At 38.1% G+C, this 144,179-nt stretch overlaps 1 protein-coding gene across 1 annotated transcript; it reads left to right on the forward strand.

The window, feature by feature from the left end:
- The first annotated feature begins 23,560 nt into the window (after positions 1–23,560).
- On the forward strand, positions 23,561–100,427 carry LMNTD1 (lamin tail domain containing 1). Its single transcript, XM_033222636.1, is given in 10 exon segments — positions 23,561–23,614; positions 23,616–23,665; positions 31,828–32,057; positions 34,784–34,964; positions 48,273–48,459; positions 49,006–49,125; positions 55,149–55,366; positions 55,949–56,121; positions 81,987–82,049; positions 100,088–100,427. Coding segments are annotated over 9 exon segments (1,239 nt in total). The 5' UTR covers positions 23,561–23,575; the 3' UTR covers positions 82,028–82,049; positions 100,088–100,427.
- Positions 100,428–144,179: the final 43,752 nt, after the last annotated feature.

The following is a 144,179-nucleotide window of genomic DNA, read 5'->3' on the forward strand; positions in this document are numbered from 1 at the left end:
GACCACTCTTATGTGGCTATAAAGAAATACTTAAGACTGGGTAGTTTATAAATAAAAGAGGTTTAAATTGGCTCACAATTCTGCAGCCTGTACAGGTAGCATGGTGCTGGCATCTGCTTCTGGTGAGGGCTTCAGGGAACTTACAATCATGGTGGAAGGTGATGCAGAGTCAGCATGTCACACAGTGAGAGTGGAAGCAATATGGCAAGGGAGGAGGTGCCACACTCTTTTAAACTACCAGATCTCATGTGAACTAACTAAGCAAGAACTAACTTATCACCAAGGGGATGCTGCTAAACCATTCATGAGGGACAAATCCCCATGATCCCATCACCTCCCACTAGGCCCCTCCTCCAGCACTGGGGATTACAATTCAACACATTTGGAGGGGACAAATATCCAAGCCATATCACATCATTATAAGGATAAAATGAGATAATATATGTACAGTATTTAACACATATAGCAATCACAGTAAATAATAGCCATATAGTAGTGGTGGTAATAGTATTTATTCACCATTGAGTATGGTTGACTCTGAATTGTAGAAGTATTTACTCAGAAAACTAAGGAGAAACAAAAGTAAACAGTACAATAATAAACACTATGAATAATAGAACAGCTGGAGAAAATTACAAGAAAATAAACATGTCTAAGTTGTCTTTCTTCTACTGTAGACTACTCCATATCTGACCAAGGGCTCTTAGAGTTCAGATTCCTAACAATGCATGAATTTTCTTACTCCATCTCAGATGTCTGGTCTTTCACATCTTTCTCCCACACATGGTCTCAAACAACACAGTGTCATTTCAGACACTATGTTACCCACCCTGGTGCTCTCTTTTCTGTGCCTAGTAAAAGTTGGAGGTGTTCTGCACTTACAAAAGACATAACTCAAACCTCAGGGCCTCGGTATCCTTAGAATTCTCCCAATTTCTTCCTTTCTCTCATTTGCACATAGGGGAGACGTTTCTATTTACCAACCTAAATTTGTTTACACCTCAGATTGTCAAGAGAATAATTAAAACAGCTTCATTTAGTAAATAGCATCATGGAATTCTCAAGAATAATTAATGTCTGCCTTTGGTGAACTGTACCGTTCATTGACACCCATTGCTATCATCAAACAATAACAGGATTGTTCTTCAACAGTGAGCAACCCTAACAGCAAATCCTAACTTCAAATTTGTTATATGCGTGGTCACCAGGGAGGAAGAACAGACAGGGTTGAGGCCCCTCCCTTGTCTGTGTTTTCACACTGGCCTTGGTTGGGCTCAACACAATCTTATATTTGTGCCTAAAGACATTGATAGAGCTCATGCTGGTGGGAATGTAACCTAGTGCAACCACTATGGAAAACAGTGTGGAGATTTCTTAAAGAACTAAAAGTAGAACTAGTATTTGATCCAGCAATCCAACTACTGGGTATCTACCCAGAGGAAAATAAGTCATTATACAAACAAGATACTTGCACATGCACGTTTATAGCAGCACAATTGGCAGTTGCAAAAATGTGGAGCCAACCCAAATGGCCATCAATCAACAAGTGGATAAAGAAACTGTGATACACACACACACACACACACACACATATGTATATATATACACACACGTATATGATTTTATATGTAATATACATATGAGTATATGATTAGATGCATAATCATGTATGTGTGTGTGTATATATATATATATAAAATGTATGATGGAATACTAGTCAGCCATAAAAAGGAATGAATTAATACTAATGGCATTCACAGTGACCTGGATGAGCTTAGAGACTATTATTCTAAGTGAAGTAACTCAGGAATGGAAAAACCAAACATCATATATTCTCACTCATAAGTGGGAGCTAAGCTATGAGGATGCAAAGGCATAAGAATGACACAATGGACTTTGAGGACTCAGGGGAAAAGGGTGGAAAGAGGGTGAGGGATAAAAGACCACAAACTGGGTTCAGTGTATACTGTTCAGATGATGCATGCACTAAAAATTCACAAATAACCACTAAAGAACTTATAGAACTAAACATCATCTGTTCCCCAATAACCTATGGAAAAAATCCTTAAAAATACACAAAAAATAGCAGAGACATTCTTAGCCATGGAACAGAACTTAATAGCTTCCTCTTGTTTTCCTGTTATATGAGAAATATGATCTATTTTAAGTCACTGTACTTGGGTTATAAATGGAATCAAATACAAATGCATTTACATATTTTTCTCTCCTGATTTCTAGTAGATGGTAATCCCACCCACCTTTCCTCTGTTGATTTTGAAATTGTACATTCATTTTTTTATTCTTTGTTAGTCTTCAATTTTTAGAGAACAATTCACTTAACAATGGGCTAAAACTAGTCAACATCTATACTTTTCTAAATAAACAATAAACTAGAGTGATTTTGTCTAAAAAATAAATAAAATAAAAATCAAATGAACTAAATAAGGCACCAGAGACCAATCCTGAAGAAACAGAGATATATGACCTTTCAGATAAAGAATTCAAAATGCTGTGTTGAGGAAACTCAAAGAAATTCAAGATAACACAGAAGTAATTTAGAATTCTATCAGATAAACTTAACAAATATATTGAAATAATTAAAAATCAAGCAGAAATTCCACAGCTGAAAAATGCAACTGGCGTACTGAACAATGGATTGGAGTCTTCTAACAGCAGAATTGATCAGTCAGAAGAAAGAATTAGTGTTCTTGGAGCCAAGCTATTTGAAAATACACTGTCAGAAGAGACAGAAGAAAAAAAGAATAAAAAACAATGAAGCACACTTATAGGAACTAGAAAATAGACTTGAAAGGGCAATTCTAAGAGTTATTGGCCTCAAAGAGGAGGTAGAGAAAGAGATAGGAGTAGAAAGTTTATTCAAAGGGATAATTTAAAAGGACTTCCAAAACCTAGAGAAAGATAGCAATATGCAAGTACAAGAAGGTTACAGAACACCAAGCAGATTTAACTCAAAGAAGACTACCTCAAGGTATTTAATAATCAAACTCCCAAAGGTCAAGGACAAAGAAAGAATCCTAAAAGCAGTAAGAGAAAAGAAATAACCTACAATGGAGCTCCAATATGTCTGGCAGCAGACTTTTCAGTGGAAACCTTACAGGCCAGGATAGAGTGGCATAACATATTTAAAATGCTGAAGAGAAAAACAACAAAAATGTTTATACTAGAATAGTATATCCAGCAAATTATTCTTCAAACATGAAGGAGAAATAAAGACTTTTTCAGACAATCAGAAGCTGAGGGATTTCAACACCAGATCTGTCCTACAAGAAATGCTAAAAGGAGAACTTCAATCAGAAAGAAAAAGAATACTGATGAGCAAAAAGAAGTCATCTGAAGATACAAAACTCACTGGTAATAGTAAATGCACAGAAAAACACAGAACTTTATAACACCATAACAGTGGTGTTTAAGCTACTCTTACTTAGAAGGACTAAAGGATGAACCAATCCAACATAATAACTATAACAACTTTTCGTGACACAGACAGTACAATAAGATATACACAGAAACAACAAAATGTGAAAAAGCTGGGGATGAAGTTAAGGCACAGAGTCTTTATTAGTTGTCTTTTTGCTTGTCAGGTTGTTTATACAACAGCATTAAGTTGTTATCATCTTAAAATAATAGGTTATAAGATAGTATTTCCAAGCCTCATGATAACCTCAAAACAAGAAAACAGATAATGGATACACAAAACATAAAAAGCAAGAAACTAAATCATATCACCAGAGAAAATAATCTTCACTAAAAGGAAGACAGAAAGAAAAGAAAGAAGAAAGAGAAGACCACACACACACACACACACACACACACACACACACGAAAAAAACAAAAACAAAAACACATAAAATGGCAGAAGTCTGTTCTTAGTTATAAATAATAATATTGAATGCAAATGGACTAAACTCTCGAATCAAAAGACATAGAGTGGCTGAAACACACTTCATGTATAAAAACATACATCAGCTAAAAATAAAGGGATGGAAAAAGATATTCCATGCCAATGGAAACCAAGAGAAGAGCAGGCAGAGCTATACTTATCTCAGAAAAAATAGATTTTAAGACAAAATCTATAAGAAGAGACAAAGAAGGTCACTATATAATGATAAAGGGGTCAATTCAGCAAGAGGTTTGGCCGAATAGGAACAGCTCCAGTCTCCAACTCCCAGCGTGAGCGACACAGAAGACCAGTGATTTCTGCATTTTCAACTGAGGTACTGGGGTCATCTCACTAGGGAGTGCTGGACAATCGGTGCTGGTCAGCTGCTGCAGCCCGACCAGTGAGAGCTGAAGCAGGGCAAGGCATCGCCTCACCTGGGAAGTGCAAGGGGGAAGGGAATCCCTTTTCCTAGCCAGGGGAACTGAGACACACAACACCTGGAAAATCGGGTAACTCCCACCCCAATACTGCGCTTTAAGCAAACGGGCACACCAGGAGAATATATCCCACACCTGGCCGGGAGGGTCCCATGCCCACGGAGCCTCCCTCATTGCTAACACAGCAGTCTGCAGCAATCTAACCGCAAGGCAGCAGCGAGGCTGGGGGAGGGGCGTCCACCATTGCTGAGGTTTAAGTAGGTAAACAAAGCCGCTGGGAAGCTCAAACTGGGTGGAGTTCACAGCAGCTCAAGGAAACCTGCCTGTCTCTGTAGACTACACCTCTGGGGACAGGGCACAGCTAAAAAACAACAGGGGAAGCAGCAGAGGCCTGTGCAGACACGAACGACTCTGTCTGACAGCTTTGAAGAGAGCAGTGGATCTCCCAACACGGAGGTTGAGATCTGAGAAGGGACAGACTGCCTGCTCAAGTGGCTCCCTGACCCCTGAGTAGCCTAACTGGGAGACATCCCCCACTAGGGGCAGTCTGACACCCCACACCTCACAGGGTGGAGTACACCCCTGAGAGGAAGCTTCCAAAGTAAGAATCAGACAGGTACACTCGCTGTTCAGCAATATTCTATCTCCTGCAACCTCTGCTGCTGATACCCAGGCAAACAGGGTCTGGAGTGGACCTCAAGCAATCTCCAACAGACCTACAGCTGAGGGTCCTGACTATTAGAAGGAAAACTATCAAACAGGAAGGACACCTATACCAAAACCCCATCAGTACGTCACCATCATCAAAGACCAGAGACAGATAAAACCACAAAGATGGGGGAAAAGCAGGGCAGAAAAGCTGGAAATTCAAAAAATAAGAGCGCATCTCCCCCTGCAAAGGAGCGCAGCCCATCGCCAGCAACGGATCAAAGCTGGTCAGAGAATGACTTTGACGAGATGAGAGAAGAAGGCTTCAGTCCATCAAACTTCTCAGAGCTAAAGGAGGAATTACGTACCCAGCGCAAAGAAACTAAAAATCTTGAAAAAAGAGTGGAAGAATTGACAGCTAGACTAATTAATGCAGAGAAGGTCATAAACGAAATGACAGAGATGAAAACCATGACACGAGAAATATGTGACAAATGCACAAGCTTCAGTAACCGACTCGATCAACTGGAAGAAAGAGTATCAGCGATTGAGGATCAAATGAATGAAATGAAGCGAGAAGAGAAACCAAAAGAAAAAAGAAGAAAAAGAAATGAACAAAGCCTGCAAGAAGTATGGGATTATGTAAAAAGACCAAATCTACGTCTGATTGGGGTGCCTGAAAGTGAGGGGGGAAATGGAACCAAGTTGGAAAACACTCTTCAGGATATCATCCAGGAGAACTTCCCCAACCTAGTAGGGCAGGCCAACATTCAAATTCAGGAAATACAGAGAACGCCACAAAGATACTCCTCCAGAAGAGCAACTCCAAGACACATAATTGCCAGATTCACCAAAGTTGAAATGAAGGAAAAAATCTTAAGGGCAGCCAGAGAGAAAGGTCGGGTTACCCACAAAGGGAAGCCCATCAGTCTAACAGCAGATCTCTCGGCAGAAACTCTACAAGCCAGAAGAGAGTGGGGGCCAATATTCAACGTTCTTAAAGAAAGGAATTTTAAACCCAGAATTTCATATCCAGCCAAACTAAGTTTCATCAGTGAAGGAGAAATAAAATCCTTTACAGATAAGCAAATGCTTAGAGATTTTGTCACCACCAGGCCTGCCTTACAAGAGACCCTGAGGGAGCCCTAAACATGGAAAGGAACAACCGGTACTAGCCTTTGCAAAAACATGCCAAAATGTAAAGACCATCGAGGCTAGGAAGAAACTGCATCAACTAACGAGCAAAGTAACCAGTTAATATCATAATGAGAGGATCAAGTTCACACATAACAATATTAACCTTAAATGTAAATGGACTAAATGCTCCAATTAAAAGACACAGACTGGCAAACTGGATACAGAGTCAAGACCCATCAGTCTGCTGTATTCAGGAGACCCATCTCACATGCAGAGACATACATAGGCTCAAAATAAAGGGATGGAGGAAGATCTACCAAGCAAATGGAAAAAAAAAAAAGCAGGGTTTGCAATCCTAGTCTCTGATAAAACAGACTTTAAACCATCAAAGATCAAAAGAGACAAAGAAGGCCATTACATAATGGTAAAGGGATCAATTCAACAGGAAGAGCTAACTCTTCTAAATATATATGCACCCAAAACAGGAGCACCCAGATTCATAAAGCAAGTCCTTAGAGACTTACAAAGAGACTTAGACTCCCATACAATAATAATGGGAGACTTCAACATCCCACTGTCAACATTAGACAGATCAACGAGACAGAAAGTTAACAAAGATATCCAGGAATTGAACTCATCTCTGCACCAAGTGGACCTAATAGACATCTATAGAACTCTCCACCCCAAATCAACAGAATATACATTCTTCTCAGCACCACATCGCACTTATTCCAAAATTGACCACATAATTGGAAGTAAAGCACTCCTCAGCAAATGTACAAGAACAGAAATATAACAAACTGTCTCTCAGACCACAGTGCAATCAAACTAGAACTCAGGACTAAGAAACTCAATCAAAACCGCTCAACTACATGGAAACTGAACAACCTGCTCCTGAATGACTACTGGGTACATAACGAAATGAAGGCAGAAATAAAGATGTTCTTTGAAACCAATGAGAACAAAGATACAACATACCAGAATCTCTGGGACACATTTAAAGCAGTGTGTAGAGGGAAATTTATAGCACTAAATGCCCACAAGAGAAAGCTGGAAAGATCTAAAATTGACACTCTAACATCACAATTAAAAGAACTAGAGAAGCAAGAGCAAACACATTCAAAAGCTAGCAGAAGGCAAGAAATAACTAAGATCAGAGCAGAACTGAAGGAGATAGAGACACAAAAACCCTCCAAAAAATCAATGAATCCAGGAGTTGGTTTTTTGAAAAGATCAACAAAATTGACAGACCGCTAGCAAGACTAATAAAGAAGAAAAGAGAGAGGAATCAAATAGACGCAATAAAAAATGATAAAGGGGATATCACCACCGACCCCACAGAAATACAAACTACCATCAGAGAATACTATAAACACCTCTACGCAAATCAACTAGAAAATCTAGAAGAAATGGATAATTTCCTGGACACTTACACTCTTCCAAGACTAAACCAGGAAGAAGTTGAATCCCTGAATAGACCAATAGCAGGCTCTGAAATTGAGGCAACAATTAATAGCCTACCCACCAAAAAAAGTCCAGGACCAGATGGATTCACAGCTGAATTCTACCAGAGGTACAAGGAGGAGCTGGTACCATTCCTTCTGAAACTATTCCAATCAATAGAAAAAGAGGGAATCCTCCCTAACTCATTTTATGAGGCCAACATCATCCTGATACCAAAGCCTGGCAGAGACACAACAAAAAAAGAGAATTTTAGACCAATATCCCTGATGAACATCGATGCAAAAATCCTCAATAAAATACTGGCAAACCGGATTCAGCAGCACATCAAAAAGCTTATCCACCATGATCAAGTGGGCTTCATCCCTGGGATGCAAGGCTGGTTCAACATTCGCAAATCAATAAACGTAATCCAGCATATAAACAGAACCAAAGACAAGAACCACATGATTATCTCAATAGATGCAGAAAAGGCTTTTGACAAAATTCAACAGCCCTTCATGCTAAAAACGCTCAATAAATTCGGTATTGATGGAACGTACCTCAAAATAATAAGAGCTATTTATGACAAACCCACAGCTAATATCATACTGAATGGGGAAACAAAACTGGAAAAATCCCTTTGAAAACTGGCACAAGACAGGGATGCCCTCTCTCACCACTCCTATTCAACATAGTGTTGGAAGTTCTGGCTAGGGCAATCAGGCAAGAGAAAGAAATCAAGGGTATTCAGTTAGGAAAAGAAGAAGTCAAATTGTCCCTGTTTGCAGATGACATGATTGTATATTTAGAAAACCCCATCGTCTCAGCCCAAAATCTCCTTAAGCTGATAAGCAACTTCAGCAAAGTCTCAGGATACAAAATTAATGTGCAAAAATCACAAGCATTCTTATACACCAGTAACAGACAAGCAGAGAGCCAAATCAGGAATGAACTTCCATTCACAATTGCTTCAAAGAGAATAAAATACCTAGGAATCCAACTTACAAGGGATGTAAAGGACCTCTTCAAGGAGAACTACAAACCACTGCTCAGTGAAATCAAAGAGGACACAAACAAATGGAAGAACATACCATGCTCATGGATAGGAAGAATCAATATCGTGAAAATGGCCATACTGCCCAGGTTATTTATAGATTCAATGCCATCCCCATCAAGCTACCAATGACTTTCTTCACAGAATTGGAAAAAACTGCTTTAAGTTCATATGGAACCAAAAAAGAGCCTGCATTGCCAAGACAATCCTAAGTCAAAAGGACAAAGCTGGAGGCATCACGCTACCTGACTTCAAACTATACTACAAGGCTACAGTAACCAAAACAGCATGGTACTGGTACCACAACAGAGATATAGACCAATGGAACAGAACAGAGTCCTCAGAAATAATACCACACATCTACAACCATCTGATCTTTGACAAACCTGAGAGAAACAAGAAATGGGGAAAGGATTCCTATTTAATAAATGGTGCTGGGAAAATTGGCTAGCCATAAGTAGAAAGCTGAAACTGGATCCTTTCCTTACTCCTTATACGAAGATTAATTCAAGATGGATTAGAGACTTAAATGTTAGACCGAATACCATAAAAACCCAGAAGAAAACCTAGGTAGTACCATTCAGGACATAGGCATGGGCAAGGACTTCATGTCTAAAACACCAAAAGCAACGGCAGCAAAAGCCAAAATTGACAAATGGGATCTAATTAAACTAAAGAGCTTCTGCACAGCAAAAGAAACTACCATCAGAGTGAACAGGCAACCTACAGTATGGGAGAAAATTTTTGCAATCTACTCATCTGACAAAGGGCTAATATCCAGAATCTACAAAGAACTCAAACAAATATACAAGAAAAAACAAACAACCCCATCAAAAAGTGGGCAAAGGATATGAACAGACATTCTCAAAAGAAGACATTCATACAGCCAACAGACACATGAAAAAATGCTCATCATCACTCGCCATCAGAGAAATGCAAATCAAAACCACAATGAGATACCATCTCACACCAGTTAGAATGGCAATCATTAAAAAGTCAGGAAACAACAGGTGTTGGAGAGGATGTGGAGAAATAGGAACACTTTTACACTGTTGGTGGGATTGTAAACTAGTTCAACCATTATGGAAAACAGTATGGCAATTCCTCAAGGATCTAGAACTAGATGTACCATATGACCCAGCCATCCCATTACTGGGTATATACCCAAAGGATTATAAATTATTCTACTACAAAGACACATGCACACGTATGTTTATTGCGGCACTATTCACAATAGCAAAGACGTGGAATCAACCCAAATGTCCATCTGTGACAGACTGGATTAAGAAAATGTGGCACATATACACCATGGAATATTATGCAGCCATAAAAAAGGATGAGTTTGCGTCCTTTGTAGGGACATGGATGCAGCTGGAAACCATCATTCTTAGCAAACTATCACAAGAACAGAAAACCAAACACCGCATGTTCTCACTCATAGGTGGGAACTGAACAATGAGATCACTTGGACTCGAGAAGGGGAACATCACACGCTGGGGCTTATCATGGGGAGGGGGGAGAGGGGAAGGATTGCACTGGGGAGTTATACATGATAAAAATGATGAATTGATGGGTGCTGACGAGTTAATGTGTGCAGCACACCAGCATGGCACGAGTATACATTTGTAACAAACCTGCACGTTATGCACATGTACCCTAGAACTTAAAGTATAATAAAAATAAATAAATAAATAATAAAGAAAGAAAGAAAACAAACAAAAAAAATAGCTTAAAATATATATGCACCCAACACTGAAGCACCCAGATATATAAAGCAATATTATTAGAGATAAAGGGAGAGATAGACTCCAATACAATAATAGCTGGAGACTTCACCCCACTTTCAACAGTGGACAGAACTTCCAGACATAAAGTCAACAAATAAACATCAGACTTAATATACACCATAGACCAGAAGGATCTAATAAATATTTACAGAACATTTCACCCAATGGCTGCACAATACACATTCTTTTCCTCAGCACATGGATCCTTCTCAAGGATAGATCATATGTTGAGTCACAAAACAAATCTTAAAACATTAAAAAAATTGAAATAATGTCTAGCATCTTCTCTGATCACAACAGAATAAAACTATAAATCAAGCTGGGCATGGTGGCTCATACATGTAATCCCAGCACTTTGGGAGGCTGAGGCAGGTGGATCACAAGGTCAGAAGTTCTAGATCAGCCTGGCCAACAGGGTGAAACCCCATCTCTGCTAAAAATACATAAATTAGTTGGGCATGGTGGTAGGCACCTGTAATCCCAGTTACTTGGGAGGCTGAGGCAGGAGAATTTCTTGAACCTGGAAGGCAGAGGTTGCAGTGAGCCAAGATTGTGCCACTGCCCTCCAGCCTGGGAGACAGAGCAAGATGCTTTCTCAAAACAAACAAACAAAAAAACAAAACAAAACAAAAAAAACAAAACCAAAAAAAAACCCCGAAACACTATAAGTCAATGACTAGAGAAAATTTGGAAATTACACAAATACACACGATATTGTTAGGCTCTGTGTCCCCGCCCAAATCTCAGCTTGAATTGTAATAATCTCCACATGTTGTGGGAGGGACTCAGTGGGAAGTAGTTGAATCATGGAGGTGGGTTTTTCCCATGCTGTGCTTGTGATAGTGAATAAGTCGCATGAGATCTGATGGTTTTATAAAGGGAGTTCCCCTGCACATGCTCTCTTGCCTGCCACCATGTAAGACAACCTTTGCCATTCCTTCGTCTTCTGCTATGATTGTGAGGCCTCCCCACCCATGTGGAAATGTGAGGCCATTAAACATGTTTCCTTTATAAATTACCCAGTGTCAGGTAGGTCTTTATTAGCAGCATGAGAACAGACTAATACAACACAGAAATTAAACAATATGCTACTGAATGTCCAGTGGGTCAACGGAGAAGTTAAAAAGAAAATTGAAAAAATTATTGAAACAAATAATGGAAACACATATACCAAAACCTATGGAATACAGCAAAAGCAGCACTAACAGGGAATTTTTTAGCTACAAGTGCCTGCATCAAAAAAAGAAGAAAAATTGCAAGGCCGGGCGCGGTGACTCAAGCCTGTAATCCCAGCACTTTGGGAGGCCGAGACGGGCGGATCACGAGGTCAGGAAATCGAGACCATCCTGGCGAACACGGTGAAACCCCGTCTCTACTAAAAAATACAAAAAACGAGCCGGGCGAGGTGGCGGGCGCCTGTAGTCCCAGCTACTCGGAGGCTGAGGCAGGAGAATGGCATAAACCCGGGAGGCGGAGCTTGCAGTGAGCTGAGAACCGGCCACTGCACTCCAGCCCGGGCGACAGAGGGAGACTCTGTCTCAAAAAAAAAAAAAAAAAAAAAAAAAAAAAATTGCAAGTAACAGGTCTGATGATGCATCTTAAGAACTAGAAAAGTAAGAGCAAACCAAATCCAAAATTAGTAGAAGAAATAATAAAGATCAGAGCAGAAACAAATGAAATTGAAATGAAAACAATACAAAAGATCAATAAAAAAAAAAAGTTGGTTTTTTGAAAAGTTAAACGAACTTGACAAACCTTTAGCCAGACTAAGAATAAAAGAGAAGATCCAAATAAATAAAGTCAGAGATGAAAAGGAGACATTACAACTTATACTGATCTTTCTCACTTTTTTTATCGGTGCTTCTCTCATAGGTTAAAATTTTTACTTATTTTAACCAGGGTTCCTAGGGGGCGCTAGTGTTCCATAAGCTGGAGAATCAATATTTGGCCTCTATGTTGAATAATGACTGCCTTTATCCTGTTTGCAGAGGGAATAAAACCTAATGAATAGAATTTCTCAATTCAAATTGTTCTCCGATAATGTTTTATAGGCTTTGGCTCCAGACTACTTTTCTGCTAGAGACTGCCCATACGTGACAGAAGAAAATGAAACTGCAAATTTATATCAATAGGAAACCTCAAATTAACCATTTACTCTTGGTTCAACCATTTGTTGGGTGTTATTTTATGTCAAGACACTTGGGCTCGTGGTTGTGATTTCGTAAGGTAGATTAAAAGTGTATAGGTGAAATAAAAAATGTATTGGTTTGTATTTTTTTAAAAAATTACTATAGAGACTATAGTGTTCTGCAAATAAGAGCAAATGTTATGAATCTCTGTCTCCTGAACAAGTCTGAGGTGTCCTGACTTGACTTGGAAAAATAAGTGCTATATTCCTCTAAAGAGTATGAATAGAAAAGATTTATGGACAAAGGCTACTCCTAAAATACTTGTAATGTGTCAAGTTATTAGCCAGTTGTTTTGAACTATTGCTAAAATTGGTATGTCTGAGGATTCAAACCAGTGTTTGAGACTCAGCCTAGAAATGCAGATCTAAGACCTTAGTATTGTTTTTCAACAGGGTTTTGTGATTGGGAAGCCCCATGAAGATTACTTTGAGTAAACTGTCTGAAACTTGAAACTTCCAGTACATGTCCTCTAGCCTCTCTTTAAATACCCCTAGTAGGACCTTAATGTGACTCTAACTTCAAGGTAAAATAATAGCATCTGTGTCTGAGGCTATTATCACACGTGGATCTGTGTAAAAGAAATGAATTGGCTGAGTACATTTTTGGACTAGCAAAAGGCTTTACAATAGGAATTTATACTATTTTTATGTGGGTGTAAATATGAAATTGAATTCCTACAATTGCATTCCAAACTCTTTTAATCTTAGATAATGGAACATGACATAGTGTTTAAAACTGTAATTCTGAACTGATGATTACTCAACTACATATTACCCATGGCCTGAGAAGGGAAGAAAATTATCTTTATATATGCTGCCTTCATTTTATTCATTTAAAACGCAAGACATTTTATTTGTATTACCAATTAAATAAAATCTCTTGCTGTGCAAATCTTCTCCACATGTGGAGGCAGAGAACTAAAATATATAAAGCCAGTTCTTTGTGTTCTTCAACTCTTTAAAAATTGTGTATATGTAATATTTTGTCTGTTTTTTAAATTTAAGAATATGGGATTTTGCCACTTTTAATTTTTTCTTAAGGCAGAAATCTCACAACATGAAACTCAGTTTTCATTACCCTATTTTGAGCCATGTCTACTCTTATGGGGCTTCAATTCCCCGGCAGAATTCTGGTATTTTCCCAACACGGGGTAAAGGCAAAGAGAATTGACAGAGAGTCAACAAGACAGAGGAGAGAGTGATTTGAGATGATTTGAGACCAGACCAGAAAGAGCAGGATAAAGCTGGTTCAGGAATGGACGAGCCTTTAGGCAAATACCACAGAAAAAGGAAGATATAGGATAAGAGTAAAGGAGAAACAGCAAGTATAGTGAGGAGGTCTCTCTAATGGATGGATGAGACTAAATCTTGGCTCTGCCATTTACTGGCTTGTATAACCTTGGAAGAGGTATTTCATCTCTTGGAACTTCCACTTCCTCATTTGGAAAATGGGGAAATTCCCATCTTCTAGAGCTGTGGTAAAAGAACTGTGTAAAGACTATTGCACTGGCACAATTACTTACAATTGTAATCCCAACACTTTGGAAGGCCGAAGCAGGCAAATCGCTTGAGGTCAGGAGTTCAAGACCAGCCTGGCCAACATGGTGAAACCTCATCTCTACTAAAAATACAAAAATTAGCCGGGCATGGTGGTACATGCCTGTAGTCCTGGCTACCTGCGACGCTGAGGCAGTAGAATCACTTGAACCTGGGAGGCAGAGGTTGCAGTGAGCCGAGATTGCACCATTGCACTCCAGCCTGGATGACAGAGTGACATCCATCTAAAAAAAAAAAATATTGCACCTCAGGCAGTGTTTCTGCTCCTTCCTTTCAGTTCTTACCGACCCTCTCCTTCCTAAGCAGAGACAACCATGTTGACACCATTACCATTTGAGTCTGTGCATCCCAAACTGAGCCTTGTATTTTAGTCTTTTTGCTACGGAGAACTTCAGATATTTACAGCCAAAAATAATCATAATCTATAATGCATCTTCATATAAGTATTACTCAGCTTAAATAATTACAAGTCATGGCCCAATTTTTTTCATCTACATTCTCATCTGCTTCCTACTGTCTGTATTAATTAGAAACAGAGGACATCATATCATTTTATCTATAAATATTTTAGTATGTATCACTAAAAGATAAGAACTCTTTTCAAAAAATATAATCATGATACCATATCACAACTAAAATATTTACCAATTATTCCTTAATATCATTAAGTCCCATGTGCCTAAGTTTCTAATGTCTTATAAATATCTACAGTTTGCTTGAATTAGGATATGTTATATCCACAAATTACAAAAAGTGTCTTTTAAACCTCTTAATTGATTGGCTAATGTGCTCTTCTGTTTCCTGTATTACATGTGAAGAAGAGGATTCATCAGATTCAGGTTGATTTTGTTGCTACTGATGTTATTATTGCTACTGTTATTCTCTGTCCAATAAGTTATATCAGCCACATGAATACGACCAAGTTTTATTGCTATTGGTGATGTAATTTTTTCCAAACTGATAAACAACTCTTGAAAACGTCTGAACAAATCAATATACAATCTTTCCTGAATTTAAACAATAAATAGTTACATCCTAAAGACTTTGGTATATATTAAAACTGCAAAAATATTTTGCATTTATATGAAATATAGAGCTAGGCTATAGGCTCATACAATTCTAATCTTGTTTTTTTTTTTTTTCTGGGACGGAGTCTGGTTCTGTCACCCAAGCTGGAATGCAGTGGCACGATCTCAGCTCACTGCAACTCCACCTCCCCGGTTCAAGTGATTCTCCTGCCTCAACCTCCAGAGTAGCTGGGATTACAGGCACTTGCCACCAGGCCCAGCTAATTTTTGTATTTATTTTAGTAGAGATGGGGTTTCATCATGTTGACCAGGCTGATCTTGAACTCCTGACCTCAAGTAATCCACTCCCTTTGGCCTCCCAAAGTGCAGGGATTACAGGTAGGAACCACTGCACCTGGCCAGATAATTGTAATCTATTTTTCACCTGCATGAATGCCTAGAAAAGCATGTGTCACGTGGGAACATTATTTACTAAGTAGGATTATCTGCCACTTTGTGGAAAGTCTAGCATCTCTTGGTTCTGTCTACCAAATGCCACTAATACCCTACCCAAATATTTGTGACTACTATCAACATCCTCTTATGTTTACAAAATGCTCTCTATGGTTCACTTTGTCCCCTGTTGAAAACCACTAAATTAGTTTAAGCAACAACAAAAGAGGGAATTGGTTTTCATTGCATATATGTGGTAATTTAAGAAAAGGAAATAAGAAAAATGTCTAGTGAGGGGTGGTTCCAAGATGGCCGAATAGGAACAGCTCCAGGCTACAGCTCTCAGCGTGAACAATGCAGAAGATGGGTGATTTCTGCATTTGCCACTGAGGTACCGGGTTCATCTCACTGGGGCGTGTTGGATAGTGGGTGCAGGACAGTGGGCGCAGCCCACCAAGCGAGAGCCAAAGCAGGGCAAGGCATCGCCTCACCCAGGAAGCGCAAGGGGGAAGGGAATTCCCTTTCCTAGCCAAGGGAAACCGTGACAGACAGCACCTGGAAAATCGGGTCACTCCCACTCTAATATGCTTTTCCAAGGGTCTTAGCAAATGGCACACCAGGAGATTATATCCAGTGCCTGGCTCAGAGGGTCCCACGCCCATGGAGCCTCGCTCATTGCTAGCACAGCAGTCTGAGATCTAACTGCAAGGCAGCAGCCAGGCTGGGGGATGGGTGATTGCCATTGCGGAGGCTTGAGTAGGTAAACAAAGCAGATAGGAAGCTTGAAATGGGTGGAGCCCACCAGCTCAAGGAGGCTTGTGTGCCTCTGTAGACTCCACCTCTGGGGGCAGGGCATAGCCAAACAAAAGGCAGCAGAAACCTCTGCAGACTTAAATGTCCCTGTCTGACAGCTTTGAAGAGAGTAGTGGTTCTCCCAGAACGTAGTTTGAGATCTGAGAACGAACAGACTGCCTCCTCAAGTGGGTCCCTGACCCCCGGGGAGCCTAACTGGGAGGCACCCCTGAGTAGGAGCAGACTGACACCTCCCATGGCCGGGTACCTCTCTGAGACGAAGCTTCCAGAGAAACGATCAGGCAGCAACATCTGCTGTTCAGGAATATTCACTCTTCTGCAGCCTCCGCTGCTGATATCCAGGCAAACAGGGTCTGGAGTGGGCCTCCAGCAAACTCTAACTGAGGGTCCTGACTGTTAGAAGGAAAACTAACAAACAGAAAGGACAACCACACCAAGACCCCGTCTGTACGTCACCATCATCAAAGACCAAAGGTAGATAAAACCACAAAGATGGGGAAAAAAACAGAGCAGAAAAGCTGAAAATTCTAAAAATCAGAGCACCTCTCTCCTTCGAAAGGAATGCAGCACTCCTCACCAGCAACGGAACAAAGCTGGATGGAGAATGACTTAGACAAGTTGAGAGAAAGCTTCAGACGATCAAACTTCTCTGAGCCAAAGGAGGAAGTTCGAATCCATCATAAAGAAGCTAAAAACCTTGAAAAAAGATTAGGCAAATGGCTAACTAGAATAACCAATGTAGAGAAGTCCTTAAATGACCTGATGGAGCTGAAAACCATGGCACGAGAACTACGTGATGAATGCACAAGCTTCAGTAACCAATTCGATCAACTGGTAGAAAGGGTGTCAGTGATTGAAGATCAAACGAATGAAACAAAGTGAGAAGAGAAGTTTAGAGAAAAAAGAGTAAAAAGAAACGAACAAAGCCTCAAAGAAATATGGGACTATGTAAAAAAAACAAACCTACGTCTGATTGGTGTACCTGAAAGTGACGGGGAGAATGGAACCAGGTTGGAAAACACTCTGCAGGATATTATCCAGGAGAACTTCCCCAACCTAGCAAGGCAGGCCAACATTCAAATTCAGGAAATACAGAGAATGCCACAAAGATATTCCTCAAGAAGAGCAACTCCAAGATACATAATTGTCAGATTCACCAAAGTTGAAATGAAGGAGAAAATGTTAAGAGCAGCCAGAGAGAAACGTCGGGTTACCCACAAAGGAAAGCCCATTAGACTAACAGTGGGTCTCTCAGCAAAATCTCTACAAGCCAGAAGAGAGTGGGGGCCAATATTCAACATCCTTAAAGAAAAGACTTTTCAACCCAGAATTTCATATCCAGCCAAACAAACTTCATAAGTGAAGGAGAAATAAAATCCTTTACAGACAAGCAAATGCTGAGAGATTTTGTCACCAATAGACCTGCCCTACAGGAGCTCCTAAAGGAAGCACTAAACATGGAAAAGAATAACTACTACCAGCCACTATAAAAACATGTCAAAATTTAAAGACCATCGATGCTAGGAAGAAACTGCATCAACTAACAAGCAAAATAACCAGCTAACATCATAATAACAGGATCAAATTCACACATAACAATATTAACCTTAAATGTAAATGGGCTAAATGGTCCAATTGAAAGCCACAGACTGGCAAATTGGATAAAGAGTCAAGATCCATTAGTGTGCTGTATTCAGAAGACCCATCTCACATGCAGAGACACACATAGGCTCAATATAAAGGGATGAAGGAAGATCTACCAAACAAATGGAAAACAAAAAAAGGCAGGGGTTGCAATCCTAGTGTCTGACAAAACAGACTTTAAACCATCAAAGATCCAAAGAGACAAGGCCATTACATAATGGCAAAGGGATCAATTCAACAAGAAGAGCTAACTATCCTAGATATATATGCACCCCATACAGGAGCACCCAGATTCATAAAGCAAGTCCTTAGAGACTTAAAAAGAGACTTAGACTCCCACACAATAGTAATGGAAGACTTTAACATCCCACTGTCAACATTAGACAGTTCAACGAGACAGAAAGTTAACAAGGATATCCAGGAATTGAACTCAGCTCTGCACCAAGAGGACCTAATAGACATCTACAGAACTCTCCATCCCAAATCAACAGAATATACATTCTTCTCAGCACCACATCCCACTTATTCCAAAATTGATCTCATAGTTGGAAGTAAAGCACTCCTCAGCAAATGTAAAAGAACAGAAATTGTAACAAACTATCTCTCAGATCACAGTGCAACCAAACTAGAACTCAGCATTAAGAAACTCAACCAAAACCACTCAACTACATGGAAACAGAACAACCTACTCCTGAATGACTACTGGGTACATAACAAAATGAAGGCAGAAATAAAGATGTTCTTTGAAACCAATGAGAACAAAGATACAACATACCAGAATCTCTGGGACACATTTAAAGCAGTTTGTAAAGGGAAATTTATAGCACTAAATGCCCACAAGAGAAAGGTGGAAAGATCTAATATTGACACCCTAACATCACAATTAAAAGAACTAGAGAAGCAAGAGCAAACACATTCAAAAGCTAACCGAAGGCAAGAAATAAGTAAGATCAGAGCAGAACTGAAGGAGATAGAGACACAAAAAATCCTTCAAAAAATCAATGAATCCAGGAGCTGGTTTTTGGAAAAGATCAACAAAATTGATAGACCACTAGCAAGGCTAATAAAGAAGAAAAGAGAGAAGAATCAAATAGATGCAATAAAGATGACAAAGGGGATATCACCATCGACCCCACAGAAATACAAACTACCATCGGAGAATGCTGTAAACACCTCTATGCAAATAAACTAGAAAACCTAGAATAAATGGATAAATTCCTGGAACCTAGAAGAAATGGATAAATTCTTGGACACATACACTCTCCCAAGATTAAACCAGGAAGATGTTGAATCCCTGAATAGACCAATAACAGGCTCTGAAATTGAGGCAATAATTAATAGCCTGCCAACCAAAAAAAGTCTAGGACCAGATGGATTCACAGTCGAATTCTACCAGAGGTACAAGGAGGAGATGGTACCACTCCTTCTGAAACTATTCCAATCAATAGAAAAAGAAGGAATCCTCCCTAACTCATTTTACGAGGCCAACATCATCCTGATACCAAAGCCTGGCAGAGACACAACAAAAAAAGAGATTTTTAGACCAATATCCCTGATGAACATCAATGCAAAAATCCTCAATAAAATACTGGCAAACCGAATCCAGCAGCACATCAACAAGCTTATCCACCATGATCAAATGGGCTTCATCCCTGGGATACAAGGCTAGTTCAATATATGCAAATCAATAAACGTAATCCAGCATATAAACAGAACCAAACACTAAAACCACGTGATTATCTCAATAGATGCAGAAAAGGCCTTTGAGAAAATTCAACAGCCCTTCATGCTAAAAACTCTCAATAAATTCGGTATTGATGGAACGTATCTCAAAATTATAAGAGCTGTTTAGGACAAACCCACAACCAATATCATACTAAATGGGCAAAAACTGGAAGCATACCCCTTGAAAACTGGCACAAGACAGGGATGCCTTCTCTCACCACTCCTATTCAACGTGTGTTGGACGTTCTGGCCAGGGCAATCAGGCAAGAGAAAGAAATAAAGGGTATTCAATTAGGAAAAGAGGAAGTCAAATTGTCACTGTTTGCAGATGACATGATTGTATATTTAGAAAACCCCATCGTCTCAGACCAAAATCTCCTTCAGCTGATAAGCACCTTCAGCAAAGTCTCTGGATACAAAATCAATGTGCAAAAATCACAAGCATTCTTATTCACCGATAACAGACAAAGAGCCAAATCATGAGTGAGCTCCCATTCACAATTGCTTCAAAGAGAATAAAATACCTAAGAATCCAACTTACAAGGGATGTGAAGGACCTCTTCAAGGAGAACTACAAACCACTGCTCAACAAAATAAAAGAGGATACAAACAAATGGAAGAATATTCCATGCTCATGGATAGGAAGAATCAATATCGTGAAAATGACTGTATTGCCCAAGGTAATTTATAGATTCAATGCCATCCCCATTAAGCTACCAATGACTTTTTTCACAGAATTGGAAAAAAACTACTTTAAAGTTCATGTGGAACCAAAAAAGAGGCCACATTGCCAAGACAATCCTAAGCCAAAAGAACAAAGCTGGAGGCATCATGCTACCTGACTTTATACTACAAGGCTACAGTAATGAAAACAGCATGGTACTGGTACCAAAACAGAGATATAGACCAATGGAACAGAACAGAGCCCTCAGAAATAATACCACACATCTACAACCATCTGATCTTTGACAAACCTGAGAAAAACAAGAAATGGGGAAAGGATTTCCTATTTAATAAATGGTACTGGGAAAACTGGCTAGCCATATGTAGGAAGCTGAAACTGGATCCCTTCCTTACACCTTATACAGAAATTAATTCAAGGTGGATTAAAGACTTAAATGTTAGACCTAAGACCATAAAAACCCTAGAAGGAAACCGAGGCAATACCATTGAGGACATAGGCATGGGCAAGGACTTCATGACTAAAACACCAAAAGCAATGGCAATAAAAGCCAAAATAGACAAATGGGATCTAATTAAACTTAAGAGCTTTTGCACAGCAAAAGAAACTACCATCAGAGTGAACAGGCAACCTACAGTGTGAGAGAAAAGTTTTGCAATCTACTCATTGGACAAAGGGCTAATATCCAGAACCTACAAAGAATTTAAACAAATTTACAAGAAAAAATCAAACAACCCTATCAAAAAGTGGGCAAAGGATATGAACAGACACTTCTCAAAAGAAGACATTTATGCAGCCAACAGACACATGAAAATATGCTCATCATCACTGGGCATTAGAGAAATGCAAATCAAAACCACAATGAGATACCATCTCACACCAGTTAGAATGATGATCATTAAAAAGTCAGGAAACAACAGATGCTGGAGAGGATGTGGAGAAACAGGAATGCTTTTATACTATTGATGGAAGTGTGAGTGTAAAGTAGTTCAACCATTATGGAAGACAGTGTGGCGATTCCTCAAGGATCTAGAACTAGAAATACCATTTGACCCAGTGATCCCATTACTGGGTATATACCCAAAGGATTATAAATCCTGCTACTATAAAGACACATGCAAATGTATGTTTCCTGCGGCATCATCATAACAACAAAGACTTGGAACCAACCCAAATGTCCATCAGTGATAGACTAGATTAAGAAAATTTGGCACATATACACCATGGAATACTATGCAGCCATAAAAAAGGATGAGTTTGTGTCCTTTGTAGTGACATGGATGAAGCTGGAAACCATCATTCTCAGCAAACTATCGCAAGAACAGAAAACCAAACACTGCATGTTCTCACTCATGGTGGGAACTGAGAAATGAGAACACTTGGACACAGGGTGGGGAACATCACACACTGGGGCCTGTTGTGGGGTGGGGGAAGGGGGAAAGGATAGCATTAGGAGATATACCTAACGTGAATGATGAGTTAATGGGTGCAGCACAACAACATGGCACATGTATACATATGTAACAAACCTGCACGTTGTGCACATGTACCCTAGAACTTAAAGTATAATAAAAAAATAATAGAAAGAAAAATGTCTGGTATGGGGAATGAATATTGAAACACTCACAAATTTAAAGCCTTCAGAAGTTTTTTCTCAGCCGACAGAATTTTATTTCTCCAAAAGATGCTGGAAAATATGAGCAGTCTCTCTGGTAAAACCAATGAGGTCATAATGACTCTATGCTAATATATGCAGTTCAAGTAGAGAAAGTTTTAATAGCTAGAAAATCATCCAGACTGGTACAGGTAGGGAGACTGGGAGAGTGACAAGAAATGACAAGCCCATTTTTAATTCTTTACTAAGAGTAAGTAAAAATTTATAAATCTTCTAATGCTGTATTTACATAATTGGCCCATAATATTCATAAGGAATTTTGCTACATCTCTGAGATGGAGGAAATACAGTCAAACGTTTACTTCCCTTTAACTTACCTTATGTGTTATACGTCTTGACTTTTTCTTTTCGACTTTCTAAAACAGTTACTTTATTATCTTTAAAAATCATTTTTGAATCTATGTTAGAAGATATTTTAGTATTATTTCTGAAAGCAGGTATTATTCATGGTACCTAGCCAGTTTTTAAGAAATAGCAGAATCTTATTAACTATTTTTAATAAACTCACTCATCCAGTAATCATCATTTATATATCTTATTACTGTATATAATCATGTACTTTCATATTTGTTAATTTTATTGTCATACTATCATTATCATGAAACATTAAGTGTGAGTGTTTTACACAGAGTAGAAACTGAATTAAGTGATTTCTTCTAAATCATACTGCTGGCAAAACTAGGCAAAGAATTTAGGTGTTCTGGCTTTGATTTTACTATTTCTACCAATAGGCTTCTTTTTGTATTGAAGTTTTATGGTTTCTATTCTTGCTGCCTAGCTGTTTTCATGTGCTCGAAGTATTTGTCAAGAAAGAGAGAGAAGGAAAAAAAAAAAAAAGAAGAAAAGAGTTGTGATTAATTTCCCCAGTATGTACATACTGGCCTTGAGTCTTAGAAATACAAAACAAGATATCAATAACTTTGGTGGCAAAGTCTGGTAGAAGATATGGCTCTCCTAAGAGCAAATGACTTTAATGTCTGCAAACTGCAAAGAAGGTACAGCATCAACATAGTAATTGTTCAGAAACTGGAACTTGGTTACTATGGAGACATTACCTCATAGTTCTAAGAGTCAGTGTTGGCCAGATGCAACAATTGTAGTCATAAAGGTCTCTTTGCAAAGTTACTGCCCTGTCTCTCAAGCTGCTTCCAGTGAATGCTACATACCTTCACCGTGGTTTGTCTGATATCCTTAGCCAAGATCAGGATTGGCTATGTTGGTACTTACACATCCTCATGAGAATTCTGGTTCTGGTACTAGTTTGGTAAAGAAATTATTAAACTTGGTTGAAGCTTGAAGGTAGTTGGATTAACAGGTGAGGTCACTTTGGAAAGAAAAATCTGCCTTGAACCTCAGCGATATTCATTGTCTGATGTCATGATCTGCTTTCCTAGGAAAGAAAAGAGACTTCTCTTCTAGCCAAGATGAAAGATACACAAGACATTCAGGAAGCTCTGGAGGCAAATGCAGAATAAAGGCTATGAACAGGAAGATAAGATGGAGAAACAAGAACAGTGAGCCTGCACAGATGCGATGAAAGCAGAGTTAGAGCTGAGTTATAAAGGAGGAATGATGGCATGCTTGACCGCTTTTGTTTTAATACCTTATGAACCAGTTAGAATTAGAATACATCTCACAAAGTTTCTAGAAATAAAGGACTGTAGCATACAACTAGTTCCACAACTACTGTTTTATAAGGTTCTGGTCCTTGAGAAGTATAAAAATCCACCTGGACAGATCTCCATAGTATAAGACCTAGCTGAGATTCCAAAGTTCCCATTTAATATGTTAAGGCAATTTACAGAAATAGTTTCTTTCTAGAACTATTTTACAGAACTGAGGACAAAAAAAAATTACCAGAATATTGGTTCTAGAAATGTCTGTGAGAATGTTATATAAAATTATAATCACTGTTTTTACATTTAATATAAATCATTCATCAACTAAAGCATTACCATTGGTTTTCCAATGTTTTCTTTAAAATTGACTTACTGAGTATACATAATTTAATGCTATTGTTACTTTGGACCTAAAAGTCCTATGTTGATTGTTCAGTCCAAGTCCATTTTTAAATATTTGTTCTTAGAGGTCCTCTGAGAAATGATTGTCATCAATATGATCAATGCAGCATCTCCCAAAGTAACACTGAAATGCTAGACTTAAGCTTTTGTAACTGCCCCTGGTTTAATGCTAATCAATTACAGAAGGAGTGAGATACCAAGAAGGGGCTTAGAAAATTACTTATGCTTAAGGAAAAGTTAAGCACTGAGAAAAATCTTTCATCTTCCAAAAGAAGACTAATAGGTAGGCAAGTGGAAGGTTCAGATGATGGGTTGCATCACATGAGTTTGTTCCTGAAATGTCTCAGCTCTTCCAAAGATGTGTGCAGCCATTAGAAATTTCTTATTTGGCCAGGCATAGTGGCTCATGCCTGTAATTCCAGCAATTTGGGAGGCCAAGGCAAAAGAATCACTTGGGGCCAGGAGTATTAGAGACCAGCCTGAGCGACATAGCAACACCACATGTCTACACAATTTTTTTTCAAAATGAGCAGGCATGGTGCCATGCACCTGTAGTCTCAGCACATGGGAGGCTGAGGTGGGAGGATCACTTGAACCCAGGAGTTGGTGGTTGCAGTGAACTATGATTATACTACTGTACTCCAATCTGGATGACAGAGCAGACCCTGTCTCATAAAAAGAAAGAAAAGAAAAGAAAAGAAAAATTTCTTATTCACCTACCAAAATAAAATACCTTATAGCTCCAGGACAGGTTTCTGTGATTGCAAAGATTTTGTTAGGGCTTCTTGGGAATCTTTTGTGGAATTAAATTTATTTTAAAGTGCTATTGTTTTACTAGAGGAAAAAAAATTGAGATCTTATAAAATGAACATGCTGAAAAGAATAGCCAGTCTATTATGAAGCGCAGATGTAAGGAATGTTGAAAGAGAAAAGCATTTATCTGCTGTTGTAGTCAATGTCAGGGAGAAGTCCTGTCTTACAATCCTGTCTCATGTTGAACAAAGATGAAATATCTTTTTTTTTTTTTTTATACTTTAAGTTCTAGGGTACATGTGCATGACGTTTATATCATGTATAACTCCCCAGTGCAATCCCTCCCTCCTCCCCCCTCCCCATGATAGGCCCCAGTGTGTGATGTTCCCCTTCCCGAGTCCAAGTGATCTCATTGTTCAGTTCCCACCTATGAGTGAGAACATGCGGTGTTTGGTTTTCTGTTCTTGTGATAGTTTGCTAAGAATGATGGTTTCCAGCTGCATCCATGTCCCTACAAAGGACGCAAACTCATCCTTTTTGATGGCTGCATAGTATTCCATGGTGTATATGTGCCACATTTTCTTAATCCAGTCTGTCACAGATGGACATTTGGGTTGATTCCAAGTCTTTGCTATTGTGAATAGTGCCGCAATAAACATACGTGTGCATGTGTCTTTGTAGTAGAGTAATTTATAATCCTTTGGGTATATACCCAGTAGTGGGATGGCTGGGTCATATGGTACATCTAGTTCTAGATGCTTGAGGAATCGCCATACTGTTTTCCATAATGGTTGAACTAGTTTACAATCCCACCAACAGTGTAAAAGTGTTCCTATTTCTCCACATCCTCTCCAATACCTGTTGTTTCCTGACTTCTTAATGATTGCCATTCTAACTGGTGTGAGATGGTATCTCATTGTGGTTTTGATTTGCATTTCTCTGATGGCCAGTGATGATGAGCATTTTTTCATGTGTCTGTTGGCGGTATGGATGTCTTCTTTTGAGAAATGTCTGTTCATATCCTTTCCCCACTTTTTGATGGGGTTGTTTGTTTTTTTCTTGTATATTTGTTTGAGTTCTTTGTAGATTCTGGATATCAGCCCTTTGTCAGATGAGTAGGTTGCAAAAATTTTCTCCCATTCTGTAGGTTGCCTGTTCACTCTGATGGTAGTTTCTTTAGCTGTGCAAAAGCTCTTTAGTTTAATTAGATCCCATGTGTCAATTTTTGCTTTTGCTGCCGTTGCTTTTGGTGTTTTAGACATGAAGTCCTTGCCCATGCCTATGTCCTGAATGGTACTACCTAGATTTTCTTCTAGGGTTTTTATGGTATTAGGTCTAACATTTAAGTCTCTAATCCATCTTGAATTAATTTTCGTATAAGGGGTAAGGAAAGGATCCAGTTTCAGCTTTCTACTTATGGCTAGCCAATTTTCCCAGCACCATTTATTAAATAGGGAATCCTTTCCCCATTTCTTGTTTTTGTCAGGTTTGTCAAAGATCAGATGGCTGTAGATGTGTGGTATTATTTCTGAGGACTCTGTTCTGTTCCATTGGTCTATATCTCTGTTGTGGTACCAGTACCATGCTGTTTTGGTTACTGTAGCCTTGTAGTATAGTTTGAAGTCAGGTAGCGTGACGCCTCCAGCTTTGTCCTTTTGACTTAGGATTGTCTTGGCAATGCGGGCTCTTTTTTGGTTCCATATGAACTTTAAAGCCGTTTTTTCCAATTCTGTGAAGAAAGTCATTGGTAGCTTGATGGGGATGGCATTGATTCTATAAATAACCTTGGGCAGTATGGCCATTTTCACGATATTGATTCTTCCTATCCATGAGCATGGTATGTTCTTCCATTTGTTTGTGTCCTCTTTGATTTCACTGAGCAGTGGTTTGTAGTTCTCCTTGAAGAGGTCCTTTACATCCCTTGTAAGCTGGATTCCTAGGTATTTTATTCTCTTTGAAGCAATTGTGAATGGAAGTTCATTCCTGATTTGGCTCTCTGCTTGTCTGTTACTGGTGTATAAGAATGCTTGTGATTTTTGCACATTAATTTTGTATCCTGAGACTTTGCTGAAGTTGCTTATCAGCTTAAGGAGATTTTGGGCTGAGACGATGGGGTTTTCTAAATATACCATCATGTCATCTGCAAACAGGGACAATTTGACTTCTTCTTTTCCTAACTGGATACCCTTGATTTCTTTCTCTTGCCTGATTGCCCTAGCCAGAACTTCCAACACTATGTTGAATAGGAGTGGTGAGAGAGGGCATCCCTGTCTTGTGCCAGTTTTCAAAGGGAATTTTTCCAGTTTTTGCCCATTCAGTATGATATTAGCTGTGGGTTTGTCATAAATAGCTCTTATTATTTTGAGGTACATTCCATCAATACCGAATTTATTGAGCGTTTTTAGCATAAAGGGCTGTTGAATTTTGTCAAAAGCCTTTTCTGCATCTATTGAGATAATCATGTGGTTCTTGTCCTTGGTTCTGTTTATATGCTGGATTACGTTTATTGATTTGCGAATGTTGAACCAGCCTTGCATCCCAGGGATGAAGCCCACTTGATCATGGTGGATAAGCTTTTTGATGTGCTGCTGAATCCGGTTTGCCAGTATTTTATTGAGGATTTTTGCATCGATGTTCATCAGGGATATTGGTCTAAAATTCTCTTTTTTTGTTGTGTCTCTGCCAGGCTTTGGTATCAGGATGATGTTGGCCTCATAAAAAGAGTTAGGGAGGATTCCCTCTTTTTCTATTGATTGAAATAGTTTTAGAAGGAATGGTACCAGCTCCTCCTTGTACCTCTGGTAGAATTCAGCTGTGAATCCATCTCGTCCTGGACGTTTTTTTGGTGGGTAGGCTATTAATTGTTGCCTCAATTTCAGAGCCTGCTATTGGTCTATTCAGGGATTCAACTTCTTCCTGGTTTAGTCTTGGGAGAGTGTAAGTGTCCAGGAAATTATCCATTTCTTCTAGATTTTCTAGTTGATTTGCGTAGAGGCATTTATAGTATTCTCTGATGGTGTTTGTATTTCTGTGGGGTCGGTGGTGATATCCCCTTTATCATTTTTTATTGCGTCTATTTGATTCCTCTCTCTTTTCTTCTTTATTAGTCTAGCTAGCGGTCTGTCAATTTTGTTGATCTTTTCAAAAAACCAACTCCTGGATTCATTGATTTTTTGGAGGGTTTTTTGTGTCTCTATCTCCTTCAGTTCTGCTCTGATCTTAGTTATTTCTTGCCTTCTGCTAGCTTTTGAATGTGTTTGCTCTTGCCTCTCTAGTTCTTTTAATTGTGATGTTAGAGTGTCAATTTTAGATCTCTCCTGCTTTCTCTTGTGGGCATTTAGTGCTATAAATTTCCCTCTACACACTGCTTTAAATGTGTCCCAGAGATTCTGGTATGTTGTATCTTTGTTCTCATTGGTTTCAAAGAACATCTTTATTTCTGCTTTCATTTCGTTATGTACCCAGTAGTCATTCAGGAGCAGGTTATTCAGTTTCCATGTAGTTGAGCGGTTTTGATTGAGTTTCTTAGTCCTGAGTTCTAGTTTGATTGCACTGTGGTCTGAGAGACAGTTTGTTATAATTTCTGTTCTTGTACATTTGCTGAGGAGTGCTTTACTTCCAATTATGTGGTCGATTTTGGAATAAGTGCGATGTGGTGCTGAGAAGAATGTATATTCTGTTGATTTGGGGTGGAGAGTTCTATAGATGTCTATTAGGTCCGCTTGGTGCAGAGATGAGTTCAATTCCTGGATATCCTTGTTAACTTTCTGTCTCGTTGAGCTGTCTAATGTTGACAGTGGAGTGTTGAAGTCTCCCATTATTATTGTATGGGAGTCTAAGTCTCTTTGTAGGTCTCTAAGGACTTGCTTTATGAATCTGGGTGCTCCTGTATTGGGTGCATAGATATTTAGGAGAGTTAGCTCTTCCTGTTGAATTGATCCTTTACCATTATGTAATGGCCTTCTTTGTCTCTTTTGATCTTTGATGGTTTAAAGTCTGTTTTATCAGAGACTAGGATTGCAACCCCTGCTTTTTTTTGTTCTCCATTTGCTTGGTAGATCTTCCTCCATCCCTTTATTTTGAGCCTATGTATGTCTCTGCATGTGAGATGGGTCTCCTGAATACAGCAGACTGATGGGTCTTGACTCTTTATCCAGTTTGCCAGTCTGTGTCTTTTAATTGGAGCATTTAGTCCATTTACATTTAAGGTTAATATTGTTATGTGTGAACTTGATCCTGTCATTATGATATAACTGGTTATTTTGCTCGTTAGTTGATGCAGTTTCTTCCTAGCCTCGATGGTCTTTACATTTTGGCATGTTTTTGCAATGGCTGGTACCAGTTGCTCCTTTCCATATTTAGGGCTTCCTTCAGGGTCTCTTGTAAGGCAGGCCTGGTGGTGACAAAATCTCTAAGCATTTGCTTATCTGTAAAGGATTTTATTTCTCCTTCACTGATGAAGCTTAGTTTGGCTGGATATGAAATTCTGGGTTGAAAATTCTTTTCTTTAAGAACGTTGAATATTGGCCCCCACTCTCTTCTGGCTTGTAGAGTTTCTGCCGAGAGATCTGCTGTTAGTCTGATGGGCTTCCCTTTGTGGGTAACCCGACCTTTCTCTCTGGCTGCCCTTAAGATTTTTTCCTTCATTTCAACTTTGGTGAATCTGGCAATTATGTGTCTTGGAGTTGCTCTTCTGGAGGAGTATCTTTGTGGCGTTCTCTGTATTTCCTGAATTTGAATGTTGGCCTGCCCTACTAGGTTGGGGAAGTTCTCCTGGATGATATCCTGAAGAGTGTTTTCCAACTTGGTTCCATTTTCCCCCTCACTTTCAGGCACCCCAATCAGACGTAGATTTGGTCTTTTTACATAATCCCATACTTCTTGCAAGCTTTGTTCATTTCTTTTTCTTCTTTTTTCTTTTGGTTTCTCTTCTCGCTTCATTTCATTCATTTGATCCTCAATCGCTGATACTCTTTCTTCCAGTTGATCAACTCGGTTACTGAAGCTTGTGCATTTGTCACGTATTTCTCGTGTCATGGTTTTCATCTCTGTCATTTCATTTATGATCTTCTCTGCATTAATTAGTCTAGCTGTCAATTCTTCCACTTTTTTTTCAAGATTTTTAGTTTCTTTGCGCTGGGTACGTAATTCCTCCTTTAGCTCTGAGAGGTTTGATGGACTGAAGCCTTCTTCTCTCATCTCGTCAAAGTCATTCTCTGACCAGCTTTGATCCGTTGCTGGCGATGGGCTGCGCTCCTCAGTTGAAAACGCAGAAATCACCGGTCTTCTGTGTCGCTCGCGCTGGGAGTTGGAGACTGGAGATGTTCCTATTCGGCCATCTTGCTCCGCCCTACGAAATATCTTTAATCTGACAATTTACCTCTAAAGTCTCCTTCCCACTTCCTCTACAGTCATACTCAATAGTGTATCTTCATAGGTTAGAGCTTTTCTGACAAATATGAATTCTTGGAGTGTCAGCAGGATGTTAAGTGCATGTGCTTATTAACTAGTAATAATGACATTTTCAAAGCCTAGTAATCATGACATTTTCAAAGCCAATGCCATTTAATTATTTTAAAAATTTGCCTGAGATGTCTGTGCCTTCTGAGAGGCACATTAAGAGCAGTCTAGCTTTGAATACAAAACTCTCCAGGTATAAGATTTCTGATAAAGGAACTTTCACATTGTAGAACAAAATGATTGTGAATACCTCTTGGTAAACAAAGAGATATTGAGGGTAACAGCAGCAAGATGGCAGAGTAGGAAACTCCAGGCCCTCATTCTCCTATAAGGACCTGAAAGAAAAACATGTAGAGGCTGGCTAAAATAACTTTGTAAGAGCTCCGGGAAATAGATCAAAACAGAGATAATTCATGGAGGCAAAATAATTAGTTACTGACTTATAGTGGATAGATATGTGGACCCCAGAAAGGGGATGGTTGAACTGGCCATTTGTCTCATTTTTCAGAGAAATAAAGGGTTTGGATTCAAGGACTTTGTTCACAATTTAAGCACTGAACACGCATGCATATATACATGCACCCTCAAAAATTGCTTTGAGGTCACTGGGAAGAGCCTCAATGTGACTCATAAAATGAAATGTCCTAAGTCTTTTCAGGATTCATGTCAATGAAGTGTTGTTTAACTTGTAAAATAATTGTACTGAAGCTTATGAACCTTGTTCAGTGATTGTGCACTAGTTAACAAATGCTTTTATAGTTATAAAAAAGAAAGGAAATCTTTGTTCATGGTAAGATTCACTTAGTACGTACTAAAAATAGTACATGAAAATGATCTTTTTTCTCTCTCTTTTCTGTCATTCCCTCCAATACACATACACACACACAAACATGTACAGTTTATTTGAAGGCAGACATTCACTAAACAATCGTAATATAGAAAAGTTAGTTAAGCAGCAAAAGGAATTAAAGGAAAGCATAAAGGAAACAATGATATATTAAACCAGAATTATAATCATGATTTTATGGTAATGGAAATGGGAAATATGATAAATGAACAAAGTGGAGGTATAAATGGCTTATAAAGTCTCAACTTAGAGTAAAAAAATACATTTAAAAGCCTGGAAGGAGATGGTAAAATGTCTTGGTGGTGGTATTGTAATGATTAGTATTATCTTTTTTCTACTTACACATTTTCAGAACCATCTACAATAGAAATTTGTTAATTTTCAAATATTTTAAAGCATATAATAAATTGATAATAAAGTGTTTTATTTAGATTGTTAGAACTAGAAATACAAGATGCTATTATGCTTGTGTTGGATGCATATTACCTTTGAAAAGCAGAATTCTGGGTAATAATGATAGCCCATGCTTCTTTTATTAACAGCCAGTTTTACTTTCTTATTTATTTGTTTTGTTTATTATATTTTTTGTACACAGAAGAGAAGACAAACTTGGAACTCCCCCAGTATATTCTTTAGTACATTTTTCTCCAAAGATGATGGGTTCGGTTGCCACAACACTGCCATTGTCATCTTCATTATCCAGTGGAATGCCTCTTGGTTATCATCTGTCTAGTCCTCAGATTAGTGGAGTAACTATATCAACAACTGGACAATTGACTTCTAAAGCTACTGCAGGTAGCTTTTCCCGAGTGGAAAACAGTTTGGGTAAGCAAAATATGAACCCCATATTTTTAGAGTACTTTTAAAGCATATATTTCAATAGATTGCATATATGACTCTCAGCCAGAATGATGTTTTATTATTAGTCCTCCAAAATGCTAACTTCTTAGCATCTTATGAAAAGTAACTTAACTATGGTCATCACTGATCCTAGAACTGGGGTGTTAAATTCAGGCCACATACATGCATGCGCCAAATATATCATCCTTATAATTAAGATATCTTGAGTTATCATGATGGTTCATGAGTTGACTGCTAACATACATTAGAATTGCTAGAGAATTAAAAATTCCAATGTATAGCATTAACTGCCCTTTCTCTGAACACTGCCAGAAGGTTTAAGCCATATCCTGTGTACTTTGTGCCTTTAGGAGATGTATGGCTTAAGTAAGGAATAGACAGGTAGATGAGACAAAGATGTAACATAAAGTAGGTATAAAATAATGGAGAGAAAGTGGTAAAACAATAAGGAGAACTTGAAGGAGAGGAAAATGAAAACGGTACTATGATCAGAAAAAGTAAAGTTTTGACTGTTATCAACAATGTGCTCAGCAATACCCATGCTCTAGCGTGTTTGTTTCTCACCATGTTTAGGGAACTTTGAGGGTATGTTTTGTGGTTTACTGAAAACACTATCATCCTTTAAAACACAGGCCCTACTGTTTTTCTACAATGTTAGGCATCAGGTAGAGTACTTAACATCTCAGCATCTCATTTTCCACCACTGCAAAATGGAGATTAAAATAGAAATGTCACAGGGCTATCCTAAGGATTAAATTTTATGAAAATTACCTAGCACATAATAAACACTCAATAAACATTAGTTGTTCATAGATTTGGAGTTTGTGTTTCAATTGCCAATCAACTAACAAGTTTCAAAACTGGTAGCACAAATAGTCCAGTGACTATCTGATGCCTCCATTGTCCTCTACCATTCTGTACTCATTTACAGCCTGGCTGCCCCTCATCTATATTTCATTTTGTTTCTGATATTTTTAAAAAATCTTTGATGCAGGTTATATAGGGTTTTTGTCTCCTGCCTTCAAGTTATATAGGGTTTTTTTTCTCCTCCCATTATGGTCATATTCCCTATGTTTCCTTTGTTGTATGACAAATATAAAATTTCCCAAGAAACCTCCTAAGTTTACACTGACCTTTAGGATGACTAAAACCCACATACTGAAAATGCAAATACATATTTTAGATCTGGGAAGAAAAGATTTTCTGTCATTCATCATTATATCATCATGGCATATGTTCTATATTTGGGTTAAACTTTGGCCCCTTGCAATGGGGCAAAAACATGAAATATGGTGGCTTCTCCTTACAGGATGGGAGCTGAATTGGGATGTAGTCTTCTCCTTCCATTACTGTAGATTCCACTTCTCTAGGTAGATGTCTAGGTTCACTGAGATTTGTTGCACTTGGTTCATTGCCATCGTTTGTTCTAGACAAAATAACAACTGGGACCAAAGTTAATGTGTCTTCTTTTCTCTTGAATTAGCAAGGCCTTTATTTCTCAAGATGAGCTATTAAGAAAGATGCTATATATTATCCTTTCTCAAAGGAATTTAAGGATTAAGGAAGTACTCGACTGAGAATGAATTAATGTAATTCCAAATGTTTCTTTTTTCTCAACCAAATACTTTGAGGAATCTTCTTTAAGAATGATGATTTTATTCCTTTGTATCTTTCACTTGTTTTGGTTTTGCTAAAGATGTAAGATTCAAACTCTAGATTGTCTTAATCCTTTGAGGATTTTGGACCGAGAGTCACGTTAACCAAAACTCTGTACTGTAATAATAGCTATCATTTACTAGCAGATAAATATTAAATATTATGCTAGACACCTACATGATCTTCAGCTCTCTTATCTCATTACACAAGGTAGTGATATCTTTATTTTATGTTCAGGAAAATGGAAACATGGAAAATTTACATCACTTGGCTTAGTAAATGGCAGAACTGAATTATAATTACAAGTCTGTCTAAATGCAAGACTCATTGTTCTTTCCACTTCATCACGATGCGTCTTTGTAGTGTAACTCTCTCTTTGCGGATGTATTATTAGATTTGTCCAGAATGGCTCTTTATGTTTAAAATCATGAAACCTATTTTGTATTTGAATCAAAGTAGTGAGGATTTAAAAGAGCAAACTTCGAATAGGACACTAGAATCTGATTAAGCATTACTTTATCTTTCTAATAAAGTATTTTAATTAAATAGAGGAAGTTTTTGTCTTTACCTGACAAAAGTACTAACCATTGTAGGAAAGGATTCATATGAGGTTTTAATTTATGGGTGGTCATTTGGGAATTTTAGCATACATGAAGTAGAATAAGGCTATATTTATATGTAACATATCTACATTTGACAGAATCAAATGTTTTTCCTATTTAAAAATTGATGATGCTTCTAGTACAACTAAATAATCAGTTAAATAGTCATTATACTAATGATATAATTTATTGTTTAAGATAACGGAAATAATCTCTAGGAATTGAAGATGTCACTATAAATATCCACTTACTGATTATTTTATGGATTTTTGTTTAAAGCTTCTACCTATTCTTATTAAGTGTGATAGTGATATTAAAATGTAAAAATATAATTTTGTAGAAGCAGAGAATAAAGATAATGGCTTTGGGTCCTTTTAATGTCATTTTATTTACTTCTCTCCTGGTTACTTATTTCTTTGGTTTACTTGAAAGATGCCAGCCCCTTCTTGGTTCCAAAGAAACAGGATGAATCACCCATGATTGGGGATGGAGAAGATTATTTCCTTTCTCTGTTTGGTGATTCAAAGAAAGTTATTGCACACTCAAACTACACTCAGAAAACTTTAAAATCCTTTTCTATGATTCTTGAAGAAGTTGGCCAATTTACCGCCAGGTACGTATTTTATTTGAACTACTTAATATCTTTTGTCAGGGTAGGACCAATAAGTCACCAGAAAATAAAGTTCTAATCTGTAGTTATATGCATTATTTTATCTAAACAATAATCAGTTCATTGAAATATAACTGTTTCATCTTCTGAGCAATTAAAATAAATTGATAAAATGGTCTAAAGAACCAAACAAAAAATGTGAATTCTTCAAAGATGCCAGAGTAAACAGTGCTAAGTAATCTTTACTAATAGGGTCAACTCAATTATTCAAGACACTTTTTATTGTTGTTGAATTATTTAGATGGATCTAATATATGTGTTTTCTTCTAGTAGCTCTTGAGTTCAAGACAGAAGGAGAAAGATAAATTTTTACTTCATTGATCCATTTTTATGACTGTTAGTATCTATGTAAAAAGAAATTGATCAGGAAGAAAGTTGATATTAGGACTAAAATAAAAGAGTTATGATCTATTCATTTATATTCATATAACCCTGCCTTATTATTACGTGAACAATATACTGAATTTGAAATGCTAGTAATAGGCATATGTTGACAGAAGTCACTAGAGGGCTAAAAGAAATCAGAGTTGAGGGTCAGATATGAAGGAAATTTTCTCTCCCTTTATGCCATGTTTCCTAAAATCAATCACCCATGCCCTATTACAATTTAACAGTGGAGAATACCTAAGCATTTGCTCTACTGTCTAAAAACACCTCATCAGATCCTTCAGTACCTACTATGTTAAAATTATGAGCAGTTTGGAACAAAATAAAATGTTTAAAGCTTCTGTTAAAATACAATCCTATTAAAAATGGTGGTGTAGAAGCAAACTGTCTTCAGTCCCTATCCAGCCACCCCAGAAAACAAAAACAAATACACAGTGCCAAGATTATCATTATCATCAGCAGTATCTCAGAACTCAAATATGAGGATGAGAGAATTCCTGAGGCCACAGAGAAGTGAAAAACACTCATATAATAATTAAGCTCTCCAGAGGTCAAGGACAAAGAGAAGAACCTAAAAGCTGCAAGAGAAAAGAATATGTCTAGCAACAGACTTCTCAGTGGAAACCAGGTAGGTCAGGAGGGAATGAGACAATGTTTTTAATGTGTTAAAACCCTGCTATCCAAGAATAGTGTATCCAACCAAGCTATATTTCAAATATGAAGAGATAAAATCTTTCCCAGACAAAAGCTAAGAGAATTCACCACCACCAGACCTATCTTATAAGAAATGCTAAAGAGAGTTCTTCAATCTGAAAGAGAAAACACTAATGTTCAAAAAGAAAACATTTGAAAGTATAAAATCTCTGGTAAAATTAAGTACATGGAAAAACCCAGAATTGTAATTGTGGTGTACAATCCACTCATTACTCTAGTGTGAATCCCAAAAGAAAAATCTATCAAAAACAGTAATAGCTATAGCAATCTGCTAAAAGATAGGCTGTATAAAAATATGTAAATGGAGAAAACTAACAGTCAAAATATGGAAGGATGGAGTTCTAGTCTAGAGATTTTTTCTTTGTTTCGATTCTTTCTTTCTATTCTTTCCTTCGTGCTTTAAGTATCCATCTCTTTAAAATAACTTGTCATAGCTGTAAGATATCTTTTGTAAACCTCGTGTAACCACAATGCAAAAATCTATAATAGATTCACAAAAAATAAAAAGCAATGAATTAAAATATACTACCAAAGAAAATTACTTAACCACAAAAGAATATAGTAATAAAGGACAAAAGGAAGAGACGAGTTATAAAACAACCCCAAAACAAGAAATAAGTTCTTCTTATCAATAATAATACTGAATGTAAATGGACTCGATTCTCAAAAGGCATAGAGTGGCTTAGGGATAAGGAAACAAAATCCAGCTGTATGCTGCCTACAAGAAGCCCACTTCACCTACAAAGGCACACAGACTGAAAGTGAAGGGATGGAAAAACATATTCCATTCAACTGGAAACAAAGAGTAAGCATAGCTATACTCATATCAGATAAAATAGATTACAAATCAATGACTATAAAAAGAGACAAATAAGGTCACTATATAATGATAAAAGGGTCAATTCAGCAAGAAGGTATAATAATTATAAATATCTGTGCACCCAACACCAAAGCTCCCAAGTATATAAAGCAAACATGAATAGATTTAAACAGATATAGACTGCAGTACAGTAGTAGGGCACTTTAACATCCTATTTTCAGTAATAGACAGATGAACCAGACAAATCACAAGGAAACAGAGTTAAATTGCACATTAGACCAACTGGGCCTGACATGTGCAGAACATTTCACCCAATTGCCGCAGAATATACATTCTTTTCATCAGCACATGGAACATTTTCCTGAATAGACTCTCTCTTAAGCCACAAAACAAATATCAAAAAAGTAAAAATTATGTCAAGTACTTTTGTGACCACATTCAAGTAATTATGTCAAGTACTTTTGTGACCAGAAATCAATAAGAGGAACCTAGGAAAATACACAAACACATGGAAATTAAGAAACACACTTCAGAGCAACCAATGGATCAGTGAGGAAATTGAGAAGAAAACTTAAAAATGTCTTGAAACAAATGGAAATGGAAACACAACATAACAAAATCTCTGGGATACAAAAAAAGCAGTACTAAAAGGGAAGTTTATAGCAATAAATACCTGTATCAAAAAAGTAGAAAAGCTTCAAGTAAACAATCTAACAATACATCTCAAGGAACTAGGAAAGCAAGAAAAAAACAAACTGAAAATTAGTACAAGAAAAGAAACAAAGATCAGAGAAAAATAAATGAAATTGAGACTAAAAAAAATAGATCAACAAACAAAAAGTTGGTTTTTTTCCATGATGTTGAATCGTATCAAATACTTTTTATGTATCTAGTGAGATGATCATATGGTTTTCCTTTTTTAATGTTAAACACCCCTGTAATTTTACAATAAACATTTGGTCATAATGTTTATGTTTTAATATAGTTTGAATTCCATTTGTTAAAATAATGTTTCAAATTTTTGTCTCAATGTTTGTAAAGATTATTGGTCTGTAGTTTTCTTTTCCTGTAATATCCTTGTCTCTTTTGGTATCAGGGTATGTCCACTCTTTATGAAATGAGATGGGATATAGTTTCTTCTTTATCCTTTTCTAGAAGAGATTGTGTAGAAGTAATTTTTTTTCATAAATGTCTTATAGAACTTATTGGTGAAGCCATCTGGGCCTGGAATTTCTTTGTGGTAAAGTTTTAAAACTATAAATTGTTTTAAAATAGATATTAGGTTATTTTAATTATTTCTTCTTGAATAAGCTTGGGTAGTTTGTGTCTTTCAAGAAATTTGTCCATTTTTATCTAAGTTGTCAATTTTTTTTGCATAATGTCATAATCTCTTATTATCCTTTTAATAACTGTAGAATCTTTATTGGCATCACCTTTCTCATTTCTCGTATGGTCATCTGTGTCTTCTCTTTTTCCTGATGAGTATCACTGGAGATTTAGTTTTATTGAGCTCAAAGAATATGTGTTTGGTTATATTTGTTTCCCCTAGTTTTTTGTTTTTTATTTAATTGATTTTCATTTTGGGCTACATTCCCTTTCTTCTACTTTGGGCTTTACTTGATTTTTTTTCTACCCTAATTTTTTAAGGTGAAATTTGGGGTCATTGATTTGACACCTTCTTCTCTTCTGATACTACAGGAATTTGGTATTATAAATTTTCCTCTAGGTACAGCTTAGTGGCATCCCACAAATTTTAATATGTTGTATTTTTATTTTCATTCAGTTCAAAATACTTTCTAATTCTCATTTTCTTTTTGATCCTTGGGTAATTGAAAAGTGTGTTATTTAGTTTCAAAGTGTTTTACAGATTTTTCAGTTCCAGTGATTTTCCAGATATCTTCTTGTTATTGATTTCTAATTAAATTCCATTGTGGTCAAAGAACTTACTTTGTATGACTTGAATCCTTTTATATTTACTGAGACTTATTTTATAGACAGGATATTAATTATTCTTGTAAATGTTCTAGGTGCACTTGAAAAGAACATATGTTCTGCTGTTGTTTAGTAGAGTGTTTCACGTCACCCATGTCATGTTGGTTGATAGTGTTGTCTACTGTGTTTTTGCTGATTTTTTGACTACTTGTATCAATTATTGAGAGAGAGGTATTAATATCTACTAAAGTGGTGGATTTGTTGATTTCTCCCTTGCAATTCAATCACTTTTGTTTCATGTATTCTAAAGCTTTGTTATTAGATGTAGAAACAGAAACATTTAGGAATGTTATATTCTTCTGATGAATTGATCCTTGTATCATTATGAAATGACTTTCTTTATCCTGGCAATATTCTTTGTTCTGAAATATATTTTGTCTGATGTTAATATAGCCACAGGAGCCTTCTTTTTACTGGTGTTAGCATGGGATAATTTTTCCATACTTTAACTTTTGAACTATTTGTGTCTTTATATTTAGAGTGCATGTCTTGTAGGTAGCGTATAGTTGAGACTTGCTCTTTTAGCCAATCTGAAAAATGTCTTTTTCATTGGGGCATTTAAGCTATTTACATTTAAGGTTATCATTACTATGATTAGGTTAAGTCTACCATCTTGTTATTTGTTTTCTCTTTGTCCCAGTTTTTCTCATTTCTGCAATATTTTCAAGATCTTGCTCTACTACCTTTTGTCTAAATTGTTTCTAATAAATTTTCTGTCATTCTTATATTTGTTCCTCTGCACAAATATGTCTCTTTTTTCCCCCTCATTCTGCTTTTAAGATGTTCTCGTTATCATTGTTTTTGGGAGATTTGATTATGATGCACCTGGTGTAAATTTCTTCAAATTTCCTATGCTTGGGGTTGTTACACTTTTTTGATTAGCATATTTATAGATTTTGAATTTTAAAATTCAAAATGGAAAATTTTTTACCATTATTTCTTCAATATATTTTGCCCCTGCTTCCTCTCTCCTTTTAAGGGACTCCAATTTCACATATATTAGGCCACTTGAAGTTGTACCATAGTTTACTAATGCTCTGTTGTTTTTTATCTTTCTATGTACTTTTTCCTCTGATTGTTTCTTTTTGGATGGTATCTATCATTATGTTTTCATGTTCACTGATCTTTTCACCTACAATGACTACTATTATGTTAATCCCATCCAGTGTATTTTTAAATCTCAGTCATGTCTCTACATTTTCAACATACAAATACAGTTATAAGGATGTTTCCTTTTCTACTGTTTCTAACATCTGTGTCAGTTCTGCATCATTTTTGATTGATTTTTCTCCTTGTTATGGGTTGTATTTTTCAATTTATTTGCATGCCTGGTAATTTTTTATTGTATGCCAGAAATTGTGGATTTTACCTTGTTTGGGGGCTTAGAATATTTTTGTATTTCTATGAATTTTCATTTCTTGAGTTTTTTTCTGGGACCCACTTAAGTTACTTGGAAATAGTTTAAGGCTTTAAGGACTAGCTTTTATAGCTTGTTAGGTAGAAACAAAGCAATATTTTCACTTTGTTATTATTCTCCACTACTGAGGCAAAAGTCTCCTTAGTACTCTATGCAAGGCCCCATTAATTGTGAGCTTTTTCAGTCTGGCTGGTGGGAACTTCCTTACCTAACTGTGAGAGCTTCAAGTACTGTTACTTCTAATCTTTTCAAAATGGTCTTTTTCTACAGTCAAATACATGTGCTGATCAATCTTCTGCTAAATACTCAAAGGGGACCATCTGAAAATCTCCAGTGCTCTTTTTGCAGCTTCCCATGTTTGATACTCCACTTGTGACCTCCAGCCACCTTGGTCTCTTCAGACTCTCAGCTCCATCTCCTCAAGTCAGAGAGGATTCACCTTCCATGATGCAGCCTGGTAATTTTCTCGAGAAATAATCTGGGAAAATTTTAAGTCTCACTGCACTTCTCTTCTGTCTCTCAAGTATCACTATTCTTTGTTGACCAGTATCAAATATCTTCAAAAATACTGTTTCTTGTATTTTTCCAGATTTTTAGTTGTTTCAGATGGAAGGCCAAAGTCATTTCTTGTAGCTTCATCTAGGCTGGAAACAGAAGCTGATTCTCAATTCTGTTGTTTTCAATCAAAGCTGTTGTTTCTTTCCTACTACCACCCATTATCTGTAGGGATTTGTTTAATATCTGCCAGCAGAAGAAAAAAAAGGAGTTGTAGGCAAACAGGAAACAAAGTAGAGACATTATTAGGATTTTCACTAGTTAACACATGCTCCCTGACACTATATCCAAGACCTTGCCTTGGCTTCAAGTTTAGTTCTAAATGTCTCAGGTGTGATCAAACTGTATTAAGAAGGCTAACTTCTCATTCATTCTCCATCTCAACCCCAAGAAATTCTGCATCCTACATGTCTATAGTCAAAATGATAGTAAGCTCTGAATTCAGATGGGCCTCACTGAGATCATGATAAACACACGAATGGTTCTAGTTTAAAACAATTTTGAGGCTGCAAATATCCTCATCTTCCCATAGGATTCTTATTCAGACGAATCCCCATTTATTTTTCCCTTGGATGATTTAGAACCTTGTAGTGGTGATATACAAATTTACACCTCCATTACATTAAGGATCTACCATCAAAACTTGTAGGCATCAGGGTTCCTATAGTCCCAATGAACTGAATTAAGTTCCCTGAGTCTTTCTAAGTTTGTCCTTTAAAAATTTAAGGACTCTTAAGTGCTGTATCCCCTAATCAGCCCATATGCCCTCAATTAAAAACACCTATATGGGAAATGTTAGGTATATACAGGTTGGAAGAACTGGAACTTCAAAGATAATTTTAGCAAACTGCAGAATATCAGAAACTTAAAAGCGGACAAATAGCATGGAGCTATCAAGGAGAGCCCAACAAATAGATAAATTAGTGCTTAAATAATGGAAAGTAATTTTGTTTAAAAAGTGACACAGCCATGTATCTCCCCAATCTCTTTATAAATAAAGACTATGCAAAGGCTACTGATGGTGATTGCAACATCACTCTCCACTCTCAGCCAGTCACAAATTATATGTAGAGGTCTCAAGTCACTTTCCTACTAAAGGTAAATGGGAAGGCTGGCAAGGAAGAGAAAAAGATAACTACTAAAGGTTGTGTGACAGCAGATTAATAGCCTGCCTTTCGGAATTTCCATGCATTGATCTTATATCAAAAAGAAGGCAAATAAAGGGCTCTGATATGGACAATGTTATTTTCTCCTTCAGACAAGAACATTTATTCTATGTATTCTATGTATATGCGTAAAATAAAAATTTAAGGTTAATGAATAAGCACTTTGCTTGTATATGAAGGATTTTTGAAAAGTAACTGTAAATATCCAGCTATATGTATAATAACAAAGGAATAGCTGAGCTATTCCAAGGTCTTACCTGTTTAAAAACAAAAGTCAAATTAGTGCTCATCTTCCCAGGCAGAAAAAGTAAGTCTGAAAAACAAAAGGATGCTCTCTCAAAAAATAAAAACAACCTGCAGAGAATTTAGTAACAGTAAGATGAGGATGATACAATGGTGTTCCAGGGATGTCAAAGAGTAAAATGTTACATCCAAAATTTGGCAAGAACCATAATGATAATGCAAAAGAAAAAGAAGAAATTATGACATAAATTGTTCAAAAGTGAGCCTCTATAAAAAAGGCATTCTCATACAATGCAGGTGAGACCACTATTTTGAAGGGAATTTGATAGTGTATATTGAGAGATTTCATAGAAGGTTACACCCATTATTTTCATAATTCCTCCTCTGAGAGACAAAATCCAGAGTGATAGCCTGACAATTAGAGCCACTTTTCTCCTGAAAACAGCGGCCGATTTTGACAGCTGCAACTAAGAGGCTGAGAAGTTAGAAGTTTTTCTCAAGATTCATAGGACTGGGTGAATAAAAGTTGGCATTTTGGGCCTATAAAAAAAAATGGAGGGTCACTTGAGGCTTTCAGTTGGAAATTCAAGGAAAGACGAAGAGTAAGGCTATATGCAAAACAGACCAGTACAGTGTCAAATTATTTCACATTTAATTTAAAGTGATTTGTTCCCAACCTAGATGCCTACCAGAAGCAAAAGTATATCTTGAGTTAAAAAATATTATACAGAACCTTAAATTATCTCTGCAGTTTTTTCTCTGTAATACTAGGCACTAAACAAAAAACCAACAAAAAAAGTGTACAAAAGATAAGAGTTGACCAAACACCAAGATTAAAAATGGACACCAGAAACAGGCCTAGAAGGTCCAGACATTGTAGTCATCTGACCAGGATTTCAAATTAGCAATGACTAAAATATTCAAGTAATTAAGTGACAAGATAAAAAATTTAACATAAACCTGGGAACTAAAAGAATCATAAACAAGTTCTCGAAGTAAAAAAAAAAAAAAAATCCAACAACGGAAATTATTATTTCAGTAGGTGGGTTTAAAATTACACTTGATATAACAGAAGAGAAAATTACTGAACTGGAATATTCTCAGAAGTAAATATCTAGACTGAATCACAGATAGCAAGGTTATAAACAAGCATAAGAGACAAGGCTTTAATCTACTTCTAATTAAAGTCACTGAAGGAGAAGAAAGATTGAAGTAGAATGGTATTGATGGAAATACAGGAGAGAATTTTCCCAGACTAATGAAAGACATCAAGCCCAATATTCAAGAAGTACTACCAACGTCCAACAGGATAAAAGACAGAAAACAAGCCAGCAAACCAACCTAGATACATTGTTTAAAAAAAAAAAAAAAAACTTTTTAAAACAGAAGATGCAAAAAAAAATCTTAAAGTCAACCAGAGATAAAGGACATTTGCCCTCAAAGAAACAACCAAAATATTGGCTGGCAGTTGGTTTATCAACAGAAAAATGGAATAACGAGACACTAGACTAAATATCCAATGAGGACATTGGGACTGAAACTGTAGGCCAACTGGGCACCATTTCTGACAAACTGACTCTAAAATCACAAGAAATATATATTAGTATTCTATTGCTGCCATAATAAATTATCACCAACTTAGTGACTTAAAATAACATGAATAGCACCCACTTATTAACACATAGTTCCCTAGGTCATAAGTCTGGGTTGTCTCAGCTGATTTCTTAGAGGTTTACAAGGTCAAAATTAAGATGTCAAACCGGCTCTTATCTGGACACTGAAACAAATCTGCTCCCAAGCTCTTTGAGGTTGTTGGCCAAATTCAATTCCTTGCAGTGATAGTACTTCCTTACTAACTGTCAGCATACAGTCACCCTTATCTTCAAAAGGCTTCTCCCCAGTCCTTGCAGATGAGCCGCTACATCTCAACCAGCAACAGTGCATCAAATCCTTCTTGTATTTGGAGTCTCTCTGACTTCCCTCCCACTGCAGCGCTCTTCTGCTTCCAGCTGGAGTAAATTCTCTAATTTTAAGGGTTCATTGATTAGATTAATTCCACCTGAATAACCTAGGCTACTCTCCCTATCTTAACATCCATAACTTTAGTTACATCTGCAAAGTTCTTTTTGCCATCTAACATAACATACTCACAGGATCCAGAGATTAGAGAAAGACATCTTTGGACAGCTAGTTTGCTTACCACAAAGGGTTAAAGTCTAAAAAGAGTTAACACAATATTGGAAAAGAAAATCAGAGGGGACTTGTCCAACCAAAACCAAGACTTCATCTAAAACAATACAAATTAAACCCATTTGGTATAGACACAGGATGAACAGCTAGATCAACGGAACAGCTAGGAAGCCTGATAATATTCAGAAACCTGCTGTTTGACTAAGGTGACATTACAAATCAGCAGGGAGATGATGGACAATCTAATAAACATAAGTAGGAAAATTAGCTCCTTATATGAAATACACTCACACACACATATATACAGACAAATAAAGCTGTTTAAAGCAAAGTATTGAAACATTTAAAAGAAAATATGACATAAGAGCAGGGAAAGATTTCTTACATAGGACACAAAAAGCAGAAACTATAAAGAAAAAGATTGATAAATTTTATTACAGTAAAAATTTTAGAAATATAAACTGTACCATAAGAAACATTATAGATGAAGCATTTTTAAAATCTCTTCTTGCAGAAAATATGTGCATATAATTAAATACTATGCTATGAATACCACAAATCAATTATAAAAATGTAAATTCAGAAAAGTGAATGAAATGATATGAACAGGTAATTCATTGAAGGGGGAAACTGAGTGGCCAATAAGCAGCTTGTGTAACTGCACTATAATCAGGGAAAAACAAATTTAAATGCAATGAGATTCCATTTTGTACCTATGATAGGAAAAACAAAATAAGAAGGCTGAAAATTTGAAGTGTTTATAAGGATATGGGAAACAAGAAGAGGAAATAGTATGTGTGTGCATGGTGAGTGAAGCCTACAGCAGTATGAATTATGCTCTTGCAAGCAATTCTTTATGGTTGCAGTTTAAGCATAAGGTAGGAAGTAAGGAAAAGGGGGTTAAAGAAGCTGACAGATAAGGTAGGGCTTTGGTTGAGTGCTGTGATGTTTGTGTTTTCTATAGAAGGAAATGGTAAGATATTGAAGGATTTCCAGGAAGGAAGCAGAAATAGGTTTGGATTGTACAAAGATTGCTCTGGAAGCAAAGTGGAGAATGCTTAGAAGGGGGTAAGACTGAAGACAATAATTAGGATGCTGATTCAATGTCTCATGGGGATGACAAGAGCGTGATAAAGGCAGCAGTAACAGGGATGGAGAGAAAATGTAAACAGATGCCACCGAAAAGGAAGAATCAGCAGAACCCGGTCACGAATAAGGAATGAAGGATAAGAAACTGGGACAGTAATGGAAATTTCAGGCTTCGCCAACAGGGTGAACAATGTAATTCACTGGAATAGTTTTCTAGTTGGGAGAGTAAATTTACAACAGGCCAACGTGTTGAGTTCAGAGGTACCTTTTGGGATCTCGTGGTCAGCTGTTTCTGTGGATCTGAAGCTCAGTAGAAAGGCAAGAGATTTAGTTTTAGTAGTCATGAGTGTATTGTTAGTAAACACTGTTCATGGATTACATCACCTATAAGGATAAATGGGGGAAATAAAAGACGGCTAAGAACAGAATCCCAGGGATCAACATCCGGGAGATGCATGAAGGGCCTGGGTGAATTCTGAAAAAGGGGCTGAAAAGTAACAAGACTCTTAGAGGCAAAACAGTCGACTTGAAAAAACAAAGACAACAGGTTCCAAAAAGAGGGCATGTCTGGCAGAGGCCAATACTGAGAAGACATGAAGATATAGACTAACAGTTGCCACTCAGTTTACTGATTGTGAAGGGCACTGGTCATCTGGGTCTTTGGCAGTGATGGGGGTTGTGAGGTAAATAAGAGGTGATTAATCAGTGATTAATTAGTGACATAGCCTTTTCCAAAAGCTAGGTTGTGATGGCAGTAGGAATTGTAAGCTGGAGAAGGCCTTTTCTCTTTTTTCTTTGTTAAGGTGGTAGCCCCTAAAGGATATATAACTATTTGGGGGAAATAGGTAGTCTAGAGGGATAAGTTGGTGTTAAAGGAGAAAGGAAGGACAATGAGGGGACTGAGTTGCTGAAGCATCAGGAGGAGTTGGTGATTAGAGGGCTTCACTGCAGATGGGAGAGGGGGCCTCTTCCAGGGAAATGGGGTGGGCTACAGAGAAAAAGTGGGCTCGGCTATAGGAGAGCCTAGGAGAGCCTGTTTCTAAGTGGGAAGCAGGGAAATGCACTAGTCTCTCTGATGGTCATGTTTTCTTAGTGAGATAATTTTCCAAGAGTGAGAATAGAGATATGGGGCAGGGATCTGAACATTGTTGAAGGATGGCAGAAGTTTCTGACTTGGCTCATGAAGATGACAACTTGCTGTCAGTCAGCAAGGGCCCAGATGTGGTTGGAGACCACTAAGATTTTGGTAGCAACTATCTTTGTGTGTGCATTTTCTTGCAGAGTTCAACCATCATGGTGTGTACAGAATTTAAACAACCTGAATGGTTAGGTCAAACTTATTTGAGATTTTACTTGTTGAGTGACACAGAAAGACAAGGGTTAACATTTATTGAGTGACCTCGGACATGGGAATTAATCTCTGTAAACCTCAGTTTCTCTATCTATAAAATGGTGCTAAAAATACTACCTGTCTGAGCTGTTTTAAGAATTAAATGAAATAATACAGTCTTCCTCACATTTTTTGAATGTGACCGTCAATAAGAAATATGTAGAAATATTTCAATGAGAAATATGTATGTTATTGTGTGAATTATATGAGTTATCATGAGTCCACAATGCCTTCACCAAAATACTTGGGGAATTATGTATTTCCAAATTCAGAATGTTGACAATTTTAGGAAAGGAAATTTTAGAACACATATTATGTAAACACCCTATCAGGGATTACAGAAGTATCAAAAAATCAAACATTAATCTTTTCACAGAAAAATATATAAATATTCACATAAACCATGAACAAAGACTGTAAATAGCCTCACCTCTGTTTTGGACCAGGCTTTTCTTCAAATCTGTTTTTAAAAATTTTTGTTTGGTTTTTCAGAGCTTTTTGGATTTTGGAACTCTGGATGAGAAATTGTGGAGAATTATATATAGAGATAGATAGATAAATAAATAGAAACATAGATGTAGATATACATATAGAGATATTAGATAGTGTTTTTAGGTGCCTGATGTATAAGTAGTATTGTTATTATTATTGGTACGGATGCATCTTATTTTTAAGATGGGGGTCCTTGCTTACCAAAGTGAGTTTTGACCTACTAATAAGTTGTGACTCGCAACCTGAAAAACGATGATATATAAAGATATGTAAATGATTAGCCTGGTCCCTGGATCATACATAGGAAGCTCTCAAAGCAAGTGAAAAGGTGAAAAATACCATCTTATGTTTATTTAAAGTTTTTGCCTTTCAAAAATCTTTTAATCACAGTTGCTATTTTTCTTTAGTCACTTTATCAGAAATAAAGTAAATGATTTGTCTCTTGATCTACTTTTGAGAGTTTCATGTCTCAGTGATTTTATCCTGAACAGTAGGAAATTTAAACTATTATAATTCACAACTTCCTGTGGCTTTTATACCTTGACACCTAAAATACTTTTTAGGTTTTCTTTATTTTAAGTGAAATGGATTATTTTATTGCACAGATAAAGAAATAGAACTAAAAACTCAAGCCATTTGTCTGAGGTTACAAAATATACTACTTCTATATAGGACTTGGCCAATAGAATATACAGTTTAAGAACAACTTTCAAGTACTTTATTATTCACTTCTTAAAGTGAGTCAAAAACACTCCTATCTGAAGGCGCCTTACAATCTTTGTGTTTTATTTTCTAGTTCTCTTGGAGACATTGAAATAGCTGAAGTGAATGTCAAGGGTTTGTTCGTGAAGCTCATTAACTCTTCCCTTGACAAAGAAATGGCAATTGGAGATCATATTCTCCAGCAAAATGTGAATGGACAAACCATTTCTTTGTACCGATTCCTTCCAAACATTGTAATGCATGCCAGTTCCACAGTAACAGTGAGTATAAGAGTATAAATACTGTACATTAGAATCGTACAGGACAAACTTATTGACACTGTCAGTCTGTGGTTCAGCACTGTCTCGTTATCACTCTATCTGGATCTGTACATAAGATGTGATTTTGTTGTTGTTGGCTAATTACCACACTTTGTCCATCTTCTAGATGTAAATTAATACCCACAGTTAAATTTCCACAGCTGTCTTCAATTTTGTGTATAATATCTTTTGTTTTTATAATTTAACTATTAAAATGAAATTCTGAATTTCCTGAAACCAAGTAAATATAAACCTGAAAAGACAAGCAAAGAGATTGCTTAGAGAACAGGTAATTAGCTGACACAGGAGGGTTCCTCTCTTTCTTGTTTTTTCCTTTAATCCCTGTAGAGCAGCTGTTTGGTGTTGCATAGCTTGACATTGTATATGATATAGTCATTACATTTTAAAACCTCATCTGTTCAGAAAGATTATGTTGCAGTAACCCTATGGCATTTACAAAATTGTATTCAACTCCAGTGGCATTTGTCATTAACAATTTTATTACAGGTGTGGGCAGCAGCATCTGAAGCAAAGCATCAACCTCCATCAGATTTTCTTTGGAAGGAACAAGACAAGTTTAGAGCAAGTCCCGATTGTATAACAATCCTGTGCAAACCGAACGGTCAAGTTAGTTTCTGGTTCTTAACAATCGTTTTTTAAAAATATTGTGCTTATTGAGCATATCTGTATTTTTTACTCTTTTCATTTTATACAATGTGTCTAAGTGCATAAATGTCAGTAAAATTGACTTTATGCCTAAAAGATTATTTTATTGTCAGTTTCTTATAAATTTATTATTTTTTTGAAATTTCAATAGTTTTGGGGGAACGTGGTGTTTGGTTACATGAATAACCATGTTGTCAAATGGGAGAGCACTCATTAGTTCTTAAGTGGTGGTATTCCATGGTATGTATATACCACATTTTCTTTATCCACTTGTTGCTTGATGGACATTTGGGCTAGTTTTCCATAGAATGGATAGTTATCCTTATGTTTCCCATCCTCTTAGCTCACTCTATTATTCTTTTTATCCTTAAAGCTTGGATAGAACCATCACTAAATGCCACAACACATCAGGCAAATCCACAGCATTCTCTTCCCAGTGTCAAAGGGCCCCAGAGCGTCTTACAATTTGGCAAAAATAATTTTGATATCTCATATTCCTAAGAAACCTCTTCAACTTTCAAAGTCGAGGGAATATTTTATTTGTGATATTTAGCCTGAAGAGTGGGACAAGGAAGGTACTCGATACGGGTCTTCTCTATTTATTTTTTCATTTCTCAAATATTTATTGAGACTCTTCTCTATTTTAGAGCTATGCTAAGTACTGGGAATATAACAGATTAAGATATAGTATCTGCACTCAAGGAACTAATATTCTAATGAAAGAGCCCACAATATTAATTTGAAATGACTATACTTTACTCCTTATAAAATTAAGCGTATTAGCACTAGCTTTGTGGAATTTGTTCCCAGTATTTGACAATTTTATATTTTCACTCAACCTTTCTCTTGGTATAATATTGGCATAAATATATACCCATGGACACACCATTAAGGTTCAAAGGTATTCCTTTTTGCAACAACAAAAAAAGTTAATCGTTTTTCAAAATGATTTTTAGATCATTTTTAAATACCTGTGTTTTTTTCTTACCCTCAGTCTGACTTACTGTGTCATTTACTGCTGACCCACAATATGTTAACCAGAATCTATCTCTGAGTTTCTTTTTTGCTGCATTATAATCCATGTTGAGATTGACTTTCCCTTTAAAATAGACTTGGCTAATTTCTTAAGAACCATTTACTGTCTTTCTGCGGGAACAGTTGTTAGGTGAGGAGAGCACCCATTAGATATAACTTAGCAGCCTTCACCCACTCAGCTTTAGATCTCCTTGTGGGCTCGAACTGAATTTTATAATACTTCTCTGATGGGGAAAATAAGGCTACACAATCTAAGTTATTTACTTATTTTCACTGATGGGGAAAATAAGGATACACAATGTGAGTTATTTACTCAGCCTCATAAGAAATCATTACCAAAACCCAGTTTAGGATTAAGGCATTCTTATCTCAGAACTTTCATCATAGTTATCCACTCTGTAAACCAGTTTGTGGTTTCTACTTTGTATGTGTGTTGCTCCAGGCACTGAGTGTTGAACCAGGCAGACCAGGTCCCTGAGCTCCTGGAATGCAGATTTTAATAAGTTTTCATTTCTTGCAACTGAATTAGGCTTTGTACTTAGACTGTTCCTTTTACCCAGTGATTTGAATGACTTTGCACATATAGAATCAGACCATTTCTGTGGGGTGATGTAAGCACAAATAACTGTGCCTGCTAATGAAAGACTGAACCTGATTGATTGATCTATATGGAAAATATTTAAATATATTTTGTATCTGTCAGGAATGGCACTAGGTGCTAGAAGGGGAACATAAGTATTGCACACTTCTTGTCCTCAAGAAATTCAGACTCTACTAGTAGAAATTGATATGTAATAATAAATAATTGCAATACAGTGAAACAATGCTTTAATAAAGTACCGGCAGCCCAGGTCAGAAATATCAACTCTGTAAAGGAGAGCATAAGAAAAAGCATTAAGAGGAAGAGCCATGTGTGGTGAATCTGTAGTGTAGAGGAGTTTGCCCTCCTAACCTGAATCATGGCGATCTTGCCCCTTTTCACCTCTTGGACTCTCCTCTCTCCATGCTTCTCCATGCACTCTGCTCTAGCCACACTGGCCTTCTCGTACTACTTTTACTTTCCAGTGCTTGACTGCTCCTTCATGCCACAGAGCCTTTGCGCATGCTCTTGCCTCTCAATAGACTCTCTTTCCTCCCTTTTTACCTATTAAATCCTACCTGCCCTTCAGAACTCAGCTCAAGCGTTTTTTATTTTTTTTCCCTGGGTCACATCCCATTGGAAATTCTACCTTATTGTAAAGCCATATGCATTATTTAATTCAACTAGAAAATATTTCCCTTAAATAGGTGGAAATGTGACTTTAAAATCAGCTTGAAACCCTATTGTAAGTATAGAGTTCTTTTTCTAATAAATTCATTTTCATTCTCACTTTAATAGCACTGGATATTACTATCTGCAACCGCCAGGTAAATTTTTCTTAAAAAAGACAATTTACTGCGTTCCCATAGACATGCTGAAACACAGACTCAAAGTATCATCATGACCCTGGAATTGCTTTCTATTTGTATGTAGAAAATAATCCATATCTTGTGGAAAAAGTCACGAAGCCTGTAATCTACTGTCTACAATAATAACCAGCTATACAAATCAGAATAGACCCCGTTTCTGGACTTGAATAATATTTTGTATTTGTAAGATGGGGCAAAGACATGTTATATTATGAGTCATTTTTAAAAGGACGCCTAGGCCAGCGCAGTGGCTCATGCCTGTAATCCCAGCACTTTGGGAGGCCAAGGTGGGCGGATCACAAAGTCAGGAGTTCGATACCAGCCTGGCCAACATGGTGAAACCCCGTCTCTACTAAAAATACAAACATTAGCCAGGCGTGGTGGTGTCCGCCTATAGTCCCAGCTACTCAGGAGGCTGAGGCAGGAGAATTGCTTGAACCTGGAAGGCGGAGGTTGCAGTGAGCCAAGATTGTACCACTGCACTCCAGCCTGGGCGACAGAGCAAGACTCTGTCTTGAAAAAAGTAAAAATAAAAATAAATAAATTTAAAAAATTAAAAGGAGGCTAAAATAAAGTAGATCTTAGACTACTTTTTGAGTCATCTTGTCACTAACATGGCAACAGTTAATATTCGATACAGCTACAAATCTTATGGCTTAATATAAATGTGGCTTTTAGTTTTGCTTTGCCATGTATTATTCTACTTTCTCATCTGTAAAGTAAGAGATTGAATGATATAATCACTAAGATTCCATGAGTCTATGGACCTTTAAAGCAGGGATAGGTTTTTTTTCACCAGTCACATTGTTGTCGTATTGGAATTTGGAGCCTCTAAATTACATGTCAAATAATTAATAAATTTCTTATGTTTATCAATGCCTGGCACTTTCCCAATACATTGTTTTGCATTAGAGATCCAGATGTGGAACAGACCAGTCCTATACAATAGGAACTCATTGAAGGGCTGTTTATATTGCCTTATTTCATTTCATTCTCAGTACTGTTTCAGTATTTTGGGGGAAAAAATGGGGCTTGGAAAGTTAAATGGCTTGCTTAAGGTCACATGATAAGTAATGTGATAGAACTAAAATAAAACCATATCTTCTAACTCTCAAGAATTTTTCTATTGCACTAAAAATAGTTTGCAAGGTTCATGTGGCCAACATTCTAGAGCTGAGGCTAAATTTTATCACATTATCATTGTCATCCAAGATTTTCTTAAGTTCCTACATTACAGAGAAAAATAAAATATTGCCTTGTCTAGGAAAGGCACACATCTCATTTAGGGAGATCACACTAAAAAGATCATGAACATATTTTCAAAATATAATGTGTTTGAGCTACTAAAAATGGAGGATTTCTAACTAATGATCTGTAGCAAAAGTCCATTTATTTGCTGTAATCTATGAAAAGAAACTTTTTAAAAAAAGAATTCATCTTTCTTTCTCTGCTGGAAGCTTAGCCTAGCTGAACTGGTCTTGTGTTGTCTTTATGTCTACGTTATTTGTCAAGCCAAGCAGAGGGATGTTCAGTGGTTACAGTGTGAAGTCCAAACCTCTAATTTGGTAAACTAAAAACAGATCACTAGAACAAGTAGAATGTTACGGCACGTTTTTCGTGTTGAATAGAAATATAACTGTTAATCTCTATAAAGGATTTTCCTGAATAATTTTTGCAACATGTATGTTGTGCGCATGTCACATATTCAGGAAAACCAAACAAACTCCAGCTTCAGGGCTCGTGGGTCTCCTTAATACTCTCACCTAGGATTCTAACCTGGAGAATGTGTTTTCTTGTCCATGTCTCTAGCTCTACTGTCCATTTTGCCATCTCAAATTAGACACACCCACACACACAGTGTCTCAAATGTTTAAAATCTTAACTTATTAATATTACCATTAATTTTTGCACAGTTCTTCAGAGTTATGAAATTCGGTAGCTGGATGAATTTTACAACACATCAGTAAAGCAGTTCCCACTACCGCCCTCTCAGTTTTACATATGAAGTCACAGTTCAAGTTAGAAAGTAACCTACCTATCTGAGGTTATGCTGCTTGTAATTTTCAGAACAGGAAACTAAGGCCAAGATACCTTACTCTATGTCCTCATCATGTAGTTCGCTAAGCCAAACACATAGGTAAATGGCATTATATAGTTCAATTTTTAAATTCTGTTGTACCATATTTTACATGGTAAATAAAAAACAATTCAAAATGGGTAAGAGACCTAATCATAAGACCTGAAACCATAATACTGCTGGGAAAGAACGCAGGGGAAAAGCTCCTTGACGTGGTCCTTTGCAATGATTTCTTGGTATCACACCAAAGCTCAGGCTACAAAAACAAAAATAAATAAAAGGGAGTATGGAATATATCAAACTAAAAAGCTTCTGCACAGCAAAGGAAACAATTAACAAAATAAAATAGCAACCTACCGACTGGGAAAAAAATGTTTGCAAACTCATATCTGAGAAAGAGCTAATATTCAAAATTTATGAGGAACTCTTACAACTCAATGGCAGAAAAGCAAATAACCTGATTTAGAGAACAGGCAAAAGTCCTGAACAGACATTTCTCCAAAGACATTTTAAAAATATGGCCAACAGATATATTAAAAGGTGCTCAACATCACTAAGCATCAAATAAAAGCAAATTAAAATTGCTTTGAGATATCACTTCACAATTCATAAGGATGGCTATTCCAAAGAGACAAGTGATATAATAACAGATGTTGGTGAGAGTATGGAGAAAAGGGAACCCCAGTACATGGTTTGCAGGAATGTAGATTGGTGCAGCCTTTATGGAAAACAATATGGAAGTCTCTAAAGAAATTAAAAGTAGGGCTACCATACAATCCAGCAATCCCTCTTCTGGGTACATACCCAAAAAAGATGAAATCACCACCTTGGAAAGGTATCTACACAGCCATCTTCGTTGCGGCATTATTCACAATAGCCAAGATATGGAAACAACCTAAGTGTCTGTCAACAGCCAAATGGATAAAGAAAATGTAGCTATACACAATGGAATATTATTCAACCTTAAAAAAGAACATAGAGGGACCTGGAGGACATTATGTTGAGTGAAATAAGTCAAACACAGAAAGAAAAATGTTGCATGATCTCACTTACATGTGGAATTTTTAAAAAGGTCAAACATACAGTGAAAGAGAATAAAACTGGTTCACAGGGATGGGAGAAGGGGACGAAATAGGGAGATGTAGGTCAAAGGATACAAAGTAGCAGAGATTTGTAGGATGAGGAAGTCTAGGGATCTAGTGTACAACATAAGGACTATAGTTAATGAAATTGTATTGGGGATTTTTGTTAAATAAGTAGATTTTAGCTGCTCTTGCCATAAAAAAGTAACTACATAAGACAATAAATACCTTAATTTGCTCCACCATAGTAACCATTTTAATATATATGTGTATATATCTCATAACAGCATGTTGTAAACCTCAAATATACATAGTTGACGTTAATAAATCATTTTCATTAGGCCGTTGCCTGGTACACCCCTATCCACTGGAAGCAAGCATGGGAAAAATTAGATACTGACATTGAATTCAACAGATGTTCAGTAGTATCTCCAACATTCCAGAAGCATATGTTTCAGTGGACTGCATCTACAACTACAATAACTAAAGAAAAACAAGATCAACCTAAGGAAGATATCTCAAATTGTCAGGTGGAACAAGCTCAAGTTTTTCTTAAGAGGTAAGGGTTGTTTGGTTTGTTTGTTTTAATGGGTCCTTCCCACAATTAGTAACTGAGCATGTGGGAATGACTGGATGACAAATGGATGTGTGATGTATAAATTAAATCAATAGTGATTTTTGGAAACCACTATTTTGAATAGAACTCATAGGGAAAACATAAAAACAGAACGAGCAGGTAAATACTCATGGGGCAATGAAGGCTGGTGAACTTAACTAGATAGTATTGAGCTGCCTCTGGCCATTTCACTTTTCATGGGCACTGTTATAAGAAACAAGGCTGCTACAGAGAGAGGAAGAGGTGAGGTATCCCCAAGTCTTTAGAGGTGCTTAGGTGGAGGGAGAGGTGCATCATCTAGGAATTTTATCTTGGATCAAGAACTGCCTGTGGACAGAGGTGCAGAATGGATTATTCATTTGTAGGCAAATGCTTCTGAAGTTATAATAAAAGTTCTGCCCGCAAAGTTTAAAAAATCGTATTCTCTTGGTCTTGAAATATGCTTTCACTTTAATTGTGCCTTCAACACTAATGCCACAGCATAAAATGACTTTTGAGTTCCATTTAGGCTTTTTTCTTTTACAGAGAGAAGGAAATCCCACCAACCGTTTTCCCCAATCGCAGCCCTTGGTGCCAGAATCCTTATGTCTCTGCACATCCTTACTGTCCTCTGATTGAACCACACAATACATCCACCGCTGGAGGCAACTTGGATAGACAACCCAGGTCTCCATCAACCAGACCTAATCGAGCCTCAGGTCAGTGAAAAGAATACTTGTTCCAGTGGAGTGTGTGTGTGTGTGCATGCACATGTGTTAACTAGTGGGTTAAGTGGTTAAAACTTGCTAAGTGTTAAAGATGATTCATATTCTCAAGAATAGACGGCTCTTGAAGTATTGTAAACCATTCACTTACATTTCCCCTAGCACAGTGTCTTCCACTGTGCTAGATAAATATCTGTCCTTGATAAATATCTGTTGAATGAATCAATGAATCAAAAGAACAGAGTGGCCAGTAAGAGTATGTATGATTCTTGAAGTTCAATGAAAAATACTTTTGTTTTTTCATTAAGCAGCAAAAACTGATCTTACAAGTTATTCTGTGTTGAAAAAATTTCATCTTTTCCAAATACACTCTAACGTTAATCCCCAATTCTTTCTCCATCAGACGTTTCTTAAGTCCTCTAAATAAAGCTTTTAGAGTTAGTATGATTAACACAGGCTCTGTGAATGGATTTTAGGAAGTCCATGCACTTCCTATATTTGGCACAAAATCGTGTGTCTATATGATTTTTTCTGGGGAGAGAGTCCATGAAGTTCATCAGATGTCCACAAGTATTTAACAAGAACTGGAGTAGAAGAACATAAAGTCAAGAAGGAACCAGACCCTAAACTATTGGGGAAAGCCTGTTTAATACACCAGCAATATTCTGGTGATGTTGTAACGATTCACAAACTTTGACTTAGGAAAGAAGAGCTTGTTTTTTTTAAAAAATGAAATCTTAAGCAGGATCCCAATATATAAAATTCATAGGTGAGGAGGATGTAGCAATTTCCACTGCTCGTGACCCCCTTATTCTTCCTTTTATCTTTGTGATCTTTAAGACACCACAAAATCACAAGACTCTCCATGAAACAATATGACAACCATTGTGTTAATATGCTAGCACATCATTGGGAAGTAGCACCCCCAAAATACTACCTTTCAGTAGTGGAATGATGGAGATTTTGTAAATTATTGAATATATTTCTTTTTCATAAAATTGTGTACCATGTAGCTCTATGCCTGAGTTTCCTCAACTGTAAAGATATGGGTGTGAAATTGAAGGCCTTTTTGGCAATAAACTTTGGGCATGTGTGTGAGCTTTAGATGTAGATATATTAGATAGATGTAAACAACTTTAGCCCTTTATAATCTTTAGTACTTTATGACTTAAATTTGAAGCTCTCAAGAAATACATTAATTTATGTTTTTCTTTAATTAATGATAACCTTCACTCTTTTACTTATTCCGAACAACTTATTTTCCAAAGAAATTTGATTTCAGAATTTTTGAGGCACTTTTCTATAATATAATGGTGGCAACTCATCTTGATTATTCAATAACATTTGCTATTCAACACAAAACACTTCACTGTATGTGCATATTTTGTAGTAGTATATTCAAAGATAGTTGCTTTGATACCTCTACAGTCTTTGTGCATCGTTATATATAACTTTTTTATTTTTCCATTCACTAAATTTTCGGTATGAACAGATATTTCAAAAATCAGAATTTTATGATTTTTCTTTTAGTTCTACCACAAAAGATGGCCACAAAGGAAAGATGTTATGAATGATTGGTTGCTGATTGATTGAATCAAGTAATCCCTGAATTACCAGTTCACCTCCTTGAAAGTATATGTAACATGATTCTTCAAGGGAAAGTTACATGGTTTGTTATTTTTAATTTGCCTGCTACTGGAAAATTTGCCACCATTAGCACACACTTAATAGCTGGCAAAGAAAAAAAATAGACAAAACAAAAAATAATTATACTTGGAGGTTGTTCAATCCTCCTCCATTTACCCTACAATAATAAATAGGCTAGTTTGCTGAGTTACAGAAGAATCTTAGAAAGAAATCTATCTTCTATCTGAAAATTGTCGCCTTGTTTTAAACTGTGTCTCTCAAGTATGCTACAGAGGAGCCTAGAGACTAACAAATAGGAAAATTTTAAAGAAACATCTATACACCGTACTTCCAACTTATGCTAAACACATTTTGTCTTTAAAAACATGTTAAATACAGCAAGTATAATGTTAAAAGCACCCATATGTTAATCATGCAGAATGAATGCATGTTAACATTTTGTTGTATTGTTTCACATTACCAAAAAGAAAAATTCATAAATTTGAAGTTCCCTTTAATTGTATTTGCAGTTCTGATCTGATATTGGAATAAATCATTCTGGTTCTCATTTTGTACTTTGTTTACATGCATATGGATCCATAGATATATGTATATATTTAAAATAATTTGTGTGTTTTTAATTACATAAATGGCATCATGCTAAATATGCCTCCTCTTTCTGACTTACTATAATTTGGGAGGTTTAACTATAGTAACATAGATAGACCTAATTCAGTCACCTTAGTTATTATGTAGTATTTCATTATATAAATTTACTGTATCTTGTTTTTTCCCATTAATGTTTTTCTCATCAACAATGTAGATGAAAAAATTTTTAATTTTTTTAAATTTTCTTTTTTACTTCAAAAAAATTTACCAAGTCTTTGAATGCATCCAAGAAAATGTTATATCTGTGGCAATGATTGTCCTTGTGCCTGTCTACTTGTGCATACATACAAAGGTTCCTTTGGGGTTCATACCTAAACTTTTTAAATATTCTAAAATTCCTACATGTACTTATGCAGTTGTATGGTACCTGTATCTTCAACTTTACTAGATTTTGCTAAACTGCTCTAGGAAGAATTTTGCTAATTTATACTCCCACCAACATAGTAAAATATTTCCCATTCCCCTTATTCTTACCTAACTTTATACTGCCAGAATCTTAAATTATGTGCCAATCTGATGGACATTAACTACTAATTCATTATCTTAATGTGAAGTTCTTCTTTAATAGTGGTGTTGTGCATATTTTCATATGTAAAAAAATAAAAAATCTTTCCCTATCTCATAATAAAAAAATTATGTGCTTACATTTATTAATTTTGGGGGGTATCCATTCCCTCAAGCATTTATCCTCTGAGTTACAAACAATCCAGTTATATCCTTCAAGTTAGTTTAAAATGTACAATGAAGTTATTATTGACTGTAGTCACCTTATTGTACTGTCAAATAGTAGGTTTTATTCATTCTTTCTTTATTTTTTTGTATCCATTAACCATCCTTACCTCCCTACAACCCAAGTCCCCCACTACCCTTTGCAGCCTCTGGCAACCATCCTTCTACTCTCTATGTCCATGAGTTCAATTGTTGTACTTTTTAGATCCTACAAATAAATGAGGACATTGTGTGTTTATATTTATCTCTTATAGTTTTTCCAATTTGCTTTTTGTATATGTCTTTAATATATTTGAATTTGTTTTTATGTATGGTATGAAATAGTGACCTCAGATTTCTTCCGTATGGAAAATGATTTGTCTCAACACCAGAGACAGCGTCCATCATGTGCACACTGATTTCTAATACCACCTCCCTCCTATGCTTGGGTCTGGGTCTGTGCTCTCTAGAGTGTTCTATTGATCTATTGCTGTGTCAATAACACTGTTCCCGTTGTTATTCATCTATAATCATTCTTTTGCTCCCTTCTTGTTCTTCCCTGTCAGTGTCATTTGACTTTCCTTAAACTTTTTACTCCTCTTTACAAGAAACATTTTTACCAAGTTTTATATGGGAAAACCATCTTGTTGGTAGTTTGATTAAAATGGTAAGAAATGTAAAGGTCATGTTTAGAGAAAGTTGATACCTTTATGATACTGAGTCCGTGGTACAGGAAATCAGCTGTCAATTCATTCAGATTTCTTTCATGGCTTTCACTGATACTTTGTCATTTTTTTTCCATAAAATTCTTGTACTTTTTTGTTAGATTTCTGACCCAGGCAGGTATATTGATTTGTTGTTATTGTTGTTCCTGCTTTTGAAAATGCTATCTCTTTCTATAACATTTTTTTTACTCTTTTAAAGAAGAAGAAAATTATCTTTGGATATTGCTCACGTTTCAACACATGTTCTGAAATTTTCAGTTTTAATAGCTTGTAGTCTCATGGTTTTGTTGTTGTTGTTGTTTCTTTGTTTGTTTTTGAGACAGAGTCTTGCTCTCTCACCCTGGCTGGAGTGCAGTGGCACGGTATCAGCTCACTGCAACTTCCATTTCCCTAGTTGAAGTGATTCTCATGCCTCAGCCTCCCGAGTAGCTGAAATTACAAGTGTGTGCCACTACACCCAGCTAATTTTTCTATTTTTAGTAGAGACAGGGCTTCATCATGTTGGCCAGGCTGGTCTCAAATTCCTGATCTCAAGTGATCTGCCCTCCTTGGCCTTCCCAGGTGCTGGGATTACAGGCCTGAGCCACCGTGCCTGGCCACATTGGTTGTTTTATCCCCCTCTGTATTGTACAAATGTGTACAAATGACATCCTTTCTTTCCAATACTTGTACATTTATATCATGTTCTTGCATTATTGCATTGGCAATAATGTGAGATAGTTCCAATGAGCATGGCCAACTTTGTCTTATTCATATTTTTAATCGGGATGCATCTAAAGTGACATCATTTAGTGGAAGGTTTGCTGAAAGTCACCATTGAGCATTCATTTTGCTGAGAATTTGTTCCTGTGGGAATTAATGCACTACCAAAGCTCTTGCCATAATTGCCCTCTCTGTCTCTTTCAGAAGAGTTCTCATTCCCATAGCTTTAGGAGTCACCATACCTTCTACCAAAAGCCTGGTAAGGTATCCTCCCCCTATCCTAAGAGGAATCTGATAGCAGACATCAAGGGGAAACATTTTTCACTTCCTTATAAATTCCACTATTATTTTGACTTCACAAATAAGAATTTAATAAGTGGTGGACCTAGAAAATTTTCCACCTTTGAATCTTTTTTTAATGTTATAAAATACAGAAAGAACAAAAAAGACACTTCTCAACTCACTTCCCCAAGTAAAAAATACTAATATGTTGTCATATTTGCACTAATTATTTTTAAAATAAGCATTATACGTCAAACAAAAGTCTCCCAGAGTTCTTTTTCTAGTCCTAGTCCTATTCCCCTCCTTCGCTCCCTGAAGCAACATCCATGAACTAGATATATTTTTTCTTTTTGCTATAGTCTTGTTTGTTTTTTGTTGCTTAACTCAAATCTAACTTCAAATTCAAACATTTTCCCACTATCAACTGTTGAAGCTCAAAAACTCATCTGTAGCTACAAATATATATTTCAAACCTACATAACCAAAGCAAATGCTGCAAAAGGCAATGTTGATTTTTCTAAGCACGACAGATTCTGATATTTCCTAATCTTTTATTTCATTTTAAAATACTTGTCATGACCTTCTAAATTTATTTCATAACCAATAGAGAGGGCAAGATTTGCTGTTTAAGAAACATTGCTTTAGAAATATTTACAAAAAGACGAGAGCAACGGAAAAGACTCAGGGGAGACAGCATTGGAACTAAGGTATTGAAGGTTGAATAGGAGTTATTCAGGTTGAAAAGAGGGTGGGCAAAGCATTCTGAGTAGAGGAAACGGTACATATTAAAAGCACAAGGAGGTAAGAGTAAACTTTGGGTTCAGTGAACGGTGAGAAATTGTAGCTGACTGAAATGTAAGTAGAAATTGAGGTGTTAGCCCAGAAAGTTTGGTAAGGACTAGATGTTAGAGGTATGTGTACACCACCATGTTAGAGTTTCGACTGTATTATGAAAATACTAAGGAGGCACCAATTGGATTTTAAATAGGTGTCTCATATAGTTAGATTTGTGTTTGAAAGAGAACTTGAAAAGCAATGTTTAAAATGGAGTAGGAAAGATTCCAAACTCTTTATCTCCAGCCCAACATTCTATTCTGAACCTCTGATTTATGAGGCTAATTGCTTATAATCTCAGCTGGATGTCCTACAAGTGTCTCATTCTCAGAATGTTCAAAACAACTCATCATTGTCTTTCCCTCAAAGTCTGTCATTCCACTAATTTTCCTTATATAAGTGAATGCCACTCAGAAACCCGAGGTATCCTGATGGTCTTTCTCTACTCCTTTTCCTTCCTCAACTCCCAAGTATAATCAGTTCTTGTTTATGTATCCTAAACATTTCTTCTCTTACTTAAAAATCTTCATTCTCTCCCTATTGTCCTCATGGTGGAGTCCAAACCCATAAAATTGTTTAAGTATCTTTGAGCCTGGGCTGGCCTATCTGATCACACATTCGCCTTCTTGCATTCTATGCTTTAGCCATCTTGAAATTCTTTCAGTTCTTCAAACACACCCTGACTCCAGGCCTTCACACATTCTCTCACCCCTCCTCTTCTCATGTATAATTCTTTTTCATCCTTAAAGTTTCTACTTATATGTCACTACCTCCAAAGTACCCATCTCTGGTCCCCACCAAATGAGTTTTTTGCTCCTAATATGTGTTCTCAGTAATATCTTATACTTATCAAGCGAAGCATTTATTGCACTGTATTGTAAATTATCTTCTATCTCTGGACTATAAGTGTTAAATTGCTTTTATTTTGCTCATCTTTTTGTCACTTGCACCAAACTCAGTGCATGACATATGGGAGTTAATATGTGTATACTGAAGGACAGACTGGAAAAAAGACACTGAAGATTTTTAAATGGCATCTCATACAGTTAGAATGGTATTTTAATAAGAGTTTTGGAAGCAATATAAAAAATAAAGTGGAGTATAAAATACCCCAAATCTAGAAAAAAAAAAGCAGTAAGAAAGAAGCAAAGGATAAGAAAAGAAAGGAACAGCAACAAAAAAAAAGATTAGAGAGAAAGACCAAGCACAAGTCAGTCTAGTAGAGTTGTAATTTGAGTCCCAAAAGATGATGGAGAGGTTGAGAGAGAACAATATTTAAATAAATAATGGAAAAAGATTCTCAAAAACTGATACAAAGACATCAAGCCACAGAATTAAGAACAATAATAAATCCCAAGCAGCATAAATACAAAGGAAACCACATGTATGTACATCATAATAAAAGCTGAGAAAACCAAATATGGTAGTCATAAGATAATAGAATTAGAGCCTCAACGTGCTAGCAGAACTTCTAATCCTGAGTTCTATATTAAGGAAAAATACACCTGAAAGGGTGAAGGTAAAATAAGGACGTTTTCTGACAAACAAAAACTGGAAGGATTCATTAATGCCAAATCCACACTAAGGAAATGCCAATGGAAATACTTCAAATAGAAAGAAAATTATCCCACATGAACACGCAAAGCTATAGGGAGAAGTAAAAAAAAGAAAATGGAAACAATAAAAATGTGAACAAACATAAAGTTTACTACACAAAACAATACTGATGTTGTCTTACAGGGTTTTAAATTTAGATAGAATTTAAATACATGACGGCTGTGTAGTTTCCTAGGGAGGGCTACCTTCACAAAGCACCACAAACTTGATGTCTTAAAATAAATTTATTATCTCACAATACTGAGAAAGAAATCCAAAAGCACACTTTGAAGACTTTAAAAAATTATCTTTCCTTGCATCTTCTTAGTTTCTAGTCATTGCCGGCATTCCTTGATACTCCTTGGCTTATTGATCCATTGCTGTAATTTCTGCCTCTGTCTTCATATGGCCTCACTTCCTGTGTGTCTGTGGCCAGTTTCCCTCCTCTTTATAAGAACACCAGTCATTGGGTTAAGGCCTATACTAATCTACCACGACCTCATCTTAACTTTATTACATCTCCAAATACCCTATGTCCTAATAAAGTCACGTTCACAGGTTCCAAGGGTTAGGACTTCAACATATCTTTCAGGGAAACACAATTCAATCCATTACAACAGAAATAGAAGAAAAGTTGGGAGAAGACTAAATGGAGTTAAAGTACTCTAAATTTTCTGTTTTGTCCAATAAGTTGTAAAAATAGCAACTTATATTAGACTTTAATAAATAAAAAATACATGTTGTAATATAGGATGGAAACTAAAAGAATAGTATAAGAATGTCGGCCTGGCACAGTGGCTCATGCTGGTAACCCCAGCACTTTGGGAGGTCAAGGCAGGCAGATCACCTGAGGTCAGGAGTTCGAGACCAGCCTGGCAATGTGGTGAAACTCCATCTCTACTAAAAATACAAAAATTAGCTGAGCATGGTGGTGTGCACCTGTAATCCCAGCTACTCTGGAGGCTGAGGCAGGAGAATCGCTTGAACCCAGGAGGCGGAGGTTGCAGTGAGCCGAGATCGCACCATTGCACTCCAGCCTGGGCAAGAAGAGTGAAACTCTGTCTCAAAGAACAAAAAGATATATGTCATACTTTCATTATCATTCAGTTAAAAATATATAATTTCCAACATAATATCTTCTTTGATACAAGGGATATTTGGGGAAAATATATCACCAAGAAATTGAGTTTATTTCAGGAATGCAAAGCTGATTATAAAGAGGAAAATTATATAATCATCTCAAAGTAAAAGCATTTGATAAAATATTCACTCCATACCCACGAGAGAACATTAGAATATTAGGACTAGACAGAATTTTCTTTTTTCTCTTTTTGTTTATTTATTTATTTATTTATTTATTTATTTTATTTATTTATTTATTTATTTAATTATACTTTAAGTTCTACGGTACATGTGCATGACGTTTATATCATGTATAACTGCCCAATGCAATCCCTCCCTCCTCCCCCCTCCCCATGATAGGCCCCAGTGTGTGATGTTCCCCTTCCCGAGTCCAAGTGATCTCATTGTTCAGTTCCCACCTATGAGTGAGAACATGCAGTGTTTGGTTTTCTCTTCTTGTGATAGTTTGCTAAGAATGATGGATTCCAGCTGCATCCATGTCCCTACAAAGGACGCAAACTCATCCTTTTTGATGGCTGCATAGTATTCCATGGTGTATATGTGCCACATTTTCTTAATCCAGTCTGTCACAGATGGACATTTGGGTTGATTCCAAGTCTTTGCTATTGTGAATAGTGCCGCAATAAACATACGTGTGCATGTGTCTTTGTAGTAGAGTAATTTATAATCCTTTGGGTATATACCCAGTAGTGGGATGGCTGGGTCATATGGTACATCTAGTTCTAGATCCTTGAGGAATCGCCATACTGTTTTCCATAATGGTTGAACTAGTTTACAATCCCACCAACAGTGTAAAAGTGTTCCTATTTCTCCACATCCTCTCCAACACCTGTGGTTTCCTGACTTCTTAATGATTGCCATTCTAACTGGTGTGAGATGGTATCTCATTGTGGTTTTGATTTGCATTTCTCTGATGGCCAGTGATGATGAGCATTTTTTCATGTGTCTGTTGGCTGTATGGATGTCTTCTTTTGAGAAATGTCTGTTCATATCCTTTGCCCACGTTTTGATGGGGTTGTTTGTTTTTTTCTTGTATATTTGTTTGAGTTCTTTGTAGATTCTGGATATTAGCCTTTGTCAGATGAGTAGGTTGCAAAAATTTTCTCCCATTCTGTAGGTTGCCTGTTCACTCTGATGGTAGTTTCTTTAGCTGTGCAAAAGCTCTTTAGTTTAATTAGATCCCATGTGTCAATTTTGCTTTTGCTGCCGTTGCTTTTGGTGTTTTAGACATGAAGTCCTTGCCCATGCCTATGTCCTGAATGGTACTACCTAGATTTTCTTCTAGGGTTTTTATGGTATTAGGTCTAACATTTAAGTCTCTGATCCATCTTGAATTAATTTTCGTATAAGGGGTAAGGAAAGGATCCAGTTTCAGCTTTCTACTTATGGCTAGCCAATTTTCCCAGCACCATTTATTAAATAGGGAATCCTTTCCCCATTTCTTGTTTTTGTCAGGTTTGTCAAAGATCAGATGGCTGTAGATGTGTGGTATTATTTCTGAGGACTCTGTTCTGTTCCATTGGTCTATATCTCTGTTGTGGTACCAGTACCATGCTGTTTTGGTTACTGTAGCCTTGTAGTATAGTTTGAAGTCAGGTAGCGTGACGCCTCCAGCTTTGTCCTTTTGACTTAGGATTGTCTTGGCAATGCGGGCTCTTTTTTGGTTCCATATGAACTTTAAAGCCGTTTTTTCCAATTCTGTGAAGAAAGTCATTGGTAGCTTGATGGGGATGGCATTGAATCTATAAATCACCTTGGACAGTATGGCCATTTTCACGATATTGATTCTTCCTATCCATGAGCATGGTATGTTCTTCCATTTGTTTGTGTCCTCTTTGATTTCACTGAGCAGTGGTTTGTAGTTCTCCTTGAAGAGGTCCTTTACATCCCTTGTAAGCTGGATTCCTAGGTATTTTATTCTCTTTGAAGCAATTGTGAATGGAAGTTCATTCCTGATTTGGCTCTCTGCTTGTCTGTTACTGGTGTATAAGAATGCTTGTGATTTTTGCACATTAATTTTGTATCCTGAGACTTTGCTGAAGTTGCTTATCAGCTTAAGGAGATTTTGGGCTGAGACACTGGGGTTTTCTAAATATACAATCATGTCATCTGCAAACAGGGACAATTTGACTTCCTCTTTTCCTAACTGGATACCCTTGATTTCTTTCTCTTGCCTGATTGCCCTAGCCAGAACTTCCAACACTATGTGAATAGGAGTGGTGAGAGAGGGCATCCCTGTCTTGTGCCAGTTTTCAAAGGGAATTTTTCCAGTTTTTGCCCATTCAGTATGATATTAGCTGTGGGTTTGTCATAAATAGCTCTTATTATTTTGAGGTACGTTCCATCAATACCGAATTTATTGAGCGTTTTTAGCATAAAGGGCTGTTGAATTTTGTCAAAAGCCTTTTCTGCATCTATTGAGATAATCATGTGGTTCTTGTCTTTGGTTCTGTTTATATGCTGGATTACGTTTATTGATTTGCGAATGTTGAACCAGCCTTGCATCCCAGGGATGAAGCCCACTTGATCATGGTGGATAAGCTTTTTGATGTGCTGCTGAATCCGGTTTGCCAGTATTTTATTGAGAATTTTTGCATCGATGTTCATCAGGGATATTGGTCTAAAATTCTCTTTTTATGTTGTGTCTCTGCCAGGCTTTGGTATCAGGATGATGTTGGCCTCATAAAAAGAGTTGGGGAGGATTCCCTCTTTTTCTATTGATTGAAATAGTTTCAGAAGGAATGGTACCAGCTCCTCCTTGTACCTCTGGTAGAATTCAGCTGTGAATCCATCTGGTCCTGGACTTTTTTGGTGGGTAGGCTATTAATTGTTGCCTCAATTTCAGAGCCTGCTATTGGTCTATTCAGGGATTCAACTTCTTCCTGGTTTAGTCTTGGGAGAGTGTAAGTGTCCAGGAAATTATCCATTTCTTCTAGATTTTCTAGTTGATTTGCGTAGAGGCATTTATAGTATTCTCTGATGGTGTTTGTATTTCTGTGGGGTCGGTGGTGATATCCCCTTTATCATTTTTTATTGCGTCTATTTGATTCCTCTCTCTTTTCTTCTTTATTAGTCTAGCTAGCGGTCTGTCAATTTTGTTGATCTTTTCAAAAAACCAACTCCTGGATTCATTGATTTTTTGGAGGGTTTTTTGTGTCTCTATCTCCTTCAGTTCTGCTCTGATCTTAGTTATTTCTTGCCTTCTGCTAGCTTTTGAATGTGTTTGCTCTTGCCTCTCTAGTTCTTTTAATTGTGATGTTAGAGTGTCCATTTTAGATCTCTCCTGCTTTCTCTTGTGGGCATTTAGTGCTATAAATTTCCCTCTACACACTGCTTTAAATGTGTCCAGAGATTCTGGTATGTTGTATCTTTGTTCTCATTGGTTTCGAAGAACATCTTTATTTCTGCTTTCATTTCGTTATGTACCCAGTAGTCATTCAGGAGCAGGTTGTTCAGTTTCCATGTAGTTGAGCGGTTTTGATTGAGTTTCTTAGTCCTGAGTTCTAGTTTGATTGCACTGTGGTCTGAGAGACAGTTTGTTATAATTTCTGTTCTTGTACATTTGCTGAGGAGTGCTTTACTTCCAATTATGTGGTCAATTTTGGAATAAGTGCGATGTGGTGCTGAGAAGAATGTATATTCTGTTGATTTGGGGTGGAGAGTTCTATAGATGTCTATTAGGTCCGCTTGGTGCAGAGATGAGTTCAATTCCTGGATATCCTTGTTAACTTTCTGTCTCGTTGATCTGTCTAATATTGACAGTGGAGTGTTGAAGTCTCCCATTATTATTGTATGGGAGTCTAAGTCTCTTTGTAGGTCTCTAAGGACTTGCTTTATGAATCTGGGTGCTCCTGTATTGGGTGCATAGATATTTAGGAGAGTTAGCTCTTCCTGTTGAATTGATCCCTTTACCATTATGTAATGGCCTTCTTTGTCTCTTTTGATCTTTGATGGTTTAAAGTCTGTTTTATCAGAGACTAGGATTGCAACCCCTGCTTTTTTTTGTTCTCCATTTGCTTGGTAGATCTTCGTCCATCCCTTTATTTTGAGCCTATGTATGTCTCTGCATGTGAGATGGGTCTCCTGAATACAGCAGACTGATGGGTCTTGACTCTTTATCCAGTTTGCCAGTCTGTGTCTTTTAATTGGAGCATTTAGTCCATTGACATTTAAGGTTAATATTGTTATGTGTGAACTTGATCCTGTCATTATGATATTAACTGGTTATTTTGCTCGTTAGTTGATGCAATTTCTTCCTAGCCTCGATGTTCTTTACATTTTGGCATGTTTTTGCAATGGCTGGTACCGGTTGTTCCTTTCCATGTTTAGGGCTTCCTTCAGGGTCTCTTGTAAGGCAGGCCTGGTGGTGACAAAATCTCTAAGCATTTGCTTATCTGTAAAGGATTTTATTTCTCCTTCACTGATGAAGCTTAGTTTGGCTGGATATGAAATTCTGGGTTGAAAATTCTTTTCTTTAAGAACGTTGAATATTGGCCCCCACTCTCTTCTGGCTTGTAGAGTTTCTGCCGAGAGGTCTGCTGTTATTCTGATGGGCTTCCCTTTGTGGGTAACCCGACCTTTCTCTCTGGCTGCCCTTAAGATTTTTTCCTTCATTTCAACTTGGTGAATCTGGCAATTATGTGTCTTGGAGTTGCTCTTCTGGAGGAGTATCTTTGTGGCGTTCTCTGTATTTCCTGAATTTGAATGTTGGCCTGCCCTACTAGGTTGGGGAAGTTCTCCTGGATGATATCCTGAAGAGTGTTTTCCAACTTGGTTCCATTTTCCCCCTCATTTTCAGGCACCCCAATCAGACGTAGATTTGGTCTTTTTACATAATCCCATACTTCTTGCAGGCTTTGTTCATTTCTTTTTCTTCTTTTTTCTTTTGGTTTTCTCTTCTCGCTTCATTTCATTCATTTGATCCTCAATCGCTGATACTCTTTCTTCCAGTTGATCGAGTCGGTTACTGAAGCTTGTGCATTTGTCACGTATTTCTCGTGTCATGGTTTTCATCTCTGTCATTTCGTTTATGATCTTCTCTGCATTAATTAGTCTAGCTGTCAATTCTTCCACTTTTTTTCAAGATTTTTAGTTTCTTTGCGCTGGGTACGTAATTCCTCCTTTAGCTCTGAGAGGTTTGATGGACTGAAGCCTTCTTCTCTCATCTCGTCAAAGTCATTCTCTGACCAGCTTTGATCCGTTGCTGGCGATGGGCTGCGCTCCTTTGCAGGAGGAGATGCGCTCTTATTTTTTGAATTTCCAGCTTTTCTGCCCTGCTTCTTCCCCATCTTTGTGGTTTTATCTGTCTCTGGTCTTTGATGATGGTGACGTACTGATGGGGTTTTGGTATAGGTGTCCTTCCTGTTTGATAGTTTTCCTTCTGACAGTCAGAAGGACTGTCTGTTGGTCTGTTGGAGATTGCTTGAGGTCCACTCCAGACCCTGTTTGCCTGGGTGTCAGCAGCAGAGGTTGCCGAAGATAGAATATTGCTGAACAGCGAGTGTACCTGTCTGATTCTTTCTTTGGAAGTTTCCTCTCAGGGGTGACTCCACCCTGTGAGGTGTGGGGTGTCAGACTGCCCCTAGTGGGGGATGTCTCCCAGCTAGGCTACTCAGGGGTCAGGGACCCACCTGAGCAGGCAGTCTGTCCGTTCTCAGATCTCAACCTCCGCGTTAGGAGATCCACGGCTCTCCCCAAAGCTGTCAGACAGAGTCGTTCGCGTCTGCCACGGCCCCGCTCTTTCCCCTAATGGACTGCAGCTGTGCGCTGTCCGCAGCGGTAGAGTCTACAGAACAGGCAGGCTTCCTTGAGCTGCTGTGAGCTCCACCCAGTTCGAGCTTCCCAGCGGCTTTGTTTACCTACTTAAGCCTCAGCAATGGCGGGCGCCCCTCCCCCAGCCTCGCTGCTGCCTTGCGGATAGATCGCCGCAGACGGCTGTGTTAGCAGTGAGGGAGGCTCCGTGGGCGTGGGACCCTCCCGGCCAGGTATGGGATATATTCTCCTGGTGTGCCTGTTTCCTTAAAGCTCAGTATTGGGGTGGGAGTTACCCGATTTTCCAGGTGTTGTGTGTCTCAGTTCCCCTCGCTAGGAAAAGGGATTTCCTTCCCCCTTGCGCTTCCAGGTGAGGCGATGCCTCGCCCTGCTTCAGCTCACGCTGGTCAGGCTGCAGCAGCTGACCAGCACCGATTGTCCGGCACTCCCTAGAGAGATGACCCCAGTACCTCAGTTGAAAATGCAGAAATCACCGGTCTTCTGTGTCGCTCGCGCTGGGAGTTGAAGACTGGAGCTGTTCCTATTCGGCCATCTTGCTCCGCCTAATGACGATCCTTCTGTTTATTTATTATATTACACTTTATGTTCTATGGTACATGTACACAACATGCAGGTTTGTTACATATGTATACATGTGTCATGTTGGTGTGCTGCAACCATTAACTTGTAATTTACATCAGGTATATCTTCTAATGCTATCCCTCCCCCCGCCCCCAACCCCATAACAGGCCCAGGGGTGTGCTGTTCCCTTTCCTGTGTCCAAGTATTCTCATTGTTCAGTTCCCCCCTATGAGTGAGAACACATGATGTTTGGTTTTCTGTTCTTGAGATAGTTTGCTGAGAATGATGGTTTCCAGCTCATCCATGTCCCTACAAAGGACATGAACTCATCCTTTTTTATGGCTGCATAGTATTCCATGGTGTATACGTGCCACATTTTCTTAATCCAGTCTGTCATTGAGGGACATTTGGGTTGATTCCAAGTCTTTGCTATTGTGAATAGTGCCGCAATAAACATATATGTGTGTGTGTCTTTATAGCAGCATGATTTGTAATCCTTTGAGTATATACCCAGTAATGGGATAGGTGGGTCAAATGGTATTTCTAGTTCTAGATCCTTAAGGAATCACCACACAGTCTTCCACAATGGTTGAACTCATTTACATTCCCACAAACATTGTAAAAGCATTCCTATTTCTCCACATCCTCTCCAGCACCTGTTGTTTCCTGACTTTTTAATGATTGCCATTCTAACTGGTGTGAGATGGTATCTCATTGTGGTTTTGATTTGCATTTCTCTGATGGCCAGTGATGATGAGCATTTTTTCATGTGTCTGTTGGCTGTATGAATGTCTTCTTTTGAGAAGTGTCTGTTCATATCCTTTGCCCACTTTTTGATGGGGTTGTTTGTTTTTTTCTTATAAATTTCTTTGAGTTCTTTGTAGGTTTTGGATATTAGCCCTTTGTCAGATGAGTAGATTGCAAAAATGTTCTCCCATTCTGTACGTTGCCTGTTCACTCTGATGGTAGTTTCTTTTGCTGTGCAGAAGCTCTTTAGTTTAATTAGATCCCATTTGTCAATTTTGGCTTTTGTTGCCATTGCTTTTGGTGTTTTAGACATGAAGTCCTTGCCCATGCCTATGTCCTGAATGGTATTGCCTAGGTTTTCTTCTAGGATTTTTATGGTTTTAGGTCTAACATTTAAGTCTGTAATCCATCTTGAATTAATTTTTGTATAAGGTGTGAGGAAGGGATCCACTTTCAGCTTTCTACTTATGGCTAGCCAGTTTTCCCAGCACCGGTTATTAAATAGGGAATCCTTTCCCCATTTCTTGTTTTTGCCAGGTTTTTCAAAGATCAGATGGCTGTAGATGTGTGGTATTATTTCTGAGGGCTCTGTTCTGTTCCATTGGTCTATATCTCTGTTTTGGTACCAGTACCATGCTGTTTTCATTACTGTAGCCTTGTAGTATAGTTTGAAGTCAGGTAACCTGATGCCTCCAGCTTTGTTCTTTTGGCTTAGGATTGTCTTGGCAATGTGGGCTCTTTTTTTGGTTCCATATGAACTTTAAAGTAGTTTTTTCCAATTCTGTGAAGAAAGTCATAGGTAGCTTAATGGGGATGGCATTGAATGTATAAATTACCCTGGGCAGTATGGCCATTTTCACGATATTAATTCTTCTTATCCATGAGCATGGAATGTTCTTCCATTTGTTTGTGTCCTCTTTTATTTCATGGAGCAGTGGTTTGTAGTCCTCATTGAAGAGGTCCTTCACATCCCTTGTAAGTTGGATTCCTAGGTATTTTATTCTCTTTGTAGCAATTGTGAATGGGAGTTAACTCATGATTTGGATGTCTGTTTGTCTGTTATTGGTGTATAAGAATGCTTGTGATTTTTGCACATTGATTTTGTATCCTGAGACTTTGCTGCAGTTGCTTATCAGCTGAAGGAGATTTTGGTCTGAGACGATGGGGTTTTCTAAATATACAATCATGTCATCTGCAAACAGTGACAATTTGACTTCCTCTTTTCCTAATTGAATACCCTTTTTTCCTTTCTTCTCCTGATTGCCCTGGCCAGAACTTCCAACACTATGTTGAATAGGAGTGGTGAGAGAAGGCATCTCTGTCTTGTGCCAGTATTCAAGGGATATGCTTCCAGTTTTTGCCCATTTAGTATGATATTGGTTGCGGGTTTGTTATAAACAGCTCTTATTATTTTGAGATATGTTCCATCAATACCGAATTTATTGAGAGTTTTTAGCATGAAGGGCTGTTGAATTTTCTCAAAGGCCTTTTCTGCATCTACTGAGATAATCACGTGGTTTTAGTCTTTGGTTCTGTTTGTATGCTGGATTACGTTTATTGATTTGCGTGTGTTGAACCAACCTTGTATCCCAGGGATGAAGCCCACTTGATCATGGTGGATAAGCTTGCTGATGTGCTGCTGGATTCGGATTTTATGCCCGTATTTTATTGAGGATTTTTGCATCGATGTTCATCAGGGATATTGGTCTAAAAGTCTCTTTTTGTGTGTGTCTCTACTAGGCTTTGGTATCAGGATGATGTTGGCCTCGTAAAATGAGTTAGGGAGGATTCCCTCTTTTTCTATTGATTGGAATAGTTTCAGAAGGAATGGTACCAGCTCCTCTTTGTACCTCTGATAGAATTCGGCTGTGAATCCATCTGGTCCTGGACTTTTTTTGGTTGGTAGGCTATTAATTATTGCCTCAATTTCAGAGCCTGCTATTGGTCTATTCAGGGATTCAACTTCTTCCTGGTTTAGTCTTGGGAGAGTGTATGTGTCCAGGAATTTATCCATTTTTTCTAGGCTTTCTAGTTTATTTGCATAGAGGTGTTTATAGTATCCTCTGATGGTAGTTTGTATTTCTATGGGGTTGATAGTGATATCCCCTTTATCATTTTTTATTGTATCTATTTGATTCTTCTCTCTTTTCTTCTTTAGTCTTGATAGTGGTCTATCAATTTTGTTGATCTTTTCCAAAAACCAGCTACTGGATCCATTGATTTTTTGAAGGATTTTTTGTGTCTCTATCTCCTTCAGTTCTGCTCTGATCTTAGTTATTTCTTACCTTCTGCTAACTTTTGGATGTGTTTGCTCTTGCTTCTCTAGTTCTTTTAATTGTGACGTTAGGGTGTCAATTTTAGATCTTTCCTGCTTTCTCTTGTGGGCATTTAATGCTATAAATTTCCCTCTACACACTGCTTTAAATGTGTACCAGAGATTCTGGTATGTTGTATCTTTGTTCTCATTGGTTTCAAAGAACATCTTTATTTCTGCCTTCATTTCGTTAGGTACCCACGAGTCATTCAGGAACAGGTTGTTCAGTTTCCATGTAGTTGTGTGGCTTTGAGTGAGTTTCTTAATCCTGAGTTCTAGTTTGATTGCACTATGGTCTGAAAGACAGTTTGTTATAATTTCTGTTCTTGTACATTTGCTGAAGAGTGCTTTACTTCCAACTATGTGGTCAATTTTGGAATAAGTGCAATGTGTTGCTGTGAATAATGTATATTCTGTTTATTTGGGGTGGAGAGTTCTGTAGATTTCTATTAGTTCCGCTTGGTGCAGAGTTCGGTTCAATTCCTAGATATCCTTGTTAACTTTCTGTCTCATTGATCTGTCTAATGTTGACAGTGGGGTGTTAAAGTCTCCCATTACTATTGTGTGGGAGTCTAATTCTCTTTGTAAGTCTCTTAGGACTTGCTTTATGAATCTGGGTGCTCCTGTATTGGGTGCATATATATTTAGGAGAGTTAGCTCTTCTTGTTGAATTGATCCCTTTACCATTATGTAATGGCCTTCTTAGTCTCTTTTGATCTTTGTTGGTTTAAAGTCTGTTTTATCAGAGACTAGGATTGCAACCCCTGCCTTTTTTTTTGTTTTCCATTTGCTTGGTAGATCTTCTTCCATCCCTTTATTTTGAGCCTATATGTGTCTCTGCATGTGAGATGGGTCTCTTGAATATAGCAAACTGATAGGTCTTGACTTTTTATCTAATTTGCCAGTCTGTGTCTTTTAATTGGAGCATTTAACCCATTTACATTTAAGGTTAATATTGTTATATGTGAATTTGATCCTGTCATTATGATGTTAGCTGGTTATTTTGCTTGTTAGTTGATGCAGTTTCTTCCTAGCATTGATGGTCTTTACATTTTGGCATGTTTTTGCAGTGGCTGGTACCAGTTTTCCTTTCCATGTTTAGTGCTTCCTTCAGGAGCTCTTGAAGGGCAGGCCTGGTGGTGACAAAATCTCTAAGCATTTGCTTGTCTGTAAAGGATTTTATTTCTCCTTCACTGATGAAACTTAGTTTGGCTGCAAATGAAATTCTGGGTTGAAAATTGTTTTCTTTAAGAATGTTGAATATTGGCACCCACTCTCTTCTGGCTTGGAGAGTTTCTGCTGAGAGGTCTGCTGTTAGTCTGATGGGCTTCCCTTTTTGTGTAACCCGACCTTTCTCTCTGGCTGCCCTTAACATTTTTTCCTTCATTTCAACTTTGGTGAATCTGACAATTATGTGTCTTGGAATTGCTCTTCTGGAGGAGTATCTTTGTGGTGTTCTCTGTATTTCCTGAATTTGAATGTTGGCCTGCCTTACTAGGTTGGGGAAGTTCTCCTGGATGATATCCTGCAGAGTATTTTCCAGCTTGGTTCCTTTTTCCCCATCACTTTCAGGCACACCAATCAGATGTAGATTTGGTCTTTTCACATAATCCCATATTTCTTGGAGGCTTTGTTCATTTCTTTTTACTCTTTTTTCTCTACACTTCTCTTCTCACTTCATTTCATTCATTCAATCTTCAATCACTGATACTCTTTCTTCCAGTTGATTGAGTCAGTTACTGAAGCTTGTGCATTTGTCATGTAGTTCTTGTGTTATGATTTTCATCTCTATCAGTTCTTTTAAGGTCTTCTCTGCATTGATTATTCTAGTTATCCATTCATCCATTCTTTTTTCAAGGTTTTTAGTTTCTTTGCTCTGGGTTTGTACTTCCTCCTTTAGCTTGGAGAAGTTTGATTGTCTGAAGCCTTCTTCTCTCAACTCGTCAAAGTCATTTTCCATCCAGCTTTGTTTCGTTGCTGGCGAGGAGCTGTGTTCCTTTGGAGGGGGAGAGGCACTCTGATTTTTTGAATTTCCAGCTTTTCTGCCCTGCTTTTTCCCCATCTTTGTGGTTTTATCTGCCTTTGGTCTTTGATGATGGTGATGTACAGATGGGGTTTTGGTGTGGATGTCCTTTCTGTTTGTTAGTTTTCCTTCTAACAGTTAGGACCCTCAGCTGCAGGTCTGTTGGAGTTTGCTCAAGGTCCACTCCAGACACTGTTTGCCTGGGTATCAACAGCGGAGGCTGCAGAAGAGTGAATATTGCTGAATAACAAATGTTGCTGTCTGATCATTCCTCAGGAAGCTTTGTCTCAGAAGTGTACCCGACCCTGTGAGGTGTGAGGTGTCAGTCTGCCCCTAGTCGGGGATGTCTCCCAGTTAGGTACTTGGGGGTCAGGGACCCACTTGAGCAGGCAGTCTGTCCATTCTCAGATCTCAAACTCCATGCCTGGAGAACCACTGCTCTCTTCAAATCTGTCAGACAGGGACATTTACATCTGCAGAGGTTTCTGCTGCCTTTTGTTTAGCTATGCCCTGTCCCCAGAGGTGGAGTCTACAGAGGCAGGCAGGCCTCCTTGAGCTGCGGTGGGCTCCACCCAGTTCGAGCATCCTGGCCACTTTGTTTACCTACTTAAGCCTCAGCAATGGCGGGCACCCCTCCCCTAGCTTTGCTGCTGCCTTGCTTTTTGATCTCAGACTGCTGTGCTAGCAATGAGGGAGGCTCTGTGGGCATGGGACCCTCCGAGCCAGGCATGGGATATAATTTCCTGGTGTGCCGTTTGCTAAGACCCTTAGTAAAGTGCAGTATTAGGGTGTGAGTGACCCGATTTTCCAGGTGTTGTGTGTCACAGTTTCCCTTGGCTAGGAAAGGGAATTCCCTTCCCCCTTGTGCTTCCTGGGTGAGGGGATGGCTCACCCTGCTTCAGCTCTCCCTCATTGGGCTATACCAACTGTCCTGCACCCACTGTCCGACACTCCCCAGTGAGATGAACCCAGTACCTCAGTTGGAAATGCAGAAATCACCCATCTTCTGTGTCGCTCATGCTGAGAGCTTGAGGCTGCAGCTGTTCCTATTCGGCCATCTTGGCACCACCTCCAAAGAATTTTCTTAATCTGACAAATGATATTTGCACAACTCCTAAAGCAAACGATATCATACTTAATGGTGAAGTAGGTGCAGTGGTGGAAGTTTTTTCCTTGAAGTCCTGAGCAAAACAAGAATTCTCTTTATGATGACTTCTATTCAACATTGTACTAGAAGTCTGCGTAAAATAAGGCAAGAAAAATGAATATACACATACTAATTATCCCATAAACCAGCAATTTCATTCCCGAGAACTATATATATATATAACAAATATATACATATGTGCACCAAAATATACATACAATAATGGTCTGAGTGACTGTATTTGTAGTAGCCAAGAACTAGAAGCAATCCAGATGTTCATCAATTATTTAATGGACAAATAAATTATAATATGTTCATACAATCCCATAGGCAATAAAAATGATCTACTGCTACATGCAATAATATCAGTGAATCTCATAAGCATACTATCGAACAAGAAATGTCAGACAAAAAGGAATGTATATTGAATGATTTTGTGTATATAAAATTCAAAAACACAATATTGAACCATGGTGTCAAAGGTCAGAATAATAGTTATCTTTGGGAGAAGAAAGGATTAATATTTAGAGGTTATCAAAAATGCTTCTAGAACACTGACATGTTCCATTTCTTGATCCAAGTGGTGTTTACAAGTATGTTTTACTGGTTTCACCATATGCTATAAATTATGATTTGTGAACTTTCCTTCATGTATATTATACTGAAATAAATTTTATTTTAAAAGACATAATGAGCAATAAAAATCGGTAAGGGAAGAAAGCATGGTTCCATTAATGAGCATGGACAGCTTATACACTGATAAGGAAGGACAAAGAAAATCTTAAAAAAAATACATTGATGAACTCAAAATGAATATTAATAACGTGAAGCTTATTCAGTGCAAGAGAAAAACAGTCTTAACCATTAATAAGCCTAAACTCATCATTATGTTGCAGTGTCTTGGGAATTAATTTTAATATAGTTTGTCATAGCTCAATCATTTCCAGAAATACCTCATAGCAGAGAAAGCTAATTGCAGCCCTTAAAATATTCTTCCTTTATACACAAGATTCACAGGTCCAGGGAAATCTAGACACATGGCCACCAATAATAAGGCCTGTTTTTCTCAGCCTCTGCTACAAATAGTAGGATTATGTGTCAACATCCTGTATGATGGAATGTGAAAAGAAATTGTGTCTACAACATCTGGATCATGCCCCAGGAGTATGTGCCCCCCTGTGCCTTCTCTACGGCATGAGCATGGCGCTAGAGCTGCCATATTTCAACTGAGAGATGAAGCCATGAGCTGAGGATGGAAGAGTCACCCAAAGTGCCCTGTTCTGGCACATCTCCAGATTGTTAAATGAGAGATAAATACTTTTGTTTAAGCCATTTTTAAGTTGGATCTTTGTGTCTGATCCAGATGGCCCATTTTTTAACCAGTAGCCCATTAAGAGAAACTAAATCAGCTACTGGTTAAACAGGAAGAAAAAAATCACAGCCAGAGCAGACATTTTTAAAGATAATTAGGTGAATTTGAATACAGAATGAATATTAGACATTGATTCATTGTTCTTTTCTTAGGTGTGTTAATTGTGCTGTGGTTATATTGGTTGTTCTTAAGAGATTCATACTGAAATCTTACTCTCTAATGGTCTGGTCATGTAGGCATATATGATAGATATAAGATAATATGTCTGGGCACGGTAGCTCACGCCTGTAATTCCAGCACTTTGGGAGGCCGAGGTGGGTGCATCACTTAAGGTCAGGAGTTAGAGACCAGCCTGGCCAAAATGGTGAAATACCATTTCTACTAAAAATACAAAATTAGCAAGGTGTGGGGGACCATGCCTATAATCCCAGCTACTCGGGAGGCACAAGAATTGCTTGAACCCGGGAGGTGGAGATTACAGTGAGCCAAGATCACGCCATTGCACTCCAGCCTGGGCACCAACAGCAAAACTCCATTTCAAAAAATAAATAAGATAATGCAAATATGGCAAAAATTAATGATTAAATCTGGGTAATAAGTATACAAATTTGGTTGTATTATTCATTGACATTTTCTGTGTGTTTAAATTTTTCACAACAAAAATTTGAAATAGTAAAATAAATAAAACAGATCTTTTTGATAGAATCTAGTATGTACCAGGAGCTGTTAGAGCACAAAGGCAAGGCCCTGAGTACAGCACGGAGTCATCAGAATGAAGGCTAATGGCTCTTTAACACAGCAGATAGGTTTGCACTGTGTTGCCATTATTCATCCTATACCTAGAGAGAATGTGCTTTCTTCTTGCTCAGATTAGCTTGTAGATTATTGACAACTTTGCCAGTGTTCTTCTGTAATTCAGGTTAAATGACAGAAACTAGTCTGAAAATAGTATTTTGCATTGTTTTGAGTTGATAGTGTGAGCATGTTCAGTTTAATGTACTTTATTTGTTCATGGTTGAATGCGCTTTGCCTATCTTCTGCCATCCATCTCGTACACTGCAGTGGAATTCATCTTAATTGTGGACTCTGCACCTGCTACTGTCTTCTATGCAAATGTTATCATAGTAATAATAATGATGATGTTTCTTTGTTTCTGAGTGTGGCAAAGCCACACTGTGAAAAACTAACTGCTAGAAAATAAATATAAGCAGAACACAGATAACCTTATGCAGGAATGAAACACTTAAAATCTCATCAATGTGAGATCCATATTAAGATCGCATCTATAGAATTTTACTTAAGCTGGACTGTGGGCTCGTTATAATTTAACGGATCTGACTTATCTGTCTTCAGATCAAAGTATCTTTTTCCCATAAGAAACTGCCTCCAATACAAGTTTGAGATTTTTGAGTTTTTCTTTATATATTCCTCAGATCAGTATCTGTTCTGTTTATTGATGTTTGCCTGTATTGCATGGTTTAAATTTGTCAGACTAAGAATTTGGAATAACATCACGTTTCTGTGAATAGGCAGAATATTAGTCAATATTATATACATATAAACATATATGGCTAAATTAGTCAATGACAGAGCTAGAAATTACATGAGTTAATGTATTAAAAAAGTTAAACGAAAAAAATCTGACTATTCAGAGGGATAGAAAAAATGAATTACTATATTGGACCACTTATCATCAGACTGAGTAGAAAACAATAATTTGAAGGAACATTGCAAAATACTAAGGAGTCCTGTCCATATTCTATTATCAAATAATTGTACCAAAAATTAGAAACTTTTATATGAAGGAAATTTTTGATATCTCACATATTCAAAAGTAGTAATTTTTCCCTTCTCTTGCTTACTTTCAGAAAATTTAGATTAAAAAGTCACCATATTTCTGCAGGACTTTGTAAAAAAAGAATAGACAAGTAAGAACAATTTATGTGCTGCTTCTCACAGTTGAAACAAAGGTTTCTTTAATGGTTGAATAATGAATTCCAAAGTATTAGTCTTAGTAACAGAATAATTAGGCAACATTATGACCAGATATTTTATTTCAAAACATTTCAATATTACAAAACAAATGTTTTAAATTGTCCTTTAGTTATGAAAGATTGTAACCTTTTTTACAGAAATAGATATCCATTTCTTTACACAAGTAAAAAATATGATTTCAGAAATTCAGGGTATTCAGATTAAAGTTACTAGGTGCTAAATGCTTGAGGCTCAAAAAGAAAAAAAAAAAATTGCCATTACCCACTGACATGGAAACAGACAGATACCACTACTACTGACAGTGCTGTCATTCAATTTCAAAAACTTATAGATGGGAATGTTCTACAATGATTGTAGCTCTAAAATATAGAGTACACCATTTCTTAAGGATAAACTTTCAAGGTATAATTGAAAACCTTTCTTCTCAGACTAGTCAGTCTGAAAGGACATACATAAAATATTTACAAGGTCTATTTCGTGCCAACAAACTGCTCTAGAAGATTAGCCAGAGTCTTCTTATATCTAAGCCACTGCTTATAGTAAGGAAAATATCTTAGAAGCCTATTTATATTAGAATATATAAACTTACTATTTAGCAAGTTTATACTGTGATGTGCCAAACAGCATCCTGCTTCTTTAGATTCAGAATCCTATTTATGGCTAAGAAAATCCCTGTGATAACCAGAAACACTCTTGATTTTTGTTAATCTTCTTTGCAGATCACATTTTCACTTCCAGCCTTGGATATTGTTTCTCTGTAATAAAATACTAGCAATTTAACTTGATAATTCTTCTGAGCTTGCATAGAAAAAGAAAGGCTTAGGTTTGACTGAGGAGATTTTCCAGTTTTGTTTTGTTTTTTTTCCAAAGGAGCTCATTATTGTCTATACCGAGGATGTTATTTTGTTTTCTTACCTTTTGTTTTACAGGAATAAAAATAACACTTGTCTTTGGTCTAGAAGTAATTTGTACTTGGTATCATTCAATTCAACACTATTTCAGTTTAATACACTTGCTTCGTTCCTGGAAATTATGTTTAAACAAAGTGACTTTCAATTCCTGCTTAAGTACATGAGAGTGAGGAAGGCCACCATATCTGTCACCTCATTCATCACCAGGCTGGAGTTGACTGACATAGCAGGCAAAGCATCATCCCCTTCTGTCACATCCCTCCTGATGCAGCCGATTGCTGGACCTCCCTCCCCTAGCTGCTTTGTCATTATGGCAGTTCTACATATAGAAAGCATTTGAGAAATTTTACGGGCTGGTAAAATTATTCTGCAAATCTCCATTTTAAAAAATATATCTTCCAGATGGATATTTTTTGTCTCAAAGTTTTGATTAATTATGTCCTGAAATATATGGTTCCTTTTAAAATGATTCATTGGAAACTTGAACTTCATAAGAATCAAATAATACTTTTCAGGTGGTTTTTAAACCACTTGGTTTGAGTCTCCACTAAATACTATCCTTAAGCCACAGATTTCTTCTTCAAGTGAAAGAAAATCCTTTTGTTGTTAGCTTATTCCAGGATTTGTTTTAACATGAAAAATCAATATTTGGAATACTGGACTGAACTCTTGCCCTTCCCTACCTATCCTCTCTCCTTTTTTTTTTTTTTTTTTTTTTTTTTTAATTTTCAGGGACTAAGAAAAAGAAGACATCTGAGTCACAAAAGCAATAAGCAGTCAACTCAACCTTTAAAGGTAAGTGACAGTATTGCAAATTTGCTTTCTCAACAGAAAAATAATATGACTAAAGTAACTGGCAGAAATGTCTTTGAAAGTCATCAGAACATGGGTTGTCCTTATAAATTCCATAGTCACGAATTTTCTGTTAAATATTTATGTTGCCTTTACAGCCATCAGTTTTTGTCTTCACGTTGAATGATAAGCTTTCTAAGAATGGGAAATTGGAAATGTCACATTACTTTTTGCCCCATATCCTCAATTTATCCTTGGTGATGGATAAGTAATGAGCCCTTGAACTCCAGAGTCACTTCAAACACTCAAAAAACAACTCTGCAACTACACCAGTACATTTTAATTCTTATGAGCAAGAGAGTATTAATTACATCACAGAAATCATTCTGGCTAATGAGACTGTAGCTATTCTCACTTGCTAAATGATATTGTATCATTTAAAGAGTCAATTCCTATGTTGCCTCATCTCTTTTTCATGATGATATCAACTAAGTAATTGATGAATAGCTCAACAAAGTTGGTGTTCTGTCTTTTAAGTGGCTGAGTTTAAATGCTTCCCTAAATAGCTAATGACAAGGTGGTGTTTTGTTGAAGATTCCTTTTGTTTGATGTCTTTCTCTAGTTCACATTCTTTGCTGCCCTGGTTCACTGCTGATCTTTATATGTTTATAAAACATATAAAAAATTTATATGTTTTCTTGTTTGTTTTTTCTGCCTAGCCTTTCTATTCATTCCTTGACTTAAGATAAAAACTACAGCCACCTGAACCCTAACTTGTTGGTATTCTGGACTCTGCTGGTAGAAATGACTTAATTTTAGTACTCTATACAGCCTGCTGGCTCTCTGGGTTTCTCCAGCTCCCCTCGTGTATGCACAAGCCTTTCAGGTTCTATCTGATTGCTTAGCTGTCCAGTTTTTTTCATCCTGTCTCTCCCTAGATTTTCCCTATGTGTCATCTTCTATTTTTCTGAAAGTCAACTACTTTTTGACAAGCCCACTCTCTCCATTCCTATAACATCATATTCTTGAACTGCCAACTTCCTAAAAATGTGATAGCCACAACTTCTCTATTCAAAGCCTCCTTCACAGACACTTCTAGGACATTGGGACTGAAAAGGGACTTATCCAACCATTTTCCTTTAGGGTAAAGGAAACTGCAGTCTGAAGAGGTGAGTTACCAAAATTAACCAGTAATTGACCACAAGGCCAGAACTAATCCCAAGGTATTTTAATGGCAGAGAATTGTATTCCAGGGAGCCAAGAATTCAGACTTGGCTCCTAGTAATATAGTTCTTGTTCCCAGAGATCCTGAGTTATGTCTACCTGGTGATCAATTTCCTTCAGTTGCCATAAGCTTTAGTAGTGTGCAATTGAAATGCAAAGAAGGAGGTCTGAAATCTGCCTAGGCATTTAGCAGCAACGCTTCAATAATTTGATTGTGCTTCACTCTCTGTAGCCAGAGAGAATTCTACTGAATTTGCATATGAGTTGGAAAAGGGACATTTTATTGTATACAAAAAAAAATGAATTTTGCTTTTGTTTTGGTTGGAAAGAATGTTCTGAATCATCCCATTGGATATTAAATAACATAATTTGGCAGAGGTTTTTAGCCTTTGTTGATCTTCCTCCGTTATTATTTTGCTTAACTACCAGGATAAAAGACTTGTTCATTGATCCTCTCTGTGGCATATTCTTTGGTAGCTTTGATATTTTTAAAAAATCTACCCACCCTGTTTTGAAAAGTTCTGGGCCTCCTCAGATGCCTTACTTCTGTTTTCTCAGAGCTCCCACTCCCATCTGGTGGTATCTTCAGGGTGGATCATCAATGTGCCCTTCACTGTGCCCTTCTGAAACCTTACTGGGAGCAAAATTTTACTTATTCAGTTTAACTGTTCATGAGTGGATGACTTATCTATTGCAGTCAGCTCCTGAGTCGGACTTGTCAGTTTGTGGAAAATTGTTCAGAGATGAAGCAATTGTTTGTTTGGTTCTTACTGGTATTCGTGAGCATCCTTGGCAACTTGTAATGCCATACATTTGGATAGCATTTCATGGCTGGCCATGCATGGTGGCTCACGCCTATAATCCCAGCACTTTGGGAGGCCAAGGCAGGCGGATCACGAAGTCAGGAGATGGAGACCATCCTGGCTAACACGGTGAAACCCCATCTGTACTAAAAATACAAAAAAATTAGCCGGGCATGGTGGTGGACACCTGTAGTCCCAGCTACTCAGGAGACCTAGGCAGCAGAATGGCATAAACCCGGGAGGCGGAGCTTGCAGTGAGCCGACATCGCGCCACTGCACTCCAACCTGGGCGACAGAGCAAGACTCAGTCTCAAAAAAAAAAGCAAGCATTTCATGGCTTTACATCATGTCACTTGAGCCTTTGAGGTAGGCAGGGCTCATACTATCTCCAGTTTATAGCTAAAGAATCTTTAGCTCAGAGAGATTAAGTGACTCATCCAAAGTCACTTAGATAGTAAGTGGCAAAGTTAAGACTAGAATCTCAACCTGATGCCACTCTGCTAATTAACCTTTAAGATTGTCTTTGTCTTTTCTCCCCACTCAAATTTGTCTGAAAGAAAGAGACACTGCACATTTAGAAGCAGGACCAGAAGAAACATTTTCATTCACAAAAGGAGGAGTGGGCTACCACTGTTCCAAACTGCAAGAAAGATTTAGGTTCTAGTTCTAAAATTGCTAATTTAACAGAATGCCAATTACAGAGAAAAACAAGCAAATGAAAGTTCGATCTTATGGCTGGGCAAAGTGGCTCACACCTGTAAACCCAGCACTTTGGGAGGCTGAGGCAGGTGGATCACTTGAGGTCAGGAGCTCAAAACCAGCCTGGCCAACATGGTGAAACTCCGTCTCTACTAAAAATACAAAAATTATCTTGGCATGGTTGCACATTCCTGTAGTTCCAGCTACTTGAGAGGCTGAGGCAAGAGAAATGCTTGAACCCGGGAGGTGGAGGCTGCAGTGAGCTGAGATCGCGCCACTGCGCTCCAGCCTGGCCAACAGAGTAAGCCTCTGTCTCAAAACAACAACAACAACAAAAAACAAACAAACAAACAAACAAAAACAAAGTTCAATCTTGAGTTTACTTGACCACTAATCACATTTCTATGCAACAACTGATTAAAAGCATGCAGTGCGCTCAGAGTTAGGCTCTCAAATGCTCTCCTTGCTCAGTACCTTACAAAGAATGTGTGGGCATTCTGTTGTGTGACTAATGAACAGTGTCTGTGGGCGATGTCACAGAATGCTACAAAACAGAACTTTTCACAAGTTAGAGAATTCTGGAAAGGCCAGGTAATTTTCCTATGTGGCTGCCACCTGTCATGTGAACTTTTAGACTTGCTAGGAAACACTGAGGATTCTCAAAAAAATTATTACAATGGAAGAAACAGCAGGGGAACAAATGGCTCTTGTTACAGATCACCAGAACTGTCCTCAAGAGTATGCAATTGCTTAGGACCCATAGAAAGCATCAAGATTGCAAACAACAGCGTATAAACTCGCAACCAGTAAACATTTTTACACATAGGAAGCATTCCTAATAAAGGTGCTGCTGATGGAGTCTTTCCATGAACTGAGCTATGTTCACATATCTCTTACTGTCCTCAGTGGTCTAAACTGGACCGTCCAAACGTGGGATGTCCTTCTAGCCCTCCAAGGAGTGTTCCTTGGGACCTGACAAGAAGCTTTTATAACAGTTTCTCATGGGGCCACTTTTTGTGAGTGGGGAGTTGGTATCTAACAGCCGGGAGAGAGGGACTAATACTTAATGCTCTTTCATGTGAAACCCACCCTAAAGGAGTTGTAAAAGTCTAATAGTTACGTTTTCTGATATCAGTGTTTTCTATCTCTACTTTGTGGCATATTCCTTCAATCTCTGCACTGATAATATGTTTCTCCTCTCAGCCCCAAACTGATCTATCAATTTCCAAAATTTTTCAGTCAGTTGAAATTTCATGAGTTTTTTTTTTCCCCACAACCTACTTCTTTCAAAGAAGTGTGGTGTGTACTTCTTGTTAGTTACCCTGTTCTTGTTTACCCAGCTTTACCTTTATGGTGTCATGGCCATAACATAACTCATGGAAGAGTAAAAAGACCTGCAATCTAGGCTCTCTGCTATGCTGGTCAAAGACATTCCATAACTTAAAGAAAATCAAATGCCTGAGCAAACATAGCGGGTTCCACTTTCGTAGAGGAGGCATAGAACACAAACATCTCAGGCTATAAGGCCTCCTGCTAAGACTTCTACAGAAAATTCAAGCCTGCTGTACATAGGAAAACAAAGCTTGCTTTTTTTTTTCTATCACACTTTAAGTATGTTACCTGGTTTCTTTCAAGTCTGGGGCATACCTGAAATATTTAAAGGAAAAGATAATTAGGTACTACTTAAGTACCACCAAGAAGAAAACGAAGGGTGTGAAAATGGGTCAGTAAACTGGCTGCCTCAAAACCATTTTGATCTCCATATTCAAGACCAGAAGTAAACAGTATCCATGCCCAGATAATGAAATATAATAGCTCAGCTGCTTAGGCATCAAAGAGCCCTGAACATCATAAATCACCATTAAACTGTAAACTAAACAAGTGCACATTACAGAGTTGAGTTCATAGGGGAAAAAAAAAATGAATAATCCTTTCACCTTGGCAAAAGTTGAGTTCTCATAAAAATAATTTCCTCCCATGGCTGAGCACTGTGGCTCATGCCTGTAATCCCAACACTTTGGGAGGCCAAGGTGGGAGTCCAAGACCAGCCTGGGTGTGTTGGCATATGCCTGTAGTCCCAGTTACTTGAGAGGCTGAGGCTAGAGGATCATTTGAGGCCAGGAGGTTAAGGCTGCAGTGAGCTAGGATCATGCCACTGCACTCCAGCCTGGGCAGCAGCGCCAGACCCTGTCTGAAAAGACAACAAAAAAGAAGTTCTTTCCTGCTGTTACTGTCGCGCATCTGTGAGTATGATCAAGATCTGATGATTCTGGGTCTTCATTTAAGGTTAATATGAATGCAAAGACTCTGAACACCTCTACTTCATATTGCTGTAACAACTGAAGAATGCTTCCAGTCAGAATTACATTTCAAAATGCATTGCCACGTATTTTTTTGCTCAGGACAATAATATCCAAGTCTAGAGAAAATGAAGATGCCTAGCATGTTGCAACCAACCTTCATCACACAGGAGACGAAGCCAGCAGCAAGCAAGCAAGAAAATAGTTTCTTTTAGAAAAAAAAATAATAATTCCTTTGGACTTTACTGTCACCATTTCTGAAAGAAAAAGCTAGAGTTAGTGGACAAGTTAAAGTATTTGTTTTCTAAGCAGTTGAGAAAAAAACAGTGGTCAAAAGCAAAACCAGCACAGTCTTTATTTTGTTCACATGAAGTGCCCCTGTGACTTCAGTCTTTTATACTCCACCCAACTATCAGGTCTACAACTTCCACAGTTTCTGCACATGCATTTTCCAAAAGCATATGTGTCAGGAATCACAAATCTTGGAGTCTGATTCTCTACAGTTGGAATCTGTCTCCTTGAAGTATGAGGTTAATTCAGATTCCTAATGAAATAATAAGTTACATTTCTACGGAGTAACCAGCTGGGAGTTTTTAAACCTGCCTACACTTATCTAAAATTTGCCAAAAGTCTCACCTTTCAGCTCGTGATACTTACTATGTGCAAAATCCCACAGACACAAACAGGAAATGACAAAGGAACAAAAATATTTTAATTAAATAATATAATGGAGCTACCTTTTAAAAATGCCATCCTCAGTCCCTATAGCTATCTTATTCTATACCTATCAACAGTCTAAACGTTTAAAAAATGAAATATGCCCATTATTAATGTGACGCTATTTGTAGTGAGAAGGTATGATTGCTTCAGATTCTGTGACAATATCCTGCCTATACCTTGTAGCTCTATTTAAATTGATTTATGTATCTTTATATAGCATATACAGGACAATATGGTGCATACTTTCTTGGAGTTTGAGGAGAAAGAGAGAAGTGAGAATTTTTCCCCAATATCTTCTTTTAAAAGATTAAGAGTAAAATAACCCAAAAATTTTTATCAGTGGTGACCATGAAGAGAAACAAACTCATTGAGTTTTGTTGGTTTATTACACCCAGGCACCAAGAGCTAAAAATGTATTTTTAAAAATATGCCAAGGGATTCAAACATGTTTTTGTTTTGTTTTGTTTTGTTTTTGTTTTTTTGAGATGGAGTCTCACTCTGCTGCCCAGGCTGGAGTGCCATGGTGTGATCTCCACTCATTGCAGCCTCCGCCTCCCAGGTTCAAGTGATTCTCCTGCCTCAGCCTCTGGAGCAACTGGGATTACAGGCGTCCGCCACCCTGATCGGCTAATTTTTGTATTTTTAGTAGCGACGAGGTTTCACCATGTTAGCCAGGCTGCTATCGTATTCCTGACCGCAGGTGATCTGCCCGCCTCGGCCTCCCAAAGCACTGGGATTACAGGCGTGAGCCACCATGCCCTGCCCAAACATAAGCTGTTGTTGCAGGACTTTTCCTTAGTTTAGCTAAAGACAGGGTTCTTGTCTGTTCCACAGCCATGAAAATTTAGGCTCGCAGACGGTTAAAGGGTGAGTAAAGCAGGGCTTTATTGGGTGGAAAGGGGGTTAAATGAGGGAAACAGGGATCCTCTGCAAGGCCAGAGTCCCCTGCCAGAGTACTTCCCGCCAGGCGTTGGAATACCAGGTTCCACACAGGAAGAGGTGGGGCCCATCTCCTCTTCCCTGCAAAGGGCCAAACCCAAGGCTCCACCTCAGTGGCAGGCTGGTTGGAGTTTCTCCAGGGAACCCCTCCCACCTGGCCGTCTCACTTTTATACTAGTGTTCATAGAATATTATTGACAAAAGCCCAAAAATAGAAACAACACGTGTCCATCGACAGGTGAATGGATTTTAAAAATCTGGTGTATAATACAACGAAATGTTATTCAGTTATATAAAAAAAAATGAAGTTCTAATACATGCTACAACGTGGATAAACTTGGAAATATTATGTTAAATGAGATGAGCCATACATAAAAGGATAAATATTATGTAATTTCACTTATCTGAAGAAAAATGTATAGAGATGGAAAGTATAACAGAGTTTACTAGGGCTGGGCTGGGAAGGGGAGAATGAAAGCTATTATTTAATGGGTACAGAGTCTCCGTTGGAGATGATGAAAAATGTTCAGGAAATGGATAGAGGTGATGGCTACACAACATTGTGACTGTACTTCATGCCACTGAATTGTACATTAAAAAGGTTAAAATGGTTTACAAAGTACTTCTAATAAAATATATCTAGTATTTCCAAGATGGAAAAAAATAATATTCTAGTCTCAAACATCTGAGAAGATATCCATTGCTCAACAAAACAACTTTACATATACTTTCTGGTTATATTTCAGCATAAATATTTTCTTGTTGCTGGGCCACACCATTCACATTATTTCCTCATTTTTGGACACTCCGGAGCAGACTTGTACGTTTTCAGAAAACTGTCAATAACACTTTTTGCCACTTTGCACCATTAAGTGTTATCTTTGAATCATGTGTTGGCCAAATCGTGTAGACTGTTCTGTTTTTTTCATGGTTACTATAGAAACTGTGCAGTCATAATGTTTTGAAGAGACTAGCAGGAAATTTAAGAGTGCACAATAAAAGTTAACTTGTTTCATGGTTTAAAATTTCTTCCAGCTGTCTCCATTTGTGATGATTATCATGTTCACATTGGGAGTATAAACATACAACCAAAAGGGCTCTGGTGACTATGGCCAATAAGCCCTCACCCCTCACAGACTTCCCTCCCAACCTCTTTTCCTCAAAGATTTGTAATAGGAACACGTGAAACAAGTGGTATGTAAGGTTCAGGTGTTTTCAATTATTTCCCTCCTATGAACAGAGGTTTCCTGGATCCAAAATATGTTTCAGCTCAAAGGGTTTTCCTTATTTTTGAAGATGGTATCGTCTCAGGAAAATTTCATCTACATATCTCTGATTCACCAATGCTTCATCAATAAAGCATCTCCTCAGAGCTCTTCTACACAAGTATTTCCTCCATGAGTGGCCAAAAATGTGGTACATTTAAGTATGTCTTTTGTAAAGTGTGTTCTTAGAAAGTATATAACCTTTGCCCTCGCAAGAAAGAGAGAAATGAATGCTCAGCACTGGGATTTGTGGTAGATTCCTTGTCAGTTACATCACCACAGAACATTCCAGCACAATGCCTCACTATCTTCGTGGCTCAGGGACTGTCACTCTCCCTCTAGTATGGCATAGGTGAGGGAAGATAGACTCATCTCTGATAGTATAAATAATTAACTGCCTAAATGTTGATGGTCATGCAAGACAATTCAGGGATTATAAAGAAAGAATGTGTTTCTGCAGCATTTTATTTTCCTACGTTTCTATGAATAAAAAGCTAAAAGATTGATTTTCAGGTTTCAACAGCTTTAGATAGCAATGGCTTTATCTCATAGTGTCAGAAATTTGCCACTTCATCATCGCCCTCTGCAAGTTAGCAGCAGCACTCTGTTTATAAATATCTTGCAGGAATTGTGAGCATTACTTCATTAACATTTGAATGAGCAGCATTAATAATATTCATTTTAGGGAAACAAATTCATCTACAGATGGATGAACTAGATGAATACAATGAAAAATAAATCCAAAACTGTACCTACTGCTTTATACCCCCAAATAGATAAACATTTTAAACTATCCTGCCTATACACACACACACACACACACACACACTTTATGATTTTGGCAGGAAATAGTAAAAGAAAATATGAAATGGTAAGCACTGGTCCTATGATAATGTTTTTGATTAATTACCAATGAGCTTTGAAGAGAAATCCAAATTTTCAGATAAGTATCAGGGCTAGAGTTCTTTTAGAGGGCAAACTTTTGCTATTCTTGGCCCTTACTCCAGTGTCTAAGTAGAGGAAACATTAGCATTTAACCAATCTAAGTTTTACATTCGTAATAACAATACAACTTTGCAGCAGCTGTTGCTCAAAGAGTACAAAACTTCAGTTAAACAGGATGAATAAGATCTGGAAATTATTTTACAGCCTGGTGACAGTTGATAATAATGTATTATAGACTTGAAAGTTGCTAAAAGAGTAGATCGTGTATGTTTTCGCCACAAAACAAATGTTATGTAAGCATAAATATTATTTTGATTGAATTAATCATTTCACAATATATATATACCTCAAAATACCATGTTGTACACTGTAAATGTATGCTATTTTTATTTTTCAATCCTATCTTAATAAAGCTGGGGGGAAACGACTAATATGACTTTGTGCTTAGACAATATAGATGGTTACCACTCAATTATCTATGATTATGAAAGTACTGACTTAAAATATATCTATATAGATTTATTCACACTTACATTATTTGGAATACATTGTAGTGACAAACCAGAGACAAGTAGAAATTTTGTTTTATTTTTGAGGTTTTGCTTTCCTAAACTTTTACTTTTCGTAGGCTAAAGATAGTTTCACTATATTCAATGCCATGAGATTATCAGCCTGTTATTTAAATTTTAGAGCAATATGAAAAAATGTAAAACTTTTGGAATTGTTTGAGAACAGTATTATTCTGTCCTATATAAGTTAGGTATGTATCTGGATTGTGGTCCTGAAAATGAGGGGAAAGCTTCTCTAAATAAGAAGTCAATATGATTAAGAAGTTACCAAATTTTACCTTAATATCAACAGATTGCAGAGGTCAGTAATAAAACTCTTTTCTACCTTCTATCTGCATAGCACATTGTATTTTATATTAGTCAATGAATAGAGTTCAGACAGAAGGAGCAATGTTGTCACCAGGAGCATAACTACCACAAGAAATGGTTTTCAAGTTTATGTCTTATGCCTCCTACTAATGGAGAAAACAGGAAGCCTCCTGGATAGGTTGGGAAAGGAATCTACTTCCAAGACTCCCCATTCACATGGTTGGCAAAGTGGTCCTGACAGCACATTCCTATCCACAACGTCCTCTCCTTAAGGCAGCTCGGGCTTCCTCACACCTGGTCCCTAGGTTCCAAGGGTGAGTGGCCTAAGAAACAGGAAGTGGGAGCTGCCTATTTCTTAGGGTATAGATGCAGAAACCAACAGCATCCCTCAGACATGTTCTATTAGTCAAGCAGTTACAGAGCCTAGGTTCAATGGGAGGGAAAATAGACCTCACCTCTCTGTAGAAGGCCTGGCAAAGGATTGTGTGCCATTTTAATCCCATTATTATTTGTAAATTGCCAACCAATTACACACTATCAACTTGATCTTGCCTTTCTAAATACACTGGGAATGGGAATGTCTGCCCCAATCACTGACAATAAAATATATTCCAATTCCACCGCAAATTCAGTTGGTGGACCCATTGAATCCTGATGTTTCAGAGAATCAGAACAGGGAAGAAACTATGGCCTTTTATGTTTTGGGTGGGTATATAGTGAATTTAATTGAAATAAGGAGAATCTGTTTGAATATTTCTCTGAAGCAACAATTGGTTCTACAGACTATAAATTAACTCTTAATTCCTTGCACCACCTTTCCAGGGCTCCTCCACATCTTTCCCTCTTCCTTTAGTCACTAAAATCCACTACGATTAGCTGGAGATATACTGTGACGGGCTTGTAGTTTTGTTTAGTTTTTACCTTTCAAGCTTATTTTTCCCTGTTATGCATTGTAATCACCAGATATTTTTTGAGCATCTATTATACACTAAGCATGAAAATAATGTGTAAAAATAATGCATTGTTCATGCCTTTAAGGAAGTCATAGACCAGTGGGAAAGAAACTTGTAACCAAATATTTAAAGAATCATAGAAGTACATAACAAAACTAAATACAAGACCCTGAGGGTGCTTTGAAGAAAAATAATTGCAGATAAGTGCCAAGCTGCTGATTTTAAGAGACAGGCTAGATGTTTCAGGCTAATGGAGAAAAGGAAGGCTGATCAGGACATGCAGCAAATATATGGAACACACTGGGCAGCTTTAAGGAATGGTCATTTATATTGGTACATTTTGAATATGGAATAAAAGAAAGAACAAGGAGATGAGTCCAGAAAGGTAGATTGAGTTACATCGTGAGCTTTGTATTCTGGGGCCAAGTGGGAAGAGAAAGAGTAATCCCAGCTTCTCCTTTGGAATCTAGCAGCATGTAGAATGGTGAGAGATGAAGATAGAATTTGTTCCACTATAAAATAGTGGTTATTTTTCTAAGAAACCTCAGCTTTTTCAGTCTTGCTTTTTATGACTTGCTTTCAAAAAAAGTTTAATAAAAAATATGGATCATAGCATTTCTAGCTTACATGTATAGATATAAAACCTAAAAATTATTGATCAAATACAGTGATGACATCTAGCTTTGGCTTCAGAGTAAATGTCTGCCTTTGCTATCAGCATAGACTTGTTAAAATTCTTCTCTCCATCATCTACTATCAGAATGAACAAAGCATAAAGTATTTATGGCAGCCATGGTTTGTATGACAGATTGTTTCCCCTAAAAATTCAGTGTTAAGCCAATATCAATCTACACAGTGCAATTCATGATCCCTAATTAATAAATTACATATTGTTCCATCTCCACTATGAAAATATGCTATAGGGAAATTGACATGTGCAAGGAGCTGTCTCAGGAAGTTAAGAAGGACATCCTTTAAGAGTATGAACCTAAATTGAAAAGTTAGGTTGAATTATTATGCTAAGCCTATGCTATAACATCTTCAGGTAAAAACTTGACAGAAGATGGAGAGATATTCTAGTCTTAAGACTTTTGAAAAAATGTGTTCATAAGATTGACTGATATGCTCTTCTAAACTTGTCCTACTGGTTTTGCCAAAATGCTGCACCATTTAGTTCACATTACTGTTCAAGATCCCACAATGACTGTTACTCTCCCATACTTTGAAATCTAAAGTAAACTCTAATGTTTGCGAAGTTTTCTGTTGATTTCCGGATGTGTATCTCTCCCTTATGTATTTATTTGTGCAATCACTGCCTCAATTAGCACCTTATTTTATGTAAATTATCAACTCCCTAAATGTTCCCAAGGACTCCAGCTTGCTAAAGTTACCTTATCCTTTTAAAAAGCTAACAAAAAATTGGCTTGTAATGCCCCCATAATGGGAAACCTATTGTCTCTCCTAATAACTCTGAGGAATGTTGGTTGTTTAGGGGTTATCTTTCCCTGGTCACTAATGACCTCCTGGTGAATTCTCCATGGTCTATCCTTGTGTTGCCTTCTGTGCATGCTGTTCTTTCCCAGCAGCACATCACCATCAGGCTGGCACCACCCCAAATCCTCCAGCACCAAACTACTTTCTACACAAGACTGTATGCGTCCAGCCCACATTGCCTTGGGGCAATAGACAGAGTTTGTGTTACTTGGTCTATAACCCAGCAAATAATTTAGAACTGAATGTTTATTGTCTCTGAAGTCTTTTGGGCATTCCCATCTCTAGCAATTTCTCAAGGATTTTCTCCCCATATAGGCACGTTACGTTGCTCCATCAATCTTCCTTTCTCGTCTAATTTCCTTAGCTTCATAGTCCAGTTCTAGCTCCTCCCCACAGACCCTCTGTAGACTTTCCTGTTACTTCTCTTACAGAAAGTTTCTCTTTCAAGCTTCTTTGGTTAAATAAGGTTAGACTTGTTCCAAAAGAAACACATTTCAGATATAACATCTGCTGCATACTGCATTATACCCATTGCCCCAGTCTCTTGATCAACATTTGATTTTCTCCGTACAAAATGCTAAGTTTCCTTTGGCAATTATTTTATAGAAAAAGGGGGAAAATGATCAAGCACCCACATGGTAATCAGCCACTGAACTAGTTACTTTTAACTAGTTCTCATTTCATCCTCAGGCAGCACTGGGCCCCAGCACCAGTAGCCAGCCAGAGCTCATCTGTAGCTGCTCCATCTCTATCTGGCAAGAGCCGTATGGTTTGCCTCAGTCAATTGTTGATTTCACTTTCATAAAGGCATGCCACTTTGCCTTTTGTCACCCTGGAGTTGTGTTTGTCAAAGACTAGTCCCTACAGCAGTTGCAATGCATTATGTGGGAGTTTGTTAGAACTCCAACATCTTAGAACCCACCCAGACCTACCAAATCAGAATCCACATTTTAACTCTCTCCCTGGGTGGTTAGTGTGCACATCAGATTTAGAGAAGCACGAATCTCCACATATTACTATGTTCACAGTGTCTTTATAGATTCTTTTGATTAACATCTGTATTCAATTAGGATTGCTGGCTCAGCATTAGAGGACATTGATGACCCTATATTTCCAGAAAAAAAAGCAAAATAACTGTGCAAAAATAAAGAGAAGGCTTTAGTTCTGAATTTAAACTATTTGCAAAAACCTAAAAACTGATTTTCATGTTTTTAGTTCCCTTCCGCACCTCTGTAAAATGAGGTTTCCTTTTTCCATACCTTAAATGTAAGAATGTAAGGGCTTCACTTCTAACTTTCATAAAATGATCCATTCCACCTAGATAATAGATTTACTACTTTTGCTCATTGGCAACTAAAGAGTATATACCTTCTTCAGATTTGTAATTGCCAAGTGTTTCAGAAATGAGGCCCTTGAAAAAGGGTATTATAGTGTAAACTTCACTTAATGTTAGAAAAATGTTATGGTCAATAGACCCTCTTTGAACTTCCCAGGTGGAGTTTTACTAGTTCTTTTGCAACTAGCAAAAAAACCACTATGAATATCTGTCATTTTCCATAGTTTCTTTGCTAGCTGAGGGTTGGTTTGTTTGCTTATTTCTTGCTAACTTTTTAAACAGTAGGGATTAGAGAAAAGTAAGGGATAGTGTTACAGAATAATACATTACACATTATAGGCTTATCCAAAGCCTTCAGATACCGAACAAATTGTGGGGTGGAGAAGCAGGGACTTAAAAAGGGTATTTGCTGAACCGGTTTTTATTTAAAGTCAAATAGTTTAAAAAGAAACTAAGCCTTCTGGTTTCCTTTAGATTTTTATCAGTACCATTTTTACAGTTTCTCTTTGGCATCAAAATAAATCTAATATATTACTTCACGTGAAACCAATAAATTTATAGCCACAACATAAAGATTTTGGAAGCTCTTTCAACATAAAGATTTTGGAAGTTCTTTCAAATACTTGAAATCAGTACATACAATCCTTATATCCTGAATCCTCATTTACCTTTTTATTTATCGATAATATCATCAGGTTTTCTTCTGTAATTTCATTTCTTTTGCAATTTCATTACAAGCATGTTTCTTCATAACTACTTAAAATGGCTATTGGGTCAATTATCTCATAATGTATTCACCTATGGGATATTTAAATTCCTTACCAAATGTTTCTCATTACAAACAATGCTGCGTCAGGCACAGTGGCTCACACCTGTTTTCCCAGCACTTTGGAAGGCTGAGGCCAGAGGTTCGTTTGAGCTCAGGAGTTCAAGACGAGCCTGGGCAACATGGTGAGACCCTGTCTCTCAAAACAGCAAGAAAACAAAAAACAACAATGCTTCAAGAAGCATATTCATGCAAATTATTTTTCTATGTAAACACTTTTTTAAAAAATAAAAATAATTTAGAAAGAAGTTGACTTTAATTGAAAACTCTAATTGGATAAAGTATATTTTCTAAATATGTCTCTTTGATTCTCAACTCTCAACATTTTTTTTTTTAATTTAAAAAAGAAAAACACAAAAGTTAACTATCCAGGTGACTTAAATACACTTGCTTTTTTCTCAATGATCTGTCCAGTTTGAGGTGAATTGCTTTTTGGCCGAACTTTGTTTAAATAGACATAACCAATAAAGGCTAGTTAGCAAGTTAAAGCTCTTGGTCCTCTGTCATATTTAGCTCTTCAGACTATTTATGTCCAAGTGTTTTAACCAAGGAGTTAAATGGTTAGATTTCTCTTTCATACATTCTTTGGGGTTATTACGCAAGAAACTTAAGGTTTAACCATCAACCATCAACCATGTTTTTTTTTTTTTTTTTTTTTTTTTTTGAGATGGAGTGTCACTCTGTCGCCCTGGCTGGAATATAGTGGCACAATCTTGGCTCACTGCAACCTCCACCTCCTGAGTTCAAGCGATGCTTCAACTTCAGCCTCTTGAGTAGCTGGGACTACAGGCACACACCACCATGCCCGGCTAATTTTTGTGTTTTTAGTAGAGGCGGGGTTTCACCATGTTGCCAGGCTGGTCTCGAACTCCTGACCTCAAATGATCCACTCACCTTGGCCTCCCAAAGTGCTAGGATTACAGGCGTGAGCCACTGTGCCCAGTCTAACTACTCATTCTTAAAGGCTTGCATTGATATTTCCTTTTTAAAATAAGTGTTTAATATAAATTTTTTTGAGACAGAGTCTCCCTTTGTCACCAAGCTGGAGTGCAGTGGCATGATTGTAGCCCACTGCAGCCTTGACCCCCAAACTCAAGTGATCCTCCCTCCTCAGCCTCCCGAGGAGGCTGGGACTACAGGTGCATACAACCACACCTGGCTAATTTTTGTATTTTTTGTAGAGACAGGGTTTTGCCATGTTGCCAAGGCTGATCTCCAACTTCTGAGTTTAGGCGATCCTCCCATCTCAGCCTCCCAAAGTGCTGAGATTACAGGCATGAGCCACTGCACCCAGCCCACATTAAGACTTCTTATATCGCCAGGCACGGTGGCTCACGCCTGTAATCCCAGCACTTTGGGAGGCCGAGACGGGCAGATCACAAGGTCAGGAGATTGAGACCATCTTAATACGGTGAAACCCCGTCTCTACTAAAAATACAAAAAAATTACCCGGGCGTGGTGGCGGGCGCCCCTAGTCCCAGCTACTCCGGAGGCGGAGGCAGGAGAATGGCGTGAACCCGGGAGGCGGAGCTTGCAGTGAGCAGAGATCGCGCCACTGCACTCCAGCCTGGGCGACAGAGCGAGACTCCACCTCAAAAAAAAAAAAAAAAAAAAAAAAAGACTTCTTATATCCATTTATGTCCACTTTAGTCTCTGCTCTTTGTCCTTCATTTTTAAGGGTTGTGTTAAAATGCAAGGTAAACACAAATGCTGAAATAAGTGATGAGCAAATACCCTAAAGTTAGGGGGCAGAGATTACTGAACTGTGTGGCGGTTGTTTTATCAAGTTATTGTCACTGCTTTGAAAACCTTAATCTTAAAGATGCTTTACCAAACTAGATGGATCCTGTAAGTGAACACACGCTCCCAAGTGCACTGTGGCCCGACAGCATTCTTTTCCGTGAACACAGACTTTCTGGGCCTCAGAATGCTGTTGATAAATGATACTTAATTTAATTGTGAACAGCTATTTCCTAAGCGTGGGCCTCTTCAAGTGAGAGGCAGGACATAAACACACTCACCAGCTCAGCATCAGGAGGATGAGAGAACGTCCTGTAGACGTTCTGTGCTTGCTCTGGACACACAAGAGAGGATTCCGGAAAAATTGAAAATAAGATGGATTCCTCTTTACTTCCTGTTTTTTCATTTCAGGAGCAGCCACTTGTTTCTAACTCTCGAATTTTATGACTGACACGTGGAAACATTTTCAAAGATCGATTCAAAATTTAGCTGATTTTGTTCAAAGAAAAACAGACATCCCCAATTCATTGTCAAAAAGCATAACGGGCCGGGCGCGGTGGCTCACGCCTGTAATCCCAACACTTTGGGAGGCCGAGGCAGGCGGATCACGAGGTCAGGAGATCAAGACCATGCTGGCTAACATGGTGAAACACCGTCTCTACTAAAAATACAAAAAACTAGCCGGGCGTGGTGGCGGGCGCCTGTAGTCCCAGCTACTCGGGAGGCTGAGGCAGGAGAATGATGTAAACCGGGGAGGTGGAGCTTGCAGTGAGCTGAGTTGGTGCCACTGCACTCCAGCCTGGGCGACAGCAAGACTCCCGTCTCAAAAACAAACAAACAAGCAAAAAAAGCATAATGAGTCAACAGACCTGTATTAATAATCCCTTATTGTAGCACGTAGATTTGTGTGAAATCCAAGGCTTCAGTTTCTTTTTTTTTCCTGATGAAAGTAGATGGACTATCTTAGAACTTTAAGATTAACTGTCTCTGACAACTATAAAAATATCGTTACTGGGGGATGTAAAATTAAAGCTGATGGAGACTGCTGAAGTTAATGTGGTTCTGGGATTAACATGCAGGGTTATTTGGTCTGAGCATGTTATCTTCTATTGATTATAATCAAACACAGCTTGTTCATCACTTTACCTCATAACTTTCAAAGTGTACATGCCAATGACAACAATTGTGTAGCCAGAAGTTTAAAGCAGAATATGAGAAATTACTCCTTCATTCTTTGCCTCCATTTTATCCTCATACTTATTCTGAAATGTTTTCCAAATTATTTCACTTATTTCTATAGTCAGCTATTTTCCATCACCACAGGGAAGGAAAATATTGCTGAAGAGACTTGGGTTTCAAAGAAACATTGTTGCTTGACTGAGGGTCTTTAAACAGAAACCGAGAGAAATTTTTCAAACTTCATTCACTATGTATATGTGTGTGTGTGTGTATATAAAGAGACAATATATTACTATATGTTGATGACCTCACTTAAGTAAACTAGGTAGTTAGGTTGTGATCTGAAAGAACCTGAGTGCTTAAGAATCTCTCTACTGCCACAGCTGTCACACAAGATACCCTCTTCAGAGATTTAAAGAATTTCTATTGGTATTTAGCCTGTTGTCTATCCAGCCACAGTTTAGCAGTGATAAGTCCTATATTTTACAGAACGATCCTGTTCAAATCACCATTTTATTGTCTTTGAATCCTCAAAATGTTCCCAAAATATGGCAGCATTAGTGCCCAAAGTCTATGCTGAGGCTGCACAGAAATCTGGAAGTGACTTTAAAATGTCAGATACGTGTATCAAATTTTGGTTTAGAAAATACTTTGGTGGTTGTACACACAATCTAGGAGAGTATATTTGCAAACAACAACTTAAATATAGAATGACTTGCCTGCTGTGTTCTCTGTGCTAGGGAGATCCTGAACTGGTGCCACGGGCAGGAAACAGACAAAATTCTCTGTCTTCATGAAACTGATACTTGAGTGATGGGAAACGAACAATATGCAAAATAAATACTTTAAGACAGCATTTTAGAAGGTGGTGATATCCTGGAAAATAAACCGGAAAGGATAAGGAACTGCTGAAGGAGGTCTACTGTGATTCAAATAGGATGGACAAGGAAGGTGTCACTAAGAAGGTGACATGTCAGCCAGTACTGAAGAAGGCAAGGGAACAAGCCACATGGAATGTGGAGTGAAGAGTTCAGCAGTGGAAATGGCAAGCCCAAAGACTCTGTGGTGGGAGGAACAAGAGGGGTGTATAACTGGCACCAGTGAGTATGGGAGGAGAGCAGAAGATCAGAGAGGCAAGTGGTGGAGAAGGTCTTGTAGAGCCTTGTGAAATAAATTACCTTGATACCTAAGGATTTTTGACTTTAAGGAATAGTACAGGCCTCAGTTATTTGGACAGCAAGCTAGACAGGCCCACCTGTGAGAAAGGGTGTCTTTAGCTCATGGTTGACCCACATGGATCGATAATGCCTTGATGGCTCAACGAGCTTTGCTGTTATCTGTGGATTTCAAATTATTTAGGGACTATAAAGACATACTCATCTGAAAATATAGTAATATTAACACAAGGTAGTGCCTTGTGAAAAGCAGTTAAGGTGCTAGTGAATAAACTTAGCAGAGAAAAAATAATCAGGCATTCAATTCTAGAAAGGATTTTAGGATAAAGGGAGAATGGGGCTAGGTTTTTAATCATCCCTGGTATTTGGAAAGAGCAGCACAAAGTAAGATGATCTGCATTAGCCAAGACAGAAAAGTACAGGTCTATTGAGCAGACAGAGGATTGACCTTTTTGACTACAGCTTAGGATCAGGAGCCGCTTTGCATCCTTTCACTCACTGCATGATTTCTGCTATCCCTCTGCACCAAGGGCTGCTGCTAGGCCATAGAACACCTTTCTGCAAGTTTGAGAAAGGCTCAACTGTCCCTTCAAGACACTACTTTCATCACCGGAAAGCTGTGGCATACTGATGTTGTGAGAACAAGATGCTTTACTGCCATCTGCCAGAAAATCATGATAAAATACAAATGCACCATGCCTACAATGGGAGTGCATGCCCTCAAGTTGCACATTGCACAAACCATACAACCACGTGTGGCAGCCGCACATGTAGAAGAAGGTGTGAATAAGTCTGCATAGGAACTATTTTCTCTAATCTGAGTGTGAAGGTATTTGTATCACATGTGAGTGCTCACCATTGGGTGACCTCAGCAGAGGAGGATTTGAATAATCAAGTGGATAGGATGACCCACTCTGTGGACACCACTCAGCCTCTTTCCCCACCCACCCTTGTCATCACCCAGTGGTCCTATGAATAAAATGGCCATGGTGGCAGGGATGGAGGTTATGCATGGGCTCAGCAACATGGACTTCCACTCGCCAAGGCTGAGCTGGCTTTAGCCACTGCTGAGTGCCCAATTTGCCAGCAGCAGAGACCAACACTGAACCCTTGATATGGCACCATTCCTCAGGGAATCAGTCAGCTACCTGGTGGTAAGCTGATTATATTGGACCTCTTCTATCATGAAAAGGGCAGAGATTTGTCTTCACTGGAACAGACACTCTAGATATGAGTTTGCCTATCCTGCACATAACGCTTCTGCCAAGACTACCATCCGTGGACTCATGGAAGGCCTTATCCACCATCATGGTACTCCACACAGCATTGCCTCTGACCGAGGCACTCACTTTACGGCTAAAGAAGTGCGGCAGTGGGCTCATGCTCATGGAATTCACTGGTCTTACCATGTTCCTATCATCCTGAAGCAGCTGGATTGATAGAACAGTGGAATGGCCTTTTGAAGTTACAGTCACAATGCCAACTAGGTGACAATACTTTGCAGGGCTAGGGCAGAGTTCTCCAGAAGGAAGTGTATGTTCTGAATCAGCATCCAATATATGGTACTATTTCTCCCATAGCCAGGATTCACAGGTCTAGGAATCAAGGGGTAGAAGTGGAAGTGGCACCACTCGCCATCACCCCTAGTGATCCACTAGCAAAATGTTTTATTCCTGTTCCCGAGACATTACATTCTGCGGGCCTAAAGGTCTTAATTCCAGAAGGAGGAACGCTTCCACCAAGAGACACAACAGTGATTCCATTAAACTGGAAGCTAAGATTGCCACCTGGACACTTTGGGCTCCTCCTACCTTTAAGTCAACAGGCTAAGAAGGGAGTTACAAAGTTGGCTGGGTTGATTGACTCGAACTATCAAGGTGAAATCAGTCTACTACTCCACAACAGAGGTAGGGAAGAGTACGCATGGAATACAGGAGATCCCTTAGGGCATCTCCTAGTATTACCATGCCGTGTGATTAAGGTCAATGGGAAACTACAACAGCCCAATCCAGGCAGGACTACAAAGGACATAGGCCCTTCAGGAATTAAAGTTTGGGTCACTCCACCAGGAAAAAAACAAATCTTTGTTCTTCCATCCCAGTTGGCCCCCCATGCTAGTGGCATCCCTCAAGACAGCTTTTCCAAACTTGTCTACTTTTCTCCTGATTTTAATCTCATCCCTGATCTCTTATTTTCAACCAGTAACTTACCTTTCAGTTTTTCTTCCTTCCAACTATTATCCTCTATCTTCACCATCCTCTCCTTTCTCTCAGGGGAAAGAGTCGTCCCTGTTGCTTTCAATGACCAATTTTATCTCCACCAATCCCCATTAGAACAATGTTCTATTGATTCTTTTCCTCTTATTTCTTCACTCTCTCTCTCTCTTTCTTTCTCTCTCTCTCTCTCTGTTGCCTATTTCCCCTGAAGTCAAAGATGTCCCCAGCTCCTTTGTATGTTAAAATAAACTTTCTGTCAGCCCCACTTTCCCTTCAATATATCTTTACCATCTTATTCTCTCTTCATTGACAAACTTCTTTTTAAAAAAAAATAATAATGTAATAGTTCTCCATTGAAAAGCTGTCAGTTTCCTCTCAGAAAAACATTCATATAGCCTACATTCTAATGTCTCATCTGCTTTCAGGAGGTTAATGGATTCCCTGAGACCCATGGGCTGATTCTCCAAGGGTCTGGGATGGGCAGAGAGGGAACATAGGTCACGCTGCCTCAGGAAACTCACCTTGGTGCAGTGATAATGGCCCTGAATGACCCTGGCCATGGCAGTAGCTGCACCTCAGCTACCTATTTGATTTGCCCTGGAGACCCTAGGAGATTTTTAAAAATTATTTCTGTAAATCATTCCAACAACATAAACACTGAGGACATTATTCCATTAGTCAGCTATCCAGGGGTGTGTTTCCTGCTTTCAGTCAGGAGTTCTGCCCAGCGTGCTCATAGATGACTTTCCAACATGGTTTAAATATCCACATTAAAAAAACTCTGGAAGTCAAGGTCAAAACTGGGGAAAATCATAGAAATCCTTTAGTCTAGAGCCCTCAGTTCTACCAATTCAGCCCAAGCATCCATGCAACCTATGGTCAGTTTCAATCTCTTCTTTCATTTCTTTTTCTGTAAAATGAAGAGAGTAAGCACATGTACCTCATAGAACTATGGTATGGATTAAATTAATTGAGACAGTAGTGTAAAGAATTTAGCATAGTGTCTGACACACAGAGCTCAGTAACAGATCAGTCTCATTTTGTATAATTTACTAATAATCTAGTCCACCCTCAAACAGCTACTAGAAAAGTAAAAGAGAACTCAAATCCCTGAGGCCTGCTCTGCAACCTCCCTGCTATTCCATGAGAGGGTGAAGACATCACATTTCTATATGGAAAAAGGATCCAAAATTTGTATTGCTGTAGAATTGGTGAATTATAGATGCTTGATGAAATCACGAGTCCTGCCACTCTTGCCTTCCAAATCCCTGCAGAAAACAAGCAGATGGCTAGTATTATTCAATGGATAAAATTGCTATTTGCCTTAGATTTCTCTTTTTGTAAACAAAGTTATTTTGGGTACAGGCCTCACAAAAGAAGAGCATGTGCAATTGTTTAACCATTTTACATTGACCGATAAATCTCTTTTTCCATAACTGTGCCACATGTCATTAAATATTCAGTGGAGGTTTCGATTTTATTATGGGATCCGGATCCATGCATATTCCCAAAGCTGGAGTGAGTAATGTTGTTCCCTGATTTTTCAGATTGTTCTCAACCTACATGCTCATTTTTATTTAAAGGGTAACATGATTTTATTATTGCTTTTGTTCCTGTTGCTGTTGTTGTTGTTATAAGTACACCAAACAAATTATTTAACAAATGAATAGTACAGAATTCCCAAGTCAGTTTAGAGAAAATATTCAAAAATTGTTTTCTGGATATACACACAGTGAGAGCTATATTTCAAATAAATTTAAAATTTTTTTTAAGTTTTCAAAATGTGAGAACACTATATAATACTAATAAATAATAGTCATTTGCTAAAACAGTAAGAACTATTTAAACTTAGATTTCTTTTCTCCTACTAGATTTAAAAATCCATTACAATGTAATCTAGTTAATTCGCCTTCCTTCACAAAGGACCATATTTAACACCAACTTAGCCAGATACATATTTTTTTAATTAATAAAAGTCCCCAGAGGAGGTTCTATTGTCTTTCTTTGCCTCGCTGGCAAAAGCAAAACCAACCTACAAACAAACACATTGTCTCTTCATGCTCTTAATCAAAGTAAGGTATTTCTTTTCCCTTCACTTTTGTATTTTGAAAGAGCATGGCACTAAGGAAGGTGCCCCTACATGAGTAATCTAGAGTTCCTTATGCCGGGTAAGGCCTGTCTAACGCCTGGTATTTCTCAGATAGTTTTATCTCTATGGTCCTCTGTCTTTCTCTGGTATCTATCACATTGCTACACAGCATTGGCCCAACACCCCTGAACAAAATCCAGAATTTTCCTAGGGCCTTGAAAGATGTGGCAAAGATTTTTAATGCCTACCTCTACCAATTTTCCCATTCCTCAATATAGCCCCAATTTATATGGGGTGGCTGTATTTCCCAATAAAATTCTGGCCCACGAGATGTAAATGGAAGTACATGTGACTTTCAAGAAATCTTTCTAGACAGAGGTGGCATGCCTTTCTTTCTTCCTTTCTGCTTCTAGCTTGTAACGTGAACATGCTGTCAGCTAGATCATTAACAACCATGCCGAACCTCAAAGTGGCCACAGAAATGGAAGCCATGTGCTTAAGATGATAGATAAGAAAGATAAAAGCTTATATCTCTGATATTACCTTAAGATATCATATTATATCCTAGACTGCTTAAGAAAAATACACTTCTGTCGTGTTTAAACCAGCTATTTTTTTGTTTGCTTCGTATTGTCGTTTTGTCATGTGGAGCTAAGCTTAACCCTGAGACACGGAGATCACCTGCAAGTTATAGAGAATGGGGAGAAAGCAGCAGCAAGTTAATACTCATTTATCATGTGCTTACAAAGACAATGCCAGAATTAGAACACATACATGGGGAAATAACAGTTTTGAATGAAACTTTAAGATATAATTATAGGCCAGGCACGGTGGCTCAAACCTGTAATCCCAGAACTTTGGGAGGCCGAGGTGGGCGGATTGCTGAGGTCAGGAGTTCAAGATAAGCCTGGCTAACATGGTGAAACCCCGTCTCACACAAAATTAACCAGGCAGGGTGGTGGGTGGCTGTAATCCCAGCTACTCAGGATACTGAGGCAGGAGAATCGCTTGAACCTGGGAGGTGGAGGTTGCAGTCAGCCGAGATCGCGCCATTGCCCTCCAGCCTGGGCAACAAGAGTGAAACTCCGTCTCACAAAAAACAGACAAACAAACAAAAAAAAAACCAGTTATAACATATTATGAATTGGTTTAAGGATTTCCTATCATGAAAAGATCACTGAGATTATAAGCAATAATGAAAGCAGAAAACTACACTATAAATGTCTTCTCAACTAAAGAAGCTCCACCCATAAATGTAATTTTATTGCCACTTAATACTTTCTCAGTCCCTTAATCATGTGTTTGTGGGTTTCTACCACTATTTCAAATGTAAAAAAGAAGACTGTGATTAATCGATAATATGTATGCTAATTATATTTTATTATTATAGAAAAAATAGTACTGCTGAAATGTGGCTCCTAGTTCTAAGAAACTATTTTGCTGTTTATTCTACACTTTCTCCTTCAATAAAAATAGTTAAATTCTTTTTTTGTTTTGTTTTGTTTTTTTGAGATGGAGTCTCGCTCCATTGCCCAGGCTGGAGCGCAGTGGCACGATCTTGGGTCACTGCAAGCTCCACCTGCCGGGTTCATGCCATTCTCCTGCCTCAGCCTCCCGAGTAGCTGGGACTACAGGCTCCCACCACCATGCCCGTTTAATTTTTTGTATTTTTAGTAGAGATGGAGTTTCGCTGTGTTAGCCAGGATGGTCTTGATCTCCTGACCTCGTGATCCGCCAGCCTCGGCCACCCAAAGTGCTGGGATTACAAGTGTGAGCCACCACGCCTGGCCAAATTCTTTTTATATTAATATAAAGGATAAAAATTATTTTAAAAATACCTAAGTTTATAGCAGCATTATCTGTGATAGCAAAGAATTGAGAATAGCTAAATGATCTGACAACAGAATAGAGGATGTGTGGTGTGTTCGTATGTTGGAACACTATGCAGTAATGAAAATGAACAGCTGCACACAAATACATAGATGAATGACAGTATAATGCTAAAGAAGATTTTTAAAGTATATACTGTCTGGATCCATTTATAAAAAGTTCAAAAGTAAGCAAAATGAATTTGTTGTATTAGTAGTTAGAATAGGAGTCTCCTTCCTGGGAAGCAGTGATCAGAAGGCAAGACAGGGCCTCTGAGGAACTGTGAATGTCCTATCTCATCATCTTGTGCTCACTTTGTAAAATGACAAGTTTGTTTTATCAAAATTCACCTAACCATTCATTTATGATTTAGTACTTTCATGTATGCACAATATTCTTCAATAAAAAGTCCACTTTGGAGCTGGATGTGGTGGTTCACACCTGTAATCCCAGCACTTTGAGAAGCTGAAGAGGGAGAATTGCTCGAGACCAGGGGTTCGAGGCCAGCCTGGGCAACATGGTGAGGCTTTGCCTTGACAAAAACTAAAAAAAAAATTAGCCAGGCATGGTTAGTCCCAGCTACTCAGGAGGCTAAGGTGGGAGGGGCTTGAGCTCCGGAGGTCAAGGCTGCAGTGAACTGTGTTTGAGCCACTGCACTCCAGCCTGGGTGAAAAAGCAAGAACGCGTCTCAAAAAAACCCACGAAGTTTACTTGGAGAAAAGAAAATTTAAAAACGAAGCACCACCCGATTCTGATTTTCCTATCCTTGCTGCTTAAATCCAGTTGAGAGGTTAGAATGTTCCTCATCTGCTATATTCTATAACGCGTCCCTCAGAATTCATGTGTTGGAAATGTAATCCCCAATACAACAGAGTTGGAAAATGGGGCCTAATGACAGGTGTTTATGTGATGAGGGCTCTGCCCTCATTAATAGATTAAAGACATTATTTTAAAAAGCTTTTGGAAATAGGTTTGCTCTCTTGCATTCTTACATTTTTGCCTTCCACTATGTACTGATGCAACAAGAAGTCCCTGTCCAAATGCTGAGACCTTAGTATTGGACTTTCTAACCTTCAGAACTATAAGCCAATAAATTTCTGTTAATTATAAATTACCTAGTCCCAGTTATTCTGTTATACCAGCACAAAACAGACTAAGACACCATCTTACCCTATATCCAGTACCAGGATTTTGAATGACAGAATGATAACCTCATCATCCTTTGTTTTTGCTGGCCAGTTCCGTATTTTGAATGAAAATCACCTGGTTCCTGTGAGTTCTTTTGTATCCTCTCTAACTTATCCTTCAGTATCAAATTTGAAGGATTGTTTTGAGGGGGTCTGAAATTCTCAGTTTTTGCTCCATCTTGTTTCTCCTTTTTCCATTTCTTTCCATTTACTCCCATTGACACACATGGAGTCTCAATTGTACTTTCATCCCAGTCAGCAGCTGCCCTAAGCAAGAAGACAAGCCCCTTCATTAGTAGTGCCAGGTGCTGGCTTTAGCAGAACATATTCTAAATGTAACTGATCGATGGCTTGTATATTATCCTAACAGTTTATTGCACTTGCAGTTCTCACTTTAGATTATCTCCCCTAGAGGGGTTTAAAAAAAAAATTATACACACAGCTCTGTTATAACTGTGGGTTTTAAAGGTCTTTTTTAATTGTAAGTGTTCTCTGGACCCTTACTACATTTTTAGTAATTGACAACAGAATTCTAAAAGCCTCCACATCCATGCTCAGAGGACCTTGTAATCAAAGAACGTAATCTAATCTGTGACAGCATCTCCTAGGAGCCTCAGAAGGCCTGAAGATGCTGGCATAGTGCTAAAAAGAATAGATCAGCAGTATCAGAGCTGCATCATTCCCTTACTCAGGGAATAAGAGAGGACGTTGGCCTACAAAGGGGTTGCCCTTATCCTCACATAACTTCCTCTGCTGATAAAACAAATGACAGAGCAAAAGGTGTGGTTGATAATGGTTGGTATTGTGGCATAGAGAGTGATTTGAAAACCTCTCTTGACCTGGAATCCTTTCTGCAATATCGTTAGGTAGGACGGACTGGTCTGGTTGAATGAGAGGCAGGTAAGGAGCCTTACCATCTGAGCTTCTCTCCTCCCATCAACACCTTCTCCTCTCCTCCCATCAACATCAGATGGGCTCTGCTGGGTCACTGGGACAGCACTGCACTGAATCTTTACCCTCATACAATGATACAGTTCATAGGCCATAGGGAAGAGCCATCCCAAATCTAACCCTCCAGTGGATGCCAGACTGGTGTATAATAATCACTTAGGGAGTTGGTGAACATTCTGATCGCCAGGCCTGATAAAAGCAGCTGGTCCTAGGAATCTGTGTTTAATAAGATTCTCAGGTAATTCTAATGTACAGACAAGCTTGAGAACCATGGTCATGGCATGAACAAAAACCTATACTTACGTTTCTGCAAGTGAGGACCAAGGACCGTCTGCATCAGAGTCACCTCCGTGTCTGAGATGTGCGCATTAGGACATGGAAGGCTTCATTGAGAAATGGAACACTGGGGGCTGCTCTGGCTGAATTGAACAAGAGTTCGGGCCTTCACTGTATTGAAAGCAGAAAGATTTTGAAATATTTCCATATGCATCAAAATTCATATCCACAGCTTCTCTTACAGAATCTCTGAACTTAAAACAGGACCAGTGGCACTTCTGGGAGACTCACCAATGTCTATGCACCATTTCCTTATTGTCTTCTCTCTTCCCCCTCAACAAGAATCCTTTATCAGTACTTAAGGTTCAAAATATCAGCTCAAATTGATTCATGTTCTTCCAAATCCCTTGGCTTATTCTTAGATTTCTGTCAAAAACTAAAGCTCTTTTTTTCTACATCTGCTGACGTCTCCTTTTCCCAAGGCATGAAGGTGGAAAATCCTACATGCTTGAGGTGAAGAAAGGGCCTTGGGGTACAAATAAATTCAGAGGAGATACACACGGTGCTGGTAATGTTTTGTTTCTTGGGCTGGGTATTAGGCACACAAGTGTGTTCAGCTGACAGAAACACATTTAGTACACTTGTGACGTGCACTTTTCTGTGTATATACGATGCTTCAATAAAATGCATAATACAAAGTGATTAATATCTCAAAATGTTATTGTGGTCATCGATCAATTGGTAGATCAATAGAGACAGAGATGAGAATATAGAAAAAATCTGAACAAAATTTGTTAATGGGGTATGGTGGCTCCCACCTGTAATCCCAGCACTTTGGGAAGTGGAGTCAGGCAGATCGCTTGAGCCCAGGAGTTTGAGACCAACCTGGGCAGTAAGGCAAAACCCCATCTCTACGAAAGAAAAAAAAAAGAATTAGCTAGGCGTGGTGGTGCACGCCTGTAGTCCCAGAGACTCTGGAGGTGGAAGTGGGAGGATAGCTTGAGCCGGGACACTATTTTATCAAGAACATTTTAAATCAAGAAAGACAGTTCTTAAAGTTTCTCTTCTAAATGAGGACAATAATTTATAGCAAAAGAAATTTCCCAATCATGTTTCCCGGTGATGATCCTCCAGAGGGCTTCCAGTAGTGAATTTTGAGCATTATCTTTTAACTTTGTGATTGTGAAGTTAATTTGCACAGTAACAATTTCCATCTCTGGATATATCTGTATACACTTGATGGAGCCAAAAGAAAATTTCAAAGAACTTAGAAGGAATAGAATGCTTTTCAGAGATGCTTGCAAAGTCAGAACTCTGTAAGTATTTATATAAGAAAGCACTTAATGTCTACTTGACTGATGGGTACTCAAATTGCAATAAGACAGCTGCTGAATAGAAAGTAAAGTGTTTTTAAGGATGAAAGAAGCAATACTCCTAAGGTCAGTGTTGTACAACTCACATGCCAAAAATTCATGAGGTCCTCCTGACTGTCATTTCCAAGGCTGTTTAAGAGAAACTGGAAGGGCCGGGCGCGGTGGCTCAAGCCTGTAATCCCAGCACTTTGGGAGGCCGAGACGGGCGGATCACGAGGTCAGGAGATCGAGACCATCCTGGCTAACACGGTGAAACCCCGTCTCTACTAAAAAAATACAAAAAATTAGCCGGGCGAGATGGCGGGCGCCTGTAGTCCCAGCTACTCGGGAGGCTGAGGCGAGAGAATGGCGTAAACCCGGGAGGCGGAGCTTGCAGTGAGCTGAGATCCGGCCACTGCACTCCAGCCTGGGCGACAGAGCGAGACTCCGTCTCAAAAAAAAAAAAAAAAAAAAAAAAAAGAGAAACTGGAAGGCGGCAGGATTGTCTTTGGTGCTCAACCAGTTTCCCTCTCAGATTTCCTCCTTCCCCATCCCCATCCTTTCTCTCATGCTACCCCATCCCCAACCACAAATACCCTTTAGTTTCCCGTTCTTGTTACTGTTCTTGTCCTCAGCTGGATAATATTAAATTTGATGTTTTCAACAAATATACATAAAGCAGCTACTCTGAGGGATTAACTGAAGATAGTTAAACATGGCCCCTGCATCCTTCCCTTTGTAACAGGCAATTCTGGAAATAGAGAGGTTTTTAGACAGGTGGTAAGATGGATATTTCTGGGCAGAAACAAGCCGTCACTGACTCATCTCTGTTGTACTGAGAGGCATGTTACTCTGGGAAACATGATACATCCCTTTCTCCCTTGATTTTTTTCAGTCCACCCTAAGGCCAGGTACCCACAGTTTGGGAAAGACTTCCTCTGGCATCTCCTTAGCTAACAGGCTCAGTGAGATGGCCTCTTGAGACAGTAGCTTCTCATCGAACAGGTAAGAAATGTGCCCACAGACTCTCACCACCACATCTGGCCCCCACTGCTAACAAATAAATGAATGTGCAAGGGCTTAGCATGCCCTCTCCCCTCCGACGCTAGGCTGCCGCCTCCTGATCAACAGCCCAGCGTTGAGCACGTGAACACTATCGCTGAGTGAGCTCTGTACCCTGTACCCTAAGCCACATTTGTATGGCCCTTCAGTCTAATGAGTCATGCTGACTGCTTGGAGTAATGAGTGCTTAACCTCTCTGTGCCTCAGTTTCCTCATCTGTAAAATAGGAAGAACAATAGTGCCTATCATACAGCATTAGTATGAAGATTAAACAAAGCAGGTAAAGTGCTAACACGATGCCTTGCAAATAATACATGCTGGCTGTTTAAACGCCCAAACCCATTCTTATCAAAGACTTCTCTACATGATAATGGTGAGAACTCCGGGTCTCACGCCTTGTTAGTATTTGTATTAGGATCTACTCAAATGCTGTTCATCGAGGTGTCATAACTACCATTTATAAGTGCTCATTACATGACAGGCACACGTTACATGCACGTTTGTTTTCATCCTCATGACCCATCCTCTGAAGTCTGTACTTGTTCTCTCCATTTTACAACAACTGAGGCACAGAAAGTTTAAGTAAATGCCGAAGGTTACACAGCTACTAAATGGCCGGCAATCTGGCTCCACAGTCCTTATCTTAGCCACTGTGCTAGCCCATATACTGCACTGCCTACCCTGGGCCATGGGCCAGAAAACACAACACAGCTTTGTGCTCTGAGAAATGGCCTAGCTGTAACAGGTACCGATCCAAGCTTGCGCTCAAATCATGGCCCAGTGATGAAATGTTTAACATTTTGAGGGCTTTAAAAATTTCAAATATTTTTAACATCTGTAAACACTTCCCATGAATAGTCAGGAATAGAATTAGTGTAGCTTTTTATTGTTAATGTTTTTAGCAATTAATGCATACTAGGAATTGGGCAACATGCTTTACATTGATTCTGTCACTTTGTTTTCACAAGAACTTCAATGAGAAGTTTTTTATAGATGGGGCCCAGAGAAGTCACGTAACCAGTGACACCGCCTATCTTGTAGGGTTTTATGGGGACTAAATGGGTTAACACATGTAAGCAAGTGCTTAGCATAGAGCGCGGTGTATTATTTGTATGGTTCCCAGACTGTTCAATGAATTTTAGTAGAATTCTCTCTCATTATCTTGGGAAAGACCATTCTTAGTCAAAGTGAAAGAAGATCTTTGCCAGTTGAGACAATTACACATCTTACCAGCTAGCAGGAAAACTATAAATTCAGCTGCCTATGAAAAATTCCCAGATTCATCTAAAATTCTCCTCTTAACTGAAAGTATTCAATCAAATGTGTCTAAAACTAGGAATTTTCTGAGGAAATAAACTATAGACAGAAACATCATATTTTTAAATTTAATTATATTCTTATTATTTATATATTTGGTAAAAATTATATTTTATATCCCTAAATATATCAGTTCCAATAGGACAGATGCTGTACTGATACTTCTTTTTTTCTCTCCCTTTTCTCACCCAAAGACTCTGGCTCCATCCTTCCTACTTACTACCTCTTCAAGACAACCAGACCATTGCTTCTGGTTCTATTTTGGGATGCAACAGTGGAATCCAATATTCCTATTGGGAGCCTTGACCAAAGAGGTCATTAAACAAGCAAGGTTTCTTCTTAATTACAGACCACATCTCACAGCATAACTTGGATATATAATGGGGTTTAAAGATTCCTTCCCCCTGATGGGTGGGAGTGAAGAGAATAATAGAGTGAAGAGGAAAAGCATCCTGTCTGCCACACTTCAGGTTATCCTCTCCCAACATGTGGCAAAGCCAGAGCAAGAGAAGCCAGGTCTCACTTCTTATTCCCTCCTCCCTGATCTCTTATAGGAACCTATCTTTAAACCTCCAGAGTTTTCAAAGTATTAGCAAGCACATTTTAAATGCCATATTTCTTCCTACCCATTCCTCCCCTTCACACTCTTTAACCTAAATTTTGTGTTCAATGGAGTGAATCTGGAGGCACTGTCTTGACATTTTACTACAAGAACTGAAAGGCGGGGAGTGCAATGCAAGTAGGAGGCACAGTGGGTTTGAATGGGTTCCTATTCATCCTATCAGTGACAGAGAAATTCCCATGTAAGGTTAGGAAAATGGTCAAACACATAACACTAAGCATTGAAGAGATGAGACCAACAGCCGTTCATTAGTCACATATACCCCAGCCTAGGGAAGGAGGACACAGCACCATTCAGGGTCACACAGGAGTTGCAATCGGGAACAGAATGAATAACCAGGGTCTGTGGGAGGCAGGCTTTGTAGTGTTAAGAGGGTGTGGTGCCTCCTGGTTCCCACAGGAGGATGTAATTGGCTTGTTTGAAAAACTGCTTAGGAGAAAATTAAAACCCACTATTCAGGGATAAATAGGAACTGCACCTGGTCCCCTTAAAAAGGAGGGTTGTTTGGCTTGGGGGACATCATCTGTGAGAGGAGAGTAGGAAGGGGAATTTGCAGTTAGGCCATTCAAGGCCTTCCCAATTTTACCAGTAGTCAAGACAGCACATACTATTAACTTTAGGTCTCTCATTATAAAAGGTGGGTACAAAGGAGAGTGTGTGAGAAATAGTTTTTGACACACACAACTAGATGAGAAAGAACAGGTACAAAACTTGAGAGACAAGGGCTATCGTGCAAGCTCGGATGTTCTTGAAAGCCAGAAATGGAGGTGGTGTTTAAGAGACCCCCATACGAGCAAAGCTTTGCTCTCAAGTCTCCAAATATTCCAATTTTCACCAGTTTTTTAAAATTATTATTCTGGAAGATTCTGTGGACTTCCATTTGCTTTATGACAATGCTGATTAATTATTTGGGGGAAATAAATTGTTAGGATTATATAAGATACAAACATAAAAATCACATGAATGATAAAACCTCTGTATCAATGTATGGTCATTATTTCAGCACACCAAGAACAGCAAGAGCTCCCATTTTCACTGAGAACTTGCCTTGTACTTTGCATACACCCCCTCTCATTTAACTGTCATGCCTACCTTACAAGGTACGTGTCATTCTATGAAGGGAAAAGATGCAGGCTCAGACAGTTGCTGTGGCAGGGCAGGGATTTTTAACCCAAGCCTACATAGATCTCAATATAGTTTTTTGAAGCTTTAACAGTGTCTAGTCTGGTGAATAAAAATTAATACCATATCTTTAACTTTACAGTAAAGTTAAGGAGACCAATTATTCATTTATTTTGTTATTCAACAGACAATATTTGACTACTTACTATGTGCCAAGCATTGACCCTAGTGACAGGAAATCCAGACCCTTAATGTTTCAAAGAATAGTATGAAAGTATAGACATTGACTTCTGACCATAACAGAGAAACATGACTGGGTTTATCCTCCCAGCTTAAATAACAAAAAAGAAATGAACAAAATGCATGTTCATTAACATGTTCATAAAACAATGAGTTCTAGACATTGAACAACAGGTGGTAGAGAACAGTGATCCCTTAGAGAAGAGAAACAGACAAGGCGAGCCCTGGGGGTGCCTTACTCACTGTCTGGTTTCCAGGCCTCAGCATAAGGAAGGAGAACACACACAAAGCCCAGCAGTCCCCCTGATTCGAGGAGCTAGAGTTGAGCATCTGGGGAGGTCAATCCATCTAAAAGTTGGAAGAAGAGAGTACCAGACAAGAGAGAAAGAAGCTGCACAGAGAGAAATTTCTGGAGATTTCCTGAGTTCCCCTTGAACATTGATACCTGAGACTAAGGAAAGAACCACCTGAAACAAGCAGGACAATCCCTTGGACTTACAAAGGGCTGGAAGCAGGATGTGTTCCCACTAGTCAAAATGGGAAAACTTCATATTACACAGGGCATCAGATGGAGAACACAGAAGAGGATTGCCTCAGTACTGGAACCAGTGTGCTCTAGTTGTGCCTTACGAGGCTTAAAAGCAAGACTCAAGAGGGTCAGACTATTTCCAAGTAACTTAATTGCCAACCAAAAAAAAAAAAAAGTCTAAGAATATCTAAAGGAGTATTCTTCCAATATGTAACAAAGTAAAATTTGCCATGTCTGGCATCCAATCAAAAATTACTAGGAATGCCAAAAGGCAGGAAAATACAACCTATTATGAGGAGTAAAATAAATCATTCAAGAGAAACAATCCCAGAAATGACACACAGTGTAGAATTGGTAGGCATGGACATTAAAACAATTCTAATAAATATATTCCATATGCCCAAGAAAGTGGAGAAAAGCTTGAGCTTGTTAAAAAGAGATATCGATAGTATTTGGTTGGTTGGTTGGTTGTGTGTTCGTTTGTTTGTGTGTTTGTTTGTTTTGAGACAGAGTCTCACTCTGTCACTCAAGCTGGAATGCAGCGGTGTGATCTTGCCTCACTGCAACCTCCACCTCTCAGACTCAAGCTATTCTCTCGCCTCAACCTCCCGAGTAGCTGGGATTACAGGCCCACACCATCACATGGCTAATTTTTTTATTTTTAGTACAGATGGGGTTTCAGCATGTTGGCCAGGCTGTTCTTGAACTCCTGATCTCAAGTGATCTGCCTGTCTCAGCCTCCCAATATGCTGGGATTACAGGCCTGAGCCATCATACCCAGCTGGACGATATTTTAAAACACTCAAATTAAACTCCTAGGCATTAAAAATTCAGCAAATGGTGTTTTGGTTGTCTAACAACTACCACCCACACATTTAGGACTCACAAGAAGGGCTCACAGGGCTCAGAGGCAAGGTGATCCCAGCTATGGTTTATCAAGCATAAGATACACAGCCAGCCTCCCAAGGGAAAAAGACAAACCAGGTGAAGCCTAGAGGAATTTAGGCACTGGCTTCCAAAGTTCTCTGTCTGGGGCTGAAGAGGCATGAGGTGGCCACATAGAACACACTCTTTTTTCCAACAAAATGCGGTGTTTCTGCTTAAGCATCAAAGTTTAGAGTTTTCACTGGGGGCTGATTATTTTGGCAGTCTCTGCCCCCAATTAGCCACATCTACCAAAATTTTAGACATCTGGTAGAAAAGCTGGCATTCACCATTAATTACATTGTTTGCACAAATAATCTAGGCAAGCTGGTATATAAGGTTTCAGTGTCTCAGGTGAGCAAATCATCCTTATCAGTGTAGGGAACATCCCAAAGCCAAGTTCCCAGATGGTAGTCTAGGGCCAGCCCCACAAGCAGATCCTTCTAAAGGTAGCAACATCGAGCCTGCTATACTATGTCTTTTCTGTACAGATGGAACTAACAGCAGATTAGATACTGCCAAAGAAAAGATTAGTGAACATGAAGAAATAGTAATAAAAGTAATCTAAAACAAAAGAAAACTGATATAAAGACTCAAGTTTCTGCCTTGAATAGTGGTATTATTATGAACATAAAAAGAACAGACGTTCTATTAAAACTTTTTAAGACAATTAGCAAGTAAGCACTAAATTGACCCATTGTATAGTTTTGTATGGTTACCAAAGACTAGCAAGGACTTCATTTGTATATTAATTTCTGAAATATCTATAACTAAAGCTTGATAATATTTCCATATAACCAAGAAACAAAAAACTTTTAAGCTATTAAAGATTTTAGTAAATGGATTCTATGAGAAGTAATCGAAGGAAAAATAATACGCAAGGATACAGTCTGTTGGTGAATATGAGACAGTAAAGGAGAGAACATTTGTCTTTTGTATGCAAAGGACTTCATACACAATTACCTGACTTAATTTCACAACCATTTAAGAAGTAAGAATTATTTTCTCATTTTACAGATGAGAACATTGAGGGTAAGAAAGGTCAAGTAACTACCCTAGAAGAATACACAGTTAATTTGATGGAACCAGAAAAAGGAAGCCCATATGTTTACGTCTCCAAACTCTTTTGTGTTTTCATTATTCTTTGCCTTTATATCTACCAAGGACAGACAGAATTAAACAGGCTCTTTTTAAAAACAACTATAAAAGTGGAGGTCCTGAAATGCATGTAGAGTCTTTTGCACTGACAGAGGTAACACAGGCTAAAATAGCCCAAACTTCTGCCCCCTCATCTCCCTCCTGCAAAAATAATAAATAAATAAACTCTATTCCACCTACACTTTTTTTAATCTCTAGAGTTTTATCCTTTTGAACTTAAATAATTCTAGGGTAAGTAAAATTATAGGGCAAATATACAATCACTCTCCTCTTTCAAACAAGGGCAATATTATTCATATTTCATGGCCCTTTTTACCCTCTAAGCTCAAGCATAGCATCAGAACCCTTCTGAACATATTGTTCCAAGCAGCCATTTCCGGTGATTGAAATTAGAATTCAGAATGAAACCTCTTTGCATCTTTATTTTAAGAGTCATCCATCAGAGCATAGTAATTAGAATTCAGATTCTGGAACTTGATTGTCTAGGCTCAAATTCTAGTTCCACCACTTACTAACTATGTGAATTTAAATAAGTAACTTAATCTCTCTGTGTTTTCAGCTCTAATTTGGGGATAGTTATGGGTATCTACTTCAGAAGGTTTTACAAAAATTAAATGAGTTGAAATATATGTAATACTTAGGCTAGAACCTGGAACATGGTAAGCATTATATGCCTAGCTGTTATGACTGTTATTACTATTGCTAAAATCATACAGATGAAGTTTCGACAATCATTTTTCAAGAAGCAAAGAGATAGGAGGCTGAAGGTATTGGGCACCTAAACAGAAAGAACAAAAGAAAATGGAATGAAATGTCCTGCTTATAGACATGATTAAAGGATAGTACTGGAGGAGTAAACTAGACCATTTTTAGAAGATTTCTTTTGTCCCTCTGAATTCTACATTTCTGAAAAGAAAACAGTAAAGGTATATAGGGACCCTTAACCAAGCATCGCAAATGTCCAACAACAGTATTTGGTTAAGTATAAACTCTGACCTACCTACACCATGAAATACTGAATATTCCCATTAAAATGCATGTCTTAGAACACTTGGTAACTTAGGAAGTATCTCATAATATATTAAGTTAAACAATAAAACTTTAAATCATATATACAATATAGTCAGGTTTTATAAATTACATACAAATATTAACATAGCACATGTGAAAAATATTCTACATATATACGTGGTATATATATTACCATATTATGTCCATTAATGTAAAATATATAAATAAATCTGTAGATATATAAAATATATACATTCCATTCATAGAAAACATGGGCCAACATATACCAAAATGTAATGTGACTGTATTTGGATGATAAGATTATAGGTGTTGTTAATTTTCATATATTCATTTATCTATCAAACTTCTAAATGAGCATATATACTTTTATTTGGATTTATTTTAACTGTATATTTAGTGGTCAAAATACAAAATATTTGTTGGATAAAGCTACCATTTTTTACTTGGACATAATAGGTTGTTAATTCAAAAGATATAACACTATTAGTGAAGACACAAAATACAATTTTTAAAAACAAGGTATTTAAACATTCACAACATCCTGCTCTGCAAAATATTCCAAGTTAATTCTTTTCTTTGTAATTTAAATACAATTTATTTTCCAGAATAATTACGTCTAGCCTACATTTTCTTGTATCAAACTGTTGTGGGAAGTCAGGGACCCCAAACAGAGGGACCAGCTGAAGCCATGGCAGAAGAACATAAATTGTGAAGATTTCATGGATATTTATTAGTTTCCCAAATTAACGCTTTTATAATTTCTCATGCCTGTCTTTACTGCAGTCTCTGAACATAAATTGTGAAGATTTCATGGACATTTATCATTTCCCCAATCAATACGCTTGTGATCTCCTATGCCTGTTTTTACTTTAACCTCTTAATCCCGTCATCTTCGTAAGCTGAGGATGTATGTCACCTCAAGACCCTGTGACGATTGCGTTAACTGCACAAATTGTTCATAAAGCACATGTGTTTAAATAACATGAAATCTGGGCACCTTGAAAAAAGAACAGGATAACAGCGATGTTCAGGGAACAAGGGAGATAACCATCAGGACCGACTGCCTGAGAGTCAGGTGGAACAGAGCCATATTTCTCTTCTTACAAAAGCAAATAGGAGAAATATCGCTGAATTATTTTTCTCAGCAAGGAACAGCCCTGAGAAATAGAATGCATTCCTAGGGGGAGGTCTCTAAAACGGCCACTCTGGGAATGTCTGTCTTATACAGTTGCAGATAAGGGATGAAATAAGCCCTGGTCTCCCATAGAGCTCCCAGGCCTATTAGGACGAGGAAATTCCTGCCTTGCAAATTTTAGACCGGTTGTCTGCTCTCAAACCCTGTCTCCTGATAAGATGTTATCAATGACAATGAGTGCCCAAAACTTCATTAGCAATTTTAAGTTCTCCCTGGTCCTGTGATCTCACTCTGTGCCCATTTGTTTTGTGATATTTTATTGCCTTGTGAAGCCTGTGATCTCTGTGACCCACACCCTATTTATACACTCCCTCCCCTTTGAAAATCACTAATAAAAACTTGCTGGTTTTATGGCTGGAGGGGCGTCACGGAACCTGCCGACATGTGATGTCTCCTCCAGACACCCAGCTTTAAAATTTCTCTCTTGTGTACTCTTTCCCTTTATTTCTCAGACCAGCCAACACTTAGGGAAATAGAAAAGAACCTACATTGAATTATTGGGGGTAGGTTCCCCCAATATCAAACAAAGAAAATTTTTTAAATCTCAACTTTTATTTTAGATATGGGGGTACATGTGCAAGTTTGTTACATGGGCATATTGCATGATGCTGAGGTTTGGGGTACAGATCCCATCACCCAGATAGTGAGCATAGTATCCTTTCCAAAGCCTATCAGTCATGTGCTTGAACTTCATACAGTGCTTCCCAATTTTCAACCTAAAGGACCATTTATAACATCAGATGTTAAGATTTCTAAAACCTGAAAGCTTACCATACCTTCACTCTGGTCCCCTAGAAGACTAAGCCTAATGAAAGTTAACCTGCTACTGCTAACTCTTGGCTCCCATGACCGTAAGATGAGAGCAAAATGGGAAGGGAGCAGTGAAGGAGAGAAAGCAAAGACAAGGAAGTGCATTACAGAGCAGCTATAGCTTCATGAGAAGGTCTAGTCTGCTGCCCGGTCAATGGACATCTCTACAAAGGCCATGTGGAAGCAGTGGGCCTTAGAAAACGTGTTCGAGGGAGGATGAGAGAGAGGTTGACGCTTTGGCTCTTTTCCATTTCCTGCCAAGTCTGCGGCACAGAGCATGACCTCTCTGGTGCTTCCAGATTGTGTTCCCAGTCCTTTGGGGCTGCTGCTGGGGAAGCCAGATCACCTGTCCCACAGCAAGTCCTTCCTCTGAACCCAGGCATGGCGGCAGGAGCCAAAGTCTTTATAAAATGCTCCATCAGATGTGGATGACTGAGGAGGTACTCACCCAGGACAGGTTGAGATGGCAGGTGGGGGCAGCAAGCAAGTCGCCTGGGCCTGAGGGGCAAGTGGGGCAAAGCAAGCCTGGGTGACGCATAAGTGAGTATGGAATACACCACTAGGCCTAGTCCCCTGGCTTCACTGCAACTTCCTCGTTTCCTACAGTGCTTCCTGTTAAGAATGAAACTACTGCTTCTCGTATGAGGGTGTCAAGGAAACTGTTTGAACGAAGCAAACTTTGCCTGCTTGCTCCAGGTGTGACTTGGAGAGTCACCTTCTCTGGGATTTCTCCCTAGAATTTCAGTTTATTAGTCTTCAATAAATTTTTCTTTGTTAAATTCCTCTTGAAATGTTCAGAGTGACATGTTGCCACTGAAACCAATGAAATAATGCAAAAAAAAAATTAATAACACCTCCCACCCATAGTACCCTTCCACACCATAACTGATATTTACAGCCTGATCAACAGGTGTATGTTTTGTAAGCAAGGAGAAAGATGTCAAAGGAAAAAGTGTAAGCTGTATAAGCCTTCTACTATTTTCTTCTTATTCACAAGGAGTCACTACAAAATTACTCTACAGCTTGGTTTTCTTAACTATACATCGTAGACCTCCCTTCAGGCAAAAAGGTATAGCTCTACCTCATTCAAAAATAGCTTTCAGGTTAATCCTAAGACACTGTCTTTTGGTGATGGCAATTTTTATTTTTCTATGTAAAATTATTTATCCTGTCCCATTAAAATTGTCTTTAGATTCTTTTCTTAAGGAAAAAAATAGATGACATATAGCACATTGCTTAAGTATGTACCTTCAGATGTCAGACTGCTTGAGTACGATTCCTAACTCCACCACCAAGTAGCTGTGTGACTTAGGATAAGTTACTAAAACTCTCTGTGCTTCAGTTTTCTTATCTCTGAAGAGGATTGTAGTACTTACCTACTGGATGATATTGGGAGAGTTAAGTGAGTTAATACACTGAAGGCACTTCAGACAGTGCCTAGTATGTAAGAAGCACTCAGTAAACATTAGCTATGACTGTTCTTATACTTGTTAGTATCTCATAATGCCCACATAAATAGAAACACATCCATTTAACAAAGAAACAAAAATGAATTGAGCCCTGTTATATATCATTTACTAAGTACATAGGGACAACTAAGACAAGGCTTTTATTCCAGAGAAGGGGAGAAAAGATAAACATAGGAACAGGTAAATTGCAGTGTCACTTGACAGATGGTTTAACAACATGAGAAACCAGCAGCAATGGGCTCAGTGATGGGAATGAGTAATTGTGCCTCAGGAAATGCTTCGGATCTGAGATGGATCCTGAATAATAGGAATTTGCCAATCAGAGGTGGTAGCATTAGAGTGGGTGTTCCAAGTCTAGGGAGCAGTATGTGCAAGAATGAAAACATTCCTCTAGGCAACTGACAAACATCTTCCATGAAGAGATACTAAGATATGACGACTTTCTTCCCATTTTCTAAAATGTCACATCTCAGTAGCTCAAGCTAGAGCATTTGGTCATCTGCCAAGTGCTTTGCAAAATGTTTTGGTTCCTGTGACTCATCATCACCAAAAGCTAATTGATTACCATGACTCATTTTCATCCCTATTGGAATTGTATCTCTGCATAAAGTCATGTCTCTGTACAAAGCACACCATCGAGTGGATTGACTAAATACTCTTGTTAAGGACAATACCAGACAGTCACTAAGGATAATTGTCACATTTTAGATACTGTGCTCCAACATTGATTTCTGTACTGCCAGGGAAATTATCAGGGAGTAATAAACTGGGATTGAGCATAAGCAAAAAGTGTAGATGAACAAAATTCAAATGAGGCAAAGAGCTTCATGCAGCTGCTTTTTGATATAAACCCAAGAAGGTACTATTAAAGCAAATACACAAAGAGGAAATTTAAAAGCTAAGGGTCAGCAATTAATTAGCAACACTGATAATTCCTTTCTGTCTTCATGACTTCATAGAATCAAAAGGAATGGAGAGTTTGGGGAGAAAAAAGATCTGTTTCTCTAAACTGTCTCTTTTGTTTGATCATTTAAAAAACTATTTTCAGTTTTTATGTAAAAGACCAGGTCATTGTTAAGCAAAAGTCTTATAAGAAAAAAACAAGGCGTGAGAAGATACTTTTAAAGATAAATGTTTATCTTAGTTTCCCTAAAATGTAAGTCTCAACCAGCATTGAAGACAACAAAAGCTCATTATACTGTTGTTTTAATGACAGCATAAAAATTGTAAACTACCTAAATGCCATCAATAGGGGATCACATTAATGAAATGTGGAATAGTCATCAGGAAACACAGTGAAGCAGTTGAAACAAAACCAAATCCACGTATATTAACGTGGATCCAAAAGTTGATGTTGAAGGGAAAATGCAAGACAGAAAATATGTGCATATATTATTTTTTAAAATATAAAATATTACTACATATTACTTATACATAAAAATGGATTGGAAGAATATAAACGAACTCATCTTAGTGATTACTCTGGGGAAGGGAGAAGGGAATGATAGATGACAATGTAGGGGGTGTGGTGAAGATTAAAGTAGACTTAGCTTTATCTTTATGGTTAGAAAAAGACAAAGCAAAATATTGAGTTATGACTTTGCTGTTCTTTTTGCATTTAAAGTAAAAATGGGATTCCTTTTTCTGCTTCCTAACTTGTTTTGTGTCTTCCCATTTTCTTTATCATCAGAGATTTAAAGTGGTCTTCCCATTTCAACTTAAGACAGAGACACTATATTTACAATGTTTTTGTTTTGTTTTGTTTCATTTCAACTTTTATTTTAGATTCAGGGCATACATGTGCAGGTTTATTACATGTTGCATGATGCTGAGGTTTGAGGTATGACTGATCCCATCACCCAGGTTGTGAGCATAGTAACCAATAGGTAGTTTTTCAGCCCTTGCTCTCTTCCCTTCCTCCTCACCTTTGTAGTCCCCAGTGTTTATTATTCCCATCCTTGTGTCCCTGTGTACATGAAGTTTAGTTCCCACTTATAGATGAGAATATGCAGTATTTGGTTTTCTGTTCCCACATTAGTTCACTTAGGAGAATGACTTCCAGCTACATACATGTTGCTGCAAAGAACATGATTTCATTCTTTTTTAGGGCTGTGTAGTATTCCATGAAGTTTATGCACCACATTTTCTTTGTCCAATCCATGGTGGATGGGCACCGAGGTTGATTTAATGTTTTTGATATTGTGAATAGTCTTGTGATGAACATACATGTATATGTGTGTATTTGGTGGAACTATTTATTTTCCTTTGGGTATAAACCCAGTAGTGGGATTGCTGGATTGAATGATTAGTTCTGTATTAAGTTATTTGAGATATTTCCAAACTCATATCCACAGTGGCTGAACTGATTTACATTTCCACCAACAGAGTATAAGCATTCCCTTTTCTCTACAGACTCACCAGCATCTACTCTTTTTTGACTTTTTAATAATAGACATTCTGAGAGGTGTGAGATGGTATTTCACTGAAGTTTTAATTTGCATTTCTCTGATGATTAGTGATATTTCATTATTTCATGTGTGTTGCCAGCTTGTATGTCTTCTTTTGAGAAGTCTGCTCATGTCATTTGCCCACTTTTTAATTGGGTGGTTTTTATTTGTTGATTTGTTTAAGTTCCTTATAGATTCTGGATATTAGCCCTTTGTTGCATGCATAGTTTGTGAATATTTTCTCCTATTCTGTAGGGTATCTTTTTTACTCTGTGATAGTTTCTTTCACTGTGCAGAAGCTCTTTAGTTTAATTAGGTCTGACTTGTCAATTTTTGTTTTTGGCATGATTGCTTTTAAGGTCTTAGTCATAAATCCTTTGCCAAGGCAGATGTCCAGAATGGCATTTCCTATGTTTTCTTCCAGGATTTTTATAGTTTGAGGTCTTACATTTAAAACCTTGATTCATCTTGAATTAATTTTTGTGTATGGTTAAAGGTAGGGGTCTACTTTCATTCTTCTGCGTATGACTAAGCCAGTTATCCCAGCATCATTTATTGAATCAGGAATCCTTTCCCCGTTGCTTAGTTGTGTCAATTTTGTCAAAGATTAAATGGTTGTAGGTGTGTGGTTTTATTTCTGGGTTCTCTATTTCATTCCATTGATCTATGTGTCTGTTTTTGTACTAGTACCATGCTGTTTTTGTTACTGTAGCCTTATGATATAGTCTGAAATCCAGTAATCTGATACCCCCAGCTTTCTTCCGTTTGCTTAAGATTGCCTTCACTATTTAGGCTCTTTTTTAGTTTCATACGAATTTTAAAATCATTCTTCTAATTCTGTGAAAAATGTCATTTGTAGTCTGATAAGAATAGCATTGAATCTGTAGATTGCTTTGGGCAATATGACCATTTTAACAATATTGATTCTTCTAATCCATGACCATGCAATGTTTTTCCATTTGTTTGTGTCATCTATGATTTCTTTCAGCAATGTTTTGTAAGTTCCCTTGTAGAAATCTTTCATCTCCTTTGTTCAATGTATTCCCAAATATTTTATTTTATTTTCGTGGCTATTGTAAATGAGACTGTGTTCTTGATTTGGCCCTCAGTTTGGACATTATTGCTGTATAGAAATGCTATTGATTTTGCACATTGATTTTGTATCCTGAAACTTTACTGAAGTCATTTATCAGTTTTAGGCTTTTGGTGAAGTCTTCAGGGTTTTCTAGGTATAGAATCATATCATCAGTGAAAAGAGATAATTTGACTTCTTCTTTTCTAATTTTAGATGCCTTTTCTTTCTTTCTCTTGCCCTGGCTAGAACTTCCAGAACAGTGTTGAATAGGAGTGGTGAAAGTGGGCATCTTTGTCTTGTTTCAGGTCTTAAGGGGAATGATTCCAGCTTTTTCCTGTTCAGAATGATGTTGGCTGTGGGTTTATCATAGATGGCTTTTATTATTTTCAGGTATGTTCCTTATATGCTGAGTTTGTTGAGGGTTTTTATTATGAAGGGGTGTTGGATTTTATTGAAAAGTTTTTCTGTATCTATTGAGATAATCATATGGTTTTTGTTTTTTAGTTCTGTTTATGTGGTGAATCGCATTTATTGACTTAGGTATGTTGAACCAACCTTGCATCCCAGGAATAAAGCCTACTTGATCATAGTGAATTAACTTTTTGATATGCTGCTGAATTAAGTTTGCTAGTATTTTTTGAGGATTTTTACATCTATGTTCATCAAAAATATTGGCCTGGCTGGGTGTAGTAGCTCATGCCTGTAATTCTAGCACTTTGGGAGGCTGAGGCAGGCAGATCACCTGAGGTCAGGAGTTCGAGACCAGCCTGACCAATATGGTGAAACCCTCTCTCTACTAAAAATACAAATATTAGCCAGGCCTGGTGGCGGGTTCCTGTAGTCCCAGCAACTCGGGAGGCTGAGACAGGAGAATTGCTTGAACCTGGGAGGCGGAAGTCACAATGAGCTGAGATCGTGCCACTGCACTCCAGCCTGGGCAACAGAGTGAGACTCTGTCTCAAGCAAATAAATAAATGCAATTGGTCTATAGTTTTCTTTTTCGTTCTATCTTTGCCAGATTTTAGTATCAGGGTGATAACTGGCTTTGTAGAATAAATTAGGGGAAGTTCCTCTTCCTCAACTTTTTGGAACAGTTTTAGTACCAACTCTTCTCTGTGCACACAAACTAGAAAATCTAGAGGAAATAGATAAATTTATTGACACTTGCAACCTCCCAAGATCGAACCAGGAAGAAATTGAAACCCCTAATAGACCAAAATCAAGTTCTGAAATTGAATCAGTAATTTAAAAAACCTACCAACCAAAAAAAAAAAAAAAAGCCTGGGACCATGCAGAGTCACTGATGAATTCTACCTACCAGACATACAGGGTGTCCCACTTCATCCTAGATAGACAGGAATTTGAACTGTCAGCCTATCACATAGCTGTTCCAGAGCTCTTGACTCCTAGATCAGATGTACACTGTAGCCTTTTTCTGAACCACAATGTAGTTGAAAGCCTCAGCAGTTGCTTAATTTGCGACTCTCCATGGCAGTGGTTTTGAGGCAGAACTTCATCACTCAGCCTAATTAATACAGATGGCATTGTGGTTCACCGTTCTCCAATGTGATAGCACTATATCTTTGTGTAAAAGGGGTTAGGGGGCCTCCGCCTTTGGGCTTGTGCAGAGGTATCTTGGTTGTGCTGACATTGGCTGGTTGGGTGGGTCCAATCTCAGGACCTGGGAGAAATGGTCAGGTGTCAGCAGAATTGGAATGGGGTCCTCCAACTCCCCGGCCCCTAAATGGCCAGCTGGACAGCATGTATGAGTCTTGATGGGGCTGGATTGGGTGAGGCCTGAGTTGCTGGTTGTGATAGGAAGGGGCAGGCTGGTCCCTGAGTCACCAGCTGAACTCTCACATAGGGTCAGGTGGTGGGATCCCGAGGGAAGATCACAGGCCTGTGAAGGTAAGGTTTTCACAGCTGCAATGTTCATACATGGGCGGTGTTGGTGCACTGAAAGTCAGAAAGCAGCAAGCCCTGTTGGGAGGGCGCCGTGGGGTCATGTCCTCTCTGCAGGGCAGCTGCTGGCTTGCTGGAGGCTCCCCAAAGCACTCAGGCTTTTTGCTCCCTCCCCAGCCTGGGGGCAGCAGCAGAAGGGCACTGCAGTGGCAGCCAGTGGCAGAGGGCCTGTTAGTTGCCTCTGGGAGCTCCACTGTAGAGAAATGCAGAGCCATGGCCCAATCAGAGTGGCAGAGACGTAGATCCTATCTCTGGCCTTATTCCCTAGCTGTAGGACTTCAGGAAAATCAAAATCACTTAATCTTTCTGGAAAGTTGAAGTACGTCATAATTCCCATCCAGCTCTCAAATTTAAGCTGTACTGTGAGAGCATCATAGTAAGATGAAATGTCATTCATCTTCTCAACTTATCAAATTCAATTCAGATTTTCTTGTACAGAATGAATAATTAAATATTAGTTATTCTGGGCACTTGTAAACTGAATACATCAGATTGTGCCTTCCTCCACAGAGAACCTTCCACACTATACTGAACTATATATGCAAACAATGTTTCTTCATTTTCTAGAACTTCAGATCCTAACTATCTTTCATTTTTTAAGGGTTCAAAGTAGGGAACAGGTTTTAAATGTTGACAGCTCTTCCTTTAAAAATCAGCAAAGATTTTTCTGAACTCTTCATTTCCTGCATAATATCCTTTTCTGATTTAAAAATCAAAACAAAGCTAGAGTGTTTGTTATGTTTCACTGAATTATTACTCATTTCCCCCACTTTATTCTCTAAAACCATGTGTCATAGCATCCTCAATCCATATTGTATGGGTTGATTTAGATGAGAATTACCATCTAAAGCCCCACTGCCCTCTTCTCACAGACAACATCCTAACTTGCTCATCTCTATACTCCCTGTGCCTAGACCAGTGCCTCGCACACAGGAGGTTATTCCTTGGTTATATTAGTAATACAGCAAAGAGTAATATTAAAAGCTAATGATTAATAATGTTTATTATTAATAAACATTAATCCTGTACAAACTGTACAAATTGTTTTTCATGGAAACCAAATAGTTGAATAGGTAAAGTTCTTTATAAAAGAATTGCAAGTCATAAATGCTTAAAAATAACAAAATTAAAATGTCACCATTTTTTAAATTTAACTTTTATTTTAAGTTCAGGGGCATATGTGCAAGTTCGTTATATAGATAAGCTTTTGTCATGGGGATTTGTCGTACAGATTATTTCATCACCCAGGTGTTAAGCCTGGGACCCACTATTTATTTTTCCTGATCCTCTCCCTCCTCCAATCTCCACCCTCTGATAGGCCCCAGTGTTTGTTGTTCCCTCTACGTGTTCACATGTTCTCATCATTTAGCTCCCGTACAAGTGAGAACTGCAGTATTTGTGTAGTCCAGCATATGGTGGACTACAGGAAGAGGGTCCTTTCACGGTACCCTACGGTGAAGGGTACTGCCCTACGGTGTTCTCCCCATGTGCAGAGACAAGAGATTGTAAGAAATAAAAACACAAGACAAAGAGATAAAGAGAAAACAGCTGGGCCCAGGGGACCACTACCACAGAGACGCAGAGACCAGTAGTGGCCCCGAATGACTGGGCATGCTGATATTTATTGTATATAAGACAAGGAGGTAGGGTAAGGAGGGTGAGTCGTCCAAGTGATCGATAAGGTCAAGCAAGTCATGTGATCATAGGACAAGGGGCCCTTCCCTTATAGGTAGCCGAAGCAGAGAGGGAAGGCAGCATACGTCAGCGTTTTCTTCTATGCACTTGTCATAAAAATCAAAGACTTTAAGACTTTCACTATTTCTTCTACCACTATCTTCTAAGAACTTCAAAGAGGAACCAGGAGTGCAGGAGGAACATGACAGTGGACAAGGAGCATGACCCCTGAAGCACAGCACCATAGGGAGGCGTTTAAGCCTCTGGATGACTGCAGACAGGCCTGGATAATACCCAGCCTCCCACAAGAAGCTGGTGGAGCAGAGTGTTCCCTGACTCCTCCAAGGAAAGGGAGACTCCCTTTCACGGTCTGCTAAGTAACATGTGCCTTCCCAGGCACTGGCGTTACCACTTGACCAAGGAGCCCTCAAGCGGCCCTTATGTGGGCATGACAGAGGGCTCACCTCTTGCCTTCTACATGACTTCTCACAATGTCCCTTCAGCACCTGACCCTATACCCGCCGGTTATTCCTTGGTTATGTTAGTAATACAACAAAGAGTAACATTAAAAGCTAATGATTAATAATGTTTATACTAATGATTGGTAATGTCCATGATCATCTCTATGTCTAAATTGTATTATAACTATCTTTACTCTAACTATTTTTTTATTATGCTGAAACAGTTCGTGCCTTCAGTCTCTCGCCTCAGCGCCTGGGTGATCCTTCACCCACATATTTGGTTTCCTCTTCCTGCATTAGTTTGTTAAGGATAACAGCCTGCAGCTCTATCCATGCCTTTCTTTTTATGGCTGCATAGTATTCTATGCTGTATATGTGCCGTATTTTCTTTATCCAGTCTACCATTGGTGAGCATTTAGGTTGATTCCATGTTTTACTATTGTGAATAGTGCTGCAATGAACATATGTGAGTTTATGTCTTTATAATAGAATGATTTATATTCCTTTGGGTATATACCCAGTAACATGATTGCTGAGTTAAATGGTATTTCTGTTTTTAGGTCTTTGTGGAATTGCCACACTGTCTTCCACAATGGTTGAACTAATTTACACTCTCACAAGCAGTGTATAAGTGTTTCTTTTTCTCTGCAACCTCGCCAGCATCTATTATTTTTTGACTTTTTAATAGTAGCCATTCTGACTGGTGTGAGACGATATGTCATTATGGTTTTGATTTGCATTTCTTTAATGATCAGTCATGTTGAGCTTTTCTCATATGCTGGTTGGCCACATGTATGTCTTCTTTTGAAAAGTGTCTGATTATGTCCTTTTCCCATTTTTTAATGGGGTTGTTTGTTTTTTTCTTGTTAATTTAAGTTCTTTATAGATGCTGGATATATTAGACCTTTTTCAGATGTGTGGTATATTAGTCCATTTTCATGCTGCTGATAAAGATACACCTGAGACTGGGAAGGAAAAGAGGTTTAAGTGGACTTCAAGTTTCACATGGCTGGGGAGGCCTCAGAATCGTGATGAGAGGTGAAATGTACTTTTTACATGGCAGCAGCAAGAGAAAAATGAGGAAAATGAGAAAAATGAGGAAAAGGCAAAAACAGAAACTCCTGATAAAACCATCAGATCTCATGAGACTTATTCACTCCGGTGAGAACAGTATGGGGGAAACCACCCCATGATTCAAATTATCTCCCACCAGGTCCCTTACACAATATGTGGGAATTGTGGGCATACAATTTAAGATGAGATTTGGGTGGGGACACAGAACCAAACCATATCATTCTGCCCCTAGCCCCTCCAAGTCTTATGTCCTCACATTTCAAAACCAATCATGCCTTCCCAACAGTCCCCCAAAGTCTTAACTCATTTCAACATTAACCCAAAAGTCCACAGTCCAAAGTCTCATCTGAGACAAGGCAAGTCCCTTCCACCTGTGAGTCCGTAAAAACAAAAGCAAGCTAGTTACTTTCTAGCTACAATGCAGGCACAGGTATTAGGTAAATATAGCCATTCCAAATGGGAGAAATTGGCCAAAACAAAGGGGTTACAGGGCCCATGCAAGTCCAAAATCCAGCAGGGCAGAAATCCTTACAGATATGTGGATATAAGCATATGTTTCCTTGCTCTGCCAGCTGAGAGGTCCTTGAAGTAGTGATATCGCAGCAGTAATGCGCATACCTAGAGGAGTCCAGATCCAGTTTCATTTTCCAATAAGAGGATCCAGAAATGACTGATTCCAGAACTGCATGAGAGGTAATATATAAGATGAGCCTGAATCACAGTTAAGGAAATGTTCAAAAGATAAACAAACAAAAACTCCCAATGATGACAGTGTGTCAAAGGGACACAGAAATCAACTGCAAGTGCTCCCAGTGGCCAAAGAAGGAACAATTTAGGCAACAAAATAAATAAGTATTTATAATCCAATATATGAGATAACTATCCATGAGTACATACTGATATAAATAGATGATTGAATAAATAAGTAGATAAATGCAGGAGAATAGACAAATTTCCTAGCAGAAGAATTCTAAATAATTTATGTTGAGAGTTCACCTTAAAGAAAGTGGGGCTTTATTTCTCACTCTTTTAGTGTGGACTACCCATAATGATTTCCTTCCAAAGAGTACTGTATGGAAATAGGGGGAAAACGACAGCTTTGCAGTGAAGAAACAGACAAATGATCAAGGTTAACATCAACAGTGACAAGTCATGCTGATAGTATGTACCATTGATATGATGTGAGGGGAATGGCACTTTACCTCTGTAATCTTCCTTTCCAAACCCCCAAACCTCAATCTGAACATGAGAAAAACATCAGAAAAGTTCCAGTTAAGGGATATTTTACAAAAGTATCTGACCAGTATTCCTCAAAACTGTCAAGATTATAAAAAACAGGGAAAGTCTGAGAAAACACACATCCACGTTGAGTTTAAGGATAGCTGACAACTAGATAGAATGTGGTATCCTGGATCTGTTCCCAGGACAAAACATGGATATTAGATTTTTTTAAAACTAAGAAAATCTGTATAAATCATACACTCTAATTATAACAATGTATTAACATTAACATTCATCAATTGTGGCACATATACCATACTAATATAAAATGTTAATCACAGGGGAAACTGGCTATGGGGTATACGGGAACTCTCTATATGCTCTCTGTAATTTTTCTGTAAACCTAAAATGCTTCCAAAATAAAAGATTTATTAAAAAGAAGCGATGTACAGGCAACAAAAAGTTCTTAGGGAATCATTCTGAATCCATTTGGGGTGGAAGGGCTAGGGCTGATGGAAAGTGGGAAGAGGTATGGATGAAACAAGATTGACCAGGACTTGATGAATGATTAAATTGAGATTATGGGTATGTGAGAGATGAATATATTTTTCTAAGGTAGAAGTTGTGTTTTTATATTCCCTATAATGAGCACCATTTATCAGCATTTGTTGATCTCACACGGGGGAGATAAATGTAATGAGGCTTCTTAGTCAAGGATAGTCACGCTTTCCTCAGAAAACGTCTGGTATTTGGAATCAGGAAGTGTATCACCATGTTATGGGACATAGCAACTGCTGGGTACATCTGTGTTCAATACACTGAACTTTACCACTAAGCAGATTATAGCCATGATGACTTCAAACCACACAAAAGACTCCGTCTGCCTCAAAGAAGATCATGGATCTTCATTTACTTTAAAATTTAGTAGAAATGCCGGGCGCAGTGGCTCACGCCTGTAATCCCAGCACTTTGGGAGGCCAAGCCGGGCGGATCATGAAGTCAGGAGATTAAGACCATCCTGGCTAACAGGGTGAAACCCCGTCTCTACCAAAAATACAAAAACTTAACCAGGCGTGGTGGCGGGCACCTGTAGTCCCAGCTACTCAGGAGACTGAGGCAGGAGAATGGCATGAATCCAGGAGGCGGAACTTGCAGTGAGGCGAGATGGTGCCACTTGCACTCCAGCCTGGGCGACAGAGCGAGACTCCATCTTAAAAAAAAAAAAAAGAAAAAAAAATTAGTAGAAATTCTAGAGGAGGCCAGCTTAATTATTAGTTCATACAAAACTTCACTCCATGAGTCTCAACCAAATGAACATATTCTAACATATTTCCTGCAAAATACATATTTTACAGGTTTTACTTTAACCTTGATAGTCAAATCCAGGTAAAAACTTCAGTGCAATGTAGTGATATCTAATGCATCTACCCTATGGTGAAAATACTTCTGTTTTGATGAATTCTGTATGAACAGTTATAAATTTCTCCATTCCTGAACATCCTTGCCATTTTGATATGAAAATACTTTTAAAATAGCATTTTTATGTGCAGCAAAATGATTCATTACTGATATGGATAGAGCAACTCATTTCATAATTTAGGTAAGAGAGTATATTTGAAATAAGGATGAACCTTATTATGCTAACTGTTTATTCTCTCTTGCATTTACTGTTATCTTTTTTTAAAAAAGTCATGACTTAACATATATTTATTTTAAATATTCAGTTAAATATATGTTTCTTCCATAGCGAATGATAAAATTAATAAAATTTAGCACTGAAGTTTTTGTCAAATGCCTTGGTGAATTATTATTAAATAATGCAAAGATGACCTTTTAGAATATTATAACCAGTAGTATCTGGGAGACAGAATAATGCAGTGCTGCCTTTTTACAAAATGTACTCCACATAACTCTAGTTCTGTGGACTGTTAATAGGTTTTATTTGCTAAGGTTGGGGAAGTCCTGAGGTCAAATAAGTTTGGAAAGCATGCTATTAAAGTTGTTTACCATAGGACTTTTAACATGCTGATGGATATTGTGAATCTTAAGGAGGGGAAATAGTCTACAACATTTCTTAGATTGATTTGACCACAAAATACCTCCTATTTTCTGAATCACCTTGTAGCACCACACTTACAATAGAAAGAGTAAAGGGGGCAGGTTGGGGAAAAGAGGTGTGCATACATTCTAGAGGCATAGAGAGTTCAACTTCTCACTCTGTTGCTAACAAGTAGGATGTTGTTAGGCAAGTGGCCCTCTGTAAGATTAATTTTAATCTGTAAGTAAAGATGATAACATCTAATTTACATTGTTTTCGTAAGGATTACAAATAATTTAGATGAGTTATGTTATAGATTATGATATAAAAGAGTGTGGTAGGCCGTAGCTCTCACTGTAACAAGTAGTAGGGGTGAGGGGAGATGGATCAACTAAAAAAAAAAAAAGAAAGAAAGAAAGAAAGAAAAAAAGAAAAAGTTTAATGCTGTGAAGAAGTCTGAAAGTCTGGAAGAATTAAATTCCAGATAGAGAAGAACCTTTTCCTCTCTGGTGACATTTGCCGAGTTTGGGATGGGTAAATGATTGTGTCATAAGAAGAGGGTATCTTCTTCCAAGAGAAAGGAAAATCCAGCAGAGTTTCTAATAGCGTGAGCGATACATTGGAATCCAGAGGATCTCCCAAAAGCATATCCAGTCCTCTGCATCAATCAGCCTTTACCCAGAAGACTTTTGATGCATGCTGGGCTGTAGGTAAAGTTGTTGTACTCTTGGAAAAGTAGGAGATCTCCATAGTCTCATAAGAATTATATCCCAAAGTCAAATGGAGAGAACAGCTGTAATAAAAAGCAAACATATTTTATTATCAATATATTGGAAAACAGATGAGAACTGAAACCACCTAAAACTGTAACCCATCCTCATCCCAACTCAATTTCTGATGAGACTGAAGCAATTGGCCTTCAAATATACTGCCTGGTAGAGGCAAAAGTGTGCCCCACCTAGAGGGAAATACCTGTATTTCAGTATCTACACATCTTTTTACATAATGCCCAGCATAAAGTTAAAAAGTAAAAAATAATTTATGCAAAGAAGCCAGTAAATGTGACTTGTAATCAAGAAAATAATAGAAGCAGACCTATAGATGACCTAGAGGTTGGAATTCACAGGCATATTAAGATTACTATTATAAATATGGTAAGTAAAATAGAGGAAAAGATGAACAAAATGGATAAAACTATGAAGAATTTAAGCAGATAAGTGGAATTTCCTAAAAGAAGCAAATTAACTTTCTAAAACTCTAAGTACATGAAATTAAGATATCATGGACTAAATCAATGAATTTAAAGCCAGCTCAAAATAAATGATTTAAACTGAAACACATAGAGAATTTTTTTAAAAAAGAAGAGAATAAGACATGGAAGACACTGTCAAATGATCTAATATTAATATATGTGTAATTCGAATTCTAGAAAAAGAGAAGAAAAATAATGAGATAAAAGAAAGTCCTGGCAGAGCAATCAGGCAAAATAATGATAACAATAATAAAGGGCATTCAAATTGGAAAAGAGGAAGTCAAACTATCTCTGTTTGCCAACAATATGGCCTTATATGTAAAAATCCCTAACGACTCCTTCAAAAGATTCTGAGATTTGATAAATGAATTCAGTAAAGTCTCAGGTTACAAAATCAATGAACAAAAGTCAGTATCACTGCTATACACCAGTGATGATCAAGCTGAGAATCAAATTAGGAACTCAATCCCTTTGACAACAACTACAAAAAAAAGAAAATCAAGAATATATTAGATTGGTGCAAAAGTAATTGCGGTTTTTGCTGTTGAACACAATCGTAATACTTAACCTAAGGAGGTGAAAGATCTCTACAAAGAGAACTATAAAACACTGCTGAAAGAAATCACGGATGACACAAACAAATGAAAATATATTCCACGTTCACAGATTAGAATAATCAATACCATGAAAATGACCATACTGTCCAAAGCAATCTACAGACTCAATGCAATTTTTTGTCAAAATACCAATGTCGTTCTTCACAGAATTAGAAAAAGACAACCCTAAAATTCAGAACCCAAGAAAGAGCCCAAATAGCCAAAGCAATGCTAAGAAAAAGGAACAAACCTGGAGGTATCATATTACCCAACTTTGAATATTACTGCAAGGTATAGGAACCAAAACAGCACAATACTGGTATAAAAGTACACACATAGACTAATGATACAGAATAGAGAACCCAGAAATAAAGCCAAATACTTACAACCAACTGACCTTCAATAAAACAAACAAAAACATAAACAGGGGAAAGGACACCCTATTCAATAAATGGTGCTGGGAAAATTGGACAGCCACATGTAGAAGAATGTAACAGGATTCCTGTTTTACCATATGCAGAAATTACCTTAAGATGTATTAAATATTTCAATCTAAGAACTGAAACCATACAAATTCTGGAAGAAAATCTAGGAAAAACTGTTCTGGACATTGATGTACACAAATAATTTATGACGAAGAACCCAAAAGCAAATGCAAGAAGAACAAAAGTAAATAAATGGGACCTAATTATACTAAAAAGCTTCTGCACTCCAAAAGAAATAATCATCACATTAAACAGATAACCTATAGAATGGGAGAAAATATTTGTAAACCATGCATCCAACAAGGAACTAATATCCAGAATCTACAAGGAACTCAAACAAATCAGCAAGAAAAAAACAAATCATCCCATTTTGAAAGTGGGCAAATGGTATGAATAGACATTTCTCAAGAAAAGATATACAAAAGGCCAAAAAAAAGAAAAAAAGAAAAAAAACCAACATCACAAATCACCAGAAAGATGAAATTAAAACCACAAGGAGATAACACCTTACTCCAGCCAGGATGGCCATTATTAAAAAGTCAAAAAACAATATATGTTGGCATAGATGTGGTGAAAAGTGAATGCTTATACACTGCTGGTGGAAATGTAAATGAGTACAACCTCTTTGGAAAACAGTACGGAGATTTCTGAAAGAACTAAAAGTAGATCTACCACAACTGGATATCTACCCAAAGGAAAAAATATCATTGTATCAAAAAGACATCTGCACATGTATGTTTATCACAGCACAATTCACAGTTGCAAAGATATGGAACCAACCTAAGTGCCCATCAACCAATGAATGGATAAAGAAAATGAGATATATATACCATGGAATACTACTCAGCCATATGAAAGAATAAAATAATGTCTTTTGCAGCAACTTGTATGGAAATGGAGGCCATTATCCTAAGGGAAGTAACTCAGAAATAGAAAAGCACATACTGCATGTTCTCACATATAAGTGGGAGCTAAGCTATGGGTACACAATGGCATGCAAAGTGATGTAATGGACACTGGAGACTCAGAAGGGGGAAGGATGGGAGGGAGGTGACGGATGAAAAACTACTTATTGGGATACAATGTACCCTACCTCAGGTGATGAGTACACTAAAATCCCAGACTTCATCACTATACAATTCATTCTTGTAGCCAAAAACACTTGTACCCCCAAAGCTACTGAAATTTAAAAAATTAAAAATAATAAAAAATAACGTTCATCTTCCTTTAGTAGGGCATTGTTTCAATAAATCTTTTTTGATAATAAAAAAGGAAAAAGCAGTATTTGAAAAGACAATGTCTGTGAATTTTCCAAAACTGATGAAAGACGTCACTCACATATTTAAGAAGCTCAGTGAACTCCAAATAGGACAATGCAAGAAAAAATTCCTAAGAACATCATAGTTATCTACTTCAAACTAAAAATAAAATAAAATCTTTAAAGTGATGGGGGAAAAAGATATACTCAAAGAAATGAGTCTAAGAATGGTGGCAGTCAAAAGATAATTACATGACATATTTAAAGTGCTGAAAAAAATATAAAAGAAAGCTGCCAACCTAGGACTTTTGAGCTAATGAACATTTTTTTCAGCAACGGTGAAATAAAGACATTTTCAAACAAACTGAAACTGAAGAAATTTATCACCAGCAGATATGCTCTATAAAAATTCTAAAAGAAGTTTCCTGGGCTAAAGGGAAATGTGGAATTTTTTTAAAAATTCAGGAACAATAAATACATGGGCAAATCTAAAACACTAATTCTTTTTAAACATTCCTTTTAAAACTAAAGTAATAGAAAATTTTGATTCATCCCAAAGACAGCAGAAAAGAAGAAACAAAAATAGAAATAGATCAAAAACAGTTTAATAAGTTTGTAGATTTATACCCAACCATATCAGTAATTGCTTTAAATGTAAACATACTAAATGCTTCAATTAGAAAGTCAGATATTATAAGACTGGATTTTTTAAAAAAGACCCAATATAGACGGTCCCTCACTTACATTCCTTTGACTTACAATTTTTTGATTTTACAATGGTGCAAAAGCAACATGCATTCATTCCTTAGACTTATAATGGGCTTCCTTTCAGATAAACCCACTGTAAACTGACAATATTGTAAATCAAATATGTACTTTCAACTTATGATATTTTTAACTTATGATGGGTTTATCATGGTGTAACCCCATCAAGGAGATTTGTAAGTGCCATTTATAAGAGACCAATCTTTAAATATAAGGTCACCAAAATGTTGAAAGTAAAAGGATGGAATAAGTTCTAGAGATCTATTGTAACAGCATGGTGACTATAGTCAATAATAATATATTGTGTATTTGAAAATTGTCAAGAGAGTAGGTCTTAAACATTCTCACACACACAGAATTATAATTATGTGAGCTGATGGGTATGTTAAGTAGCTTGGTTGTGATAATCATTTCACAATTTACACATATGTCAAGACATCATGTTGAACCTGTAAACACATACAATTTTTATTTATAATGTACATCAATAAAACTGATATAAAATAAAATAAAATAAAAGTATGGGTAAAATTGTAACATGCACACAGTAACTCTAGGAGTGTGGTGCACTAATATCCAGGGAGACAATGAGGCTCTGAAGTAATAGAGGCCAGTGGTTATACTTAACCCCCAGAAGCCACTAACAAGACCGTGGGAGCAGTCAAGGAGACTTTATGCTCAAGGAATTGTGAAGATGCTTAATACACACTGTCTCTCAGGGAAAACAGATGGGTAGTCAACAAGGATGTTGCTCAAGATAAATAATTTTTTTAAAAAAGCTATAATGAAGGAGCAGGAGTATGAGGGCAATCATCCCAATATAAGTCACAATTGTTTGCTCAGTTCCCAGAGCTGAGTCAAACTTGCATATTTAGACCCATTGATTAAAGATGTATCCAGGTTCCTAGGAGAAAGGATCCTACAACACTATGAAAGATATATGCCATATGATTCCTCTGGCCTTTCTTCAAAGGGATATACAACCACTTACTCAATGGACTGTACACTGGGGAAAGGACTATTAGACACAAGACCTGAGATGATGATGTTAATACCTGGAGATGTCATCACAACTCTTCCCCGTTAGAATGAGGGCCTACAGGGAACAGGTAGCAAATGGAGTCCTATCTAAAATCAGATTCTCAATGGAGCCACTGAGTCTGCCCACTCACACAGTGGTCATTTCCCCAGTCTACAAGTGTATAATTGGAATCAATAGATTTCACAGTTAGAAAAAGCCTTATATTGAAGAGTCATTGCTCTGTGGAGCAAGAGCGATCACAGTGGGGAAGTTGATATGGAAACCTCTGAAAATTCCCTCCATACCCCTGGCCAAGACAGTGAATCAAAAATAATATTGTGTCCTAGGAGGAATGACAGAGATTAGGATACTATTAAAGACCAAATGAATGCAAGGATAATGATCCCTCTTATATCTCCGCGAAAGCAAGCAATCTCACTCCTTCAGAAGCCAGATAGATCCTTGAGACTGACTATAGACTACTGTAGATTTAGCCAAGAAGTACTTGAATCATAGCTGTGGTGCTGGAAGATGTATCATTACTGGATTAATTAAACCTCAGGTACATGGTATGTGTCACTGACTTGGCACACGCACTGTTCTTCATCTCTAATAGAAAACAAGATGAGAAATCTTTCACATTCACATGGGAGAGACAGTAATATTCTCCTATATGTTTGCCTTTATGTTACGCGAATTCTCCTGCCCTTGTTCACAATACAGTAGTCCCACCTTATCTGCGGTTTTACTTTCCACAACTTCAGTTATCCATGATCAACCATGCTATGAACGTATTACATGGAAAATTCAGGAAATAAACAATCCAAGCTGAGAGCTGTGACTGCCTACAGGGTTTCCAGATAGCTTACTCTTTGAGTTGGGGGACTGGGTCTGGGATGGGTACTTTCCTCATCAGCGAGATACAGGAAGAGTGCCCAGACAGGATCAAGAGCACGTTCAGTGTGGTGCCCTCGCCCAACGTTTTAAACTGCATGCCGTTCTGAGTAGCGGAATGAAATCTCAAGCTGTCCTGCTCTAGCCCACCCTGGATGTGACTCCTCCCTTTGTCCAGCATCTCTCTGCTGTGTACACTACCCACCCATTAGTCACTTAGCAACATCTCTGTTATCAGACTGACTGTTACAGTATCACAGTGCTTCCTCAGATAACCCTTATTTCACTTAATAATGGCCTCATAATGCAAGAGTAGTGATGCTGGCGATTCGATATGCCAAAGAAAAGCTGTAAATTACTTCCTTTAAGTTGAAACTAAAAGTTATCATATGCTGTGGTTGTTAAGATCTATGGTTAGAGACCAGGCACGGTGGCTCACGCCTGTAATCCCAGCACTTTGGGAGGCCAAGATGGGCGGATCATGAGGTCAGGAGATTGAGACCATCCTGGCTAACACGGTGAAACCCCGTCTCTACTAAAAATACAAAAAAGTAGCCAGGTGTGGTGGCGGGCGCCTGTAGTCCCAGCTACTGGGGAGGCTGAGGCAGGAGAATGGCGTGAACCCAGGAGGTGGAGCTTACAGTGAGCCAAGATCGAGCCACTGTACTCCAGCCTGGGTGACAGAGCAAGACTCTGTCTCAAAAAAAAAAAAAAAAAAAAAATCTATGGTTAGAATGAATCTTCTATCTGTTAAATTGAGAAGGAAAAAGAAACTCATGCATAGTATGTATGTGGTTCAGTACAATCCACAGTTTCAGGCACACACTGAGAATCTTGGAACGTATTTCCCATGGATAATAAGGGACTACTATATCATCCAAAAAGGTCTGGACCACCTGGACATCCCATAGAATATCACACTCATCCACTACATCATGACGTTGTATGCTTTGGACAGGTCAAGCAGGAGGTAGCTAGTATACTGGTGGCCTTGGTAAGACATTCTGTGTTGTTTTTACTTATAACATTTATTATATCAATGTGTAGGGTCTTTCCCTTAACCAAAAAATTCTGCAACTCTCCAATCCTCTGACACCGATTGAGTGTCCTATGATTCAATTCAATTCTGGCACTAACTATCTAGGATTAGAGTTGGGCTCCACAGATTTAAGGACTCAGTCCCACAAGGCTGCTCTTACTTTAGACTCCAGTTGTAAGTATTGGGTCTCCAGTGAACACATACTTCTGTCTGATGTGGCTACAAAATGGGGCTCCCACAATCCCCACCTCAGGTCTGATAATTTGCTACAAGGCCTCAGAGAACTTAGGAAACCAGTTTACTTACTGCTTTACTATAAAGGATACAATTTAGCAACAGCCAAATGGAAGAGATGCAAAGGGCAATGTAGGAGAGAAGGATTGTAGAGCTTCCATGCCCTCTCTGGGAGAACCACTATCCCAGCACCTCGATGTGTTCATCAACCCAGAAGCTCTCTGAATCCCATCATTTAGGGGTTATTATGGAGGTTCAATTATGTAGGCATGATTGATTAAACCATTGGTCATTGGTGATTAAACTCCATCTCTAGTGTCTTTCTCCTCCCTGGAAGTTCAGAGGTGAAGCTGAAAATTTCAACCTACTAACTACAATGGTTGACTCCTTTGGCAACTAGCTCCCCTCCTGAAGCTATTCAGGAGCCTACCAAGAGTCACTTTGCTAGCATAAACTCAGGTATGTTTGAAAGATATTTGTTACAAATACCAAAAGATGATTCTATTATCCCTATCACTCAGGAAATTCCAAGAATTTTAGAAGATCTGTGTCAGAAACCAGGGACAAGGGTCAAATCTATATATTTTATTATCACCAACATGTGTTCCATGAGATGGGAGATAAAACCTGTGAAGATTCATGACTAGCTACTTCAGTGAAGTTTTGGGGAGTCCAGTAGTTGAGTGGTGTGTTGGGTTAGCTCTTCCAAACTAAAGACAAATTGCTGTATCTTGCATCTCCATCTCCTACCACAAAGAAGGAAAGGACACCACTTGTCAGCTTCCTTGAGCTCTGGTGGTAATACATTTCATGCATGGTAATATTTCTACAGCCCACATATCAGGTGACATGGGAAGCTTCCAGCTTTGAGTGGGGCCTTGAGCAGGAAAAGGTATCAAAGCAGGACCAGGCCACCGTGCAATCAGCCCTGTCACTTAGTCTATATGATTCAACAGACCCCATGGGAAGAGGTGCCATGTGGTGGGAAAAGATGTAGTAAAGAGTGTTTGGCAAGCTCAAGTGAAAGAATCACAACTCAGATCCCTGAGATTGTGGAGCAAAACCATGCCATCAACAGCAAAGTATGTGCCCTTAAAAAACAGCTCTTATTTTTGGTGTGTTTGGGTCCTAGAAGTGATGGAACAATTGACCATGAGAGACCAAGTGACCATCTGGAAATGTTTATGAACTGAATTCTGTAGGATCCACTAAACCATAAAACCACATGATGCTTACTCATGCCTTCCAGTCCTGCTTGTAGCAGTCCATTGTAAGAGAGTGCTGATATATGTGGGATTAAACCTGAACAGGGCTGGAAGGCATGAGTAAGTTTCATGACTAGGGAACCAAGACCCCGTATCACCAAGCACAGCTGTACCAATCAGTGCCCCCAACCCTTGCACTTATGAACATATTTGGGCAGGAATGAGGGAGGGTGGGCCAGAGGGGTCCTGTATGACCAGATGAAAGAAAGAAAGAAGCCAAAGCTTGGTTTATGGATGGATTGGCTCAGTATGTGGATGAATACCAAAAAATAGAAAGTGACTTCATTACAACCACATTCAGGGAAAGAGTAAAGAAGAAATCTTCCCACTGGTAGACCTATGAGCAGTATAACTGGTCATCCACTATGGATCGAAGGAGAAATGACCCAAGGCGAAAATATATATAAATTCCTAGGAAATGGCCAATGGCCTAGTTGTGCAAGCAGCGAACTGGAAGGAAAATGACTGGAAGATCAGAGACAAGGAGTCTAAGGAAAAGGCATGTAGGTAGACAAATGGGTAAATGTATAAAGTGTCAAGACTTGTGTCTTACATGTGGATACCCACCAGAAAATATCTACCATGGAAAAAGCCCTGAACAACCAAGTAAAATGAAATGACTCAGCCTCTTGACACTAGCTAGTCTCTGTTATTGGTTACCCAGAGCAGGCATGATGGACACATGAACAGGGTGGACATGGTGGCGGAAATGGAGGCTATGTGTGAGCCTGACAGCATGAACCTCACTTACCAATGCCTGTCTACCTACTATTACCTCTGAACATCCAACAGAGATAAACATTGAATCTTCAATATGGCATATTCCTTGAGGGAATCAACCAGCCACTTAGTAGCAAGTTGACCACATGGAACCCTTCCATCCTGGAAAGACCAGACAGCCATTCATCCTCACAGGGACAGGTACCTGTCCTAGGCATGTGTTTTCCTTTCCGGCCTGCACAGCCTTAGCCAGCAACTTTACCAAGGGCTTGTGGAGTACCTCATCCACAGACCTGGAAACCCACACAACAAAGCATCCAACCAGGAGACCTACTTCACAGTGAAGGCAGTGTGAAAGTGGGCCCGTGACCCTGGGAAAGACAGATCAAATCACATACTGCACCATCCCGAGGTGGCCAGCTTCATAGAATGCTGGAACAGCCTAGTCCAGCTAGGTAACAAAAGTTCTTTGTCATTTTTATCATTCAAATGGCGTATTTCACCATGGGGATGCAAGAAGCAGAAAATCCTGATGTGCAGAGAGAAATGAATGAAGTAATTACATAGAGGGAAGCAGATGCAACAGACTGAGAGAGACTGAGTACCCACAGATCTCAGATGTCCAGGTAGCCACAGCCCACAAGACACCTCCGTTTTCTTTTTCTTTCTTTCTTTTTTTCTTTAAGTTCTGGGATACATGTGCAGAACGTGCAGGTTTGTTACGTAGGCATAATGTGCCATGGTGGTTTGCTGTAC

Source organism: Trachypithecus francoisi, unplaced genomic scaffold (assembly GCF_009764315.1).
Source record: "Trachypithecus francoisi isolate TF-2019V2 unplaced genomic scaffold, Tfra_2.0 Lachesis_group11, whole genome shotgun sequence".
Classification (NCBI taxonomy): Eukaryota; Metazoa; Chordata; class Mammalia; order Primates; family Cercopithecidae; genus Trachypithecus; species Trachypithecus francoisi.